The sequence below is a fragment of the Gopherus evgoodei genome, chromosome 12, assembly GCF_007399415.2.
Source record: "Gopherus evgoodei ecotype Sinaloan lineage chromosome 12, rGopEvg1_v1.p, whole genome shotgun sequence".
Taxonomy (NCBI): domain Eukaryota; kingdom Metazoa; phylum Chordata; order Testudines; family Testudinidae; genus Gopherus; species Gopherus evgoodei.
This window is the reverse complement of record NC_044333.1, coordinates 4,134,687-4,276,087: the sequence shown is the minus strand read 5'-3', so window position 1 is coordinate 4,276,087 and position 141,401 is coordinate 4,134,687. Positions and strand designations below refer to the sequence as shown.

Below are 141,401 nucleotides of genomic sequence, written 5' to 3'. Positions count from 1 at the left end.
CCTGATGAGAGGAATGGGGGTTGCTGCCTAGCATGGACCTTGGGCCCCATCCTGCAGGGCCTCTGTGTGCACTGACCTCCCTTTTGGGCCTATGGGAGTCGTGTGCATGGAAGAGACTTCCACTGGGGAAGCAGGTGGTGCTTTTCCATAGCTTTCCTGATCCTCAATTCTTGAACAGGGCTTTTCCCTCCCTTAGCGCTCCACAGCAGGGTCAGCTGAGACACCTGGGAGGTGACTTGCTGGAGCTCACACAGCCCATCAGCTGCAGCTGGGACTAGGTGGTAGCCCAGGCTGTCCTCCATCTATTTAGCAGAATTGTGTACTGGGCCCGGTTCTTGAGCTCATGTGTGTATATTTGGGTGCACTACTTCTTGGGGTTGCTTCAATGACCGAAGAGTTCTTACGCCAGCCACGTTGACTCCTGAGCCCCGCCGGCAAGTCTAGCTAGTCTGTCTGGTGCATCTCTCTGCAGAGCTCACATTACTGGGGATGTGACAGGGCAGGGAGAAGTTGAGTGGGGCTGGGTTGTGCGTGCCTCGGCTGTTCTGAGCTCACAGTGCCGGCAGTTAGGGAAAAGCGTCTTTCCTTGCGAGCGTGGCACATTTGCCATCAAGTTGCCAAGTGTGTCAAAATCTGGCTACTCATTGGTTTGTATCATCCTGAGCACAAGCGCACCCGGATTGGTCGCCTTTGGGGGCTGCTGTAAGTCAGATAATTAAAGAAATGCAAATATCTCTTCCTTTCCTGCACTGCTGTTCAGCGCCGAGACAGACATTGTGCAGATAGATAGGTGTCCAATGCCTAACTGCTAATAAAACCACTGCATTGGGTGCATGCTTCCCAGAGAGGCATCTAACATTGGCCTACAGAGAGAATGTGCAGCCGTGAAGAAGGTGAGAAGTAGTTCTTGTGAGTCCCCTGTTTTAGGAGAAGATGCCCATAAGACAAGTGTCTCCACGCTTTGACTGTTCACCCATGGAAGGAGGAGTGTTTCTGCTCCTGTTGCAAAAGCAGTTCCTAGCAATGGGCAGCAAAGCCAGTAGGAACGTCCCTTGCTGTGTGTGCTTCAGAGAGAGCGCAGATAAAACCAGTGAGGAAATAGATCTAACATTGATTAGTATCCTGTGTGCTCAGCTCAACAAGGCTACTCTCCTCCCCAGCCCTGTTTCCTCGGGTCAGGGTCCATCCGCTCCCACCCTCCCTTCAGAGTCATTCCCTTGGCTCCAAAATAACATTTTAAATTAAAGACTTAGGATAGCTGGTCCTTTCCCACTGCTTCTGGGTGAATCCAGAAGTTCCAGCATCAGCCCCGGAAGGCTGCAGAGAGATCTCTACAGATGGTGTGTGCTCCTGATTAGTCAGTGGACTACACTACTCTGGATCTCCTCCAGCCTGGAGTGTGGCTGTCAGGCAGGTTGGAAGCTCCTGGGAGCCTGTGTGTGTATGGGAAATCCTAGCGCTTGTGGCTTGACTGGGAAGTGAGGGCAGAACAGAGCCGTAGAGCCCCCTGGCAGCCTGCGCATCAGTCACTGTTCCCTGCTCAGTGTCCCTGCCTTGGGCCGATTCGGCGTTCCCTTCCCCGGTGGTGCAGATGGCGAACCTGGCTGATGTCGATTCGGTCCCTAACATCATGCAGGAGGCGCGGAGAGTGAAGGAAGCAGGCAGGCAGAGGATTGTGACTGGGGAAGCTATTCACACACACATCTGTAATCGGGCCCTGTTCGGGGTGAGGGTGGGGGAGCCTGTGGGAAGGACGACGTGATGGAGCGGAGCTGCTAAGCTTGCATGCATTTAGTCTGGTGCATGTGGCAGGGGGGCAGGGGCCCTATCCTGCGTTTGTGGAGCATCCTCCCATCCTATTTGCTGCAGGGGGCATTGTCCAGGATTGACCCCCTACCAAAGGCCATGTGTGCTAGCTGAAGAACACCACGATACCCCGTCGTGCTACATTCCACTTGGTAGGTGCCCCATGACCACAGAGCTTGCTAGGGTATTTCTCTACCCCTTGTGACCTCCGGAGTGGCCGTGTGGCTTTCTGGTTTTATGGAAGTTGGTGGCCCTTGAATCCTGTTTCTTGATCCCTTCCCAGACTGTAGCTGTCTGGACCTCAGGAAGCTGGAGATCCAGTGTGGTACTGTTGTGGGAGTGTCACATTGGACTTTAACACTTCCAGTTGAGTTACACAACAGCTGTGCTATTTTGAGGGTGGCTCTGTGTGAGGCCTGGGATCACGGCTTAATTTTTATCACAGATCCTTGGACTCTTGCTTTGTGTGGGAAGCACCCAGCTCCTGGAGGGAAATCTTTATTTCTGCCCTGGCTTTAGCAGCTCTTCTAAAATGCTCGCTTGCCGGCGGCTAGTATAAAATGCTGTGGGTGTAGCACTCCTACCAGGGCCCCATCCCTCACACACTGCAGTTTCTTGGCCGTTACGGAGCGCTCTGCTTTTGTACCGCTTTCTCAGCATCCTGGCCGCTGCTATGGTGAGGATCTGTCTTCTCACCTGCCATCCCCCAGCCTCCCTCTTGGGTCCCGTGTCACAGCGAATAGTGAGCCTGCCAGCAGTGCTGAGAAAATAGACTTGATGCTCGTCCGTGTCGCTGCCATCCACAGGTTCTGAGTAACAGAGACGGAGATGAATGAGGCTTGGCTCAGTTTTCACAGAGCTGCTTCTAGAAGGTCTGATTTCTCTGTGACTAGCTCAGGGGTGGGCAAACTACAGCTGTTGTAAGCAGGCCCTTGAGCTCCCACTGGTGAGCAGGGTCTGGGGCTTGCCCTGCTCTGGTGCTCCAGCCGGGGAGCAGGGTTGGGGACCATTCCACGTGGCTCCCAGAAGCAGTGGCACGGCCCTGCACTGGCTCCTATGCGTAGGGACAGCCAGGGGGCTCTGCCCTGCACTCTGAGCCTGCCCTAAGTGCCACCCCTACAGCTCCCATTGGCTGGGAACTGCAGCTGCTGTGCCTGTGGACAGGGCAGCATGCAGAGCTGCCTGGCTGCAGATCCGCATAGGAGCCGGAGAGGGACATGTTGCTGCTTCTAGGAGCTGCTTGAAGTAAGCACTTCCCAGAGCCTGCATCTCAGAGCCTCTCCTGTGCCCCAACCCCCTGCCCCAGCCCTGATCCCCCTCCTGCCCTCCAAACCCTTGATCCTAGCCCGGAGCTCCTTCCTGCACTCTGAACTCATAATTTCTGGCCCCATCCTGGAGCCCACAACTCAACCAGAGCCCTCACCCCCTCCCACTCTCCAACCCCAATTTTGTGAGCATTCATGGCCTGCCATACAATTTCTATTCCCAGATGTGGTCCTCGGGCCAAAAAGTTTGCCTACCCTTGGGCTAGCTCCTAGAGGAAACACTCTGAGCATGAGCTGTCGGCAAACTCTGCCGTCTCTGCTCTGGTTACTTGGGTCTGAGATGGCAGACTTTCTCAGCAACATTCTCACTAGGGCTAAGTTGATGACACATGCTCAGAGAAGAAGGTGATTTCTCTAGCGATTCTCCTTATGGGAGAGAGAAGGATCTGGGAGCCGCCTACCACAGCGAGGTGAGACTTTATTAATATTGACTTGTCCTGTGGTAGCACTTGGGGACTCCAGCCATGGACCAGGACCCCACTGTGCTCGGTGCTTAAGAAACCGCTCCAAAGAGCATCCCGTGGAAGTTAGAGCACGGCATCCCAGCTCTGCAGCAGCCTACAGTTTTCTGAATGGCAGCAGAGATCCGGGCAGCAGCTGGTTCACTTCACTGTGCTGCTGGTCTAGTTTTTTCCAGCAGTAGTCCCCACACTGGATCTTCCTCAGCAGGACCTGAAGAAACCAGCCTTGGACTAGTGCCAAGAGGGGCGTAGTCGGCAAAGGGCTGGTAGTGCTCAAGAGTGAACATTTCTGATTCAACTGATCCCTTGGGCCCCAAGGGCTGGGCATGTCCACTTGGAACGCTGGTGACATAAATTACGACGCTTTCGTTTGCCTCCTTCCAGCAGTCTCTCACATCAGGCTTATTAATCTGTGATCCTGGCTTTGAGAAGTCTGGTTCAATCCCCTTCCAGGAGGTCCAAGTCAGCTGGGTCCTTCTTGGAGAGAGCCCTGTCCAGCAGCTCCTCTGCCATCTTTAGCTGGGTGCCTGAGCAAAGGTGCCTCTCCAAGTATCCCTGCACCAGTGCCCAATCAGGCCCAGCAGGAGGGTGCCCAGACTTGCCCAGCCAATGGTGGCAGGAGCAGCTTGGCAGGAGCCTGACAGCTGCACATAACTTACAAGGCAAGTTGGAGAAGTGCCAGCAAAGGCTGCAGGTACCAGCATGCAACATTTAATCACAGTTGCTGTAGCCTTGCCGCACTGTGTGTGGGGTCTGTTGCTGACATTGGTTGCCCCCCTGAGCTGCAAGTGGTCCACGGGCCGCCCCTGCACCGCCCCCTATTGTGCTAGGAAACAGGTATTAGAGCAGTGTTTTATAGTGGGGGTGCTGAGAGGCATTGAACCAAACTTTAAACCCTATAGAATGGAAACCACCCTGTGGCTCCGGAGCCTCATGCGGCTCTTCATAGGTTAATATGCGGCTCCTGGCATAGGCACTGACTCTGGGGCTGCAGCTACAGGCGCCAACTTTCCAATGTGCCGGGGGGTGCTCACTGCTCAACCCCTGCTCTGCTCCAGGCCCTGCCCCCACTCCACCCCTTCCCCTGAGCCTGCCATGCCCTCGCTCCCCCCCTCCCCTCACCAGAGCCTCCTGTGCACCATGTAACAGCTGATCATGGTGGGCGGGAGGCACTGATTGGTGAGGCTGCCGGGGACAGGAGATGCTGCAGGTTGGAGTGGGGGGAGCTGATGGGGGGGGGGGCTGCTGACATATTACTGTGGCTCTTTGGCAATGTACATTGGTAAATTCTGGCTCCTTCTCAGGCTCAGGTTGGCTGCCCCTGGGGTGGAGCAATGGTAGCAGCCAAACACAGCTTGTGGCCTGCTGCAGAGCCCAGCTGTGCCTCTCCGGCCTGCAAGGCCTCCTAGGGCTTCTGGTGTCTGAGGCATCTCAAGCCTCCACTGGAACAGTGGTGGAGAGGAAGAGACGGGAACCGTTGTTAACCCATTTCCCTGCTCTTTGCATTCCCATGGAGACGCTTGTCCGTAATTTCAGAACCACCGGCCCCTGTGTTTTCTCAGCTGGTGCCAAGGAGCCCTCCTCCCTCTCCCTCCCCTCTCCAGGGCATGTGAGAACATGGGTTAGCGCCCTCCATGCGCAAGGTGCTCCCTGGTAGGCCAGCAGAGCGCGGTGGGGGTGCCCTGATGCAGTGCCGGACAGCGACCCAGGGCCAGGAGGACAACTTCCTGCTCCTGAGGGGGAGAGAAGCGGCTGCCATGCCCAGAGCCCCATGATCAGTCCCCCCTCCAGGGGGTCCAAGCCAGCTGGGCCCTTCCATAGAGAGATCTCTGTCCACTAGGCTAAACCCTGGATCTAGGGGCAGCATTAGGGGGGAGAAGGGAGGTCTGGAGCTCTCTTCCCTTTCCTTTCCCTCCTCCTGCACCAAAACGCCCCTAGACTAAATTAAAATTGTCTTGGCTCTGGCAGCCTCCTTGGGGAAGGATCAGCATTTCAGCTGCTCCAGGAAGCTTGCCAGATGCCGAGGCCTTTTTTCCCTGATCTCGTGAAGGCAGGGATTGTATTACTCGTGTCCCTGCAGACTGCAGCTCCTTCCCAGCTCGGTCCTTGCTTGAGCACTGATCCACCCTGCTCTGCAGCCGGGTGAAGAGACCTTGATGGTGCCCAGGCAGAGCTCATCAAAACAAACTGGTGTAGGCCTGGGGCAGCAGCCTGTGGAGCTCTCCAGAGACACACGGCTTGTTCACTCTGGCTTGCTATCTCCAGAAGCACCCTCTTCTTGCCACATTAAGGGGCTGATCCCACTTGCCCCTCATCCCTGGAGAGGCACTGTGGTTGAGTCGATAAAGGCATTGGACTGGGAGTCAGGAGATCAGGGTTCTATTCCCAGCGTGGCCAGGGACCTGTCTCCCTGTGCCTTAGTTTCCTTTCTCATGCTTTGACTTGTCTAGTGAGACCATAGGTTCTCTGGGCTGTCGTCACTGTCACAGGAACCTATCCTGCAACAAAGCCTGTTGCCAACTCTGTCCACATATCTATTCAAGGGATACCATCGTAGGACCTAACCACATCAGTCACACCATCAGGGGCTCGTTCACCTGCACATCTACCAGTGTGATATGTGCCAGCAATGTCCCTCTGCCATGTACATTGGCCAAACCAGACAGTCTCTATGCAAAAGAATAAATGGACACAAATCAGATGTCAAGAATTATAACATTCAAAAACCAGTCGGAGAACACTTCAATCTCCCTGGTCACTCAATTACAGACCTAAAAGTCGCAATTCTTCAACAAAAAAACCTTCAAAAACAGACTCCAATGAGAAACTGCAGAACTGGAATTTATCTGCAAGCTGGACACCATTAAATTAGGCTTGACTAAAGACTGGGAGTGGATGGGTCATTACACAAAGTAAAAACTATTTCCCCATGCTAATTTTTCCCCTACTGTTACTCACAGCTTCCTGTCAACTGTTTGAAATGGGCCATCCTGATTATCACTACAAAAGTTTTTCTCCTGCTAATAGCAGCCCACCTTAATTGATTAGTCTCGTTAGAGTTGGTATGGCTACAACCATTTTTTTTTCATGTTCTCTGTATCTTCCACCCCATGCATCTGATGAAGTGGGTTTTAGCCCACAAAAGCTTATGCCCAAATGCATTTATTAGTCTCTCAGGTGCCACAAGGACTCCTCATTCTTTTTGTGATGCCATTAGTAACTCACTGTAGAGTAGCTCTCAGGTGAGCTGGGTTTGGCCCATATTGCTGTTAGCCTAGGCGATGACAGCTATTCTGTTGGGTTCTTGGAGGCTTCTGCAACTGAGTCTTAAACCTCCCCCTGCTTGGCTGCAAGTTCTGTCACATGCAGACATGTGAGGAGAAAGTCTACGCTGCTGTGCAACCTGCAGGCAATCAGAGGGATTGCAAGGGGCACATTACATATAAATCCTTGCTCCCAGGAAGGACCAGCACCAACCCACAATTGGGAGTGAACAGATGAAGCCAAGCGGACCAGGCCATCTTCTTCTAACCAAGTGCAATGGGCCACCCTGGGGGGGGTAGGTTTAGAATCCAGAACCTTCAATAGCACAGAACAAGCAGCTCCTTCTTGAGCTACAGGAGTAGCTAGGCTAGCTGGTGGCAGTAGTAGGCTGCTAACTTTTAGTGAACCAGCCAATAGAGGCCACTGGAGTGCCCTCTGCAGCCCATGCTTTGTCAGTCTGCTACATGACCTCTGTAGCTGTGTACTGGGCTCAGCTGGTTCGGATGGGTTTGGAAGGTAGAGGATATAGAAGAACATGAGAACGGCCATACTGGGTCAGATTAATGGTCCATCTAGCCCAGTATCCTGTCTGCCAACAGTGCCCAGTGCCAGGTGCTTCAGAGGGAATGAACAGAAGAAGGCAGTTTTGAGTGATGTAGCATTGCAGCCTGAACATCTGAGAACCACTGTAACAGAGGTTGACTTAAGTTCAGTATTTAAAATCAAATCTCACTAGTTAAACGCATAAATCCCTCTTAACTCAACCTTATGGAACATTTTGTTCCATCTTAACTATGAATCTTTGTGGATAACCACACAGCCTGCAGTTATGTGAACACCCTCTACTTCTCAAATACCCTGTCCCCTTTTTAGTATTTTGGGTGGTAAGCATGAGACGGGGCTTTATCTTTAAGTCTGATCACAACAAAGTACTAGTGAAGACTTCTTTCACCCACATGCTATATTTTAACACATTCTGGTAAGAACAATAGCAAAGCAAATTATAGCCTGGCAAACATAAGGGCTCACTGTTAAGTAATGACATGAACTGTTGTGAAAACTGGAGCACAATCAGTTGGTTCGTTAACTCTTCCTACTCCAGACAATGGAACTAGGTACTCGGCACTTTGGAAGCAACCTAACCTCCTGTCAGTTTAGGAGGAGTCTGTTCTAGATATGGTGATGTTGGGGAATGGGGAAGGGAATTGCTTGGCTGAATTGCGGCACAGAAATTTGAGTAACTCAACACAGTGGTGTTTTGTTTGTTTGTTTTTTTTGCACCATAGTCCCTCCCCCACCCCCGTTCAAAGGGACGACTTCCAATCCTCGTGCGAAGGTGCTGTATTTAATACTCTTATGAAGACTCATTGGGAACTGAAAGTAGCATGTTACTAGCCATTACGGTGAGATTCGTCCACGTGACCTGCTCTGAGTTTCTTAATGCTGTTTTGGAGCAGGGTTCTAAAAAAGGGGCCATTTAACTAAATGCTGCATCTGTCTTGGGTTCTCATGGTTGCCATGATGGAGGTAGCTGAGTGCCTCTCAGTCATTAATGGAGGGCTTTGCAGACACTGAATCTCCACGTCCAAGTTGTGCTTCAAACAGGAGATGCACTGGGTTATCTCTGAACTCTGCTGCTGCTCTCAGGCAGTCTAGCCTGCACAGCCTGTTCAGACCTCCCACCTGACTGCCACTTCCCCCCTGCACTCTGTTTCTCTGAAGCGTGAAACACCTGGGGGAGGCAATATTTGCTGCTCTGCACCATAAGCGTTTCAGGCAGGCATGTCCCTCGTCTTGGCACCAATGGGCTCCTCTCCCAGGGTCATCTGTGGAAGTGCGCGATGCTGGGGTGCACTGGGATGCATTTGATGCACTGGGAGCTCTTGTGAGCCCACCCCTCTGCTCTTCCCTACTGATGATGTGCAGGCAGTATCCACTTTGCCCCCTGAACAATCCCTGGTTTCCTGAAACTGGGGGGAGTTTGGCTACTGACTCCAACTAGGACAGACCCTGGTCCTTCAGTGGCCAGGGACCTGTCCTTTGCCACCTGGGGCTCTGATGAGATGGCCCCGAAGATCCACAGGGCAGCGTGTCTGGAGGCAGGGCACTGCATTGTCATGGGGGCGGGCACTCCAAGGACTTGGGATCTCTGACTCCTGGGATCAAGGCCAGGTGTTGGGCTCTGGTCCTGCAGTCTAGCCAGCAGGGAGTCGGCCCCCATGGTCCTTGGATCTGCTGCTCAGCTGCCTTCCTAGCTCAGCCAGCACCAATACTCCAGAGAGCAGCCAATTGCAGTGTTGCCAACTCATGTGATTTTTATCATGAGTCTCAGGGTAACGATTGTTTTCTGTAAAGACCCAGCTCCTGGAGTCAAGTGGAGCTGTGACGAGTTCAGCCTTCATTCTGAATGAAAAAGTAAGTTTCTAGCCCTCGTGGCTGTGGAGAAAGGGGTCCCATTTTGAAGTTAATGGCTCAAAGGTAAATAAAAATAACCCCAAATCAATTTGTACAGAATCTTGGGATTTTTAAAGCCAGTCTCATGATTTTTTGAACATTTGGGGTTGGCGATACTGCAGTCGCTCTGCTTCGGCTCTGCTTTCCATCATGCACTGCAATGAATTGTCGGCAAAAAGAGCTGCTGGCCTGCATGTGGTGTGATGTTTGGCTCTCCCAAAACAGCCCCTGGTTCGAGCAGGCAGTTCCTTCCCTTTCAGACTTTCCTCTCAGAAGCCAGACATCCGTGCAAGCCACCAGTCCCTCCCTTTTACGAACTCTCTAATCCTGGGCCTGCTGTCTGGGCTCACTTGTATTAATCAAGATGAAATAAAGGGTCCAAAGAGGCAAGTGACCGATGTCAAACAGCTTTAAACAAGAACAACAAGGAGTCTGGTAGCACCTTAAAGACTTAACAGATTTAATTGGGGCATAAGCTTTTGTGGGTAAAAACCCCACTTCTTCAGATGCATGAAGTGAAAGTTACAGCTGCAGGCATTGTATAATGACACATGAAGAGAAGGGAGTTACCTCACAAGCGGAGAGCCAGTGTTGACAGGGCCAATTCCCTCAGAGTGGATGTGGTCCACTCCCTATAATAGGTGAGGAGGTGTTTAATTCCAGGAGAGGCAAAGCTGCTTGTGTAACGAGCCAGCCACTCCCAGTCCCTATTCAAGCCCAAATTAATGGTGTTAAATTTGCAAATTAATTTTAGTTCTGCTAGTTCTACAGACTTTAGAGAGACAGCAGAACTGGAAGTGCGCGCTTTCCCCTTCTGTCGTCTGGCAGCCAGCCAGCGTCATGGTAGGCACCTTCCCACCAAAACAGTCTTTTAAAGAACCCCAAAAGGGAGAGGTGGAGGGAATAGCGCATCCCCTCATTATTTTGCCACCAATTAGGCCTAATTTCTGACACACCAGTTTTAGGCCATTGATTTCCGGTCCCACGTTCCTCTTGTTTACCAGCATGACCGTAACATGGTCCTTGAAGTCTTTGTTTGGACTAATTCCCTCTGTCTCCATTTCATACCCTTCCCCATCACTGTTTGTTAGGTTATTCTGCACGAGTTCCCACTCGCTTTTCCCAGCTGAGCCTGCACTAGGGGAAATCCGTAGGGACAGATCTTGCGGCAGTTTTCTGGCAGAGGCCTGTATGGTAAGGAATGGGGAAGCAGCATGAAGTGATGGCTGCTCACGGTGCCTCCTGCTGGCTGATCTTGGCAGCACCGGTATCACATCTCGTCAGGTTAGAGGACTGGAGCAGTGGCCCTAACTGCCTGGAGGTGGGAGGGCTGCAAACCTGGTTTGGGCACAGTGGAGTAGCCCTGCACTGCTCACTCTTCGTCCCTGGAGGAAGAGATGTGGCCAGCGAGCAGTGTTGACTGCCCCAGTGGGCCAATGCAGTTACGTTGGCAGCTAACTCAACGTCGCATGCCCCCAAAATACTAGCAAATCACTGTCGCCTGGGAACTTCATGTTGACAGCAGGGCTGGAGCAGGAAGCCTCTTTATCCAAAGGTCCAGACCCTCCCTCTGGAGCACAGCAATACAAGGCCCATGACACTGCTCGGGATGTCTCCCGGTCTTCAAGCATTTGCTAATTGTTACAGCCAGCCCGTGAGGTGGGGCAGTATCTGTGCCCTGACTGCATGGGGTGTGTGTGTGTCTTTCTATGGCCAGCCAACAAGCAGGCAGCAGAGCTTGGTCATTCCTGGCTCCCAGGCCTGTATTCCAGCCACTGGCCCACAGCGTCTCCTACAGAGCACCAAGATGTGCTGATGCCACCTGTCTTACCACTCCCAATGGTGGTGGCCTATTCCTGCAACAAGGCCTCAGCTGGGGCAGGCAGGTGAACCACCATCTGGCATGCGGAGGGTGGTCAGGGGGCCAGGTTTGAGCCAGGCAGATGCGATGTTCCCTGTTCTGCCAGGACCTGTGAGAGCTGCTGCGCTCGGCACTCCCCTGCCAGGTTCTGGTCAGCCAGTCCTCTGACGGATGCTTGTGGGAAGATGGCGGACCAGCCCCATCAGGCTGCTCCTCCCCTTCCCCATTGACACCAGCTGAGCTCGTACTTACACCCCAAATCTGCCCTTTGGATGCAGGGCGACCCCACTTGCCGCTGTCATTCCTGGGCCCTGTCACAGCCCTGCTGAGCCCAAGGCTGCAGCACAGCGGTATTGCCGGGAACTCGCAGCTCACTCCTCTGACCTGGGAGACCAAGCCATGGCTGGAGTGTTGGACCAACGACCTTAGAATGGGGATCCCAGGAGAGCTGATCTCCCACATGGAGAGCTGGGACCTGAGGTTGCTTGTCAGCTGGGGGCAAGGGTGGTAACTGCTGCCCGCCGGGCAGGCGGCAGAGCGTGGGGCACCCTCGTCGCTGATCCAGAACCTGCAGGGACTGAAGAAGCTGTGACTCTCCCAGTGATCTGCTGGCTGGAGGAGTGTCCAGATGTTGTTGCGCCCAGCTCAGTTCCTCTCTTTAAGAGGTGCTTTTTATTTACGGTGACTTGAAGAGAAGTACGTTGCCCTTGCCCTTCTGGGACTCAGTGTGGATCTGTGCCAGATCTTCCACTGTCGGACTCTTGCCCCCAGTGCCTGTACCTGTCTGGCCTTTCCCTAGCTCTGGGTTAGCATCCCAGGGAGGGGACATTGCAGGTTAACCATCTATAGCAAATTTCTGTTAGGTACACTAGGCGGAGCTGAGACCCCCAGTGAGCTGCGGTCCTGGGTTTGATGCTCAGGGAGGAGCTGCTGGCAAAGTCTGTCTAGCAGCGTGGGTGGATGTTGGGAGGACTTGGCTGGCACTCTCCAGCCAGGCTGTTTGCTACATCCAGCTACTGCTGAGTGCCCTGGGATAGTGTGTGGCAGCGGCTCTGACCTTGCCATGTGGCAGTGTTCCTTGGGGGCCATCCTCTGGCCAGGGATGGCTGGAGCGTATCGTGCTGTTCTCAGTGGTAGCAGATGACAGAAAAAGGAGTAATGGTCTCAAGTTGCAGTGGAGGAGGTCTAGGTTGGATATTAGGGGGGGAAAAAATCACTGGGAGGGTGATGAAGCACTGGAATGGGTTACCTAGGAGATGCCACCACCTCCCTTCCTTAGGGGTTTTTAAGGCCCAATTTGACAAAGCCCTGGCTGGGATTATTTAGCTGGAGATTAGTCCTGCTTTGAGCATGGGGTGGGACTAGATGACCTCCTGAGGTCTCTTCCAACCCTGATATTCTATGCTCTGTGTTGTGCTGGAGAGAGCTTGCACCTTGCCCATTGCAGAGTCTGCAGCACCAAGTTACAGTGAGCAGAGACTCATTGGGTCTCTGCCTCCTCAGAGCATGTATCCTCACAACCTGTCTGGGAAGAGGAGTGTGCTATTATCCCTCTTGCACAGATGGGGAAACTGAGGCGCAGACTAAGTGACTTGCCTAAGGAAGTCTTGTGGCAGAGCAGAGGATTGAAGCTGGGTCTCAGGCTAGCTCTTGTTCTTTCCTTTGGGAGGGTGACTGGATGAGATTCTACCCCTTCTCTGGTCTAGGAGTGATGGTTAGACGAGGAGATGCTGCAAGATGCATAACCCTGCTCCCAGTGGCTGTGCTGTCCTTGTCCTCTTTGCCAACAGAGGATGCCTGTGGCTGCAGGACATCGAGAACTGTTGGGGGTGGGGGCGAGTTTCTCTAGCCCACGACATGAGGCTTTGTGCTTGCGTGTGGGTGGTGGGATTCTCTCTGGGAGGAAGGGGCTGGAGCTCCCCGCCCTGCATGACTGGACCTAGCCCAGCGTGATGTACAAATGAATGGTGCCATGAGGGGCACCACGAGGGAGTTTGGGAGCCCTGGCCTAGCTGGTCGGTTGCCACCATGTGAACTCCAATGGCAGGAATTGGCCATCCCTTGTTCCCCAGCAGAGAGAGTTGCATGCGTGCACTGCCATCAGCTGCCCTCCCCCCACTTGGGTAGTGCCTATTGGTATCTGGGCTTAGAGTCAGACCAGGGCCGAGCTGCCTACAGCTACTGGGTGAATCCAGGGGTTCCCCTCTGTTGCGCTTCCTGCAGTCCAGAAGCTGCCCTCTGAAATCCAGCCAGTTCTCCATCACTGGGGACATGGAGGGAGCTATTTTAGTCACCGGAGGCAACAGCTGTGACCTCTGAAAACGACTAGGTAAAGCCAGCGCAGCATCTGTCTCCTCTGGCTGGGGTCTTGCTTTCCTTTCTGTCTGGCTTGGAGCATGACCCACTGAGAGGGGGCAGGCGCTGCTCACCCAGCCTCTTGTTGTTTATATGGGGGGTTGGGGAGATTGCACTCAAGGCTGCTTGAGAAATCCTCAGCAGGTGTGTGTGTGTGTGTCTCTGTCCTTGTTCTCGTGACCAGGTTCCTTATGACTCACTGATGACAGACCTGTTCTTTCTCCTGTTTGTACGGATGCCCTTTTAGATTTTTTCACCACAGAGCCGAATCCCAGCGGCTGTAGGTATTCGCCGTGACAGGGAGGGAGTGTGTGTCTGCCCCAGTGTGACCTATAACTGTTTTTTTCCTAGCCTGGGAGCTGTCTGAGCCATTGCTGGTGTCACATGATGGGATTTTACCATAACTCTGTATCTCTTCCCCCCTACTCCCTTACACATTGCTATGTTCAAAGCTGCTGCCCCCAACCTGGCTCTGTAGCTGCTCACACAGATCATGCAGGGTCTTGTGATGAATAATGAATGGGGAGCTTACCAGGCCCTAATTAGGCAGCCCCTAGTCCTGCCAAGCGCAGCCGGCACCAAAGGAGAAAAGGGAACTGATCGTCATGCAGAGAATGAAGTCTGACACAACATTCACTTCCTGTCTCAGGATGTCTTCACTGCAGAGTTATAGCCTGAGTCCTGTCCACACACAGCCCCTCCATTTGAGTGCGGAGGCTGCCTTGGAAAGGGTGGTAGGCCAAGTGAGCACAACTCATCAGCTGCTGAAGTGACCACTCTGCAGTGTGGATGCCGGCGAGTGCCCTAGTCTTCCAGAGCCTTCCCAGAATTCCCCCCTCCCTGTGCCCAGAAAGGACAGAACAAATTGCTTTTTTTTGCAGCAGCATCCCATTGCTGACTCATGTTGAGGTTATGATCCACCACAACTCCCAGATCTTCCTCAGCAGTGCTGCTGCCAGACCAGTTATCCCCCATTCTGTATTTGTACATTTTGTTTTTTCTTCCCTAACTGTAGCACCTTACATTTGTCTTTGTTGAATTTCATTTTGTTGTCGATAGCCCTGTTCCCCAATATATCAACATCCCTCCGAATTAAGCTCCATCCTCCAAAGTGTTGGCAGCACCTTCCCCCAGCTTTGTGTCATCTGCACATTTGATCGGTATGCTCTCTATTCCTACAGCCAGGTCATTAATACAGATGTTAAACACCGGATCCAGAACAGAGCCCTGTCGAACCCCACTTGAGACCTCCCGCAATCCAACATCCTTCCATTAATTGTTACTTTGTGGTTGTTTTAACCAATTCTGTATCCACTTAATGGTAGTTCCGCTGAGCTCACATTTCTCCAGCTAACTTACCAGAATGCCATGTGGGACTGTGTCAAAAGCCTTGCTGAAGTCCAGGTATATTATGTCCACTGCATTCCTCCTGTCCACCAAACCAGTTACCCTGTCAAAGAAGGAAATCCAGCTGGTCTGGCAGGATTTGTTCTTAGTAAATCCATGCTGGCTGCTAATGATCACCTCCTTCATCTTCCAGGTATTTGCAAATTGAATATTTTATACATTGCTCTAGTAGCTTCCCAGGAATCAAGGTCAGGCTGTCTGGTCTATAGTTCCCCAGCTCCTCCTCTCCTCCCCACCCCTGCCCCTTTTAAAGATGGGCACCAAGTTAGCCCTTCTCCAATCTTCTGGGACCTCTCCTGTCATCCATGAGTCTGTAAATATTCTTGCCAGTGACTCCGAGATTTCTTCAGCTAATTCCTTAAGCACTCTGGGGTGAATAGCATCTGGCCACATGAATTTATTCAAATTGGTCAGAAGATCTGTGTTCTTTACTTATCCCGATCTGCATCCCTTCTCCTTTGTGGTCTGTGGTAACTTTGCTAGTTGTCCAGTCATGTGGTGGTTTTTTGTGAGAAGACTGAAGCAAACTTCTGGCTGTGCACTAACAGCTTGCTTTGTAAAAAAACTCATCCTTTCCTGGATGCCTCGTGCTAGGCCCTCATGGAGGAACTTCCCCCTGTCCTACCTCAACAGTCATCGTCCCAAGAGTAAGTCAGAAGCGTTCCTCTAATACAGCCTCCAGCAGGCAGTCACACAATGCTTAGTCAGCTGTCCTCTCTCCACATGCCCTGTCTGGAGACATCCCAGGCAGCCCCTCGCCTTAAAGGGTCTGTCTCACCATAACAGATGTCCCAGCCATGCCTGCACTTACTGGCTTGTGCTCTTGCACGGTGATTCTAAAATTAGGGTCCACAGACCCTTAATAGTCAATGGAATGTCAGCTTATGTCCTGCTGGAGTGGGAGCAGAAGGATTTGCTCTCCACTGTGGTCTGCAGAACAAGAATGGGATGAGCAGAGTGGTAATGCATCAACAAGCCCGTGATAGCCGCTTGCCTTCTTGCCACCACCTCTTCCATCCCAGGAAGCTCTTTTCTAGCCCCCAGCTGGCTGTTAAAAGTGTGAGTGTGTGAATGAGAGAATCTCTCTGCACGGGACTTGTTCTTCCAACAAATTGATTCTCGTGAAAAGTCACAGTGACTTAGAACTATCCCCTGGCAATCGGCGTTGCCCTTTCTTGCACCGAATGCTCTTGCTTCCTGAAAGATGGGTCAGAACAACCTTACCTAGGAACTGAACACTGGCCTTCTCAAAGCTGTTGTAAAGTGAAGGCAGCTGTCTAGCAAAGGCCACCTGTGCCTCGCTGCAAAGATCTTCTCAGTTCGGTATTCCAGGAAAAACAGGAGGCTGTCTTCTGTGGCCTGGTTCTGTCATGACTAGAACTGCTCTACTCTTTTGGTCCAACCCCCCCGCCCCCCAACACACACACCTTTTTTTCCCCCACCAGAAAATGTGGCTTTATGAAAAGTGACATTTTTCTGCTTGAAGTGGAAATGTCTTCACTAAATTGTTTTTTCAGACAAGAAAATTTTGGTTTAGACACAAGGTCGTTTTATTCTGGGAATCTGGAAACCTGAAAATGTGGGTCTTTCTTTCGGGGGCCTTTGCACTTGAGAAGGGCATTTCCCCCCATAGATTCCAAGACCAGAAGGGTCCATTGTTATAATCTGGTCTGACATCCTGTGTAATGCAGGTCCAGTGATGTTCCCCAAAATAATTCCTACAGCAGATCTTTTGGAAAAATCCAGTCTGATTTTAAACATTGTCAGTGATAGAGAATTCACCACAACTCTTGGTAAATTGTTCCAATGATTAATTACACTCACTGTTCAAAATTTACACCTTATGTCCAGTGTGAATTTGTCTAGATTCAAATTCCAGCCATTGGCTCATGTGAGATCTTTTCTCTCTACTAGATCGAAGAGCCCATTATTAAATCGTTGTAGCTACATGGGGAATTTATAGATTATAATCAAGTCATCACCTTAACCATCTCTTTGTTAAGCTAAATAGACTGACCTCTTGAGTCGATCACCATAAGGTCATATTTTCTAATGCTTTAATCATTCTTGTGTTCTTCTCTGAACCCTCTCCAATTTATCAACATTCTTCCTGAACTGTGAGCACAAGGAACTGGAAACAACAGTATTCTAGCAGTTGTCACACGAGAGCCAAATACAGAGATGAACTAACTTCTCTGTTCCAACTTGAGAATCCCCTGTTTATGCATCCCAGGTTTGCATTAGCTCTTTTGGTTCCAATGTCACGTTCAGCTGATTATCCACCATGACCCCCAAATCTTTTTTTTTTTTTTTTTTTTTTTTTAAGAATCACTGTTTCTCAGGATAGACTTACATGACCATTCTGTAAGTATGGTCTACACTCTCTTTGTTCCTAATGTGTATGTTTACATTTAGTTGCATTAAAATGCGTATTGCTTGCTTGCGCCCACTTTACCAAGTGATCCAGTGATCTATTGTCTTCGTTTTTTTCACTCCCTCCATTTGTGTCATTTGCAGACTTTATCAGTGGTGGTTGTGTTTTCTTCCAAATCATTGTTAAAAATATTTAGTAGCATAGGGTCCAGAACCAATCCCCCACATGGTTTCTCTGCAAACACACCTGGTCTACAGAAAAAGACCTGGGGATTATAGTGGACGAGAAGCTGGATATGAGTCAGCAGTGTGCCCTTGTTGCCAAGAAGGCTAATGGCATATTGGGCTGCATTAGTAGGAGCATTGTCAGCAGATCCAGGGAAGTGATTATTCCCCTCTATTTGGCACTGGTGAGGCCACATCTGGAGTATTTTGTCTAGTTTTAGGCCCCCCACTATAGAAGGGATGTGGACAAACTGGAGAAAGTCCAGAGGAGGATAACAAAAATGATCCGAGGCCTGGGGCACACGACTTAAGAAGAGAGGCTGAGGGAACTGGGCTTGTTCAGTCTGCAGAAGAGAAAAGTAAGTGGGGATTGGATAGCAGCCTTCAACTACCTGAAGGATGGATGGAGCTCAGCTGTTCTCCATGGTAGAAGATGACAGAACAAGGAGTAATGGTCTCAAGTTGCAGTGGGGGAGGTCTAGGTTGGATATTAGGAAACATTTATTTCACTAAGAGGGTGGTGAAGCACTGGAATGGGTTATCTAGGGTGGTGGTGGAATCTCCTTCCTTAGAGGTTTTTAAGGCCTAGCTTGACCCAGCCCTGGCTGGGATGATTGTTGAGGATTGGTCCTGCTTTGAACAGGAGGTCGGACTAGAGGACCTTCTGAGGTCTCTTCCAACCCGAATCATCTATGATTCTGTGATGATGATGATTCCTTATTTACAGTTGCCTTCTGTGACCTATCAGTTAGCCAGTTTTTTAATCTATGTAATGTGTGCCATGTTAACTTTTTATCATATTAGTTTTTTTAATTAAAATGTCATGCGGTACCATATCAAAGTATATTATGTCAATGCTGTTACTTATATCAACCAAACTTTTAATCTCATTAAAAAATATCCAAATTATCCATCAGCCCATGTAATCTGAATTAATTACAGAACCTTCCTTTAATTCTTTATTAATAGTCCTGTATCAGCTGCTCCATTATCTTGCCCAGCATCAGCATCAGGCTGACAGGCCTATAATTACCCAGGTCATCCCATTTACCTTTTTGAAATACTCTCAGAACGGTAACTTTCTTCCAGTCTACCTCAGTGCTCCATGACCTATTAAAAATCAGCATTAATGGTTCACTGGGCTCCTTAGCCAGCTCTTCTAAAACTCTTGGGTGCAAGTGATCTGGACCTCCCGATTCAAAAATGTCTAACTTTAGCAGCTTTTGTTTAACATCCTCCAGAGATACTGGTAGATGGAAAGAGTGTTAGGACCATATGTTTCCTGAAATACAGAACAGAAACATTTATTGAATGCTTCTGCCTTTTCTGCATTATTATTAATTGTACCACTTCTGTCTAATAGTCCAATAATGTATTCAGTATTCTTTTGGTTCTTAATATATTTTAAAAACTCCTTATTGTCCTTAACTCTGTTGGCCATAGAGTTCACCTTTGTCCTTTTGCTTTTCTTATCAATTTTCTACAATTCCTGACTTCTGATTTATATTAATTATCAGCTTCCCCTTTCTTCCATTTGTTTATCTATTTTTTTCAGCTGCCTTCCATTCCCCCCCTCAGACAGGTCAGTATGGACATCTTCCTCAATTGTGGCTTTTGGGGCATCTTCTTTTTGTTCTAACTGGAACAAGTGTCTTTTTTTCTTTTCTTGGACTACGTCTAAACTTTTAAAAAAAATGGTGAATCTAAAACCACAAAAAGTTGGTTTTGTTTCTGTTTTTGGGGAAATCAAAACACCACAACATTTCCTTCCTCCACCCCCACTCCTTTCAGGAAACTTCTAAACATGCCAACACCACTTCTGTCAAAAGATTTTGAACAGGCATTTTGGGGGGCACCAGTTGTGATGTGTTTAAAAATTGTGAATGCTACTCTGAATTTCAAGGTTTTCCAGGTCCTGCTTGCCAGTAAGGGGCCTCTGTAGGGAAGAGTTCATCCTGGGCCTAGCAGTAGTCAGTCTGAGGAGAGCCAGCCTAGAGTAAGGTGGGCTGAGTCGTGCCTCCTTGTTTAAGGGAGCAGCCTGTTTTGTTTCCCTGTAGTTCCTTGTGTGGTGGTCTGAATTCTCAGAAATAAAGTAGTGTTACATTGCAGTGGCTCCATAGTAAGCGGGCAGACTGCGTGGGACAAGGGAGCATGCCGAGTGAGCATGACTGAACTTCTCAGAGTCCTGGTTTCTGGGTCATCGACTGCATGGCACTGTTCAAGTGGAGCTAACCATAAACCTGAAGCTCGGTGGGCAATATCTGGGTTAGCATGGGGGGAGAGGACAGGAAGGAGCATGTATAGTTTTGGGAAGGGCAGGTGTGTCCAAATACCCCCAAAGAGCCATCTGCTTCTGGGCTCCTGGAACCCATCTGGGAGGGGAGCTACAAACAAGGAGGGTAGAAATCTGCAAGACTTGATGGAGCTCCTTGATGCTGCTCACAATATCCAGTCGTGGAACACGAGTTACAAGAAGCATCCCTGTGAAATAGTAGCTACTTAAAGTGAGTTGCTGCCAAAGGCATCCTGCAGGGAGTAGGTCAAACTCTCCTTAAATCTGATCCAACAAATGCTGCTTGTCTTAATTACCACATGGATGGACTGTCCAGCTGCCTAGTGCCTTGTGTGTGTATATAAGATTCCTAGATGCTTGGCTTTGTCTGAGAATCTCTGTTCGAGGGATGAGGTTTTTTGTTAGCAATCTGTGTCTGGACACAGTGCTGTTTCATAGGGAGGGACAGACCTGTAAGTCACTCTTGTTCCTCTTCCTCGCCAGGGTGGAGTAATTCCCTAGGCACAAAATCTGCTAGCATGTCCACTAACCTCCAAATAAAAAAGTGAGGACATAAAGGTGCAAAATGTCTCTGCATCCAGTGCACATTTTCCACACCTAATATGTACCTCTTTGCGCATGTACTTGCCCACTTAAGAGGCTGATTTTCAGAATCTTAATGGCAGCATCAGTTTGCTGCTGCATCACTTGACATTCGGGACTTTCCCAATCTGGCCTTCCTCCTAGCTGGAAAGGAAGTTGGAGGCACTTCCACTCCCCGTCCTCTTTCTGGTCTTTAGTGGCTTTGCATGGACTCATGCATTCCTTGCTCTGTCCTCTGTGGCAGACCCAGACCAGTGGGGTACAGGAGTCTGGTAGAGGGCAAATATACTGGTCACTAGGTGAGTAGTTTTCTGTTCCCTGAGTTACCAGAGCAGGGGCTGCAGTAGAGTAATCAGGAACCTGCTAGAACCAATTAAAGCAGACAGCCTGATTAGATCACCTGTAGCTAATCAAGGCAGGCTAATCAGGGCACCTGGCTTTAAAAAGGAGCTCACTCCAGTCAGGCAGGGAGGAGCCAGAGGAGAGGAAGTGCATGTGGGGAGCTGGGAACAAGAGGCACAAGGAGCTGAGACTGAGAGGCTGTGCTGCTGGAGGACTAAGGAGTACAAACGTTATCAGACACTAGGAGGAAGGTCCTGTGGTGAGGATAAAGAAGGTGTTTGGAGGAGGCCATGGGGAAGTAGCCCAGGGAGTTGTAGCTGTCATGCAGCTGTTATAAAAGGCACTATAAACAGCTGCAATCCACAGGGCCCTGGGCTGGAACCCGGAGTAGAGGGTGGGCCTGGGTTTTTCCCCCCCCCCCAAACCTCCCAACTCCTGATCAGACACAGGAGGAGTTGATCCAGACTGTGGGGAAGGTCACTGAGGTGAGCAAATCTGCCAATAAGCGCAGGACCCACCAAGATAGTGGAGGAACTTTGTCACACCTCATGCTGCTGCACATAAAGAACCATGGAATGAAACCAGCGCCATAGGATTAAACTGGTTTCATTTTTGGAAAGCTCGGTTTAGAATTCCAAAGCCACTTGTCTTCCGGTGTAACTGACTGGAGCCGGAGACCTGGGAGATTAGGTTGTCGTCTCACTTGAAATGTACATGAAACGATGAATATTCAGCAGGCCCGTCGGCGCTACAGTAATGCCAAAGGAAGTGCATGGAAATGTTTAGGTGGTGCCCACGTAAAAGCAGTGCTTCCAGCTGTATGTAGTGGAGGATGCATGGCATAATGCTGCTACTGGGGTTGACCTTCAGGGCAAGCAAATCCAGACCCCTGGAAGTTCCTGTGTCCCACTGCAAGGTGGATGGGTTACACAAGCACAGGAAACAAAGGAATCCAAATATGTGCAGGCCCCTCTCTCCCCATCCCGTGACTGCAATAATGAGAAAGCTGGAAGGAGGGATTGACAAAGCAAAATGTAATAGAAAGCAGTTTGCACTGCGAATTCGGGTGAGGATCATAGCAACGTGGGTGGGATGGTGTAGACGTCTATCTGGAGGAATTATTTGGGGTGGGCTGGGGAGGGGGAACAATGGCACCAGGGGTAACGAGCTGATGAAGAAGGGGAACGCGTAGGATGAACATCAGGAGTAGCTCCCTGCTGGGTTAGCCTGGCGAGTAGTCTCCCATGGAGCAGGCTGACTGGTGCATGGGACGCTTTGAAACTAGATTGCTTCTTACAGAGCACGTCATGTGTGGCTAATCCTGCCCTGGCATGGCCAGTCCTGCCACTGGATTATCCAGCCTGTCGTCCATCTCTAACTGTGTGGTTTCTGCCACAGATGCACGTCTGTTGGCTTTCTGATGCAGTCAGCAGGAAAGTTATGGTCATAACTGGGTGGAAAGTCACAGCCAGCGGAGATGAAGGCAGCCCCTATCCCCTTGCTTCTGAGGCTGCAGCCTGCGGCTTGGAGACTTCACTCCCTCACTTTCCTTGCTGAAGCTCTTCGTGGGCTGACCCTGAATGCTATCAGACCTGCTGGGCAATGGTGGATTAGCCAATGGACCAACGGAAAAATGGGCGCCCCCCTGCCTGGACCCTGCTCCTTGCCAGGAGCACCGGGCGGGCGGAGGAAACCCAGACCCTGGCTGCGGCCTAGGACAGGAGGAGCTCCAGTTCCCTGCCTTAGCCTCAGGGCTGGGGGAACTCACTCCTCACTGTGGCCCTTGGGCAGGTGGTGGTGGTGGGAACAGAGCTTCTCTGGTCTTGGGGCTGCAGTCAGGGGTGGGGTGGGGTGGGGGCAGAAAGGAGCAAACAGATTGCGGGCCGCAATGGGGGGATGGAATGGGGTGGCCTGTGGGTGGAACAGGGGTGGGGCTGCAGGGGGAAGGGGCAGAAAGGGTGGGGAGAGGGAGGCCTCCCCACTTACTCTGGCCTAGGGTCCCACGAAACCTTAATCCACCTCTGCTGCTGGGAAGCCTCTGAACCCGTGGCCCCAGTGGCAGCTCTGGGTAACCTAGAGACAAAAGAACCTGCCTCTGAGGCTGCTTCCCGCCCAGGCTGGTGGACGGCAAGTCTGGCTCTTCAATGAGCGGCTCTGGTTTGGGCTTTTGATGGGTTGCCCGGAATTAAAAGATTACAGCCAGAAGCAGGGCAGGGGAGAGAAGCAGCCCCGTGTCTGGGATGCACGTACCGTTTGGTGGGTAAACCTCCTACCCATTTAAACTCTCACACCGGTAAACCCATTGTTGCTCATGCTCATTAGCAGAAATTGGTTTAAGCCCACAGGGTCTTAATTCACACCAGCTGCTGAGTGGGAGGAGGAATTAGCCCGCAGGTTCCAGGCCTGAGTGGAAGCCTGGAGTGGGACCGTGGGCTCCTGGATGGGGAGGGGTGCAGGAGCTCTGAGGCCAATCCCTCCCCAGCCGGACTCCTGGTGGTTGGGGTCAAAGTGGGCACAGCAGTCTGGGCAGGTGGCTGTGGTGTTTGCTCCTCACTCCAGGAGAATCTGGCCCCTGGGAGCCTGCAGAAGTGGGTTGGCTGCTGAGCTCGAGGTGGGTGGCTAGTCTGGTGGAGCAGCAGGGTCTCACACTGCTGTGGTCTAGGTCTTTAGCTCTGCACCTAGGCAAGCGTCTGCCCATTCTTCGGGCAGCACCGCTGTGGGTAGAGCAACCTCTGGGTGCTGCACCATTGTCCCAGCCTGGGTGAGTGGGTGCCTTGGGCTTCAAGGGCCTCTTCCCCAGATTCGGGGTCTGCCTGGGCCCTTCTGATCTGGGTGCTGCTAGTTGCTGCATTCAGAGTGGCTTTACCGTTGGTTCCCATGAGACCTCTCCTTCCCTCATTACCCTGGCCAGTCTGCTGTAAATTGAGACAGACTTGGCCAATCCAAATCCTTTTGCAAAATCCTCTTTGCCTTGGGATTCAAAATCCTCTCTGCCTCCCACAAACCACAGCCACATGATCCTGTGGCAGATGCACAGACCTGGTGAGACTGGCTACTGCCTGGATGTTTCTCAGGCGCCCAGGGAAACCTTTCATGTGCTCTGCCAGATTCTTGCTTTCGAATAACTAGCTGCAGTTCTTTGGCGCCTGAGTGGATGTGCAGTGGCAGGGATCACACAGGTAGGGTAGGGATGGTGCTAGGGGAGGCTGTAGCATTTGCTGGAGTTCATTGGAGGCATAACTGCCACTCTTCAGATATCCCTCCTCTGATCTCCAACTGCCGATGGAGACGGGCAGAGCTGGAAAGAGGTAGGTTTCACATGCAGCAGCTCTCTTAGGAGCCACGGGCTCAGATGTAGATTCTCTCTGGGGCTCTCACTTTCCTCATCCGCGTACCCCTGCATATGGGGTCACTGTCCCCTTCAATGGAAGCACCCACTGCAGCCTGCAGCAGGGCTGGGATGCTTGCTGGAGGACAGCCATGAAGTATGGGGCTCCAGAAGCTGAACAGGTTTCCAGGAAACCTTTTAATGTAGCCCTTTAAAACTTCTTCCCCTACTGATGACACATGGTTTGTTTTTTGGTGGGGGTGAGGGGCAGATGGGGTTTAAGCACCACACATTGAATTTTCACTAGGGTGTGTGTGTGTGTGTTTCTTGTCGCTTTCATCACTTCTTTAAAGATGCATGCATGCAAGTCCACTAACTTAGGAAGCTTTGGGGCAAAACTTCTGTTTACCGAGGAGGGGCTGGTGCAGCAGAAAGCCCTGTGGGTGCTCAGCATGGAGAACAGGGGTGGTGTGGTGTGGTGAGCTAGGACTAAGGTGGGGAGGAAGGGGCTTATGGCATTACTACCCCTCTAGAACCAAGAGGTCTCCTGGCAGGGAGACAGGACAGCTAGGGCGACTTCAGCACTGCAGGGGCACTCGGCTCTGTATCCTCAGCTCTGGCAGATTGTGACATGGACCCTCCATGGCCTGGTGTACTATCAGTAGAAGCTGGCACTTGTGCTCATGCCCTTGGGTTAGCCCAAAGAGCGCTGGAGAATCTGGCATGATGCCCTTGCATTCTTCTGGCCTTTCATTCTGTTGCTTCCACTTTTTCCTTTCCCGTTTACTTCCAATGGCAAACTGCCAATCCCACAAGCTTAAAATGGGGCTACCTTATCACGGTTTCCATTGCCTAGAGCTGTGGAGACCTCTGTAAATACATGGCTAAATGAAACACAGGTGTAGATTAAAACACTAGTTGCAACAATGCCACATGCTGCCCCTGCTTGGCAGAACTCTCTGCTGCACAATGCCCCTCACAAACTCCAGTGTTAACTGTGTACATGCCATACACTGAGATAACTAGCCTGCCGGCTCGCAGAACAAAATGTCTCCTGCAGAGCACATGGCCAACAGGCTACAGGTCTTTCCTGTCAAGATGGAGTGTTGCATGATGAGAATCTGTAGTTTCTGTGGGCTGCAGCATCCTATCAGGAGCAGCTACAGTTTGCTCTAGTCTGTTCCATGCAGATTAGAAGCAGCCTCCATGCTCCTGGCAAGCTGCCAACGTAGGTCTGGGTTGGGCAAGGGTCTCCCACTGCCCCGCTGGCCAATGACTTCAATCCCCAGTTCTCAGGGCTCGTTCTGAGTTGGGCTATGGAAGGCATGAGACAAGCGCAGGCCTGCTCCAAACCACTGCAAGTGGGGCCAAGGAACAATTTTTTACATCCGAAACAGCTTGTCCTACTTAGTCCTCTTTGTGCTCTGCTAATCTTCTCTTCCTGGATCCCTACCCTGTAATGCTAACACTGGACTGCCAGTAAACATTTCCATTTCCTGGGAACAGATCCTCTGCTGTAGCTTGAGAGTTCTCTGCCACTCCTACTTATGCTATAATGACTGAGGTTCGTCTCTGTATAGAAATCAACAGCATTGTGGGATTTCAAGAGAGAGGGGGTTTTTTTCTTCCAAAGTGGCCTAGTGATTGATTGACCCCTTTTATTAGAGGCCTGATTTTGTTTTTAAAGGGGGTTGATGCGCAGCACTTACTAAAACCTGGGGTTCCTTTTGGGTGTCCTGAAAAATCTCAGCCCATATTTCTCACCATGAATCTCATGCGTTTTGTAACTGCTAGTGCAGCAAACTCAGCTTGGGAGTTGAGTCATGCTGGGGGGATGCTCTGTCTGGCTTGTTCTTAATAGCCAGTAAAGATCCTGCTGTTGGCCTATCAGAAATTTTACTTGTAGGGGATTTATGGGGAGGCAAATCTTCTTCTTTTTTTTATTTCCACCCCCTCGCCGCAAGGCTCTTTCCCCAGCTTATTTTGGGTGAATTCTGTGTGTTGATATTCAAGGAATCTATTAATTTTAATCATTCATTGCTAGTAACTTAAGTCATTATTAGATACTCTGTCTATATATTAACTATGTATTTGAACTTGGATCGATATTAGTGTAACTTAAAACAAACAGCCTCCTCCCACTATCAGCTCTCACCCCAGAGACTTTGTTCATTCTTGTAAAGCCACAGTAACATCACACCCCCTTTCTATTTCTTTTAGCACAAAGTGTGTGTGTAATCAGAATGATCTTAACAGCTTTTTATAAGTCTTTTTAAAAAGCGACTTTGATTCATGGGCCGTCTAACTTCTGTATTTGCCACATTACTGAAGTTGCTCTTGTTACTTACAGCACTGCTGCCATTTTCATTTTCTTGGCGCGCTTGGTGCTGTGCTGTATCGTTTCTTCTGAGTCTACTCTTGCAGGTAACAATTGCCAATGTCTGTTTCCTCTATACACTTGATTGTTATTATTCATGACATCAGAAGATTGAGGTGTTACTTTTTTGTTACAATGGCTTTGAGCCTGCTTTCTTCTATTATAGATATCTATTCTGTCATTCGGGTTCAAATAAGGAAGTTTGTGATCCTCTATTATAATTCTTCTGATACAAACCTCAACTGATATTTATATTTACTCCTTTTCTTACATCCTTCTTGAAATATCATAAGTAATTTGTTTCTAAGCTCTTTGTCATGGCGGTTGTCTATAATTTAATAATGCCAAATATAAATAGTTTTTTCAGCTTTTGTTTAATAACCTTTTTACTGTTTAAACACCATTGTCAAGTAGTCCATTAGGTTGTGGGTAATCTGGACTTGATGTAATATGTTTGAAATCTTGACTGTGAAATTGAGATCCATTATCAGTTGTTACTGTATTGGGAATGCCATGCCTGGCAAAAACTGATTGACTTGTTTGGCACATGTGTCTTATAGTGCAGATGTTTCAGGAAAATGTGAAAAATAATCAAGAACTGTAACATATGCATGTCCTTTACAGTCAAATAGCTCTAAACCAAGGTCTTAAGTTTTCTTGGATAAATGTCATTGGTTGTTTAGACTGAGCATTTCTATGTTTTTTGACATATGTCACATTCTTTTATATAATCCTGTTTTGCTTCATTTAGACCAATATAGAACCTCTCTTGCTCTGTGCTTACATTTTTCTGTGCCTATATTCCCCTCCTGTATATGTTTCAACATCTTTCCTGTTAACCGTAAAGGAATTACTGCTCTTTTTCCTTTAAACAGAATTCCTTCAGTTACTGATAAGTTCTTGAATAAATTGATTATTTGGCTTCAGTAACCTTTTTCAATAGCTGTAATACTCCTTTGTAAATTCTCAGCCTGTCTAGTTGCTTATACCATTTCTTCCCATGCTCTCTCTGATGTAGAAAACAATTTACATACATGTACATGTGCCACATCATGTTCTTAATTACATTGGTCACATCATAAGCTTTAAAAAGAGAATAGCAACAGTTAATGATTTGCCTGGCTGATATTCTAATTTTATGTCCTGTAAATACAATTGGAGAAACAATCTTTGTAACAGGCAGTGTGTCTGTCATGTTCCCTTTTGAAATATTAACTAATAGTTCATGCTCGGTTTCCGCCAGTACAGATCTAACATATATAAATATGTGCATTTTTTTTGCATGCTGAAGCCTCTCTTTCTAGTTGAGTTTATGAACTTTCCATGTCTGACACAGCTCTAGACATATAAACAACTGGCTTCCCTAGATCAGCACACTCCTGTAAAAGAACTGTGCCTAGGGATGGTTTGGATGCATCTGAAAACAATTCTGTAAATCTGTTACTATCAAATAGTTTTAATACTGGAGCTGTCTTCATTAGTTGCTTAAGCAGCTTAAATTTCTGGTTTGTTTTTGGTTTTGTTTTTTTTTAACAAGGTAAAGCCCTCAAAATTTTGTATATTTTTTTCGGCTAAGTTACACATGTATTTTCCCACAGAATTAACCATAGCCAAACATTTCTATAATGATTCCTTTTGATCTTTTGGGTAAGCAGTCTTATCACCGTCTTGTCTCCTGTGGATCAACCTACAATCCCCGACTGCTCAGCTTTTCTTCTAGAAATTTTAATTCTTGCACTCTAAATTGTCATTTATTTTTGTTACGTTTCAGTCCTACGTCTTTTGCTCTAGATAATGCTTTAGTTAACCTTATATTATGCATACATAGCAATTAATCCAATCAAAACATCTAAAGAAGAAAAGTATCTTGCTCCTGACATTTGTCTAAATATTTCTTCCCTGGTAGGTATTTTAATATGTTCCCTCTTAACATTCTTATTTAAGTCTTTTGGAGCTAAACGTAAGGTTTGATCTTTCTTTTCTACTATTACTAATGAATTCACTCACTCAGCTCTTTCACTCTCTTTTAATTGCATTTAAATTAACTAGCTAATCTTTCAAATTCCTTTTGTACTCTGTTTCTTAAAGTTAAGGGTATTTTTCTAGTTGCACGTATAACTGGTTTCTTTTGTTTCATTTAACTCCGTTTTATACATTGAATCCAGTTCACCACCTATGAATAACTCTGTAAATGAATGTTCTGTTTCCAACTTTTCAGAATCCTGAAGAGTCTGAATTCAAACAATTTAGATTTAGCCCTAAACATGTTTCTAAACCTAAAACAGAAATACCTTGTCCCTTTTAGAAAAGATAAGATTTGTAGTAGCAGTGGAGCTGGAACTCGGGGTGCTGGGGGTGCAGCACCCCCTGGCTCGAAGTAGTTTCTGTCATAAACAGAGTTTACAGTTTTTTGTTCAATGATTCTCAGCATCTCCACTATACAAATTGTTCCAGCTCCCCTGTGGAGTAGTCATCATTAGCTAAGACCTGTAATTTACAAATACCCAGAACAGGAATATTTTCACCACTAAGATTGTAAATTAATACATACTGTTTTTGTTCTCTTACTACACCTTTTACTTTTAGCCATATAATTTCTTTTGAAATTGCATTAGCTTGTGCACGTGTATCTATTGTGTATGAAATAAATGTTCCATTAGTAGATAGTGTAATTGTCCAATACTCCTTGTAGTTCGGAGTGACTCTCTTGTTTCTGGGAATTTTGAAACAATTTTCTTCATCTGTAATGGCAACTCTGTATTCCTTATTCTCTGAGACTTTTGAATTCTGAACTAAGTCTATTTCCAAGATTTCCCAGACTTCTGTTTACAGACTTTTGCTAAATGATTCAGTTTCTTTTAGATACGACAAGTTTGACCATATGCTGGAGATTGCCTAGCTTGGTGCCTCCTTCCACATCTAGAACATGCTGGGTGCATGCTGCTTGGGTCATGCCGTGCAGGGCCTGTGCCATGCTGAGGGTCCCATTTCATGGGCTGTTGCTGGCTTTCTGTACTGACCGTGTGCCCTGTGCCCTACAAGATGCAGAAGTGGTCCTTGCCCTGAGGCTGTTAGTTGCTCCTTCAGACTGCGATGCACACAGGCCCTGCTGGTAGTGCCAGCCTAGAGGGGTGTCCATGGTATGGAAGAGGAGTGAGTCTCCAAGAGGGTTGGCACATGACTGGGCGTGTGGTCTCATCTCGGGGAGGTGTGAGGAAGTGACTCTAGATGGTTCTTCCCATCGTTGTGTGAAAGGTCCTTTGAAACAGTGACTGACATGCACTCCTCTCTGGGGTGATGCTGGGACCTCTGTGCTTGTGCAGAGCATCTCTTGGCAAGGCATCCAATGCAAACATTAGGGGGATTCAGACTTGTAGCGAGAAATGCAGCATTGGGGGTGGGAGGGCTGGCAGACGTCTCCTGCACGAAGGAAAGAAGGGAACAGCATGAGAGTTGAACGCAGCACTGAGGATCAGTAAATGGCCAGTAACGGGTGGGCGGATGCAGAGCCTACCTTCACGCGGAGCAGTGGAGTAGGTCAGGGCCTGGAAGAAGAGGGCAGCAGGAGGCTCAAATAGCTCTTTGAGTCCATCCTATGGAGGCGTCCATGTGGGTGCAGCAGGATGGTCCTGCTCTCAGGAGAGACCTTCGGGGTGGACCTTCCAAAAGTGCTCAACCTTGGCCTGCCCCTGAAGTCGGATTTCAGCGGGAGTAGAGCTAGGCCCACGCTGAGCACTTCTGAACCCCGCACCCTACAGCGGGCTGACGTTCAGGGCCATCTCGGCTCCAGGTGTTTGGAATAATTTGGTTTTGCCCATGTGACTGGGACCAGTTTGTCTTATAACCATGTTGTGGGAATAGGCTACAGCCCCCATCTCTAACAGGATCCTCCCACATGCTTGTTATGTACAAGATCTGCCTGTCAATGCTATTTCCTTCCCCATCTGACCAAGCGGTGAGCTCAGGCCATGGTCTCTTGTGGAGCCATGCGAGGGAGGCTGAGGCCCTGAGGTGGCTCTGTGCCGCTCAGGTTGTATGGAGTGCTTGCTCCCTACTGGAGCGCCACACGCCTAGCCCACTGGTCGCTCTCCAGACCACGCAATGAAAAGAACTGGCAGAGGATAAATCTCAGAAGGAGGAGGGGCACTGCTGGATTGCAGCCTGTTCCTGCTGCATGGGCACAAAATCCCCCTGGTAAGGGATGGGTCACCTACTGAATTGCTGCTGCACGGCCTTCTGGCCAAGGTCTTTGTGACACTGGTAGCCCAGCTCTTGCCAAGGCTGTTGGCGTCTGCTGAGCACTGATAAATCCGTAGCTAGAAACCAGACCAGCTCACTGGTATGTTAGTATTGTTCCAGGGAGGCAGTAGACTTGTAAGAATGGGTTTAGACTCTATAAAAGGCTTGTAAATTGCTGCATTACTCTTGCTTGTAATGTCTGTCCCCCGGGCTATGCGGTTATAGGGATGTTTTGCTTTCGAACTGTAAAAGTGCCTGCTCTGAACCTGTGAACCCAGGCTGGAGCAGGGTCAAGAAGGACTGTCAAAACGAAATGGGCCATTGTGGGACATGGTGATTCGAAGCCTGGGTTAATGGCCCTCTCGCACCCATGAAGGATGTTATGTGAAAGCCAGTGCATCTCATGAGCCTGAGTTCTAGAAGAAGGAAATCTAGATAGCTGACATAAGAAATGTTCATCTCTCTTGTGCTGTTTGGAATCCTCCAGGCCTGGAGCTAGGAAACAAAAGCTGGGATCCCCAGGGTCAACCTCCGTTAGCCCTAAAAGACAGTCGGTGCTGACTGATCACAACAGTTCTGTCACCTTTTTGGAACCATCGACTGTAACTCATTTGTGTATATACGTTGCCTGCTTTAACCCGTAAATAACTCTCTCATTTCTTTTTTCCTAGTTACTACATTCTGAGTTTACTGTAGGATAGGCTGCAAGCCTTGTCTTCGATGTCAGATCTGAGGTACAGATTGACAGGGGCAAGTGACTGGTCTCTGGGGAATAGAAGCAACCTGAGTCTTTTGTGATCTTTGGTGTGTGGCAACCAACTGCCACTCAGGCAAGCTGGACTCAGTGATAAGACAGACTGGAATGCACAAGGGGCCTGTCTGTTACTCCATGCTAAGACTGTTGTACTGAGCCAGGCGATCACATTTGTTACTGGCTTGGTGAAACCTACTTCTAGACAGTACAGTCAGTTTGGGGCATTTGTCCTGCTGTTTGACAGTCTGCACTGAGGTTGGTGCTCAGTCAGGAGCTAGTCTAGACAGCGTGACCATCTTGGTCTTCTGTGGGTTGGTACCAGCCTGTGCACGAACTAGACCGTTTGCTGGGTAGAGGCCCGTAGCACCCATGTGGCTGGCAGGAGGCAGGATTCCCTGCCCCAGAGCTTCTGACTATTGTCCAGTATGACCCCACTGATGAGGGATATGGGACAAAGGTCTCGCACCATGACAGGGTGGGAAGTTGTGTTGGGGTGTATATGGGGCTGGGGGGACCTGTCTCATCCAACCAGGTGCCAGCTGATGACTCATCTGGCTCTCGTTGAGACCGAGGAGAGAGCGCGTCTATCTGCAGGAGAGTTTGTTCCCCTCCTTGTGACCCGCCCCCGGCTCTGGGCGTATGCCTGACACCCAGTGAGAGGAGTGCAGTGTGTGGCCATGGTACAGAGTTAACCAGGTGGGACGGGCGCTTTGGGGACCTCCCTCTGGAATGATCCTCGTCTGGAGTCTGAGCTTTCTTGTGCTGTGCTGTTGCGCCATGCCTCTAGTGGGGGAGGGGTCTGTAGTCCAGATTGCTTCCAGGGGGAAGGGGAATGGGGAGGGGGAGAAAAGGGTCACCAGCTTGTTGTCATCTAATGAGCATAGCCTGTGTCATCTGCCTGGGGCTGGGAGAGGAGGAAACGGGCCCCTCTGCCCGACTGAACCTCCTGGCTCTGGGAGGAACCTCTGAACCGAAGGGGTCACAGGCAGCATTTCCCTTCTGGGCAGGAGGCCCGGGATCTGTCTGTCTGATTTACGCCTTTCCCTTGGCCGCCGTCCAGCCGTGCACAGGGAATGACCATCTTCCACTCTGTTTTCTTCTCTGCTCCCGGCCTGCAGCGCAGGGATGGGGTCCAGCGTGTGCACTGAGTGTCCCTGCCTCATCTCTCAGGGCTCTGAGCCCAAGTGCATTCTGCATGGTCCTGGGGCCCAGTGCTGTGATCCCCATGCAGACCAGTCCAGCCATCACTAGCCGGCTGGCTCAGCCATGTGTATCCTCCCCAGCGGGGCTATGGGTGGAGGCTGTTCTGTGGCTGCATGTTGCTGATAGCAAAGGCTGCTCTCTGGGCTCCAGCAGTGTGGTGTCTGCCCAGGGGTTGAGCCACGTGTGTCTGGGCACAGCTCCTGCTGTGTTTGCTGGACACGGGAGGGGCTCTTGCCTGATGCAGCCAGCCGTGAGTGTGACGAGGCCGCACGCCAACCTAGAATGGTGTTGTGTCTGCAGAAATCAGCAGCAGAAGGGGGAGAGCACTCAGCAGGGTGAGAATGGCACACCAGGGCACTGTGCAGAAGGGGTGGGCGGGACGGCGGCTTGACTTGGGCACTGTGTGGCTGTCCCTGAATGCACTTGTCTGGTCTGTGTGTGGCAGGATCTAAGGGTGCCCCCCTCCCCCAACTGTGCCCAGGTCCTGGCCAGCACATGGGATGTGTCAAAGGACCGGCAGGGCCCATCTCAGCACCAGATCTGCAGCGGGTTCGTTTGGGGCATGTGGAGGGCGAATGGAGTAACTGGATCCCCCGGCAGCGCGGTGAACTCTTCAGTGAAGGCAAGTCCCCAGGCTACTTTGCACGCACAGCTGGGTTAAGCATGCGCAGGCTGACCCATGCATGAGCACTCGCTCCTCTGCCCGCTGCAGCTGATTTGGCTCCGGGCATCTGGAGCAGCTGCTCCCCCCAGCCCAGCCACGTGTCATCCTTGTCAGCCTGTCTCTTGGCAAATGCCAAGGCAAGGAAATCATAGAATCTTAGAACATCAAGGTTGGAAGGGACCTCAGGAGGTCATCTAGTCCCACCCCCTGTTCAAAGTAGGACCAATCCCCAACTAAATCATCCCAGCCAGGGCTTTGTCAAGCCTGACCTTAGAGGTTTTTAAGGAAGAAGATTCCACCCCTCCCTAGGGAACTCATTCCAGTGCTTCACCTAGTGAAAAAGTTTTCCTAATATCCAACCTAAACCTCCCCCACTGCAACTTGAGACCATTACTCCTTGTTCTGTCATCTGCTACAACCTGAGAACAGTCTAAATCCATCCTCTTTGGAACCCCCTTTCAGGTAGTTGAAAGCAGCTAGCAAATCCCCCCTCACTCTTCTCTTCTGCAGACTAAATAATCCCAGTTCCCTCAGCCTCTCCTCATAAGTCATGTGCCCCAACCCCCTAATCCTTTCTGTTGCCCTCCGTTGGACTCTTTCCAATTTTTCCACATTCTTTTTGTAGTGTGGGCAGGGTTGTCCGGGGGGGGCAGGTGGGGCAATTTGCACTGGGCCCTGCAGGGCCCCCAGGAGAGTTTTTCAGAGCCCCTGGAGTGGGGTCCTTCACTCGCTCTGGGGGCCCTGGAAAACACTCGTGGGGCCCGGGCTCCCGGAGCTTCTTCCGCTCCTGGTCTTCGGCAGCAATTCGGGGGGGGGGGGGGGGCGGGGGGCTGAATCCTCTGGGCGGCCCTGAGTGTGGGGCCCAAAACTGGACACGTTACTCCAGATGAGGCCTCACCAATGCCGAAAAGAGAGGAATGATCACATCCCTCGATCTGCTGGCAGTGCCTGTACTTACACAGCCCAAACTGCCATTGGCTTTCTTGGCAGCAAGGGCACACTGCTAACTCATATCCAGCTTCTCGTCCACTGTAACCCCTAGGTCCTTTTCTGCAGAACTGCTGCCTAGCCACTTGGTCCCTAGTCTGTAGCAGTGCATGGGATTCTTCCGTCCTAAGTGCAGGACTCTGCACTTGTCCTTGTTGAACCTTATCAGAGGTGGGTGGGAGGGAGGTGCCTGGCTTCCTTGTGGCTCTGCCCGTGCTGCTGTGAGCAGTGACTTTTCGCTGGCTAATTCAAGCCCTGGAAGGGGCTATAGAAATGGAGAAGGCCTGGCTGGTAATGCATGATGGCTCTCTGGGTTAAATGACTCTCTCAGCTCCTGCCTGTATTTGCAACACAGGTACCTTTTGGGGCTCCCAGGGGAAGGTGGCTTGTTCCTATGCGCAGAGCCTGTAGCGATGGTGTTGCTGTGAGACGTCTTGGACAGCCTCAGCATCGGGAAGTTGAGGGAATCGCCTTTCTGAGCCTTACCATGCACAGCTTGGCGCAGACCCAGCAGTGTGGTGTGTGCAGTGGAGTGGGAGGAGGCCATTTGATGGGCTGAGGTTGTTTTGGAGCATGGTAGGGGGAAGGGTTACCTCTGGCTCCCAAACGCTTTCCCCGTTAGGAAGTTGGCTTGCTGGCAGAACTCCCTTCTAGCCGTGTTCTGTCTAAACCATGCTCAAGGCCTAGTCCTTTCTCCTTCGCTCCTTATGCAGGGCCCATCACTGTGACGTCTGAGTGTCTAGCATCTGTGGCCTCTAGAGCAAGTGGGAGCTGGTTGAAATGGAGGACTGGAGAGATGAGTCTATTCCCAGCTCGTCTAGGGCAAGTCACCTCCCCTCTTGCTCCATTTTGATGGTTAGTTCTTTGGGACAGGGATGTTTCTCTTCCTAGTGTGGCTAGTCCAGTGGGGTCCTGATCTCAGCTACGTCTTCGGGGCGCTGGTTTGAATGTTGATATTAAAGCCTGCATGGACAGCAAAGTTCATAGTGCCCCACGGGAGATCATTGAGAGCAGCAGCCCCTGGGAAACCCTCACTGCAGAAGGGACTGAAGATGGCAGCCTCTAGGAGGTACTTCTGACCTGAATGGCTGTACAGGCAGATAATCGCTTCCCTGATCAAGGTATAGAGGCTTCAAGGCACAAGCGACTCTGCTGGCTGTAGACTGACTCTCCCCATAGGGGCTGACAGATGTCGCCTCTGTTTTTAGTTCAGTCTTTGCTCTTGAGCACTTTTTGACCTCTGTCTCTGTGAGTTCCTGACAATCTTCAAAGCTGGCAAGGAGCCACTCTTCCCTCCATGTTCCCCTAATAAGCTGGTCCGATTTTTCCATTGTGAGAGAGGAGGTCTCCATTTCAGGGACCAAAAGTAGAAGGAATGTTAATACCAGATGCTGCTTCCCCCGCAGCCCCACGTGCTTTGAAATCTGGCAGATTCTTTAAAGCTCTTCCACAAGGGATACGGATCCTCCCGAGTGGCTTACAGCTCCGCCAGGCAGAGGCTACAGTGAGTCTTGAAGACAGCAACTAAAACTCTGGGTCTGAGGGCATGTGCAAGCAGTCTGAGATGTAGTCTCAGAGCTAGTTGTCCTGAGGGCATTAGCTTCCGTCGAAGCTGCTCGCTGAACACTGGGGCTGCAGAGCTTGTGCTGCCGAGGCTGAAACTAGTGTCTGAGTGGTAAAGATTCCAGAATACCTTGTGTGTGTCTCCTGGAACGGGCAGTGACGCCTCCACACGCAAACTAGCAGCAGCAGGTTTCAGCTGCCAATGGGCAGAGCATGGTGGGATGTAGTAAGGCACCTAGCTAGCTGCCTGGGGTCAGAACTCTTGCCTCAAATGACCTTTGTTGTTGTTGCAGTGCCTGATGTCCTGCATTCTCTGGGTCTGAACTATACTTGGTGATGACAGAAGCACCGGCTGCTCATTGCTGTAACTCCCTTTGTTCCCAGCAGCATTTGTGGACAAGAACGTGGTGGCGGCCGTAACGGAACTGGACTAATGAAGGAAGACTGTCCTGTTAATTTAAGGTTTCAGAGTGGCAGCCGTGTTAGTCTGTATCAGCAAAAATAACAGGGACTCCCCGTTCTATTAATTTAAAAATGCCACACCAAAGAAGGATGATAGTGTCTGCCACCAAACCATCCCCCTCCTTGCCAGCATAGGGCTCTTGGTCCTATGCAACATGAATATCTACTTTGATTGTATCTGTGAATAGCACCAAATAACTCTTTAAAAATGGAATCCTGACATGCCTCCTCTGTGTTTGTAATATTACAGCCCCATGTTGTCGCTCCCGAGGGGAGTGTTTACAACAGCAAGTTGGGCTGAGTTGAATCTGCCTTCTCTGGCATCTGAAATATTGTCATGTTCTCTCTGAGCTATACTGAGATCCTTGTGCTGGTTTTACATGTCTCATAGAGTGCTCTGTTTTGTCCGCAGCCTATAAATAATAAATAGCAGTGTAGACTTACTGTAAAAATCAGAGGAGCAAAGCCTTTAAATGCCACTGATGGCACTCTGGATGCAGTGAACATGCAGCAATCTGTCCTAATCTAGTATTAAACTTGGTTAGCCTGGCAGTCTCATTTAAAGATTTTGTGTCTGTGTGTATTGCTGTAGGAAGATCAATCTCCTTATTCTGGCTGGACTTTGTGTAAGAGTGGAGTATGTTGGGTTTTTCCAAGGGAGATGCTACATAGCAAGAACGTGTCTGAAATGATTTCCTCCTCAGAGGTGCCCCTGGGAACCCAGGGGTGGGGAATGGAGCGGTGAGGATGGGCACCTCAGTGAAAGATCAGATGGGCTATTGCTATTGCCAGCGCTCTTGTTGCAAATCTCTCTGCCTTGCTGCAGGTTTTCAGGCCCCCAGGGGCAGAGCCAGCGAAGGAGGATTTTGCACTTGCAGACCTGACTTATCCGTTTAGATCTAAATGAGCAGGGTTGAAATTGGAGTCCCCCGTTTTCAGGCTGGCTTGATCAGCCTGTTAGAGAGGCTCTGCCTGTGAACTCTGGGACTGCCTCTCACTGTGGGGCGCCTGTTAGGAAAAGCTGTAGGAACCTTCCTCTTGATAATGGGTTTTCCTCCACAATCAGGAGCAACATTCACAGCATCAGGTGTCCCCTGCATCTATTCTCCCCCCAGACCCTTCAAAAAGGACCCTAAACCAAGCAGAATTCCTGAAACAGTGCTTCTTCGAGTGCTTGCTCATATCCATTCCAATTAGGTGTGTGAGCACCACGTGCACGTCCGTTGGAAGATTTTTACCCTAGCAACAGTCAGTGGGTCGGCTGGGCGCCCCCTGGTGTGGCGCTGCTATGGCACCGAATATATACTCCTGCCGACCCGTCCGCTCCTCATTTCCTTCTTACCGCCCGTGTCGGTCGTTGGAACAGTGGAGCATGGCTTAGCTGATCTCCACCTCCCTAGCTATTCACTTGTTCTAATACTTACTATGTATATAGTTTATTCTCTCTAGTTCTAGTTAATACTTTTAATACCTTTTCGTAAACGTAGTTAGTGTATATAGTTCAGAGGGTTGGGGGATTAGCCCTTTCCCTCATCCGGTGCCCAGGCTCATGCCTGGATCACCAGGTTTCAAACCGTGCTCGGCTTGCCGTGGCTGATGCCCACGGGAGACCCTCACGACTCCTACCTCAAGGGCCAGCTGCTTTATGCCTTTCCACCCTTCCCACTAGTGCACAGGGTTCTCTTAAAGCTCCGCAGAGACAGAGTTCGCCTGATCCTGATCGCCCCTGTGTGACTCCGACAACACTGGTACACCACGTTGCTGGACCACTCAATAGCCAACCCGATCCCCCTGCCTCCTCATCAGGATCTTATAACTCAGGACCATGGCAGGCTTCACCACCCAGACCTGCAATCCCTCCATCTCATAGCGTGGCTCCTGCATGGTTAACCCAATCAGAGTTACGCTGCTCTGCCCCAGTGCAAGAAGTACTCCTGGGCAGCAGAAAACCTTCCACTCGGTCTACATACTTGGCCAAGTGGAAGCGATTTTCCTGCTGGTGTCAAACACTGAATGCCATACCCACGGAGGTTCCCATCCCCACTATGTTGGACTAGCTCTGGTATCTTAAAGAGCAAGGCCACGCTATCTCATCATTGCGAGTGCACTTGGCGACTATTTCTACTTTCCACTCAGGAGAAGGTAGTCACTCTGTCTTCTCCCACCCTATGGTCTCGAGGTTCCTCAAGGGTTTGGAGCATCTATACCCCCTGGTACGACGCCCCCCCCCCTTCCTGGGACCTCAACTTGGTCCTGACGAGACTTCTCCATTTGAGCCATTGGCAACCTGCTCGCTCCTATATTTGTCATGGAAAACAGCCTTCCTTGTAGCCATCACGTCGGCGAGGAGAGTCTCTGAGCTTCGGGCTGTGATGGTGGACCCATCATACACGGTGTTCCACAAAGACAAGGTGCAGTTACATCCAGCATTCCTCCCCAAAGTAGTCTCGGCCTTCCATCTCAACCAGGACATATTCCTCCAGGTCTTCTTTCCCAAACCACATACATCTCATCAGGAGCAGCAGTTACATTCCCTCGACATCCGTAGGGCACTCGCCTTCTATATTGACCGAACGAAGCCCTTCCGCAAAACGCCCCAACTCTTCATTGCAGTGGCAGACCGGATGAAAGGCCTACCCATCTCTTCTCAGAGGATTTCATCCTGGGTAATGGTGTGCATCTGTACTTGCTATGATCTAGCTCATGTCTCTCCGGGACACATTACCGCACATTCTACCAGGGCTCAGGCTTCGTCGGCCGCCTTCTTAGCTTGAGTACCTATCCAGGAGATATGTCGAGCAGCTACTTGGTCTTCAGTGCACACCTTTACTTCCCATTATGCCCTGGTACAACAATCCAGAGACGATGCAGCCTTCGGCTCAGTGGTTTTGCATTCTGCAGTATCTCACTCCGACCCCACCGCCGAGGTAAGGCTTGGGATTCACCTAACTGGAATGGATATGAGCAAGCACTCGAAGAAGAAAAGACAGTTACTCACCTTTGTAACTGTTGTTCTTCGAGATGTGTTGCTCATATCCATTCCAAAACCCGCCCTCCTTCCCCACTGTCGGAGTAGCCGGCAAGAAGGAACTGAGGAGCAGGCGGGTCGGCAGGGGTATATATTCGGTTCCACAGCGGCACCACGCCAGGGGGCGCCCAGCCGACCCACTGAGTGTTGCTAGGGTAAAAATCTTCTGACGGACGTGCATGCGGCGTGCGCACACCTAACTGGAATGGATATGAGCAACACATCTCGAAGAACAACAGTTACAAAGGTGAGTAACCGTCTGTCTGGCTCTTCCCCAAGTCCACCAGCGATGGCTTCTCTGGGGAAGGGGCTCAAACTCTGCACTGATGAGAAGCAGGACGAGGCCCTATGCTAGAGGACTCCAATCTCCAGCGCTGTCAGTCTGGCACCTTTTTGCCATTAAATATTCACACCCAAATTTAAATCTTAAATATTGTCCTACACTTCTGGGCAGAGCACACACTGCGCAGCAGCTCCCCCTCCCCACCTCCCACGTGCATCTGTTTGCAGCCTGCTCAGGCATGAGACGTCTGAAGAGGAAGCAAGTGGGTTCTTGCTTTGGGGAGTTTTGCTGCTTTTTTGGAGAGCCGAGAGCCCAAGGTTGCTTGCTGTGGAGCTCTGAGTGCTGCCTCCCTAGCTGGGATAACTCTGTCTCTGCCATCTTCACATCTGGGGCCTAACTTCAGGCTTTGATTCCTGCTTCTCTTGTGAAAACTCCATGTCAAACTATTGTCCTAGCGGGGTTGTCTTTGGAGATTGAACCTGGGACACACACACACCCACCCCCCCCAGATCAGAGAGCATGAGTCTCATCAGCCTGAGTTGAAGGACCAGGACTCTTAGCCAAGACCAGTGGTTCTCGACCTTTTTTTATCTGCAGACCCCTTTGGCAATGTGTATATACAAATGAATTCTGTTCAGTCCGTTTTTGGTCTGTCTTTTGCAGACCCCTTGGGCGTGGTTCATGGATCCCACCACAGGTTGAGAACCACTGAGCTAAGGGGCAGTAACAGACTCATCAACCTCTTTCCATGGATTGCCACTAGAGGGAGACAGCAAGCCACATGGCTGGGCTGGGTCATGTGACTTAAATACGAAATATCTTTCAGTTTTACAATTTGTTTTTAAAAAGGCACCTACCTCTTACCAAGGGTCTGGCCGTACAGTTTGCAGACATTGGAGTCATCTGCATTTCAGATCTTCAACTACTGTGAATTGGCACAAGGCTATTTTAAGTCAAGAGCATCTGTCCCTCTAACTCAGTGGTTCCCAAACTTTAACAACCTGTGAACCCCTTTCACTAAAATGTCATCTCACGAACTTCCTCCTAAAAATGAATATTTCCAGGGATCTTCTCCTTTACCTGAGTATAAATTATAAAAGCAGTGATCTTGGAAATATAAAATTTTGTTTTTATGACATGCTTATTACACACTATTTATTATTATTTATTACAGTATTTTTATTACATTATGAAAATGGCAACACTCTTCCAAGATCTCCTTTTTGTAGCTTGTATCGCTCTGAATAAGCCTGTTATAAGACAAGGCTTCTGTTCTCAGACGCTACCGGTGTGGTGCTCTGCTCTGTTCAATGTTGATATCAATCCGTTGCATGCGTGTGTTCCCTCTGTGTGCTGCCCTAGCTCTGCACAGATCGCTGACACAGCAGACCCAAAGAGAACCCCCAATGACCACAGACTCTAGTAAGGTACGAAGGCACCCAGGCCAGGATTATTGTCGAAGAGAAACAGTCTCCAACTTTCCCTGGCATAGAAGTCCAAGGTGCTGCTAAGGTGCTGCTAGTTAGTACATAAGTGTTCCCTGACAATGGACTCAGCTCAGTCAGTGGCGGGACTTTCCACTGCCCCCTAGGCTGGACAAAGACATCCACTCAGGAGTGCATTCTTGTACACAGGTATAAACAAGTTACACATCACTCCTGATGTAGCAAGATGCCGCCTCTCACCTTGTACATGTTGGTTCGAACAAAACAACTCTATCCATCATATTACCCTTTTGACCCTGTCTTTAGGATGGGTCAGTTTTGTTCCTTGTTATCTGTGTGGAATGTTCCAGTATCAGTGTCCTGGCACCATATTTATGCTTCTAATATCTAACATGCTGTCGGTATATGTTTATGCAGCATCAGCCCTTTCCTTGCCAGCTTCTGTGAGCAGGGCCTGCCTCTGGCTCACGGCTTAACTTTGCTTTATGTTAGCAAAGTCCTGACCGTTACTTTAGTTCAGGCTGTAGGCCTCATACCAGGCCTCTGACACCAAGGTTTACATCTCAGGACCTCCTCTTACTACAGCTCCTGTGTTTCACCAAGGAATATCAGATGTGAAACAGCAGGAAGGGATTTCAGAGGCCAGCTCAGAGTTCTTCCTACACAAGCATTCAGGTCTTGAGCAGTCCAGACAAACAACTAGGGTGACCAAATGTCCCAGTTTCATGGGGACAGTCCTGATTTTTGGGTCTTTTACTTGTATAGGCTCCTGCTTAACCCCCCCCCCCAACACACACACGCCCATCCTGATTTTTCACACTTGCTGTCTGGTCACCCTATAAACAACGCATGTTACAACAAAGCTTAAACTTGTTCTTCTTCATAATTTAAAAAAACAAGACTAGTTGCCTATTTAATTTAAAAAACAGCAGAAAATATCCACCTCCCCTTTACATTTTTTATAAGGAGTCCTTGAAGTTTAAATCTCCTCAGTGTGATAGATACACTTGCTTTGATCTGCTTAGCTCTTGGAAGTCCAGGGGCTCCGGGCTGCTGGCCCTATGCTGCCTGGGATCCCCATAGACAGCTCTGCCCACCATTAGGGAATTTTTTCCCAAGAACCCCCATAACATTTCATGAACCCCAGTTTGGGAACCACTGCTCTAACTCTTTTCCTTCTCAGAACGCCCTGCTCCACAGCTATTAAACAGCTTGAATACAAATTTCAAATAGAAGAGAAGCTAAGAAATAGTAAACTAACCAAGTCCTGTACCACATTGTAACCTCCAGTATTGGTATTCACACTGGGAAACACACAGGCAGAATTCCCCACTGTGCTTCACTTGCAAACTCTCTTTAATCTGTTCAAAATATAGAACTCAAATTAAATCTAGTCTGTTGAAATGGAGTCTCGGCAGGGGCAGCTCTAGACATTTTGCTGCCCCAAGCACAGCGTCATGCCGCGAGGGGTGCTTCGCCGGTCCCGCGGCTCCGGTGGACCTCCCCCAGGCGTGCCTGCAGAGGGTCTGCTGGTCCCGTGGCTCCACGGAAGCCGCGGGACCAGCGGACTCTCCGCAGGCACGCCTGCGGGAGGTCCACTGGAGCCGTGGGACCGGCGACCAGCGGAGTGCCCCCTGCGGCATGCCACTCCAACCACGCGCTTGGTGTGCTGGGGCCTGGAGCCGCCCATGAGTCTCGGGATCCAGTAGGAGGAGAATGTTCTGCTGTGTAACTTAAAGGATGCCACACGGTTTGTAAGTTGTGGGGTTTTTTTGTTTGCTTTTTTAACACAGTAGTTTTTCCAACCCTTGTCTCTTCTACCGCACGCCCTACTTGGTATCTCCAGTCATGGCCCTGATCCAGCAGAGCACTTGTGTAACTTTACATTAATAGCCTTTTATTGACAGTCTCATGCTTCAAGTTGATGCTCATGTTTTAGTGCTTCTCTGTACTGGGGCCGGGGGTTGGTATAGTATCCGCCTGCTGTGTCCTTGGCATAGTACATTTACTTGCTAGAAACAATGAGTTTCACAGTTTGTTACAGCTTCATTGTTTTGCTTTTAAATTCTCCACACAGGAAGCAGTCTTGCTATTTCGTCTTCGAGTGATACTTTTGGCCATGCTTACAGCTTTTGAAAGCCGCTTTCCCTATCTAGGCAATATCAAGTTTGTATCTCTGTTTACTTCCCCACTGCAGCCTCTCAGCACTGGCCGTGTGGCAGTCGTTTCATGAACCACAGCCTTGTGGGGTTAGAATAAAATCAATAGAATCACCTTTTCTTTCCTTTTGCAATAGGTTTGCAGTGTTTGTTTGCTCCTAAGGTATGAGAGAGACATGGTAATATTTTTTTATTGGACCAACTTCTGTGTCGTTGGAAAGCTTGTCTCTTTTGCCAACAGAAGATAGTCCAATAAAAGATATTACCTCCACCATCTTGTCTCTCCTTTTTTTTTTTTTCCTGGCACAATCCCATCAAGTTAAAGGCAGCTAAAATCTCATTTTGCTCTCTCTCTTCCACTGGGAGGAGAGTCTTTCACCACTTCTTTGTAGTTTATTTTCACTTTAGGCAAACTGCTTATCTTTAACCTCCTTTCCATTGAGAGTCCAGGAGTGAAATGGTCAGTTAGTCCATAACTTCCTTGTCTTATATTTCTAGTTCTGCTATTTCTTCCTGCTGCGTAAGAGAAGATTCGACTCCATCCTGTAATTGATTTAATTCTCCAGCCTCGAAGAGGCTACTGTAACATTTGATGCTGCTTTCTACAAGACTCTCCCAATTAGTTAAACTCGATGAAATAAAACATTGAATAGAGGAAATGGCTCCTCCCCGTACAGTAACTCCAGTTACCCTCATAATGAATTTACTCTGTCCCAGATCCTCAGCTGGTGTGTAATGGCATAACACAATTGAAGCTAGTGGAGTTGTGTCAGTTTACACCCACTGAGGATTTGGCCCAATGGTATTAAATCAAGAGACTTGTTTAAGCATATGTTCCTTCTGCAGTGCCCATGGAAGAGCACAAGAAGGTCTTAAATTGGACAGGCTTTCCTTCTGAATCCTGCTTTCCATTAGTCCAATGGAAATACCCAATAATACTGCATAAAGTTTGGGGTCCTGATGAGGCCTCACCCTGAGGATACTGGTACAGTCTCTTCTGAACAGGGGCCCAAGAATCTCAGAGCAGGCTATAGCATTTCCGACCAGTCCCTGGGATGTCTTCGTTGGGAGCCTGTAGAAGAACTAAGATGTTAAGCCACAAGCTCGTACTCTTAGCACATCGCCTACCTCACAAACTTATCCCAGACCCTGGTATCCTCTTGGAAAAATTCCAAGAAGGAAGAGAAGTTGGCTTATCCAGGGTGTCTGTTGTATCCATGTGATCTGAATATTGAAGGAGCTCATGAGAACTTTGAGCATCTCTCCAGTTTCCCTATCAGACTAGGTGTAACGTGTTCATGGCTTTTTTGTGAGCATATTATAACCTAAGACCCGATTATAGCTGGCTTCTGGAGACGGGCAGTATGAACTCCCAACAGCTCGGAGTCTCCCAGTTATTCTCCTTCCTGATTTCCCATGCTCTGTTCTTCCATAGAGCAAGGCCTTGCTAGATGGAAGGACTTGCCTCTCAGGGTATGTCTACACTACCTGCCGGATCAGCGGGCAGCGATCGATCCAGCGGGAATCGATTTTATCGCATATAGTCTAGACGCAATAAATTGACCCCCAAGCACTCTCCCGTCGACTTCTTCTGTACTCCAGCTCGGCGCAGGCAGAGTCGACAGGGGAGCAGCAACAGTCGAGTCGCTGCAGTGAAGACACTGCGGTGAGTAGATCTAAGTACGTCGACAGTTATTCATGTCGCTGAAGTTGCGCAACTTAGATCGATTTCCACCTCCCCCCCCCCCTATGTAGACCAGGGCTCAGTTACCCTGGTGCTGCTACCCCTCCAGCATTACACAACGCAGCGTGGGCAAGTCTATGCTGCTGGAAGAACATGGCTTCTCTAGCACCTATGACCCTGTTGCCCAGATCTACCCTCCAATATGCACCTTGCTTCCCAATGACCACACTGGGGATTGTGGGTATGGATTGAGGGGCAGAAGTCAAAGATTTATTTGCATTGCAGTAGCCCTGTTGTTCTAGGTGTTCTGAGGGGGGCGGGAAGTGTGCCCAGACCCTGCCTCGAAGAGTTTATGACTGAAGTAGAAGGAGCCAACAGGCAGATGGGGAACACAAGGTGCTGGTGAGATGGCTGTGACACGTAACAAGCCGTGGTCGCATCGCACACCGTAGCTACGTGCTTTGCCGGCATGGTGGTGGAGGCGAGTTTGACGGAGAGATGTGGATGACTGCCTTGCTGACTCTGGCAGACTCCTCCTCCCAGAATGTTAACTAGCAAGTGCCATAATGCTTCTGGTGGGAGTGTTTTTATCCTCATCTGAAGGGTGGGGAAACTGAGTCACAAAGGTGCAGTGACTCCCCTGAGGCCACCAGGGAGTTGGTAGCAGAGCTGGCATGGTAACGTGAAAACTCCTGGTTCTCTGTCTTGTGCTTGGTCCATGGAGAAATTTCCTTTGGGCTTACCGTGACATGGAAGAGCCCATCCCTTTCCGATGTACGCATGCTGTGTCTCCCTTCCTCCCCTGCACAGATCCCTGCACAGGCCCTGAGCTACTGGACTCAACAGGAGAGTAGAGGGTAGGGGTAATATCTAGGCCAGCCCCAGACAGCTGGTGGCTTGGCATTCCCTCCCTGCCCAATCTGAATTCTCTCCCAGCTCAGACCAAAGTATTCCTTATGCTCACCAAGGAAGACGCTTTCCACATGCCGCACGCTGGGCTGAGTGCTGCTGAGTGCAGGAGGGTCGCCCAGCTCCCCTAGGCCCATCACAATTGCATCAAAGGCCCTGGAGGCTGAGGTCTAATGGCTTTGCACTGCCTGGCGTTCCTGGAGGCTGCTGCCTCCATCGCCTGCTAGTTCTGCACCGCTGCGAGCTGGCTGCCTTGTGTGTCCCTGGATGGCCTCTCCCTGCATAGCATTTTAGAGTGCTCTGCGGCCAAGTTGCTATGGACACGTTGGGTGATCTCTCTTCTGCTGCCCCTGCCCAAGGCACTGAGGAATAGGTGAAAACACGGGAGTTGGCCCTGTTGATTTCCCTCTCATGCTTCAGTAGAGAGCCCTTCCCGACACCTGTGACACAGATACTGTTTGGCTAGAGCCTGGGGATGACCCAGGAGAGGATGTGAGGGGCTGGGGCTGAGATTCAAGGTTCATCTCTTCCAGCATAAAAGAGCAGGCCCCTTCAGATCTGGGAAAAGGGCTGGGAGCCAAACCCGAGAACCTGCAGGGTGCCGTCCTTGCTGCCTCCTTGGGAGTGAGTGACTGGTCTTGAGGGGAGGAGGAGGGCAGACTCAGCCAGACAGACCCAGCAGGCATCAGTTTCCAGCCAGATTGAGACTGATCCCAGGGTGGATTCGTCTGTCCCTGGGAGGGACCCATGTTCAGTCAAGCCCGATGGTCTGGCCAGGTGGTCCCTCTGGATACTGCTCAGGAGCCAGCTGTATGTTCTGCCACTGCTGGTCAGTCCCTGCTGATGGATTTCATACCCCACAAATCCTTGGTGAGAGGGCTGTAGCAGAGGTATAGAAAACATCTCCTGAAACTTATGCAGGGCCTGGTACACCAGTTCCCACTCCTTCCCTAGTGAGAGAGGGCTCCTGGAGGGGGATTTAGCTTACTAGCTCTGATTTACCAGTACGTGTCCTCCTCTGAGATCAGAGAGCAGCAGGATGTCCTCCTCCATGAATTATTCCAACCTCCCAGCCTCGTTTTAGTGAAAATATTTCAGATTCAATCCAATGAAATCCAAAATAATAAGGGGTGTGTAGCCCTGGCTTATATGAATGGAAACGGATCAGTCACAGGCCTGACTGGAACATGGATAGACGGATTAGGCTACGTTTATATTATGAGCTAGCGATGGGATTCCCTGAACACAAGAATGGTCTGACCAAGCGTGGCCAATGGCCCCTCTAGCCCAGTGTCTTGTTTTCTGATAGTGTCCGGTGCGAGATGCTTCAGAGGAAATCAACAGAACAGGGTGATTGAGTGCTCCATCCCCAGATCCAGTCCCAGCATCGGGCAGTCAGATTTAGGGATACCCAGAACACAGAGTTGTGTCCCTGACCGTCTTGGCTAATACATCAATCATTGGCTATCTTCCATGAACCCAGTTATACTTTTGGCCTTCACAACATCCCATGGCAATGAGTTCCACAGGTTGACTGTGCGTTATGTGAATTACTTCTTTTTATTTGTTTTAAACCTGTTGCATATTTCATTGGGTGACCCCTGGTTCTTGTGTTATGGGTAAATAAAGGGTAAATGACACTTTTTCTCTGCATCGTTCGTGATTTGATAGAGCTCTATCATATCCCTCCCTAGTCTCTTTTTAATCTCTCTTCATATGGAAGCCGTTCCATATCCCTAATCACTTTTGTTGCCCTTCTCTGTAATTTTCGAATCCTAATATAATTTTTCCAATTCTAATATATTGCCAATATTAGGACTGGAAAAAGCTCACATTCACATGTTCGCGCCAGCTCAGTGAGAGCTATAGTAAGTATAAACAGTAGCACAAGCAATGCCAAAGCCATGCCAGATCCATACCCACCAGTTTCAGGTGGATCTGTATCTGGCAGGCTAAGCTGTGCCACCACTGCCACCACCCGTACTATGGTGGCTACACTGCTATTATACTCCCTGTAGGGAGGCGCCCTGGCTCCCCGCCGCACCTGAGAGGGATGAGCCAGAGCAGGTGCCTCGGTGGGCGGAGTCACTGCCGCCTGTCCCCGCCCTCTGGAAGTCAGGGGGCGGGATAGGAAGTATAAAAGCCCGGCCTCAGCACTCGGCTGGCTGCAGGCTGTCGGAGAGGACAGATGCTGGTGCCCGAGCTCCCGCCGGACCCAGCCTGCCCCGCGCTCACTACCCGGAGAAGCGCTGGCCTGACCTGCCTCAGGCCCGGTATCCGGAGGAGCTGCTGGAGCTTCCCGCCTCCCAGTATCCAGAGGAGCCCATGGTCTGGGACCCGCCGGACAACGCCAGCGGAGGACAGGTACCTAGAGGGGGGAGACTGGAAGTGGCCCGGGGGTAGCAGACCCCAGTCTGGCTCCAGGGGACCCAGAACCAATGTCAGTGTGTTGCGGCCAGGATTCCCCACTGACTGCGGCGAGCCCTTGCTGCTGCTAGGGCCCCGGGCTGGGACGCAGTGGAGTGAGAGGGCCTGCGACTTCCTGCCACCCTTCCAAGGGTGGCAGACTTCCCCCTCTCCCTGGCCAAAGGAGGCCTGCTGTATAGACTTACAGTTTAAACTGCTGCTCAGCCCCTGCCTAAGAGTCTGAGCCTGAACTGCTTACTGCCCCGCCCTGCCCCAGGGCTGGGCTCATAGACTTTGTGTTTGCTCAGCCCTGCTGACAGGCCTGAGCCTGAACTGCTTACTGCCCCGCCCTGCCCCAGGGCTGGGCTCATAGACTTTGTGTTTGCTCAGCCCTGCTGACAGGCCTGAGCCTGAACTGCTTACTGCCCCGCCCTGCCCCAGGGCTGGGCTCATAGACTTTGTGTTTGCTCAGCCTGCTGAAGGGCCGGGATTCTGCCTTGTTTACTGACCCTCTATTCCCTCAGCCCCTGCTGAGAGGTTCGGCCTACACGGACTGCTGCCTGTAGGAAGCCGCCCTGGCTCCCCGCCGCGCCTGAGAGGGACGAGCCCCGGCACTGGACCCTTACACTCCCATTATCTCTCACTGAGCTAGTGCGTACACGAGCACGGGCATTGCACTCCGAGCTTGTAGTGTAGACGTAGCCTTAGACTGAGCGGTGGTGTAGTCTCTCCTGAGAAATCAAATTCAACAGGTACAGAAGCTTTCTAATGTAGGACTTCAAGGGAGTGGAGGTGGAATTTAAGGACTGGTGGACTATTATGAAAATCTGGGGTACAAGAGCTTTTTTTAGATGCAGAGATTACCCAGTAGAAATGGGTAAAGAGAAACGGTCTAAAAACATTCAGTCGGGGAGAATTTCTGCTCCTCAGAAGAACAGTTTGGATGTTGGCCTATACCTTGTTGTGCACGTGAAGTCAAGTCTCTCAGTCCCATAGGGCTAACCATTATAATCCTGGGGAAAAGAGACCTCATTAATTATAAAGCCCATGGAGCTCTGTGCCAAGACAATCTCTCAACGGAGGCCTGAGATGGAATGACCACATGGGTCTCATCAAGGATGTGTAAAGACTCTCTTCTCAAGATGGTCTCCTGAGATAAGCACATCTCAGTATTTGGAAGGTAGGAGTTATATATCCCAGTTTGATTTAATTTTCCTCCAGGAAACTTAGCTAGCCAAGAAAGGGACTTTATCTCTCAGACTTTGAATCCATTAACACTGGGTAACTCCTGTTGCCAAGCCTTTCATTTTATTGTTCCAGATAAAGTTGTTCTAAGAAGCCTGAATGTTTACTTGTCTTCCTCTTGGGGTATCCTTTTATAATGAGTCCCTCTGGGCAGAGCTGGACTCGGTTATGGAAAACTACCCATTAGCTAATGTTGTTCTTCTGAGAGACTTTAATGCTCGACTGGGAATGGAGAAATTCTTAATCTTCCCCCAAAAAACAGAGAGTCCTTGTTGCACCTTAGAGACTAACACATTTATTTGGGCATAAGCATTTGTGGGCTGGAACCCACTTCGTCGGATGCATGAAGTAAAAAATACGGAAGCAGGTATAAATACATGAAAGGATGGGGGTTGGTTTACCAACTGTTAGGTCAGTCTAATGAGAGAAATCAATTAACAGCAGGATACCAAGGGAGGAAAAATAACAGAAGTACTTGTGGCACCTTAGACTAACAAATTTATTTGAGCGTGAGCTTTCGTGGGCACTTCATTGGATGCATAGAATGGAACATATAGTGAGGAGAGAGAGATATACACACATGGAAAGATGGGAGTTTTTTACACACACACACACACACACACACACACACACACACACACACACACACACACACACACACACACACACACACACACACACACACAAAAAAAACATGGAAAGATGGGAGTTGCCCAACCAACTCTAAGAGGCTAATTAAGATGAACTGTTGTCAGCCGGAGGGGGGGAAAAAACCACTTTTGTAGTGATGATTAAGAGAGCCCATTTAAGACAGTTTGACAAGATACTTAACATGGGGGAAATAGCTTCAATGTGTGTAATGGGAGGAAAAATAACTTTTTTGAAGTGGTAAGAGAGTGGCCCATTACAGACAGTTGACAAGAAGGTGTGAGCAACAGTAGGGAGAAATTAGTATTGAAGAAATAAAGTTTAGGTTTTGTAATGACCCAACCACTCCCAGTCTTTATTCAGGCCTAATCTGATGGTATCTAATTTGCAAATTAATTCCAGTTCTGCAGCTTGGGTTGCAAATTTTCAGTAATCCTAAATAGCTTTTGCTTGGAGGTGTTGAACAGCAGAGGATGCAGTGCTGCTCAGGGCCATTTTGCGTTTATCTTAGTTAGAGGCAGCAGTTCAGTAGGTTATTGTAGTTCTGATTTTTCAGCTGGTCCTGTTTCTCTAATTGCGCAGTGGCTTCTAAACTGGGTAGTGATTCCCAGCTCCTTGGGTTGATCTGTCGTTCAGTTGTCCCCTTTCTACGTGGGTTGGGGGGACAAAGCGTGTTCCATTCTTGACTTAGGTGCACATTTTCTAGTTTCTAATATCCTATTACTCTTGAAGAGCCAGTTACTGGAACTTAAAGATGCATGATACACCCATCTACCATTTACTGATTGGTGGGGCGTTTTTTGTTTAAGATATGATTTGGCTACTAAGCAAAGAGATTCTCTTCCCATCCAAGATAAAATAATCTGGTGTGATCTGTATTGCGCTGGTTAGAAGAAACCCTGAGATTATTGCAATGTCTATTAGAGAAAGGGGCTTACCAGATTCCATTAGGAAATTGGTTATTTTTAGAAAGAATGATAAAGAAATGGTTTAAATAGAAAAAAGTTTGATCATCAAAGGGCCTGTTGGAAGGGATTTGAACTTGCTCTGCTGAGAAATTATCTTTTTAGTATTGTGGATGTTGAAGGTGTGGGGAAGATTAATGTAAATATTGAAGTTCTTATCCCTAAACGTTGTTGGGAACGAGGAGTTTTTTTTTTTCTGCTCTGTTCTTTATGATGCCAATTCCATCACATGGTCTGTCGATGGACTTTCCCCATCATGCTCTTCTGGAATAGCTGCACGTCTCCATATCGATAAAGTCTATAAGGATACTGATGGGCTAGCAAAATTATTTGTTATAAATAACAGATTTCCCCTGCATGCCTCTTTTGTGGGTAATGTCCCTCTACGAAAGAAGGTGATAGAAATTCCCCGGATAATTAAAAGACTAATAGGATGATAGAAGTGGTCTTTAAAATCTATTCCAGATCCCCCCTCCGGGAGATCCGAGCACTGGGTTGAAAGTGGAAACCTTTTTTGCTGCGGAACAAGCCAGCTTTAAGAATCGCCACTCAGCTATAGATAATCGTTTCCTGCTCTCACATTTGGCCTATAAACATTGGTCCCCCAAGGGGGATAAACTTCATTGATCTTTGAAATCAGCTTTTGATGCTGTTGACACAGGTCATCTCTGGGGGAAACTCACAAGGGATGGAGTAGACCGTTTGGAGACCCTTTCATGGCCAAACCATGGCCCAGGTTAGGCTAGGAGGGAAGGGTCAGGTAAGTGACCCTGTTCTTGTTACAAAAGACACACATCAGGGGTGTTTACTGGTCCTCTCTCCCTCCTTTTTTTAATTTTCTATCAATGAGGTCGTTGCGCTATTAGAGGAGGAACAAGATTTTTGTCCCTAAAATTGATTCCGGCAGTGTCAGTCCTCTAGTCTGCACATGACTGCGGTGCCTCACACTTGGGTCCGAAGCATCTATTAAATGACTTTAGCACTTTCTGTCAGCAGGAGCATGTGACTAAAATACCATTGTAATACTAAAATAATTACCTTCCGCTGTAGAGCAAAGTTTGTTAAACAGTTGATGATAATTGTATTGAATGGGTCACATCCTTTTCCTTATCTGGGTATTTTGCTTTTACATATATGGGTGAATGGGTTAGACATATACAGGAGACTAAGGGGTGAGCCTTCCATGCAGGCAGGTTTCGGTTTTGTTATGTGCATGGCAGTAATTTGATGGAGAGCAACACAAATACAGAGGGTTCAGGGTTCATGTTTGTGCCCCATGGTGTGGAAATTTGGGGCTGAAATGATCTTGGGTCATTAGAGGCCGTGCAAAACTTGCGACTGCTGTAACCCGAACCATGCCCTGGCTGCTGTGTGTAGAGCAGGGGCGGATGAACATTCTGTTTCAACCAGAGCATTGTGCCTCTCGATTCTTGGCTATGAATTTATATCCGCTATCAAGGCTATGGGTGGAGGAACAGCCTAAGTCTAACCCTTAAGGTCCCCTGGCCCCCTTTGAGCTCTGCGTTCTTGGAGTATTTTGGGATTAGACTTTGGTCAAGACTTTTAAGAAAGTGGAAAGTCTAATTCGGCTTAGAGCTGAAAATATTTCTAAGCCACTGGAAATGGCAGATGTTAAGGCAACAAATGTCTCCCTTGCTTAAAGACCTTCCCTAGATTTGAGAAATACTTGAATTCTGAAGAATAAGCCAGGGCAGAACCTTCATTGCTCTCTGTCCTCAAACAATGAAGTGGGTTTATTTTGAAAGACGCAGTGCTGGCTTTGAGAGCCACGTGGGTTTGACCAGGTTGACAATTTGCCACGTTACTTATTAGGCCATCTCTTTTCCTGTCCCTCCATATCTCACGGCTATCGCCCATCTTGGCCCAGAAACCTTTTGCCTCATCTGCTCAAAACAGAGCTCATTGATTATGGAGCTGTAACATTTAGGATTATACAAGCATTTTTTTCCTCTTGGCAGTCGCCCAGGTAAAAATAAGAAAAGAATTTGTGTGAAGTTAATTTTCTGTAGAGATCAAATCTTCTACAGAATTTTTCTTTGTGGCTTCACTTTTTTTTTAATGGGGTGCATGTGGGTGGGTGGGTGGTGGTTAGTGTAATCTGAATTCAGGAGAAGGGTTGAATCTGTTTTTTGTATTGCAGCAATTTCCTTAAATTCGTCCTGATTCCATTGGAACATTATGGCTAATTCCTAAGATGCTAGACCAATAATTCCCTCGAGCGGGGAGTTCAGATCCTGCCCTCCATATCACCACTTGTCCCTTTCCTTGAATCCAAACTCCTTCCACGTGCAGCCTCCAGCCCGTGCTTCTCTCTGACGATGTCCTCCAGTGTCCCTTGCAAGTTGGCCCCCGTTTGGGGATGTCGGTCCCCTCTGCAGTGGGATGAGGACAGTCTTCATCTCCTCTTTAACCCATCCTGGCAGGGAAGTGGGGACTGCATGCTGAGGAGGAGCTGCAGAGCTCCAGCTGTCCTGGCCGCAGTCAATGGCCATAGGACTAACAGGAAGTTCTATCTCCATCCAGTCTGTTCCCTTTGAACCCCTGGGCCAGTGCCGTGGGCTCTGCCTGGCAGAGGGTGGGAATGTTTTGAGCATGAAGCGGTGGCTGAGCCCCACCCTGGCTTGGCCGCCTACATGGCTTCTGTGGCTTTCTCTGGTATTCATAAATCATTTTTAATGTGAGTAAAATAAATGCTGATTAGGGCTGCATGAGCATATTCCAGGAACTTACAGGCCTGCCGGGGAGGGAGCGAGGGAGGCAGATTTCAGCTGTTCTGCAGAAATAAAAGCTGATCGGATCAGCGGTATTAGCATAAGCCTTTGTGCCAGGAGCAGAGGAGATCATTAGAGCTGAAGATGAGTGCTGGCGGGGGGGGGGGGCAGGCGGAGGGGATTATGGATAATGGGACATTGCCTCGTTTGATCTCATGTGGGGCATCTAAAGAATGTCCAAGGAATCTAATTTGGGCAGCCTGGATCCAAGCCAGCCTTCTGACCGGATAGTCACTGCTTCAGGGAGTGGATGTGTGAGAAGAGTTAGGACTATGATCCCCACCCAACAGGTTCAGTGTACGGCTGGATCTCTGGCACAGAGACTACAGATGCCCAAGAGCTGTTGTTGGAACCTGATCGGAGGTGAGCGCAGGTGGTCTCCTTCCTGTTTTTAAGGCAATGGGCCCCTTTCCCCTTGTCTAATGCTTCGGAGATGCTAAGTATCCACCAGGTTCTGAGTGTGGTAAAGAAGCCGACTGCCAGTGCCCATGTGTGATTCCTGGCAAGTAGCTTGCGTTGATGTCCATAGGCACCCTATGTCCTGCCCCAGAACTGGATGGACTCTGAGAAACTAAGACTCTGCTCCTTTTTGGGGGCCAGGTGCTGGATACCAGACCACAGCCAGGAGGCTGCTGGCTTTGTAGCACATGTTCTTGAAGGCATCTCGTGGAAGAGATCTCTGATGTTCTTGTACTTCTAGCTGTGGGACAACAGGCCAGGAAGCATGTGGGGAAGGGGCAGCTGACTCGGCCCTGCCTCTGTTTTGAACAGGACTGCTGCTGAGCTTGGCCTGTGGGGGAGGTCAAGGCTTCAGTGCTAGGCTTGTAGTTGGAAAATGGGGGCTGCAGCATTTCTGTCCCTTCGTCACTATCCCCTGCACCAAATGATTCGCTCAACAAGAGATGCGGTGTCACGGAGTCAGGACTTTGGGGAGCCTCCTTTCCCTTGGAGCAGACTTGTTCAGGGCAGGAAGCTCACACGTCTTCACCTCCTGGGTCTCTCCTTGGAGCATTCAGCATCCTCTGCCCCTCCGTGTGCTTCCCACAGCGAGTCCACCCCAGCGGGGTCCTGGGGAAGCCACCGGGTTCTGCACCCCCACTTTGCAGTCAGACGTGACTCTCAGCCAGCCAGTAAAACAGAGGTTTATTCGATGACAGGAACAGGGTCTAAAACAGAGCTTGTAGATACAGCGAACCGGACCCCTCGGCTGGGTCCATTCTGGGGGGCAGTGAGCCAGACCCCCAGGTCTACCCTCCACCCTTGACCCCAGCCAGCTCCAGACTAACAACCCCTCCCAGCCCCTTCTCTCTCCTCAGCCCCTTTCCTGGGCCAGGAGATCACCTGATCCCTTTGTCTCCAACACCTTCAGCTGGCACCTTTGCAGGGCAGGGGCCCAGCCATCAGTTGCTAGGAGACAGAGTGTCAGGCATTTAGGTGCACTGGCCCTTTGCTCTGCCAGATACTTAAAAACTGCCATGGGGACACTGAGGCACCAATACAGTATTCAGAGAAAACATTAAGAACTTTCCCAGTTCGTCACATGGGGCCATATGGCTTTAGCTCCTTTGCACCGGAGAAGGGTCTCAAGAAGGTGCCCATTGCAGCTGCCCCTCCACGCCTGTGACTGAGAGGGGGCTTCAGCCAAACAATGGGGTCAGGTGCATGCAATCACCCTGCGACTCTCTTGTGGGTGGCCAGCGCTCTGCGGGGTGGTTCTCCTTGGCGAGCAGATTTCACCAGAGGGTACTGATGGCTTGTTCTGCCTAGCAAGTTCCTAGCCCTCTAGCAAAGGGATTAAACAGAGTCCGATGTCTAGTGTCAGAGCACTGGTAAGATCCATCAGCGAGATTAAATGAATTTGGGAGGAATAACTGGTTCCTAATCTCTGTTTTTAATAAACCTGGTTGAGAAATCCAGCTCCAGAGCACTTTATAAACCACAGAGATGCAGCAGTTCCTTCTCCAGGACTGAAATGCAACCACCTCTGGAGTGGAGCACTAGAGCTGGTGCACGGTGACACGATACCAGTGTTTAGGCCTGGAAGTGACCTACTGTGACTGCTGGGGAAATGCATTCACCCTGACAATCCCCATACTCAGAGGGCACATGGCAGGGGATTCTACTCAGCCACAGAGTGGGTCAGGACCTTGCATCAGGTCACATTTATTTTTGTGTAAATGTCTTAATTTCTCAAGTGCTCTAACAAAACTCTAGCTGTGATTCCATAGGTCCTATGGGACACAGCCCCAGCCTGCAGGCTGGAGCTTTGCTGGGGAAGTGTGAAAGGCAACCGGAGTCTGATGCCCCCTGCAGCTCTGTTACTCTCTGGGCTATTGTGGGCTGGAGGAGAGAAGAGACCCTTGCAGACTGAACAAGCCCTGGCTTTAGCTGGAGGCAGCCTGGCAAGCAGTCACGCTTGCCCAGCACTGGGAGGGTGTTGCAACAGCTTGTTGACAATCCAATCGGGAAATGACCTTGTCTCTTGTTTAAATTTCCGAAGATCAGCGGCACAAAGAGACTCTACCCAGCGTCCTGGCCTGCAACCAGGCCTCTGATCTGAATAGCACAAGCTGTCAAAGCCGCTCTCCCTTCCCTGGTCTCCTATATGTACGGACGCTGCATGGACACTATCAGCTTGGCATAGGTTATCGCAAACTGTCCGCTGCCGTGTTTTGGTGAGAGCAACTCTCTGCCACCTTGCAAAGGGCCCCTATGAATCTTGCAAGAAAGATGGCCTGATAGGAGCGGAGGGGCTGAGCTGCTCCCAGGAGATTATCACAGGCTGTGATTTATAAAGGCTTTCCAGAGATAATGGCCTCACAATGCAATTGCGCCTGTTTGGAACAGCTGTGTGCCTCAGGAAATGCTTCAAGGATTGGGCTTTAAATGATCAGATTCTTAGCAGGGCCATGTCCCTTTTTAAGACACTGATTCCTTGGCTATTTGTGCTGCCTTCTCTCTCTGCCTCTTCTTCAGCTTGGGTGATGGGGGGGGTGGGGGAGAATGAATTAGTCCTCTCGCCCCCCCTTCCAGATCTCATGCACTAGCACAGTGCTGTGATATTTGGCTCACTCGCTGCCACGGGATGTTTTTCCTTTGGAATCGCTCTTTAAATCATCTCATTTGAGGATTTCTGTCCATCTGGAGCTTTTTATTGGTGTGTTTCTTACAAAATCTCAATTGGGGCCAAGGTGGCCTTGCAAAGCCGCACAAAGCGCTCTGCCCTCTCGTTCTGGGCCAGCCCTCCTGCTCTGGGGCTCCGCATGCCAGAGAAGGGTCAGCATTCGTCTGGGCTGAAAGTGCCGTTGAGGCAAAGCACCTTCCCTCGCGCCAGTGCCATCCCGTGGCTGAGGAGAGGTGGTGGGAAGCATCTGGCCGATGTGCCCACATCCTGGTCACCTCACACTTGGGGGCTGCGATGGGAAGAGGAAATGGGGAAATATTATTTCTGGCTTTCTAAGGAGCTCTGCTCTAGTATTTGCTTGTAACTCAGCCGGGGTGCTGGCACATCCTCCCTTTTCATTTGTATTTACCTTGTTACAAGCGGCATGTCCCCAGAGCAGGAGCTAGGTCACGGGGCAGGGGCTGTGGAAGAAACATCCTGGCCATGGCAAGAGTTGGTGCCAATACCTGCAGCATGGACGGTGCTGGCTGGTTTCCGAGGTGACTCCCTCCTCTTGCCTTGTACAGGAGAGCTAGAGGGGAGTTCTTGGAAACTTGCCAGGGACCCCCGTAAAGAGAGCAGCCCACATCTGATGGGGAATCACAGATAATACCTTCTCTTCGGGAAGTCCTGCTCCTGGTGCGGTGCTCACCCGTTCCAAGCTCCGTGTGCTGCTCCAGCCCTGCCCAGAGGTGGGTGGGCAGGGTGGCTGGGAGGAGCAGAGCTCCTCTGTGCCAGCTCTGGGTAGACTGATGCACAGAGGGGTGGTGTAGACAGGACTCCAGGGTCTGTGTTTCTGGCGCCCCCTGGGTCTGGAGCCCTGTTTGGAGGGGCCACAGCTGCTATTCCAGCCCCTAAGATGAGGCTGGGAGTTGGCTGGTGAAGTGATGTGCAGACCACAGAGAGAGAGCAAGGGCCCTGCCCTCAAAGGGGTGGGACCGGACTATGTTCTGCGCGCACAGTCACTCACTTGGTCGCTACGCAGAGAAGGATGAACTCTGCCGTGGGGACGGTGGCCATCCCATGGAGAAGCCAGACCAGAGATCTGCCGCAAGAGCAGCCGGGGGTGAGGTCTGGGCCCTGACAGACGCACGTTCCATAGCCAGGCATTGCCTCTCCTCCTGCTCCCAGGAGCTCGGCCCTGGGGACGGGCAGACAAAGCCTCGTCACTGATGGCAGAACTGAGGGGGGGACAATCTGCCTCTGAAATGACTCTGGGCCCAGTTAGCTCAGTGGCTCTCAGCTATGGTGTGAGCACAGCGTGGCCTGTGAAATGAAGCAGAGAGCCGGGGAGGGCTGTGTGTGGGACGGGGGCACTGTTCTGGTGGGAGAGGACATGGTCTCTGCCCTGCACGGTGGCAGAGTTGGAGAGGCATTGGGTTAGGCCTTGAGAGAACTGTGGACCGCACCAGCTGGCAGCCAGCGCTGATGCTGTTTTTCTGTCGCAGGGAGTGGAAGGGTTGGGGCCTTGCACGAAGAGCTGCGGGAGTGAGCAGGTGGTCAAATGAATGGATAGAGGAGCCACCTGAGGAGGTGAGTGAGATGGCTGGGGCTGTTGGGAGGGATTCAGTCTGAACTGGCTCCCCCTTCTCCCTAGTTTGATTTGTTTTGGCTCCAGTTCACATACTCCGTGTTTAAACACAGGCCCCGATGCAGGTTCCCTCCTGCCCAGGGAAGCTGTGATTCGTTGCTGTGATCTGAGGCGGGACTTTTTTAGAGTTATGAGGTGTTAATCCCTGAGAGAAATGATGGATCCCAGCAAATGTTGCCTATGTGAAGGCTGCATCCCATGTGCCGGACAACCACTGCCCGGCGCTGCACATGCCAGCTGTGTGCTGACCTGTTGCAGAATATGCTGTGGCCTGCCTGGGTCATACACTGCTCATCTGCCTCTAGGTCAGAGCAACTACATCTGCAGCATGGCTTCTCTCTTCCTTTCCCTCTGCAAGCTGCCTATGCCTCTCGCTCCATGTCCGTCTGGCGTTGCTGGAGTGGAGCTCCTCTTGGCTTGCGTAGCCCAGTCAAAAGCAGGTCCTTGGGCAGCCCAGCGGAAGCAATTGGATGTGAGAGACAGCTCCTCAATACGTAGCTTTCAGTGCTGGGAATGTCAGAGTCCAAGGCTAGCCTGGTGAACCCTCCTGTACTGCTAGCCCCACTGGCTTAGGTGGGGGGCTCCTTGTATGAGCTGGGCTCATAGCTGCAAATACCCTTTCCGTTATGGTACCATGGTGACTTTCTGGACTATCAACAAGGGTGTGTGAGTCTTTAATGGCTGAGAAATCAAATGGGAGGAAGAATTTAATCAGAAAAATGTGACTGACCATTGAGAATCATTTGGGGCTATTAGGCGTTGAGTGTGTTCTCAAACAAGGAAGAAGGCTGTGCAGGTTTAAAAAAACCACGACCTGGTTTAAATGGGAAATGAAGGCAGCTGGATATATAATGGCAGCAAAAGGGAATTAATAGTAATGAAGTATAAATCAGATGTTAGGAATTGTAGAAAACTGCCAATGACCAAGCAAGATAGTGGAGTGGCTGCTACAGGACTCAATTTAATAAAGAATCAAAGGGGAGTAATGTAACGAATGCAATCAGCCAGGGTTCATGGAAGATTGTTTTACAGGATCTAACTTGATAGCTTTTTTTGGATGAGATTACAAGTTTGATTGATAAAGGTAGTCGTGCTGACCTGCTATACTCAGACTTCTATAAGGTATTCGACTTGATACTGCACATTTTTAATTAAAAAAAAAAAAGGATGATATAAAATCATGACACATTATGTGGATTAAAAACTGGCTAACTGATAAGTCTCAAAATGTAACTGTAAATGGGGAATCTTTGAATGGGTATGTTTCCAGGGGGCTAGTTAGTATTTTTATTAATGCACTGGTGGAGAACATAAGATCATCACTGATAAAGTTTGCAGATGACGCATTGGTGGTAGATAAAGAAAAGGACAGGTCACTGATTCACAGAGATTTGGCTGGCTTGGTAAACTGGGTGCAAGCAAACCCCATGCATGTTGATATGGCTAAATATAAATGTGTACATGTAGGAACAAAGAACGTAGCTCATGCTTACACATGAGCAATTCTATCCTGGGAAGCAGGGACTCTGAAAAAGATTTGGGGGTTGTGGTGGATAATCAGCTGAACATGAGCTCTGAGTGTGACAGTGTGGCCACATGTGATCCTGGAATGTGTAAACAGGGGACTCCCAAGTAAGAGTACAGAAATGATTTTACGTCTGTATTTGGTACTGGTGCAACTTCTGTTGGAATCCTGTGTCTGGTTCTGCTGCCCGCAATTCAAGTAGGATGTTGATTAAATTGGAAGAGGGGTCAGAGAAGAGGCATGAACAATTAAAGGATTAGAAAACCTGCCTTATGCTAGATTGAGCTCCCTGAGTCTGCTTAGCTTAAGAGATGGTTAAGGGATGACTTGATTATAATCTACAAGTATGTACACGGGGAGCAAATATTTAATAACGGCCTCTTCAGTCTAGTAGAGGAAAGTCTAACACAATCCAAAGGCTGGAAGTTGAAACTAGACCAGGGGTCGACAACCTATTGCACGTGCGCCAAAGGCGGCACGCGAGCTGATTTTCAGTGGCGCACTCACTGCCCAGGTCCTGGCCCCTGGTCTGGGGGGCTCTGCGTTTTAATTTAATTTTAAATGAAGCTCCTTAAACATTTTAAAAAACCTTATTTACTTTACATACAACAGTTTCGTTATATATTATACACTTATAGAAAGAGACCTTCTAAAAACGTTAAAATGTATTACTGGCACGCGAAACCTTAAATCAGAGTGAATAAATGAAGACTCAGCACAGCACTTGAAAGGTTGCCAATCCCTGAGCTAGACAAATTCAGGCTGGAAATAAGGTGTAATTTTTTTTTTTAACAGTGAGAGCAATTAACCATTGGAACAATTTGCCAAGGGGCGTGGGAGATTCTCCATCACTGACAATATCTATATCAAGCTCGGATGTTTCTCTAAAGGATCTGCTCTAGGAATGACTGTGGGGCAGGTCTCTGGCCTGTGTTATGCTGGAGGTCAGGCTAGGTGAGCACAGTGAATAAGCCACTTGCACTGGTATTTTCAGAGGCTCGTTACTGTCGCATTGCCTCTTCTGAGGGGATGGGTAATGGGGATACAGTGCCTCCGACCTCTCAGTGGCCAGTCTGAAGTCAGCCTAGCTTGACCTGGAGGAAAGCTGTGGCTGTCTGGCTTCTAGGTAGCTTATGATTTCACAGAAGATGGGGTCTTGATGCTGGGACTTGCAGCAAATGCCACCCTTGGTACCTCCTTGCTGTTGGGCTCAGCTCAGAGGGCACGAGATTGCTGTGGAAACTGGTGGATCCCTCTAGGGAGGGCTGTGACCCATTGCTGGGGGTAGGAGGTGCTTTGTGGAGGAAACTGAAGTTGATTGGCACATTGTGTCTGGAACCCGTGCTGGATGTGGTCCATGGAATTCCAACCCCATCTCTGCCGGGCTGCGCATTAGGGGACAGGCTGTGGTGGTACTCTCAGCAGAGCTTTTATTCTATGGTGACTTACCTTAGGATCACATTTCAAGTGGGACATTCAGCCTGTCCCAGACAGGCAGCCAAACACACAGCAGCAGGGGTTAGCTAAGCCCTGAGTGCCGGAACAGGAAATAGATCAGAACTTCCTCAATAAACACTCAGCACGGGAACATGCAGGAGTGAAGATGATGAACTGGAAAAGGAGCTTAAACTCCCTTCCTCGTATGCCCATCGACAGCTGTGATCGCGGGTGCCAATCGAGAGTACCAGCAGGTCCCACAAGTGCTGGGTTTTTCTCATTCCCATTCTGCATGGGACATTCCTGCTTTCATCCCATTATCCCATCTGCTCTGGGCTTGGAAGCCAGGATCCAGCTGGGATTTCCAGACCTTGTCTCTGGCAGCAAGTCGCACGGCTCCCGATGATTAGATGGGCTGTCCACAGGCCCACTCCTGCCTTGCCAGTGAGTGGGCTGACAGGGAGGCAGGCCTTAATAGCTGAGATCTTACCAGCTGTGGCTCACTACCTGAGGTTGCCCAATGTGGTATCCAGGCCTGGCAGAGCGGGGGATGCGTCTCCTGGCTCACTGCAATGAATGAATGTAGGTCTCCAATAACCCATGCACTGAATTTGCCTTTAAATTCCCTGTGCTGCCAGTCGATCGGCCTGTAAGGCCGCATTAGGGTAGAAATCGAGAGAGGCACTGCTCACCTTGGCACTGCTGCCAGGCAGGCAGGCAGTGCAGTGGAAAAGACTGTCCATCTTCTGCTTGGCTGGGTTTGTGAGCAATTGACTGCAAGCCTTGGCAGGCTCTGCGTACCTCTGCCTCCGACAGCACTCTGGGCCTTGGCTCTCGCAGAAGGCTCCTCCCATGTCCTTGCACAGTCCAGCATCAAGGAAAGTAAGAGGCAGCAGGACTCAGTGCTGTGGGAGGCTTTTCTGAAAGGTCATGTTGCCCACTGCTTACAGACCGGAACTGCAGTTCACTAGGTGAGAAGCGTCCGCTTCCACAAGAGACTAGGCAGGTATAAATACACCCCCTACTGGCCGCCTGTAGGCAAACACATGAAATGAAATTCTATCCCGGGGTGGGCAAACTTTTTGGCCTGAGGGCCACATCTGGGAATAGAAATTGTATGGGGGGCCCTGAATGCTCACAGAATTGGGGCTGGGGTGTGGGAGGGAGTGAGGGCTCTGGTTACGGGTGTGGGATCTGGGGTGGGGCCAGAAATGAGGAGTTCAGAGTGCAGGAGAGGGCTCTGGGCCTGGGCGGGAGGGCAGTGAGGGCTCTGGGGTGGGGCTGGGGATAAGGAATTGGGGTATAGGAGGGGGCTCTGGGCTGGGACTGAGAGGTTTGGAGGATTTGAAGGGGATCAAGGCTGGGGCAGGGATTTGGGGTGTGGGGGGAAGCTCAGGTGTGCAGGCTCTGGGCAGCACTTACCACAAGTGGCTCCCAGAAGCAGCAGCATGTCCCTTCTCTGGCTCCTATGCGGAGGCATGGCCCAGCGGCTCTGCATGCTGCCCTGTCCACAGGCACCACCCCTGCAGCTCAGAGTTCCTGACCAATGGGAGCTACGCGTTCAGCACTTGGGGTGGGGACAGCATGCAGAGCAGAGCCTCTTGGCTGCCCCTACACATAGGAGCCAGAGGAGAGCCATGCCGCTGCTCCCCAGCAAGCGCCAGACCCCGCTCCCCTGTGGGAGCTTGAGGGCGGGATTAAAACGGCTGGCGGGCCAGATCTGGCCTGTAGTTTACCCACCTCTGCTTTATACAAACCCCTGTGTATCAGAAATGCATCTGTTTCCTATGGATACGTGCTGGCTGAGCTCCCCAGGGAGGGGCGTCACACCAGCCCAACAGAAGATCTGCACTCCTTCAGCACGGTCCATTGGTGAATCTTCTTGGGGGCAAAGGGCATCCTTGTACAGCACCCGGCACCGTTGGGTGCCGGTCCGTGACTGGGGCATCTGGGTGCTCTGGTAAGATGCTAATGAATTGTACCAGTGATTTACTTCACAGATAGAAATTATCTCACATGTCCCCCTCCCCAGTGCGGGTTGGTGGGAATTACTCATCCCTAGTGCTTTGGGGGCGGCCTGTGCAGGGAGTCCACTGGCAGAGCTGGGAATAGAACTCTGGTCTCCTGATGCCCCAATCCCTCCCACACATCTGCACCTTCACCACTTGCCCAGCCTTCCTCTGGTACCTACCTTGCTTCTGTCATCGTGGTACCTGAGCATCCCCTGTGGTTCATGTGCCTATCTTCACACGGCTCCTCCCCCTGTGGAGGTCAGGCCTGTTGTCCCCATTGCACAGACGGGGACCTGAAGCATAGACCAAGCCGCTTGCCCACAGGAAGCTGGTGGTGGTAGAGATTGAGGATCAATTCTGTAGCATCTCAGATTGGCTCCTGACCCCATTCTCTTCTCATTGCTGCACATGGCCTCCTGCATCTCTGAGGAGAACGCTCCCTTCTCAAATGCAGGAGGAACTGGACTGAGATCACCCAAAGGGCTCTGTGGTGCAGCAGCCACTGACGGAGCCAGGCTTGAACTGGCCACCTAGAAGTGAAAGGGCCTAGACGCCATTGCTAATCCTGAGCCACGCGGCCACCTTAACCCTTGCTCATCCCTCCCTCAGCCAGTCCTGAGCTGTTCTGTGCATGGGCAGCACCTTCCCTGGAACGATCTGTAATCAGAGCCCTTGGGGACGCAATGCCTGCTCGTGGCAGTGGTTGCTCTGGCTTGACCTGGGGCAGAGGTGGTTTGTCCTGGCAGGCCTGGGTTAGGCCCTGCTTCTGAGTGTGTATAGTCCCTCAGGTGTTGCAGTAGGGGCCTGAAGAGCAGCCTCCAGGTGGAGCAAAGAGAGGCGTGTGAGGAGCGGGTTCACATTGTGTCCCAGCAAAATCCACGGAGGGTAGGTATCAAAGAGCCTCTAAAGAAGTGTGACCCACCCCACAGACTGCCGGTGGGGGCTGCCCTTTCCACCCTGACTGTGGGGCCCTGCGCAGCATCTCCCAGGGGCTGTTGTGACTGCACTGACCTTCTAGAGGTGGTCGTGAGCTAGCCCAGAGAAGCAGCGTTATATCTGTGCAGGTTGATGGCATGGCTCTAACCTGAGCTCTGGTGGCTCCAAGAGGACCTGTGGGGTCTGGGCATTGGGAAGGGTCTCCAGGGAGTGAGTGGCTCATCTTGACTGTGGAAGCCCTGGGCCTCTCCAAGCAACTGCACCTAACCATACAATCTCTCTCGTGATGGGGGGTCAGAGGGGGATTGACTCACGCAGTGACTTCCAACCTCACCGTGCTTGTGACCGGTGCCAAACTGAACAAGAGACCAGGCAAAGTGGTCTCGAAGCAGGGGTGCCCCTTCCTCTTCTCCCACCAGAGAGGACCTGGCGTACCACGGCCGTTCAGATGGAGCATGAGGCGGACTGGGAGAAGGGGACATGTTTCAGGACTCTCCCTGACCACTCAGAGATCTTCATCTAGCTTCTCTACTTCACCAGCCCCAGGTGGGCTGCTGGGCTCTAGCTGCCCCCTAGCTGAGTTTAGGCTCCTGGTGGCAGTGGCTGGCTCTGTGGGGTTTAGCAGTTGAGCTTTTTTTAATATGCTATTTATGGTTTTTTTTATGTTTTTTTTTAAATCTTTTCTCCCCTATCCCTGTCCCCTTGCAGTTCCAGGGCTTTGTCACAGCAGAAGCTCCTCCAGCCGAGCGGCAGGGGAAGATTGCCAGGGGATTATTGAAAGGCCTACGCAGCAGGGAAGGCCGGCTTCCGGAGAGCATGAGGGAGGCTGCAGCTGAACGCCAGCTGGGGGTTCCTGAGAGCACGTGGAAGGGCTGAGCAGGAGCTGCGCACACAGCCCGGGGGTGGGGCGGGGAGCTGCCGAGAGACCCCCACCGAGCTGCAGCTGTTCCCCGGCCCTGCTACAGATGTGGAGCTCCTCAAGAGCTCAGCTGTCTCCCAGGCAACTAGAGCCAGGGAGGCCCCCTCAGTTGCGAGGAGCCGCTGATGGAAAGCAGCAGCCAACCAGATGCGGGCGAGGCGCAGTGGGAACCTGGCTCTCTAGCCCCTTACGCAGAGTCCCCCTGAGATGCGCTTTTCTTCCCCGTCCTGGACAGTGTCTTGCAGCAGGTGACCGGCCGACAAGGGGCTAGATCCTGGGTCTGCGCGCACCAAGACTTGCTCCTTTCGTTCCCCGGGCCAGCGGAGCTTGCAGGAGATGAGGAGCACGGCTCCCCTTTGGGGCCCAAGGCAGAAGGGAGCTGTTTGCCCACGAGAGACTCAGGCTCCTGTTGCTTGTTAATCCAGGGCTTGGGGACTGACAGCCGGACTTCCAGCAGCTCCCTCGCTCCCTGCCTTGGCTTGTAACGGAGCATCTGGGGCCCAGCTGGGCTCTGGGCATCGAGAGATGTGACTGCACCTGCGGTTATTAAAGAGCCCCCAGGGAGCTGGACGTGTCACTGTGCCAATCTCCAGTGTACTTCCCCCCTGTCTTGTGCATCCCCCCAGCCTGCCCTATGCCCTGCTGCCGTGGAGAGGGTGGGCAGCGTACTGTCGGCACAGGCTGGCTGGCACATCAGCAGCGGACCCGGTGACCCCACCCCTGCCCCCGGCCCTGGCAGGGTGGTCCTTTCCTCTCCCCCCTCCACCATGAAGTGCTCCCTGCGGTTCTGGTTTCTCTCGACTGCCTTCCTGCTGGCTTTCGTCATGTCACTTCTCTTCACGTACTCGCACCCCAGCATGGCCTACCTGGACTCCGGCAGCCCAGGAGGCTTCCACCGGGTCAAACTGGTGCCCGGCTACGCCGGCATGCAGCGCCTCAGCCAGGGCGGGCGCCTCGGGGAGGGGTGCGCCTGCCACAGGTGCACGGAGGACGCAGGGGCCTTGGCGTGGTTCACCAGCCACTACGACAGCAACATCTCCCCGGTGTGGACCAAGGAGAACATGGACCTCCCGCTGGATGTCCAGAGGTGGTGGATGGTGAGTGAGCCCCTGCCAGGGGGCCGTGGGTCGGTGGATCTCAAGCACTTGTGCTGGGAGGGAGGGAGTCTCCTGCATCCCTGCAGTTTGTCTCACCCACCCAGAGGCTGCACTGCTGCTGGATAAGCCGCGTTCCTTGGCCTCCCGGGAGGTCTGCTCGAATGACTGACCCGCTCCCCTCTAGGGGCCAGAGTTTGCTGGCGGCCTAGTTGTAACCTGCCTGCTAGGGCGCATCCTCCATTGGCTCTCAGGGCCTCCCAATCAGACAGGCCTTGGCTGTCTGTCAACGCTGGTCCTGAGCCCAGCTGGGCTCCTCCTAGCTCATGCTCCTGCAATGATGCAATCTCCCAGGCTGAGCACTGCCTCAGTGACCTCTGTGCAGCCCCACTGCCTTCCCTGGGGCTGAGTGCAGTGAACAGAGGGTGGAGTTTGGGGAAGTAGGGGCAGTCCCGTGTCTAGCCTGCAGGGAGCAGTGCGGTCTAGTGGTTAGTGCACACAGCACAGCTGGGAGTTGGACCTGACTCTCCATTGCCCACTTCTCATCAAGTCACTTTCACCAGGGAGCACAGCTCTGCCATTCGGTCCTGCCAGCACTGGTGTAAAATCACACCCCTGGGCTCCCATCCCAGCTCTGCCACTGACTTGCTCCCTAGCCTCAGGTGAGTCACTCTTCTGGCCTCTGTTTCCCCAGCTTAAAATGGGGTGAAGCTCACCTCACAGGGAGATGAATCTATCCATGGAGGGGAGGGGACACCCCGAGAACATCAGCTCGCGTGGGCTGAAGACTCCTCTTTCCCCCCCTCCTCGGCCCCCAGTTCCAGTGTGTGCTGTCGAGGATAGATCCCCTCTGCTCTCTAACTGTGTATCAAGTAAAGATCCCGTCTCCCTGTTACCCTGGACAGAGAATCCTGGCACGTTCCTGGCGCAGACGGTCATGGTGCTCATGCAGATGATGGGGCTGTGGGAGCACCTGCTTAGGTGTGAGGCAGATGTCCTGAAACCCAAATAAGATGCCAGGGATTGAGGGGATCTCTGCTGCTGGCGTTGCTGCCTGTGCACAGAGAGATTCTTTTCCATGGGAAGGGCGATGCCAATGTGAAAACGAGGCTTTTTAGATCTTGTCCTGCTGCCTGCAGCCGCCCTGCTATTGGGTGCTGTGTGCCACAGGCAATTTGGGGACCCTGACATGCAGATGCCTTGGTTCTGGGTTTCAAGCCAGCTGTCCAGCTTGCCACCTGTCCAGGTGCCCACATGCAGCTGCCAAGATGGGGGGAGGGAAGCTGCCAGTTGCCAGGTTGTACTTTTCATTCTTCCAGAAGTTCCGAGTGCGTGTAGCCATTGCTGAGCTGAGGGGGCTCGGTGCATCTGGGACCCCATGGACCAAAAGTAGTTGTTCCCAGAGCAGCCTGGCCAGCCTAGCTTGCAGTGGGGCCTGGCAGCTACACCCCATTCCCAACAGAAGGCTGCATCAGCCTCCTGCATCTCGCCCTGGCTGCTGTCTGGGAACTGGCTGGCTTGTTTTGGGAGGGTGACCGGATCTCTCTCCGCAGCAACAGCAGCCTCTCCTGCTAGGCCTGTCCCCTGGCGCCTGAGCTGTGCAGGACCCGGGGGTGGGGGCGGTGTTCCTGCTCTTCACACTCTTCTCTTTGCTCCATGTGCAACACTGGCCTGTACTGGGAGGGGGCTGCCCCATCCCTCGTGGCAGGGCCATTAGTTGATGTTCCAGGTTTAGTAACCAAGAGGTGGCGTGGAGACAGAAGCCTCTTGTTTGCCAAATAGCTCTGGGTAATGAGCCCTGTCTGTCCATGGGATCGCAGCCTTTCCTGCCTGTTGCTGCACGGCTCTGTGCGCAGCTTGCTGGGGCTATGTGCTGGAGAGGCCGCTATTGCTTTGGCACAGCCTTGGCTGGTCCAGCTGCTAATGGAGGGGCTCAGGCCGAGCGAGCAGAAGGAGATCTTAGCTCTCGTCCTTGGGATCTCCCACGTCCTTTCCGGGAGTCCACGAGAGCTCCTGTGCTCCCCGCCTGTCCCCATCAGTTGTGATGGTGCATGGGCTCTTGATCTGCCACGAGGGGCTCATTCTGTTACCCCCACCCAATGCTGGCTCCGGGCACCAAGAGCCCTGCTCCAGTGGCTAAAAAAAAAAAAAAGTGGATAAACTCACCTCAGCCCCTGAATGAGAAGTGGGAAAGCTCTGCCTCCCCCACTCTCCCTACACTAGCCCTGGATTTGCGGCTGGTGAACGGGTAGGGCTGGGTGACGTTTTTCAGCTGGATGGTTTGTTGGCTGAAAAAGGCAGTTTGGGGCTGACCCAAGTATTGGTGAATTCCTGCCGAGTTCCCTGAATCGCTTCCACCAGACGGGAGAAGCCGGAACGTTTCCTTTGACCCCTGCATTTAGTTTCAAGTGTGAGCTTTAGCCCTGTGAGTAGGGTACTCACCGGGGAGTGGGGGTCTGGGTTCATGTACCGCCCCCCACTGCTGACGTGGAGAAGGGCTGTGAGGTTGGCTCTTCTCCACTGCAGCAGGGAGCCCTGGCCACAGGGCTATGGGCTATTCTGGAATGGTTCAGGCTATTCCACTCTGTCTAAATTACTCACTTTGGTGTCCCACATCCAAGGCAAGTGCCCTAATCCCCTGGGCAATAGAGTCCTTCCCACTCTTTCCCTGGCTTGGCTGGATGGTTCCTTCGAAATTGTGGTTAGCACTGACCCCCTTCACTCCAGCCTGTGTCTCCTGTGAGCAGAGAGTGCCTCGGGATTGTTATCAACCAGCCCAGCAGCTTTACTGGCATGTTCCCAACTCCCAGCAATCCAGGGGAGTGCTGCTAAGTGGGCATCAGAGTGGCATGCACTGTCTCCCCTGCAGAACCTGCCTTAGTGCCTGCCTGGCTGGGCACCCCTCTTGACTGGGGGCTGTCACTGGGGCACAGGCTGGAGGTGATGGCTGCCGACCACGCAGCAGCTGCTGGAGTGGAATGGCCTAATTTCCCTCAGACAGCAGACTCTAGCTATGGGAGCAGGCGCATCGGGCTGTTTAAATATTGATGATTGCCTTTACGCAGTGTTACTCCTGAGACAGTTCCCACACTGGGCGGGGGGGGGGCTGGGAATCGGGAGCTGCTCCACTGCAGTCACTGGCTCCCGTATGACCTAGCTGGCCCTGCAAACTGTTACCATCCGGGGGGGCTTTGGTGGCTGTTAGAAAAGCCGATGATGCTCTTGGGCCAGACCGATGGGTGGGCGGTCGGGAGAGCGTCCCTCTGCAGGGATGGGAGACGTTGGGCTTGGAGCCATCAGCTGGCACAATAGCATGTTTCTCTGGTGCCCTGGGGGGTGTCTCGGCTCTCCGCACCAAGCTGCCCTTCTGCCTCCCTTTCTGTAGCCTGCTGCGTTTGGCTGCTGGGCAGAACAAGGCAGGTGCTTCATACGAGATGCTCTCACGGCAACGCGGACCAAAATCACTGGCTGGGACCTGTAAGAATTTGCATCCCTGCAGTACCTGAGCCCCACAAACCCTGAGTTCCTCCTTAACACCCCAGTAAAGCACTATCCTCATTTTATAGATGGAAACCAGTGGCACAGGGAGAAATAAGAGACTTGGCTAGGGTCAGCCCGGGAGTCTGTGGCAGAGCCAGGGAGCTGACCCCAGATCTGCAGAGTCCATTAGACCCTCCTGCCTTCCAGCGCGATTGTGTTTTTTAAGCACCGTGGGCCCACGTCCACTCGTGTGTGGGTGTAACTCAAGAATAAGGAAGTGAGCAGCGTGAGTGAGAATTGGGTCCCTCATCGTCTCACTTGTCTCCAACGCGCCAGGCCAGCCGCCAGCACTATGTGAACCATCCTTCTTGACGCTCTTCCGTCTGGCTGGCGATGGGTTTCATTACAGCTTCCCCTGCAGTGCTGGCAAACCAGCCTGCTGCCACTCTAGTGTGAAAGAGTCTGGCAGGGCAGTGCACTGGAAGGGAGGGTGACTTTGCTAGGTCAGTTCTGCTGTCCAAGCGGGGACAAAATTGCAAGACGATGGGCTCAGAGACCAGGAGGTGTCCTCATGTGGAGGCAGATTATCCCCTGGCTGCCTACCCTGGGGTCCTTGCAGTTGCTGGAGATGGAATGTGGATTAGATGGGGTTTGGGTGTGGTCCACTCTGGCAATTCTGTGTTCCTGTTTAATGGTGCCGAATAAGGAGCTTTCAGACATAAGGACCCAGTCTGGAAGGGTCACAGACACCCCCATAACACCGCCCTGGTTGTAAGCTCCATCTCCTGAAGAAAAACCAGACAAAACCACACCCCGCCTGACTACACCCACGTTACTAGGCCAGAATAGTGTAAATGACAGAGGGAAGGAAACTGCATAGTTAGAAATGCAAAGAATTTGAAACCTGATGCTGCTGGTTCTCCGAGGTGCTTTTGTCTCCAAAGGATTCCGCTTAAATGCAAAGTCTTACAGTCCATTCAAAGCATGTAAGAGACCCAAGCTGCCCATTGGGCAGCCAAGCTGGCTTCCCCAACCACTCAATTGCAAGAGAGACTTGGAGTGGGAGTAGCAGTAGCTGATGTGTGGTAGCCGGTGTGCCAACTGCTTCAGCTTGTTATCCAGCTGGGGGTTGAACCCAGGCAGCGTGAGTAATCCCCTATGGGCTATTTTTGGTCTGTGCCCTCTGGGTGCTGCAGCAAAGCCTACCTACTGCTGAAGCTGTATGGGATCAAAGCCATCCCAAGGTCTGGCACTTTTAACCTTGTCTTTAAAGGCACAAGGGTTGCGGGACGGGGCAGAAGTCTTGGGCCCAGACTCAAAATATGTTGCTGTTCCTTTAACACAGGGGTGGGGAAATTACGGCCCGCGGGACAGATGTGGCCCGCCAGCCATTTAAATCTGGCCCTCAGGCTCCCGTTGGGGAGCAGGGTCAGGGGCCGCTCCATGCACCAGCTCCAGCACTCCAGCCAGGGAGCAGGGGTGGGGGCCGCTCCACTTGGCTCCCGGAAGCAGCGGCATGTCCCCCATCCGGCTCCTACAGTTAGGGGTAGCCAGAGGGCTCTGCTCTGCACACTGCCCCCACCCCAAGCGCCGCCTTCGCAGCTCCCATTGGCCAGGAACCACAGCCAATGGGAGCTGCAGGGCTGGCCCCTGTGGACAGGGCAGCATAGCCACGCCTCTGTGTAGGAGCCAGAGAAGGCACATGCTGCTGCTTTCAGGAGTCACTTGAGGTGAGCACTGCCCGGGGCCTGCTCCCCCCATGGCCCAATCTCCTGCCTCCACCCTCTGAACCTCTCGATTCCAGCCTGGAGCCCCCTCCTGCAGCCCAAACCTCTCAGCCTCAGCACCAGTCCAGAGCCCCCTCCTGCACCCTGAACTCCTTATTTCTGGCCCTGCCCTGGACCCCGCACCCCCAGCCAGAGCCCACGCCCCAACCCCAATTTCGTGAGTGTTCATGGCCTGTGATACAATTTCTATTCCCAGATATGGCCCTCAGCCCCAAAAGTTTGCCCACCCCTGCTTTAACATCTTGCCCCTTCCTTTCTCCTCCGATTTCCCCCACCACCACTGTGGGTCTCTGGTCCTGTCCCAGGAGCGCTGGTCATGCTTCTCCTGTGCCCGCAGGAGCTCGCTGCTAAGGCCGGTACCATCTCCTCCTTTGCACGGTGCCCCAGGAGCAGAGGCCGATGGGCGCAGTCTGAGCAGTGCCTGGCAGCAGGACTGTCTAGCCCAGGTGGGCGGCTGGAGATGGGTGCTATAGAAACCTCTCCCGGCCTGGCATCTCACTGGCCCTTGTGTGTCTCTGCAGATGCTGCAGCCCCAGTTCAAATCCCACAACACTAATGAAGTCCTGGGCAAGCTCTTCCAGATCGTGCCGGGTGAGAACCCCTACGGCTCCCGCGACCCCAGGAAGTGCCGGCGCTGCGCTGTGGTGGGCAACTCGGGCAACCTGCGCGGCTCTGGCTACGGGCGAGAGATCGACAGGCACGACTTCGTCATGAGGTGGGTGGTCGGTTTGGCTGGCTCCCGTGGAGCGGTGAGCTGCGGACGGAGGCACAGTCTCAGCGCTGGGCCGGCTTTCGCGTCGGATCATGTCTGAGCAAACTAGGTGGAAGTGCTTTGCTCTTGCCTTCATTTCAGAGCAGCTTCCCCCCCCCCCCCAGTCCTCAGAGGGCACCTGCTCACTCGGGCCTGGCTCTGTACTGGCTGAGTCCTCCGCCTCCACCGCCCTCCCTAGGCTGGGGCTTCTCCTTGTTTCATTAACTCCAGTCTTGGGAAGAGCTGTGTCTATCGGGGGCTGTCGTGTCACTGGGGAGTGGCTGTCTCTGATGAACAGCAGAACGCAGGACAGCCAGGCTGGGACCTGCCCTGGAAAGCAGGGAGTGGGGTGTGCAGAGAGGCAGCTGCTGTGTGAGGCTGCTGCAGTGTTTAGCACATGCCATGTCAGGTCGCAGCCTCTCTGGGTGTGTCTCCACTGCACACTGAGCCCAGGCTGTGACTCAGGTTTGAGCCCATACCCCCTTCCATCCACACATGGATCAGTCGGATTTGGGGCAGCCAGCGCTCGGGACCCAGGCCATAGGAGCGGGCTAGGAAGTGAGTCAGAGCCCAGGTCCTGCTGTGTTTCGGGTCCAAGCCCTGGTCTGTAGCGTGGCCGGAGGTCTTAGCACGACTGCAAGACCCGTGTCCAGCAGCTGTCAGCCCAGGTTCACGATGCCGTGTGAACACTCCAGCATGGGCTTTCCCAGCTCCAGGTCCACAAGCCCACGGTGGGGCCAGGGATGCAATGGGGATGAGTCTCCAGCCCAGCAGCTACAAGGAAAGGCAGCTGCTCCCCGCTCCTGAGTTCCCAGGTCCCCACACTCACTCTCAGCCCGACTTGGAGGCTGTAGTAAATGGCAGTGGTGGGGAGGAACAATCGTTCTCCATTCTTCTAAAGACCTTTCTAGTTCTGATCATTTAAACAGTGGAACGATAAAATCTCTGTACCCAGCTTCCCCGTGGCCTCCCCCAATGGGTGGGGTAGGAAGGCAGGTTTCCCAGCATGCTTTGGAGGCACAGTGCAGGCGCAGGGTGGAAAGAGTCGGCTACTTGCAATGCTCAGGATGACCAGTAGAGATGCGTCCAGGGTTAGAGACCCCGCGACGTGGCCTGGGTCAAACACAAGCTAAGCTGAGGTCAGAAATCGCTGGTGGGGATCCCCTGGCCAGGGCAGTGCAGGAGGCTGCTGGCTGATCTGGCACTGGTTCATCTGCCTTCATGGTAGGGTCTCCCACCTCCTTCCTTCTTGGTTCCCCGCCGCAATGCCCATCTCTGCACTAGAGGGGCCAGGGATCCCTCACTTGCTGTGCGTGGCAGCAGTGGTGGGGGCTGCGGGGTATACAGTGGTTGGGTGTTTTGGCCTCCAAGGTGTTTAGCCCTGCTGGGAGGACCTTCCTTCCATCTGGCCTTCACTTCCCAGTCCAGCTGCGTCCTGAGACAACTCTGCTCTCTGATCCATGCTCTGTGCCCCCAAAATAAGAACGGCCAGGTGCGATTGCCCACGCAGGCCCAAGAGCCCTTTGAATCTCTGGGGGACGGGGTTCAGATCTCCTGAATCACCTGGGGAGCACAAGTCCTGGTGCCGCTGGTGTTCCTAAGACCTTTTGAAGACCTTACTGCTGTGCACCCTGCTCCGCATGCTGGTTTCCCCTCTCGGGAAGCCCGAAGGCCTCTTACCAAGAACCTTGGCGGAATGGTCCGGGTGGATCAGCTGCTCGCTGTCCGTTTTTATCATTCTCCTTGTGCTGGTCACTGGATGACCCTGAGCAGCAGCTAGAACATCTGGCTGTTCCTCTGTCCTTGTCAGACACCTTGACACCTTCCTCCCTTCCCCGTGGCCTTCCCTGGCCAGGCCTGGCTCCGCACCACGGCGTAGCTAGGGCTGAATCACTGGCCTGGTCATAGACTCTTCTCCACCCCCTTCCTTCCCTTCGCAGCTAGCAGGAGGAACTCCCCCTTGTTGTAAGCTGGCCAGTGGCTCAGCTGGATGCAGCCCGGTTGCCTTTGCTATCTTACCGCTGTGCTCACTCCTGCTGGCTTTGTCCTCTGCCCACTGGAGCTCACTCTCTGACACGGGCCCCGTGACTGCTGGCACGCGGAGGGTTGTGTTTGTTCAGAGGCTGGATTCTGGGGACCCTGGGACTGCACAGGATCAGGGAGGATATATTTGGGCCGGGGTCTCCTATATGCAGGAGGGAGGCCCCTGGGGACCAGCTTCCCACATGGAGTTGCTGCTCTGCCAGGGAAGTGGGGGACAGGAGACGTTGTCGCCCTGGCTCTGAGTGGGGCTTGGAACGTTCAGCTGCAGGGAGAGACCCGTCTTAGTGAATGCTGACCCAGGGTTCTCTCAAACACTGGAGCTCCACAGCCATGGGAAATTATGGCTCCAAAAGTATCCAAACCCAGGTGAGGGCTTTGAGACCAATCCAGGCTCCTTGGCTGACATGGGAGGCCACCCCTGTGCCTCCAGGCTCCTCTGCAGCAAGCATCAGGTGCTAGGCGCTGAGATTGTGCAGTGGGAGAATCCCGGGGGAAAACTCCTAACTTGTGAAGTAAGTCTGTGATCAAGAATGGGCCTCTCCCCAAAACACCAGCCCTGTCTTGCAGCTGAGAGTCTGCCTGGATAACTGGTCCCATCTGTCTTTGTCAGTGCAGAGGCTTGCCCAGCCCTCACTGACCAGAATCAGCCCTCGCTATGTGCATTGCTCTGCCCAGCTGTTAGGCAGGATGCCAGCCCAGCATTCTCTGTCTTGTGGCAGCTGCCTCTCAGTGGTGCTGCCCCACGCATGGAAAGGTTCATGAAGCCCCCAGGAGCCTTCAGGATGGAAGGCGCTGTAGAAATGCCTGGCTGTTGTTTACTCTCCCTCTGACTTTCAGAGGCTGTTCGCTCACCTAAGCCAGAACAAAACTTGCTCTACCTGCCAGCTCAGCTTGGTGTCTGAAAATCAGGCTGTTCTTCCTGCCCCGTACGTAGGGTGCTGCCAAATTCATAGCCATGAAAAATGCATCGCAGACCATGAAATCTGCTCTCCCTCTGGGAAATCTGGTCTTCTGTGTGCTTTTATCCTATGCTATACAGATTTCACGGGGAAGACCAACGATTCTCAAACTGGGGGTCCTGAGTCAAAAGGGAATTGCAGGAGGTCACAAGGTTATTTGGGGGAGCGGGGGTATTGCCACCCTTACTTCTGTGCTGCCGTCAGAACTGGGCGGCCGCAGAGCGGCGGCTGTTGGGTGCTGCTGTCAGAGCTGGCGCCAGGCTAACAGTTGCTGCTCTGTGGCCGCCCAGCTCTGAAGGCAGCACCCAGCAGCAGCAGCGCAGAAGTAAGGATAGCAGTACCACCCAACAATAACCTTGTGATTTCCCACCCCCCCACCCCCCAGCTCCTTCTTGGGTCAGGACTCCTACAGTTACAACCCCGTGACATTTTAGATTATAAATTGCTGAAATCGTGAAATCTGATTATATATAATATAATATAATATAATATATTTTTAATCCTGCACTTGTGAAATTGACCAAAATGGACCGTGAATTGGGTAGGGCCCTACCCGTACATAGCTCGCCGAGAACAGTGCTGGAGCCGGAATGCAGCAGCTGCTGCAGGAGGCAGGAATTGTTCCAGCTTCACCTTTGCTGCAGTCTCGCTGCCCCAGTGGAATTGTATCGATCCTTCCGTTAGGACGTTGCTCCAGAAACCAGCTCCTGACGCTGACAAACTCCTCTATTGCTGCCCTGTCTCTAATCGCCCATCCTCAGGGAAGCTCACGGAGAATGTTCTCCAGGCCGGCCTGTGCATCCCCTGTGATGGCTCGATCAGGGATCCATGCTCCTTCATGTCACCGTGCCAGCAGTCTCTGGTGCTGTTTGTTTGGGGGGCAGTGGTTACTGACCTGTGGATCGCAGTCAAAACTGTCCCTAGCTGTTCATTATCTGAGCACTGCCCTATCCTGCGCACAAAATGAGCCAGCTGCACGGAAAGTGGTCATGTCATTAAAGCCTGTATCGCCAGGCAGCAGCACCGGGGGCTAACGGGAGGCTGCACAGGTGCCTGTAATTAGGGTGTTTCCTGTCTTTGTGTGTGTGTGTGTAATAGAACATATATGGGGTTAGTCACATTCCATCTGTCTGTGTCTTGGGGACAGTTTCAACCTGGAAAGGATGCTCGCTACTGAGGCCGCAAGCCAGGCCTGAAACGCGTGCAGCCTGGGCTTCTCCTGAAACCGGCTCCTTGCCCAATTCCTGCTTCACTGCTGCCACGTAGTGGTGAAATGCAGCTTGGACTATGGGTGATGTGGCAGAGTGCAGCAAGGAGCTCTGGGTGGTGGAAAAGAGCAAAATCACAAGAGAAACGTGACTCCGCAGCAGGGAAGAGCCAGTGAGTTCCTATATTAATAATGTTCATGGCCAGAAGGGACCATTAGATCAGCCTGATCGCTGGTGTATCACAGGCCATTACATTGCACCCAGATAGCCCTGTATGAAACCCAGCAACTTGACTTCGATGAGATCTTCCTGAAAGGCATCCAGCCTTGAGCTGAAGGCATCAAGAGATGGAGAACCCTCTGCTACCAGCTAGTCACCCTGACTGGGAGCAATTTGTGCCTAATTTCTGTCTGGCTTCAGCTTCCAGCCAGTGGTTCTCGTTCAGTCTTTCTCCTCTCGATTCAAGACCTTATTAGTACCAGGGATGTTCTCCCGGTGAAGGTACCTACACGCTAATCTGATCACCTTGCAATTGGCCTTCTGATGAGCTGAACAGACAGAGGTCTAACTCTCGCTCTACGGTGTCTTCTCCAGCTCTTTCTGCCCCTCTTCCATTTTTCAACATCCTTCTTAAAATGTGGACCCCAGAACTGAACGCACGATTCCAGTATCGGTCCTATCAGTGCCATGTTCAAAGGTAAGATCATCGCCTTCCTCCAACTCACTAATCCCTGCTTGTACATCCAAGGATCATGCCACAGCATCACACAAGAGCTCATTTTTCAGTCACTGCTTTCTAGGGCACAGTCTCCCATCTGGCTTCCTTGCAGTCCTGGCCCTTGGATGTATTTACCACATTTTGTTTAACTGGGGCCATCTTCCCAAGGAGTTCAGATCGCTCTGCAGGGCTGCCGAGAGCTGGTTCGGGCCCCGGTGAAAAAAATTTTTGGACCCCCCTCAGCAAGGGTGGACCGACTTACCAGGGCCAGGGAAGCAGGGCCCTGGGCCCCCTTCCGGAGCACCGGGCCCCGGTAATTTGTACCGGCTTCCCCCCTGTCGTCAGCCCTGTCGGTCTGTATGACTGCCCTGCCCTGGTTATTTAGAACTCAGCCAGTCTTTGGGGAGGATTTTTAAATTCCCAAGGACGCTTCCCCTGGCCCATGGAGCTAGTCTGCACTGAGGAACACGGGGAGCTGGGAAATGCGTTCCCTGGGGCTGGGTGTCTTGCTCAGTCTGCTGAAGCATCTAGCACGGGCTCATCTCACCTGGGATGGATCCCTGGCCTGGTCCAGTCTGGCAGTGCCCGTTCCTATAAGTTGGGGCCCCACTGGGCCAGGTGCATTACAAACCCCACCCGTGAGATAGGCCCTGCCCCAAAGTGGAAATCCATGGCTTTAGAAGCAGCGTTGGGTGCATTGTTTGCTGGACTGCAGTTCTGCTTCTGTCTGTCACACTAACGCTGCTCACCTTGACATGGGGTTACAGCTACAGCTAAGGGCTGGCGGCTCAGCTCCCGAAACGCTACGCGATGTTCAGAGGCGGCTGTAGGTGTTCAGCATGGGCCTGGCAGTGGGCCTGAGCAGCCCAGGGGAGGTGGGCTGGCTTGGGACAGTGCAGTTCTGAACCCTGCAGGACCATCGCTGGGATTTCTTTAAAAAAAAAAAAAAAAGTCTAAGAGAAGAGGAGACAGACCTCCTCGAAGGCAGCCCCGAGGCTGAGCAGCGGGGAAGGGAATGGAAAAGGTTCCTTGGATTGATTACTAAGCACATACCCAGTGTACCCAGCTGGAGCAGGATTGCAGTTTTTAATTGCTGCCCTGTGCGTCTAACCAATCCAGCTGCTCTGTGCAAATGACCTGGAGGTCACGAGACGGTTGTTCTCTCTGCAGAATGAACCAGGCTCCCACCGTGGGGTTTGAAGCCGACGTCGGGGGCAGGACCACCCATCACTTCATGTACCCAGAGAGTGCCAAGAACCTGCCTGCCAACGTCAGCTTCGTGCTGGTGCCCTTCAAAGCCCTGGACCTGCTGTGGATCACGAGTGCCCTGTCGACCGGGCAGATCAGATTGTGAGTAGCCAGCGAGGCTGCGGGAAGAAACACCCCTTCTGCCTGGCCTTTGGCCGGTAAGCTCCAAGACGCTGTGTGCCAGGCCCTCTGGTGCCACCCGGGGAACACCGAGCCTGTCCCCATGGGCTGCTGGCTCCCAGGGCAGCACTGGGAATGAACAGAAGCCGCCATCTTCTGATGGTTTCTGCTCAGAGTCCAATCCTGCACCACCGAAAGCCAGTAGTGAATGGTACCATTGGTTCCTTGGGCAATGGATCAGGCCCTAAATAAGCCTTTCATTCAGCTCCCTGTGGTATTCAGGAATGCCCAGGGCACTCCCCAAGCGGAGGAGGTAGGGGAGAGGACTTGCTAGTGGGATGTAGTGCTGGGGAAGTTAGCCGGGCTCTGCTCCATGCTCGGATCCGCAGGGCAAGTCACATTCGCCAGAGCTAAACTCTCCTGGAAGGCAGGAGGGCAGAGTGGGTGAGAGCTGGTGGTTTGACTGTGAGCCAGACTGGCGTGGAGAGAATTACAGCATCTCCCTGCTTAATTTGGGGCAGCAGGCCACTGGGCAGTGGAAATGTGTGGTCCCTAAGTCAGACTCTTTAACACCTACAGTGCGAAGGGAGCCCAGGGGAGACTCTGAGCAGCTCTTCTTCCACCCATGGGCTTGTCGCTTCCCATCAAGCTTGTTTAATGCTGAGCCGAGCAGTAATCTCGGCCTGCCACCCCCTGCAGATGACCACACGGGCTGGTAACTCGCCCTCACTGCTCTACCTGCACAGTGAATTGGAGCCATTCCTAATGCAGGGAGGGAAGGAAGGGATCGCTTGCAGAGCCCCCCACTGCTGCCTTCCACGGGAAAGGTGTGGTACTGCCTGAGGTACCTAAGTATTCGGAAGGGCATCTCCTTCTAACACGATCCCATAATACTAGAATGAGAAGTCATTGCCAAGGTGACTGGAAGGTAAATGCAGGGAAAGTAAAAGGAAATGGGGCGTAATCTCTCTGGGCCTCTGTTTCCCCATCTGTAAAGGGGGGGAATCTGTCTGTCTACCCCCAGCAGGACCCAGCTACTGGACAGGGAGGGAGGAGTGCATTGGCAGTTCCCCCTCACCACCCTTGGCAGGCCTGGCTCCGTGTTTCAAAGGCCCTGATTCAGGAGGGTACTTAGGCATGTACGTAACCTTAAGCACCTGAGCATTGCTCCTGATGTCAGTGGGACCAGGCTGCAGTACCCTCCTGAATTGGGCCGCAAGTGACTGACCTCTCCTGTTAGTTGTGCCCTGCCTTGTGTACCCTCTCATGGTAATGCCTTGTGGAGTGCTGTGCGCCTTGGAGATAACCTGCCTCTCTGCTATTCCAGCACATATGCGCCTGTGAAGCCCTTCCTTCGTGTGGACAAGGAGAAGGTAAGGCTGGCTCCAGGCTCCCTTTCCTAGGCCTTTCCTGACTGTACGGGGGCTACAGAACACCCTGCTCAGCATCCGCTGGCTAGAGAAACCCCCACTCTTGGTCCCCTCTGGAGCATTTCCCTTAATTCTGCCTTGGCTTTTTGGCACTGAGAACATAGACAACCGTTCCAGCCCTGGCTGGAAAATGAACGTCTTTGTCCAACAGCTTCATCCCTAGCACAGACAAGGCTGCAGGGGCTCTGACGTAGCTAGAAGCCAGTGAATGTTGCTGTATCTTCACGACGAGGGGTACCATGAACTTCTCAGACTCTTCACTTCTCGTGGTTCGGGGGTTGCCTTCTTCCAAAGGTTGCACCATGTTCTGCTGATCCCACAGCTGATCTTGCATTTGGTTGTGTCCCCATGAGAGGGGTGGCCTGGAGCTGGTCAGCCCTAGGAGAATGCACCAGATTCCTGCAGAACCAAGCAATGTGGGACTGACTTTGCAATGCCCAAATTAGAAGAATGTTTCTGACCATTAGAGGAGGGAGGTTCTAGACCAGACTATGCTCCTGAGCTACTTGTGCACGTGCTTCTCCCCTCCCTGTGTTTTAGTTTTGGGGAGCATTTACACAGCCTGACCTCTGGACCTCGGCTTTCTTCCAGGTGCAGATCTACAACCCAGCCTTCTTCAAATACATTCACGACAGGTGGACCGAGCACCACGGGCGATACCCCTCCACGGGGATGCTAGTGCTGTTCTTCGCGCTTCATGTTTGTGATGAGGTGGGTTCAGGAATGGTTAGTAAGGCCGCCAGGGCAGAGCCAGAGATCTGGGGTTCCATGTGATGTGCCCTCCCCTGCACTCGCCTCCTCACCATGCTGGCAAGAGACAAACCGTCCAGCAGAGCACTGGCCAGTAACACTCAGTCCTAGCCAGCTTCACACAGCCAGTACTAAGCCTAGCGTTCCTGCACGGGAGCCCAGCATTGCTGAAGTCTGCCCACGGTTGCCAATGGTGACTGTCTCCTAGACAGCGGTTTCTGCTATTGTCTAGCCATCTCGTGCTGAAATGGCCTGAAAAAGCCAATCCAAGTTCTGCATCAGACTTGCAGGCTTCCTTCTTCTGGGAAAAGCATCAGCTCCCTCTGGGAGAGATGGTGATTTGCCAGGAGTGGTGGCAGGGCACCTTAGGCTGGGCTAAGGGTTCTGCTTTGTGCTTTGGACTTGGATAGCTTCTTCGCGGGGTTTATCTGAAGCCCACTGTGCTGCCTGGTACCCTTCCCCAGCCAGCACTTAAAGCTCTTCGTTCAGGTGAAATACAGCCCCAAACGGTCGTCTTTCCGAGATCCCAAATTGGATGGGGCCATTGTGATGATCTAGTCCGACCTCCTGCATGATCCAGGCCAGAGACCTTCCCCCAACAGTGTTACGTAACAAACTGGTGCCCATAAACTGTGATCCAATCTTAAAAGAGAGCGAGAGAGACCTTAATTCCAGCCCATGCCGCTGACTCTCCTCCCCAAACTATAGCATGAGGCCATGCTCCTGGCCTGCCTAGCACATCCAGGGTTGTGGGCTCAACTTCTGTCTGTCCGGTGGACTGCACAGATCTCAGTATGACAAATTCTAATGCCTGGGCTCCAGACTGGTGTGCAGAAAGGGTTCCCTGAGCAGATTGCTGTAATGTACCATGTTACACTGGAATGCGGGATTTCCCAGGCTGGATCAGGCACCGGCCCAGCATCCTGGGCCCAGCCTTGCCTAATGCCTGATGTGTCAGAGGCATGCAGAAAAACCCACAATGCACGTTCTTGCCCCAAAGCAGCATCTCTGCCTGCCAAGCTCCGATGCTCTTGCTGTAATTGCTGTTCCCCCTCTCTGGCTGCAGGTGAATGTCTTTGGATTCGGGGCAGACAGCTGGGGCAACTGGCACCATTACTGGGAGAACAATCGCTATGCTGGGGAGTTCCGGAAGACCGGGGTGCACGATGCGGACTTTGAGGCGCACATAATTGACATGCTGGCGAAAATCAGCAAGATCGAAGTTTACCGCGGCAACTGATGCTCTGGGCTCTGTCCTCTAGCTTTCCTTTCAGAATCAGGTTTCAAGAGACGGGATAGCTGTCGCTGGCTTTGCTGTGACAGATCCCCAACCAATCACAATGAGCTACAGGGTTCGGTCTGTGACCTCACCTGACCAGTGGCCAAGCGGGGTACTTGTTTCTGCTGGTCAATCATCTTTAGAGAGAAAAGGAAACTTCTTTTGGTTTAAAGGTTTTGGATGAAAAGGATTTACAAAGAAAAACGGCCCCTGGTTATGTTGGAGGCTTCCAGCCCGGTTCTCCTCATGGTCAAACCAAATGCTGCTCCTTTTTTTTCTTTTTTCTTTTTTTTTTTTTTAAATCAATCATAATTTCAGAACAAAGCCCAACCAATCGTGGCCACAGGCCGAAGGCAAAGCTGCATGTTTCAACCAATCTCCCAGTGCAATGACACTAGTCTGTGACCCTATGGAATGGGGTGGTTTTTACATGAGCCGCCCCATTCTGAGCCCCAGCCGGAACTGTTTGGAACAAGCCTGGAAACACCCGGGTGAACGTCTCCTTTTTTAATGTTCTTTGAGACCGGCAATCGCTCGCCCAGAGGAGGCTGCAGTGTCTCTTTGTTTTGTACAATCTGCTTCAAAATACTGAACAGACAATCAGTTCCTTTTGGGTGTGGGCACAATCAGTTTGACTAGGAAAGTTCCAACTTGGCAAAGAGAGGGGATGGGGGAGTAGAGGAAGGGGTGTGAGGTGGTTCGTGGCTTTTTGACAGCCAGCCGGGTCCAAACGGTTAGGGATGGAGCCTGCTGAGAAGAGTTCTTGCTGAGCAGCGGATTTTAAAGCCATTGGAAACCTCAAAAGGGAGAAGCAGCATCTGGGTGCTTCTGATGTAGGGTCTTGGCAGACTGGAAGCTTCTGAGACTGACCAGTGGTTAAAGCTGGTTGGGAGCTAGTCTCAATAAGTGGGAGGAACAGAGAGGAGGGGAACTTCCATTTAACGCCTGGTGTCTGCCTTTTTACTCCTGTGAGAAGGGGCAGTGTCTTGCTCTGGGACTGACTGATAGGGCCGAATGAAGAGAAGCCATGCCAAAGGCAGCTAAGAAATCTGAAGAACCTCTGGCTTAGACCCTTTCTCCATCTCCATCCCAATCCCACCTGGGTTTAGAGAGGGAAGGGGGAATTCTCTACTCTAGAACCACACCCTACCTCCCCACACCCGTCCCTCCCCCACAGATGTTGCCTCCATGATCTCTTCCACCAGAGCATGTTCTTGCAACAAGCTGCCCTTGTAAGAGCCTTGGCAAGTTCTGATGACAGGAAAGCGGGGCCCGCGGCAGGGTACAGTCCTGCTTTTCCAGGTTCACTATAAATTTCCCCGCTCATCCTGACATCGGAATGGAGCCGCGGTAGCAACTAGCCATTTAGCTGGAAGTTGCCAGGGTGTGGTGAAGGGATTGTCCTAGCAGTTAAACAGCGGATCTCATTGCTGATGTTGTGAGCAGAGACTCTCCTCTCTCTAGATGGCTGCTGCTTAGCATTGCTGATGCTAATTTGCTCCTGCAAAGAGACAGCTGGGGCAGCTAGTGAGAGTTGGCCAGTGGGCATCAAAGGAAGACTTGAAAGGAGAGAGGTGTGGGAGTAGGGAGGATGGATTTGTAGAGAACTTGCCAGAGGCGCACCCGCTGAAAGCTCTGTGAATCAAAGCAAGGGGCCGTCCTTGATGGAGATCCCAACATGAGTGCTTGGGCTGGGGGTGCTTCTGCACACTAGATAGAGGGGAGGGGAAATGGATTTCCTTTCTGTTACTAGACGAAAGAGCAAATTGTAGAACACTTAGAAGGTGGGTGAATGAAGTGTGTTTAAAAATGAAAAACCAAATCTAGATGGCCCAAACCCTGAAGTGCTTGCCCCATTTTTAATTATGAAGGACCTCTCGGGTTTGACTCATTCATGGATTAATTGCCTTTGGGCAGGAGTCTGAGTTAAGGTAACTGGAAAGGCTTCTGTGAAATCTTATAACCACTGGAAGGAGCATCTCATGTCTGCTGACTTTCACAGGCTCCCTTTTGCAAGCCGAGATCTTTCTGCATACCTTTCACTCTTCTCACCCAGTAGGGATGTCCTGCCCTTCCTGTGCACTCATTTTAGCTTGGCCTGGACCATGCCACGGGACTGGAGCCCAACCTAAGCTAGTCCCAGCATTGCACTGGGACCTCTCGTCTCCTCTGCCTTTGTGAGGTTTAAGGCTACAGACATGGTCAAGTGAGAGCTCCTGGCCTAGCAGTAGGATGCAAAGAGAGTGAAATAACCTCATCCAACTACAGAGGAGGCTTCCCTGTTTGTTTGGGGGGATTGGTCCAAACTGGGGTGTGTTCCATTAGGGAGCAAAGCCTGCAGCTATGAAATGTTCTCACAGGTATTAGCCAAATCAAAGAACGGTTTCTTGGTTGGTTGGGTTTTTCAGGTCGGTATGTGATGGACTAAATAAAGTGCAATCATGCCAAACAGTATTGAATGGAATAACTTATTCCGGTTTATATCATAGTTGGATTGTGTGGTATTGGGAGACACAGGCCCAGAGCGGCCAGATCTCCTTTTTGCAATAGTTATTTAAAGAAGTTAGGATGGGGAAAAGGGGTTCTTTTCATATCTGTGATGTTTCTGGATGGCAATCTCTGCCATTGAGGGTTCTTCTGCGGTTGTGACATGTACGTCCTTGGGCCAGCCAAAGGGCTAGCTCTTGTTTTCAGTCTACAGGGCTCTGAAGACGTGAGGTGGGTGAAGGTCTGAGGCTGTTTTTTAAAACGAAAGGTTCTGCTTGTGATGTCATGCGATCACATGACTTGCCTGCCGAGCAGTCATTTTGGATAATCCAGGACAAAAGAAGTAACTCCACAGTAGTGACCCTCTGAGGCTTGTACTAGTGTATTGGAAACCAAGATCTAGCAAGTCATTGCATGCTGGGGAGTTTGAGAGGGCAGTGAAACTTGTGTTCTTTCTGCACCGCTCTCTTCTTGGGAGCCAGGGCAGGGAGAAGTGGTTCAGTGCAAGCCCACCCTCAGCTATCTTTATAAATAAAAAACAAACCATGAGCACCAAAGAGTGCCTTGAATCACATACTGTCTGTCACACTGGCCTCCACCCACTGACCCTGCTGTGTCTGGGGCTCGTGAACCAGGCCAGGATGTCCATGTCGTCTGCTTTTAGTGGCAGTCTTGGCTGTTTCCTTCGTTGTTTCCATGCCGCCATGGTAAAAACCAATCCGAGTGAGGTGCTGGGGTTAGCTGAAAAATGCCCCGGTGGGGAGAGCTGGTCTCACTCGTGGCTGATGGGAAGAGGTGGGACTGGCTTGACAATCAGGGAGTGACAGGAGCCGCCCTACCAACAACTGGGATGTTCCCATGTGGTCTCTAATCCAAGAGCCAGTCTGGTGGCTTGGTGTCCTGCAAAGCACACTCCCCACAGTTCGGTGGGCATTGCCCAGCTGGAGGAGGAGGGGTGATTCCATTTTTCAGTTAGTTCACCCTGCTGCAAAGACTTGCTAACACTTCTTTCCTTAGCAGACTGGCCAACAAACACCTGCATGAGCATGCTGCAACTCACCCCCACGGAAATGGGAATGTGGGGTGTGTTGTCTACAAATACCACTGTACTGTACATAGAGGAAACCACAGAGGCTATGGGCAAGGTGTACTGGTGCCTTCCAGCATGGAGCAGAGATGGAGAGGAGACGAGTGGAACCAGCTTGGACTCACACTGGGGCCGTCTCAGCTATCTCCATCACCATCAAAACAGCTCAGAAATAGCTCTGCACTCAGTCATGGCTGCCCAAGGATTGGGGCAGCCCTGACGTGCAGGGAGCTGCAGAGAGCAAGTTTGTCAATTCATGGCTGGTCCAGGATGGTTCAGTCTTGAGGAACTTTGAAAGACAACCCAAGGTTCCAATTCTGCATAGATTCCTTCTGCACATGCTCAGGTTCATGCAGCTGAGTAGCTCCATTCATGTCAGTGGGGCTATTCACATGCATCTCTGGTGGACTGGAGCCCAAAATGCTCCCACCAGTGGGAGAAATGGAGGGTTCCTCTGTGGTGCACCCATAGGTCCTGTGGTATCCTACTGAATTTACAGTCATCTTCTGGATGTCTTGCACTGCTGGGCTCTCTGTAAAGGTGACTCATGGTCCAGCCCTGTCTTCGCCCACCCTTCTGATAAACCAGTCCGAAGAGCAGCTTGGCAGCCTTCCCCATAGCCTCTGTGTACTTTGCTGCTTCTACACACAACTGTCTTAAAACTATTTTTTTGTTAATAAAAGGATTAATCAGAAGCGTTCTGTTCCTCTCCTTCTGTTGTAAGCAGCCTGCACAGCTGTGCCTGCTCTCCCCTGCCCTTTGGTTTCAGTATTTATGCGCACTTTTACTGTATTGGAGGGTTTGTTTTCTTTCATGTGCCACAGTTGGAAAAATGGGGTTTATTTTATGTTGTACAAAATAAAATCTGTATCTGTTCCTTCTCCTGGTGTGTGTGTACCTTAGGCCTCTGGTGTTCTATGGTATTTGAGCTGGAGATGAGCAGTGACTGGAAGTCACTACATTCTAATGAGGAAAGATGGTCAGATGGGCCAAAGCTCTGATTTCACACTAGCCTCCTCTGGTCCACTTGCTGGGTAGGGCCTGAGAACAGGGCTGGCTTTAGGAACTGCAGTGCCCAAGTCGAATACTTGGTGGCGGTCCAGGTCTTCTTTGGCGGCGGGGGGTCCTTCACTCGCTCCAGTCTTCCGTGGCATTGAAGGGCCCACTGCCAAAGTGCCGTCAAAGACCCAGAGCGAGTGAGGGACCCCGTGCTGCCGAAGACCTGGACCGCTGCCAGGTGAGTTTAAAAATTAAAAAGGCGCCGGGCCTGATTCAGGGGAATCGGCCTGAAGCTGGCCCTGCCTGCCCATGCTCCAGGCAAAGCATTACATATGTTAATTGCTACCCAGTATACAGTCTGACAAGTTCTTGTTGCACTCACCTAAACCATCCTGTCATAACACTGGCTAGGTCAGCCATTCCAATTCTTGTAACACACACACACACACACAGGCTACTTCAGCAATACAGCGTATGAGGAAATACTTCTAAGGGTGCTGTTCCAATTTATTTTGGGATTAGATTCCTTTTGAAAGGATTACTGCACATTTACATTGTTCATTTAATAAATATCATATCAGGGTTGGAAGGAACCTCAGGAGGTATCTAGTCCAATCCCTGACACATTTTTACCCCAGTTCCCTAAATAGCCCCCTCAAGGATTGAACTCTCAACCCTGGGTTTAGGAGGCCAATGCTCAACCCCCTGAGCTATCTCTCCCCAGAGCTGATGATCTGGTTTCTTTTTATAAGGCAAAGTCTGCTGCTAACATTGTCCATAACACATGCTATACAGACTGGAAATAACTTTCCGTAGGACCCAGGGAATTGTTCCTGGCCAAATTCTAATTTCTCTCTCGCAAAATCCCTTCTGCATTTTCAAGTTTTGTCTGTTCTAGGAAATGTTAGCAAAAACTTCCCCCCAGTTGCTATCCTAGATCTAGCTGTACAGAATTTTGATTTATCTGCACGGGCTGGGGATTGAGCCCTGGCTTCAGGGTGGGAGATTCTAATTCTCATAACAATTGGAGAAACACAGGGACCATCTGACTCTGCAGTTACTCCCATGGCTGAGATCCTTTTGATCTCCTTATGAGTTTGCTCCTCCATTTTCCCAGTTGTCCAGGGGGCTCTGCTGCATGCAGGTTGTGATCCCGCAGTATCCAGCTATGAACCATTTCAGGAGTCAGACCCTGGCCTGCTGGAAAATACCTGCCCGTGCCTTCACAGCACAGCCAGAATGTCTGCTTGTCAGTGAGGGTTAACTCTCCGCATCCATCAGTGCTCCATGGTGAGGTGTCCTCGTGGCGTTCAGCTCCCATGGCAAGGGGCTGTGAGAATCCTACCCTCAAGGCCGGCACTTCACTAGGCGACCCTAGCTGGTTGCCTAGGGCAGCAGGATTTGGGGGGGGTGGCATTTTGCCGTCGGCAGAAATTTGGCGGCAGGGGGGTCCTTACGCTCTGGGTCTTCAGCGGAAATTTGGCAGTGGGTCCTTCGCTCGCTCCGGGACCCACTGCTGAAGTGCCCCAAAGATCCAGAGCAGAAGGACCCCCACTGCCGAATGCTCAGAGGAGAAGCGCTGCTGCCTAGGGCGGCCAAAAACCCTGGTGCCACTCCTGCCTACCCTGCACAGCAGATCATGGTTACAAAGGCTTCGCAGCTGTGATACGCTTTGAACCTGTTTCTATCACAGTCTGAGGCGCAGCCCTGGTGCGGGGTCTTTGTATGCTGAAGAACATCATTAACCCTTCCTCCCACCTCCGAAGGGCCCTCCCCTGCACTCTGCATTTTGAACTATAGGGACTTGCCCCAGCTCACCCCCATCAAATTACCACTCACAAGGATTATGAGTAGACTGTGCTTTTGAAGCTGCTTGGCTTTTTGCTGCACTATCCCCACCTCAGGTTTTGAATCCTCCCTAGCCCTTTGTACATATTCAGCCACCAGCTTCCCCTCTGTCTTAGAGCCACTCTCCCAGGAGTTTCTGTGATCGAGGGGCCCTCTGATGATTCTCCTATACAGCCGATGAAATGGGGAAAAGCTTGTGGACTCTTGGGGTATCTCTGTGATGGGTTTTCCCTGGGGTGTAAGGTGGAACTGGGGTACTACTGAGCCCTCTGGTTTACCAACCTGAGCGCCCTCTCATGCTGTGAGAAGCTGCAAACCTCTTCAGGTACTGCACTCACACAGCCATCCACACCCAGCTGAGTTACATGAATGCTTCTCCTAGCCACTCATGAACTAACAATAAAGAGGCACCAGCCAATTCCTCCAGCATTGTACCCCAGAGATGTCCCATCTTGCCCTGGGGAGAAGCCTGACCAGTGAAAGCTTTTTACCTAGCCTGCCCCTCCCTCAATTTGGAGAGGACGTGCACCAGCTTTTGTACATGGAGCAGATTTCCCAAGCACCTCAACCAAAACACCCTGTTGACGGTAAAATATAAAACATATTTTAGGTTGGTTACCTAATAAATAAAAGTAAAATTGCAATCTGTGTTTTATAAACTAGACAGGATTTAAATCAAGTACTGGTTCACCCCATTAGATAATACAAGCAGGTCACAGATATTCCATACACAGGCTGGAAGTCTCTTCAGCCTGCGACCACCTCCCCAGTTCCATCTTTGTCCTCCAGATGTGTTTCCAGCTGTTGAGTTGTGGGGAAAGAGGCCAAATGATGTCACTTCCCCTCTTTTATACTTTCTTCTAGCTTGGTAGAGAGACCTTTTGTTGTGATGAGGCCCTACCACATTCACAGTCCATTTTGGCCAATTTCACAGTCCTAAGGTTTTTAAAATCATAAATGCCATGATTTCAGATATTTAAATCTGAAATTTCAGTGTTGTACCTGTAGGGGTTCTGACCCAAAAGTGAGTTGGCCTGGAGGGGAAGGGGGAGTCACAAGATTATTGTAGGGGCATCGCAGTATTTCCACCCTTCTGCTCTGCTGCTGGTAGTGGCGCTGCCTTCAGAGCTAGGCTTCCAGCCAGCAGCCACCACTTTCCAGCTGCCCAGCTCTGAAGACAGTGCCACACCCAGCAGCAGTGCAGACGTAAGGATGGCATGGGATGGTATTGCCACCCTTTCATCTGCGCTGCTGCTGGAGGGGCACTGCCTTCCAAGCTGGGTGCCTGGCCAGCAGCTGCTACTCTTCAATCAGCCAGCTCTGTAGGCAGCACGGAAGGGTGGCAGCACCACGGCCTCCCTACAATAAGCCTGTGACCCCCCCATTTGGGTCGGGACCCCCAGTTTGAGAAACACTGGTCTCCCCTGTGAAATCTGTATAGTATAAGGGAAAAGTACACAGACCAGATTTCACCGTCTGTGACACGTTTTTCACAGCCATGAATTTGGTAGGGCCTTGGCTTTGTCTGTTATACCAATTATATTAGACCAATAAAAACCAGCAGGATCTTATTAAAGGGGACAAAACATTTGTCACGTTTATTGTAAATATCATAATAAAACAAAAGATAACAGTAAACAACGTTGTTTGGCTACTTATTCCTATTACTGCTAATATTTCTTATACACATATATATACACTCATTCGCACAATCATTCATACAAGTTCTCTATAGCTGTTATAGTTACCAGCCTAAAAGTTGCTTGTGACAGAATACTGGCCAGGTATCCTGTACACAAGAGTGGAGCTGAGTCTGGGTCAGGTGCGCACCTGATGCTCTTGGAGGATTGTAGCAGAACCAGAGACTCAAAAGTCCTTATTCTTCAGAGTCCAGTTTTATAGGAATTTATCCCTATGTCAGTCCATGAGAGTTGCTTCATTCTGCTGCTGTTAAATCAATCAGCAGGTGGCTGGCTCCATGTTGTCAGATGTTTGTTTTTCCTTCCTTTGAGGTGGTGGGGTGGATTCCAGTTTGCCCTCCGGGGGGTCATCTGATTGATCCCACTTGACACCAGTAGTAATAGGCTTGATAGTATTCATTACCATACAAATTGACAGGTTTCCACACCCCTTTTAGGGCTTATGTCCTGCCTTCCCGCCCCCCCCGTTTCCGTTGGCGCGAGAGTGTGACGCTGTCGGCCATTTTGAAAAAATGTGTGTGCGTGTGTATGTGTTTGACTAGGGGAAGTGTTGTGTATGTTTGTGCTTGGTCACATGAATAAAAAAAAGTGTATTAAATATCAGGGTGGATTAAGAAAAAAGTTAAATAATATTGAAAGCTAGGTTTATAAAGGGAATTTTCTAAGGCAAAACCTGTTTGGTAAGCACAGGATAAAAAGGCATTGAAACTAGTCAATATCAATGTAGGTTATAAAAAAAACATTAAAAACTAGGTTTAAAAGGAAAATTAACTGAAGCAAAACCTGTTTAGTAAGCACATAACCAAAAACTATAAAGAAATACTAAAAAAAGCATTTAAAAACTAGGTTTAAAAAAAATTGACAAAGCCAAAGCCTGTTTGGGAGGCCCAGGGTAAAAAAGTAAATAAAAAGGCATTAAAACTATTGACTACCAGTGTAGGTTAAAAAAAAAAGCTTTTTAATATTATTAAATAATATTAAAAACAATACAAATAGGTTTAAAAGGGGAATTGACTGAAGCAAAACCTGTTTAGTAAGCACATGGCCAAAAACTATAAAGGGGTACTAAAAAAGGCATTTAAAAAAAACATTAAAAACTAGGTTTAAAAGAAAATGTACTAAGGCAGTGTAATAAAAGTAAATAAAAAAGCATTAAAACTATTTAATATCAGCGTAGATTAAGAAAAAAATAAGCTCAGGGTAAAATTCAAAAAAAAAAAAAGAAAAAATTTTTACCTTTGCAGTCTTTTTGTAAAATGAGGCAACTTTTTTGGTTTAGACCCTAGTAAATAAAACATATTAAAACTGTTTAATACCAGTGTAGGTTAAGAAATTTGCTAAAAAATACATTAAAACTATTTAATACCGGTGTAGGTTAAAAACTAGGTTTAAAAGAAAATGTACTAAGGCAGTGTAATAAAAGTGAATAAAAAAGCATTAAAACTATTTAATATCAGTGTAGGTTAAGAAAAAAGAGTAAGCACATGGCCAAAAACTATAAAGGGGTACTAAAAAAGGCATTTAAAAAACATTAAAAACTAGGTTTAAAAGCCCTAAAAAAGGGAAAGGAAAAAACCTGTTTGGTAAGCACAGGGTAAAAAAGTAAATAAAAAGTATTAAAACTATTCAATACCAGTGTAGGTTAAGAAAAAAGTTTATTATTATTATTAAATAATATTAAAAACAAAAAAAGTTGCTGAAAAAAATATAATAAAACTATTAAATTCCAGTGTAAGTTTAAAAAGCATTTTAAATAATTTCCTCTTTGCAAAGAGCAAAGATAAAAAGCTCAGGGTAAAATAAAATAAAAAAAAGAGAAAAAGAGAATGAGAGAAAGAAAATTTTTACCTTTGCAGTCTTTTTGTAAAATGAGGCAACTTTTCTGGTTTAGACTCTAGTAAATAAAACATATTAAAACTGTTTAATACCAGTGTAGGTTAAGAAATTTGCTAAAAAATACAATAAAACAATTCAATACCAGTGTATGTTAAAAACTAGGTTTAAAATAAAATGTACTAAGACAGTGTAATAAGAGTGAATAAAAAAGCATTGAAACTATTTAATATCAGTGTAAATTAAGAAAAAAGAGAAGTTAAAAGAAAGAACAGGACAAGAAAAAAGAGCAAAGATAGAGAGCACATGGCGGAATCAGAATGAAAAAGAGAAGCAGGCAGAGTCTGTTTAGTAAGCACAGGGTAAAAAAGCATTCAGAATCAGGGTGGGTTACAAGACAAGAAAAGCGAAGAGAGAGTCCTCTTTGCAAAGAGCAAAGATAGAGAGCACAGGGTAGGATTAAAGAGAAAGAGAGAGAATTGTTACCTTTGCTGTCTTTCTGTAAAATGAGTCAACTTTCCGGGTTTAGGCTTGTTATCTCCGCCTTTGGATCGGATCAATCAGAGGTGGTTTTACAACAGCGTCATAGAAATTATTTTTCTGAACCAATCCTAGAGTCCCAAGATTTTAAACAAGAGCCAGCTCCCCCCTTCTTTTTCCCACCCCCTTTTTTCTTTTTTCCCACCCCCTCCCTTTTAACTGTTTTTTTCTTATCTAAAGAAACAGACCCGCAGTATTTTCCCGCCACGTAGCCCTTTTACAAAGGGGTTTTTATAAAAGTTAAAACCATAAGCTTTTAGTAATACACCATTTTTAACACATTAAGTTTTGCAAAGGAATAAGAGACATCCCTTTTGTATGTGTTGTAATAAAAAAATATGCAGAAGCACCCCAGGTTAATAGTAACAAACAATTTATAAACCCCTTATTTTGTAAACCAGTAAATTAGAAAGACAAAGAAGCAAAGTGCCTGTTAGCAAAGCAGCCTCTGTGAGTTAGTGGATCAGAGATAAGAAGGCTGCTTCTGACCCAAACTTTTTAACAAACACATGTTAAAGTTACATTAAGTTTTGCAAAGGGATAAGACAAACCTAAGACACAACCCTTTTGTATGTGTTGTAATAAAAAATTATGCAGAAGCACCCTAGGTTTAAAACCCCAGGTTTTTAGTAACAGACTGTTTATAGTCCCCTTATTTTGTAAACCAGTGGATTAGAGAGAAGAAGAAGATTGCTTCTTTCCCCCCTTTTTAACAAAGAGAGGTGAAAGGCTTTTAAGGGAATAAACACTTGAAAAGACATGCCTAAATGAAGACACATTTCTTTATTTACCCCTCCCCCTTGACACAAGTGTTTCAGTAAAAAAAGAGCAGGCAGAAGCACCCCAGGTTTTTAGTAACAAACAGTTTATAAACCCCTTATTTTGTAAACCAGTGGATTAGAGAGAAGAAGAAGATTGCTTCTTTCCCCCCTTCTTAACAAATAGAGGTGAAAAGCTTGTAAAGGAATAAAACACTTGAAAAGACAAGCCTACCTGAAGACCCATAACCTTTATTTAGTCCCTTAGGCATAGTGTTTCAATAACATGTAAATCCGCAGAAACAACCCAGGCTTAAAAACACAGAAAGCCTGTTTATGAAAGTTTTTCCCTAGGTTTTAGGCTAGCACTGGTTATTTTTTTAGTAAGGACAGCAGGCTTTTGCCGCAAAGCAGCCGTCAGCAAAAACAGCGACTGTGAGTCAGTGGATCACAGAGGAGTTTGCTTCTTTACCTGCTTTTTAACAAACACAGGTTAAAGTTACATTAAGTTTTGCAAAGAGTTAATGACTTGAAAAGACAAACCTAAGACACATCCCTTTTGTATGTGCTGTAATAAAAAAGAACAGGCAGAAGCACCCCAGGTTTTTAGTAAGACAGTTTATAAACCCCTTATTTTGTAAACCAGTGGATTAGAGAGAAGAAGGTTGCTTCTTTTCCCACTTTTTAACAACTAGAAGTGAAAGCCTTGTAAAGGTCTAAACACTTGAAAAGACATGTTTAAATGAAGACACATTTTTTTTTAATTTAACCTCCTTGGCATAAGTGTTTCAATGAAAAAGAGCAGGCAGAGGGATTTTTGTAAAAGTTAAAACCATAAGCTTTTAGTAACAAACAGTTTTTAAAAGTTTTCCCCTAGGTTTTAAAGTAACAGAGGTTATTTTTTACTAAAAATAAGGTGAAACTGCAGCAAAGCGCCTGTTAGCAAAGCAGCCTCCGTGAGTCAGTGGATTAGAGATAAGAAGGCTGCTTCTTTCCCAAACTTTTTAACAAACAAGTTAAAATTACATTCAGTTTTGCAAAGGGATAATGACTCGAAAAGACAAACCTAAGACATAACCTTTTTGTATGTGTTGTAATAAAAAAAGAGCAGGCAGAAGCATCCTAGGTTTAAAACCCCAGGTTTTTAGTAACAGACGGTTTATATTCCCCTTATTTTGTAAACCACTGGATTAGAGAGAAGAAGATTGCTTCTTTCCCCCCTTTTTAACAAAGAGAGGTAAAAGACATGCCAAAATGAAGGCACAGTCCTTTGGTATAGGTGTTTTAATAAAAAAAGAGCATGCACAAACAGTCTAGGGTTATAAAAGTAATGTATAGTGACAAAAAGAAGTTTTTTTCCCTAGGTTTTAGACTAGCACTGCTTATTTTTTAGTAAAAACTGTGAAGCTGCAGCAGAGCCCTATTCTGCTCTTATCTAAACAACCAGGACCCTGTAACAAAAGCTGAACAACACATACTATAAACCATTTTAAAACGTGTTTTTTTAAGTAATGTCTCAAACCCCCTCTTTTTAACGTATTAAATAAACACATGAAATAACAAACCTACCTGCAGACATTTCTTTATTTGTAGGGGTGTTTCAATTAAAAAAAAGAGCATGCAGAAGCATCCCTGACCTAAACCCACAAAACCCTTACTAAGAAAAAGTCCCCCCCTCCCTCTCCCCCTCCAGGTTTTTAGTGTGAACCACTTGAAACAGCCTTTTGAAGGTAGTGGATTAGAAAAGAAGACCCCTTTGAAAAACAGGCTACCTGAAGACACTTGTTTTTTTTTTTTTTTTTTTTTTGTATTTAGCCCTCTTGGCATAAGTGTTTCATTAAAATGTAAAAGAGCAGGCAGAAGCACCCCAGATTTTTAGTAACAGACAGTTTATATTACCCCTTATTTTGTTAACCATTGGATCAGAGAGAAGATTGCTTCTTTACCTACTTTTTAACAAAGAGAGGTGAAAGGCTTGGAAAGGAATAAACAATTGAAAAGACAAGCCTACCTGAAGACCCATAACCTTCATTTAGCCCCTTAGGCATAGGTGTTCCAATCACATGCAAGTCCGCAGAAACAACCCAGGCTTAAAAACACAGAAAGTTTTTCCCTAGGTTTAGGCTAGCACTGGTCATTTTTTAGTAAGGACAGCAACCTGCCCATGAAAGACATCTGTTCCTACACCTGACAGTTAGTGGTTGGCTTATGCCCTGAAGCATGAGGGTTTCTACCCCTTATAATTTTGTTTTAAATCCTATGTGATGCAACTTTGGATGTTTACTATTCAAATAAACATCCAATCCCTTTTGTAATCCCCCTTCACTCTTGGCTTCGAGGGTGTATTGTGGCAACAAGTTCCACAGGTGAATTATGTAAATCAAATAGTATTTCTTTTAATCAGTTTTGAATTTTTATCTACCTCTAGACCTCTTCTGTTCCATTGCATCTCTGAAACACGATGGGACGAGAGGCTTTAGCTTCTGTGGGGGAGGTGCAAGGTGCTTTGTAACATTTAATTTTGTGTGTAGCTTTGGATTTCTACTGTGGGAACAAAGAGAAGCCCTGAAACCTGCTATTCTGTGAAAGAAGAGTGATTCTGTTCAGTTCTGTTTGGGAGGAGGGATAGCTCAGTGGTTTCCGCATTGGCCTTGCTAAACTCAGGGTTATGAGGTCAGTCCTTGAGGGAGCCATTTGGGGAACTGGGGTAAAAATCTGTCTGGGGATTGGTCCTGCTTTGAGCAGGGGGTTGGACTAGATGACCTCCTGAGGTCCCTTGAAACCCTGATAAACTATGATTTGGAAGGAGTCTCTGCTGACCCAGGGCCAAACTGGCCAAAAGCTCTTAGAAGAGGCTATCTGAGAGAAGCCAGTTTGGGAGCTGACCACTTCCAGCTGGACTTAGATACCCCACAAGGGCAATGAACTTTTAAGTGATCTGGCTACAGGATTAGGTAATGGAAGATCCAGACAGATACAGGCCATTGCAGGACCAATGAGGTGACTATGGAGAAAGCCCAGCAACCCCACATCTCATCACAAGAAGGTGCCAACTGGTGAGTCACTTCTGTGCATGTGGGGCTTGCTCTGGTGGAGCATCTCCATCAAGTGGCAGTAATAGGAAGGCTTGTGTATTCTTTGAGCTTCCAGGAAGCTCCTTGTGTTTCTGATTGCCCTGTGGTTGTGGGTTTTGAGCGTCCTCTGTGGCAATGTCCACTTCTGTCTCTGCTGATACTGCTTTCTCCACTTCCTCAGCCTGCTCTTCTCCACATCCTCCAACCAGATTCTTCCCCAGGTGATGGCTCCAGCACACCTGCTGTAGCCATCCCAGCACTACATCCAAACCTGAAGGCAAACACCGCAACACACACATTTGTTCTCTCTTTTTATCGCAGAGAAGTTCCCCCATTGAGTAGAATACAGCAGGCACTTGCTTAATTTGCACTAGTGACTAAGGTCTTTGGAGAGTTACTGAATTCAGAGATTAACTAATACAAACCCTATGAATAAGGTGAACCCACTGCTGAGAAAGGAACATTCTTTTGACTGCACATCCAAGACACACAGACAGTCCCGGGGGTTGTGTGTCAGTAGTCACCTTGTTAGACAGAGTTCAAGCATGAAAGACGTCAATCCAAGAGGTAGAAGTTTTGGAAACTGATCGGATTCTTATACTGTGCCCATCTCTGTAGTGCTCAAGCACCTAATTATAATGTTTGTTACCTGCGTGAAGACTATAAACATATAGCCGCCTGACAGGAATTTTTTTCTAGCTAGAACCACTTGTAAGAATTGAGGGTCCACTCCAGATTAGACCAGTGCGTCTCAACCTTTGTGGGCTCAGGATCCATTTGTAAACGTTTATGGCCTGTCGTGACCCAGTAAACAGTCTGGGGGTGGAGGCCTTGGCGTGGTTTTGGTCAGATCCTGCCTGCCGGTGGGTTGGGTCCTGGCGGCACTCACCCCACAGTGGCAGCTCCTACAGTGCCTGTGGTGTGGGGCTGGCTGGGCTTGGCTCTCCACTCTGGGTGCTGCAAACTTGGGGGTGCAGCACCACTCAGGTTGGCCTCCCCACCCCCCAATTCGACCACATGTGTGTGAGTGGAGTTGTGACAAGGCTCAGGAGGTTGCTGGGTCACTCACTAATGATGAGTGACCCCAGCCACAACGCAGCAAGCCCCATGGCCCCGCTACCCTGGCCGGAGCGCAGCAATCTGAAGTACGGCTGAAGACTCGGAGCGCAGGCCAATGAGTACAAGCCCCACAAATGGGGCCCCGCACTTGCTAAAGCTGCCCCTGGTAATACCACGCATAGGGAGGCAGTACCCCAGGACAGGGCTAACTAGCAAAGACTTGCCAGAGAAGGAACGATTGGCCTTGCCCTGGTCACAGAAAAGAAAGGACAGACAACTGTCATGCAGTAATTGTAGCCCAGCCCTGCCTTTCAACATCACCTGTGATGTCTGCCAACCAGGGCCGGCTTTAGGAAGGGCCGGGCCCAACTCAAACAGTTTTGATGGGGCCCTGGCAGGGATCACTTACAAAAAAAAACCACATGTAAAAAAGCACGTGGGGCTTGTATTCACTGCCAACAAGTTTGTAGCTCCAGGATCTGATGCCTCAGTCACCAAAGGACCCATACAAAATAAAACCCGTGGAAGAGATCATCCTCAACTCCAAGGGATCGACGAGGACGCTGATGTTATTGGCGTATTGAGGCATCGCAAAGGCTACATTTTAGTCACGGTATTTTTAGTAAAAGTCATGGACAGGTCACGGGCAGTAAACCAAAAGTGACCTGTCCATGACTTTTACTATATATGCCTCACTAAAACTTGGGAGGGCTACCCAGGGGTACCATGGGTGCTGGGGGAGGGTGGCCCAGTGCTGGGGTGGCACAGGTGGCAGCGTGCTGCCCAGGACCCTTTTGGTGCTTGGGGCGGGTGTAGGCGGCGGCAGACTCCCTACCTGGCTGCGCACCTCCCCCCGCAGTAGCAGCAGCACAGTTTGGGTGCGGGAGGGGGCTGGGGCACAGGGTGGGGTGAGACGAGCTCTGGGCAGTGCTTACCTGGGGTGCGCCCCAGAAGTGCCCCCTTGCTCAGCTCCTAGCTGGAGGCGTGGCCAGGCAGCTCCGCACACTGACAAGCACTATGATCCCTGCCGCGCGCCCCGGCTGCCGCTGCCCAAGCGGCCTGGGGAGCCCCGCGGCGGGGCCCGGCGGCCGCTGCTCGGGCCGCCGGGGGACTCCTGCCCTGCGCCCCAGCCGCGGTGCCTGGGGAGCTCCCTGATGCGCTCCAGCAGACAAGCCTCCGACCCGCCGCCCGCCGGCAGTCTCCCGGCGGCTGGAGCCGCTGCTGAGCGGCGGGTCGGAGCCCTGCCCGCTGAAGCGCAGCGGGAAGCTCCCCAGGCATCAGCAGCGGCAGCGGCAGCGGCTGCGGCACCGGGCGGCGATCCCCAGGCTGCATCAGCGGCCGCGGTTGGGGCCCAGGACAGGAACCTCTCGGCGGCGGCGGAGCCGCGGGAGAGTCTTTCCGGGAGGGGGTAGCTGAGCGTGGCGGGAGCGTTTCGTGACACGGCCGCTCTGACCTCACATCTGTCCCGGTTGTTATCAGCAGGGCGGTTATTTAGGGATTTAAATGAGTTCCGGAGGCGCGCCCACAATTTTAGCAGCAGCAGCTGCCTTAGGACGCTGACAGCAGCCCTACACGCATAAACACTCATTTTACAAATGCAATGATCTCTCCCCGCCAGCCCTGGCCTCACACCTGTCAGTAATGAACACTCAGTAACGGGAGAGGGTATTTGTGTAGCCAGAGGGGCCCATTTATCGTATTTGAACAACAACGTCTATAGTTAGAGAGAACTTCCCCCCATATCTACTTTATTTACTCCACCGGTTTTGATAACATTTGAAATGGGGTCAGTTTTTTTTCTTTTTTAGAGGCCTCTCCTATGAGCTGTAGCTTAGTTAGCTGCTAACTTAGGACTTAAACTGGCCCCGCCCCCTGTGCTCTGCGGCAGCCCCAACTCTCTTTTCTGCTCTCACATAACTCTCTGAAACACACAATCAGGCGTGATACTCAGACCTCCCTGTCAGTACTTGGGAATGGGCCACCTCCACCCTGATTGAATTGGCCTCGTTAGCACCGTATTCATGTATACTGAACAGATGGGCGTTGCCTTACCGAGGGGCGGGGTCAGTGCCAATGAGGCACTAAATAGGCACTGACCCACTTGGTTAGGGAACGCCCATCTGTTCAGTATACATGAATACAGGGCTAACGAGCCCAATTCAGCCAGGGTGGAGATGGCCCATTCTCAACAATTGACAGAAAGGTGTGAGTATCAAGAGAAAGAAAATTCCTTTTTTTTGTAATGATCGAGCCACTCCCCTTACTGAGTGTCCCGGGAAATGTAAGCGCCCGCCTGTGGCTTTTTGAATTATACCATTATTGGCTGATTGAGTCTTTTCATTATTTGTATAGAGACTGTCCAGTCAGTGAATAAGGGAACTTAAGTACATCACCCATAAGATACATTGAGAATCCAAGTCAGCATAGGTGTAAGAAATTCAATTGATTCTATTCTTCAACCAGAATAGTCTCCCCGGGGGGAGGTGCGCCGTTCCTGGAGGTGCTGCAATACCAGGTCGATGCGTGGAGTGGATGGAGCAAGATCCTATTCCATCTCCCTGTTCCAAAAATCCATTTAATATATAGTCCTCAGATAGAGAACGTATCAGATATTAAACTGATAAGAACAGATTTAAAAGTTTATTAGAGAATATTTAAATAAAGACGATACAAAGAGTTTGAAGCGTCAGTTATTGGTCATTGGGGGCAACCTACAGAGTATAGGGGGACGCTGGTATTTGGAAATTGGTTAGCACATAACATATACAGTCTGTAAGGTCCCCAATGTGGGGTGTACGGTGGGTGGGATCAGGAAGCAGTAAGGCAGCAGTGAGGGTACATTGCTCATACAGTGGGTTACACGCAGTCATGGGTATAAGTAAGCGGGCTGGGTAATGGGGACAGGATGACCCTCACATGGTGGAATCCAATTCAGTGGGTTTAGGGCTCAGGGGATATGGTTCAGTGGGGGGGGGGTTTATAGGCCTCCCCCCCCCGTGGCTGCACGAAATCACGCCGGCTCACTCCTGGTATTGGTGGTGGCCGGTGATGTGCTCTGTGTAAATGTCCCTAGACCACCGGATAGTGTCCGAGACCATCAAACGTCTCATGAGCCGTGCATAGCGACGGCCCACCCCGCAGGCCCTAAGTACTCGTTCATTACAGGGGTCCGAGGCACCCAGCGCCCCGACGATCAGGGCGTCGGTGTAAACCTCGTAGCCCTTTGCTCGCAGGGTGTCAGCCAAGGGGGCATATTTTTCAAGTTTGCGGGCTCGGGCTTCGACGAGGGCCGGGGTCCTGTTCTCAAATGGGATCGTCACATCGACGAGGATGATCTTTTTCCGTTCCTCGTCCGTGACGACGATGTCCGGGCGCAGCAGGCTGTCGGTGTCGGGGATGGTGCGGTTGACTGCGATCTCACCCAGGTGTGGGGCAATGGCCTTCACCAGCCGGTCCTGGACGGCGTTGTGGCGCAGCTGCCAGGCTCTGGTGTGGGGTTTGCAGCTGCACAGGATGTGGAGCAAGGTCTCCAGGGTGTATCCGCACTTCCTGCAGCGCTTGTCTCGGTACCCGTGGTGGACGGCTCCGTTGAGCGGGACGCAGTTCAGGCGGGTGCGGTGTATGAACCGCCAGTCGGAGAAACGGGTGAAGCTGCCAGCGGGGAGAAAGTGGTTGGTGGAGTCCCACTTGCTGGTCACCTCAAAGGCCTTGCCCTGGTCGGGTTTTTTCCTCAGGGTGTCCACGTAGAGCGCGCGGACAGCGGCCTTCAGTGACTTCTCCAGCACGCCTCTGGCTCCGGGGCTGACGATGGTGTTGCCCTCCGTCTCGATCCGTGGCACCAGGACTCCCAGCTCCTGCTGTTCCTCGCTCCATTAAAAAAATATTTCCTTTATTCATTTACTTTAGAAATCAAAATAAATTGACGGACTTTTTTCAAGTTTGGGTCTAGTCCTTAACCCCCGATTTCTTATTTTAGAAATTGAACTTATAATAGTCAAATAAACTGAAATGGAGTAATTACATTGCTGTGAATGTCATTAAGATGTACGATTAATCGGCCTGCACACACACTGCAATCCCTGGAAATGTTCTAAACGTAAAGGCCCTGTTCTACTCTCATTGAACTCAATGGCAAAACTCCCATGTCTTACCTTCTTTATTTTTAAAATGATCTGTAATCTTCTGCTATGAAAGGGACAACTTGGGCAGGTTCTTCATTGCGATTTTGAAAATTGCCATTAATTTATTTTACATTTTGTCATGTAACTAAAAATTAGAAGCACGTTGCTGATGAACAAAGATTGCAAAACATTTTTGACTGGTCTATACAAGGAGCTACCAGACTACAAGCTATTTGCATATAAATGCGACTCTGTAGATAAAGCAATAAATAACCTTGGGGGTGCAGCACCACTCAGGTTGGCCTCCCCACCCCCCAGTTCGACCACATGTGTGTGAGTGGAGTTGTGACACGGCTCAGGGGGTTGCCGGGTCACTCACTCAAGTTTGTGAGCTGAAGGGAGAGGCCACTGAGGGAAAGGGCGGAGGTGCGCCTCAAGCTGTTGGGAGGGGCCAAGCCTTTAAATTGCACCCACCCCCTCTCAGCAGGCACCAGTCTCCTCCTCCTCCTCCTCCTCCCCCCCCCACTACCCTGCCGCAAGGCAGAAGCCCTGAGCTCCCTCACCCCTCCAGTCTGGTAGGTGGAGAATGCGGGGAGGGGTGGGGAAAACGGGGCGCTCCAGCAGCCGCACAGTCACTGGAAAAGAGCCGCATGCGGTTTGGCCACCCAGAGGGCCCTTGCACCCATTTTCTTTTTTGTTTTTCTTTACACAATCTGCTTTGTGGATTCTCTGTACAAAAACATTGCAACTTAATTCACTGAGTTATTTAACACAGTCTCCCCCCATGGGCACGTTGTCCAGCATAGTTGGGATGGGCAAGGAGAAGCCCCTCCAGTCAGATCCCTTCCACCCTCAGAGGGCAGTCTGCAGAGAGGCTTAGACTGAGTGAAGAAGTGCCCAGAAGAAGAGGGAAGGATTCCTAACAGACCCCTTGCCCCAGGACTCAATGATGCAAGCTGGAAAATAGACCCTCCTTCCCTTTCACCTTTGCCATCAATATCTGGGGTTCCGCAACTTCAGTCCACCCGAGGCTGCCCCAGAATCGGCTAACAGTGCCCTCTTCAGTGAGCAGCACAACCTGCAGTGACTAATGCAATATGCCAGAGACTTCCTGGATCGAGAGAGCGCTGGTTTTGCTGCAAGAGTTAAGAGTGACGGGTACGTCAGAGGAAGTGGGTGGGTTTATGCAATTCATGACTATGCGGCAGCAGCCAGGGAAAGCAGTGTGATGAACCCAAGTAACCAGACTGAAAGAATTCTCGGCCTTTGAGTAGAATTGTGTGTTGAGTTCTTGCTTTTGAATTCGTAGATTGCAGTCGTTTAGGGGGAGTGATTGTCGCTTAGAGTTTCATAGTTATCAGAGTCTGGTTGATGGCATTTGGTCCGTGTCTGGGAGCTCGTCATGGTGATATAGAAAGCTGGGGCGGAGGTAGGGCTGTCTCATTTTTGGTGCAATTGGTATCGCTTCTCGGCCTTTTGGCTAAGATCAAGTGTAGTATCTGTTCTTATCAGTTTAATATCTGATACGTCCTCTATCTGAGGACTATATATTAAATGGATTTTTGGAACAGGGAGATGGAATAGGAGCTTGCTCCATCCACTCCACGCATCGACCTGGTATTGCAGTACCTCCAGGAACGGTGCACCTCCCCCCGGGGAGACTATTCTGGTTAAAAATAGAATCAATTGAATTTCTTACACCTATGCTGACTTGGATTCTCAATGTATCTTATGTCTGATGTACTAAAGTTCTTTTATTCGTTGATTGGATAGTCTGTATATAAATAACAAAAAGATGTTAACTAGCCAATAATTGTACCATTCAAAAAGCCACAGGCGGGCGCTTACATTTCCCTGCCCACTCAGTAACGGGAGTGGCTCGATCATTACAAAAAAAAGGAATTTTCTTTCTCTTGATACTCACACCTTTCTGTCAATTGTTGAGAATGGGCCATCTCCACCCTGATTGAATTGGGCCTCGTTAGCCCTGTATTCATGCATACTGAACAGATGGGCGTTCCTAACCAAGTGAGTCAGTGCCTCTTTAGTGCCTCATTAGCACTGACCCCGCCCCTCGGTAAGGCAACGCCCATCTGTTCAGTATACATGAATACGGTGCTAACGAGGCCAATTCAATCAGGGTGGAGGTGGCCCATTCCCAAGTACTGACGGGGAGGTGTGAGTATCACGCCTGATTGTGTGTTTCAGAGAGTTATGTGAGAGCAGAAAAGAGAGTTGGGGCTGCCGCAGAGCACAGGGGGCAGGGCCAGTTTAAGTGGTAAGTTAACAACTAACTAAGCTACAGCTCATAGGAGAGGCCTCTAAAAAAGAAAAGAAAACTGACCCCATTTCAAATGTTATCAAAATCGGTGGAGTAAATAAAGTAGATATGGGGGGAAGTTCTCTCTAACTATAGACGTTTTTGTTCAAATACGATAAGACTTGGCGTGCTCCGGCCGCCGCTGCTCAGGCCGGCGGGGGATCCTTGCCCCGCGCCCTGGCCGCCGCTGCCCGGGCGGCCCCGCAGCGTGTCTCCGCCGTCGCTGCTCGGGCCGCTGGGGGACCGCTGCCCCGCGTCTGGGCTGCCGCTGCGCGGGGAGCCCCGGGGCGTGTCTCCGCCGCCGCTGATCGGGCCGCTGGGGGACTCCTGCCCCGCGTCTGGGCTGCCGCTGCCCGGGCGGCCCCGCAGCGTGTCTCCGCCGCCGCTGCCCGGGCTGCTGGGGGACTCCTGCCCCGCCTCTGGGCTGCCGCTGCCCGGGGAGCCCCGCGGCGTGTCTCCGCCGCCGCTGATCGGGCCGCTGGGGGACTCCTGTCCCGCGCCCGAGCTGCCGCTGCCGCTGTCGGAGCGGCCGGGGGAGCTCCGCAGGGCGCCCCGGCTGCTCGGGCCACCCGAGGACGCGGGCCCGTGCCCCAGCCGCGGCCGCTCGCCGCGCCTGGGGAGCTCCTTACTGTATTGCAAGAGACAAGACCCGACACCTGCCTGCAGCTCCAGGCACCGGGAGACTGCCCCACCGCGTGCCGGCCATCCCAGAGGCAGAGAAATGCCCCTGCCAGACCCCGGCCGCAGAGGGACTCCCTCGCCGCCCCCCCCGCCAGCGGCTGCTGCCGCCTAGAGCCAGCCCTACCAGACAGGAGCTGCCCCAGACACCGAGCCCCCCTACACCTCAGCCACAGGGGGGCTCCCCCACCACCCACCAGGAACCGCAGCCACCGAGAGACCCTGCGGACAAGCCACTCCAGTCCACGAGAGCCCTGTCCGCGGATCACCAGATGCCCCAGCTGCTAAGAGATGTCTCTCCTGTCCTCCTGTGGTCGCGGAACACACCCCCTGCGCTCCAGCAGCTCCAGCCGCTACGAGATGGTTCTCCTGTTCTCCCACAGCCACTGGACACGCCCCCTGCGCCCCAGCAGCTCCAGCCGATTCGAGATGGCCCTGCGCTTCTCCCAGGGCCGTAGCAACAAAGAACGTGGCCCCCTACGAACATATGTCCAGGGCCCCTTACAATGCAGAAACTGGAATGCGGTTTTTATTTTATACAATATACAGGGTTCATATTATGTATACACAGGCCTACAGTGTACATGTATTCCGTATTTACGCAAAGCGCTTCTTTCGAGCCTTGCTCTCCGCAAATTGGTTAATCAATGCGTCATAGTCCAGAGATCTGGCAAGCTTGTTTTCGATTGAGATAACTGCAAGCGCAGAAAGCCTGTCATCTGTCATGGTTGAGCGCAGGATATTCTTGATCAGTTTCATTCCGCTGAAGCTCCTTTCAGCACCAGCGACAGTAACTGGTGTGGTCAGAAGAATTCTGATGCAAATGCAAAGATTTGGATATATCTCCTGAAGGCTGTTCTTGTATATGTACGTTAAAAAATTGTTTGCCATGACAAGTCCTCTCTCTTTCTCGATGACATAAATAAAACGATTCAATTCCATTATGAGTTCGTCGGCATCAAAGTCTCCCATTTTTCTTTCAAAATTTTTGCTGTGATTCTCCAGTTCATTTTCTCTGTGACACTGCTTCAGGCTGTTAGCGTTGTACAGAAATCCAAACAACTTATACCACTCCACGAGTTGGTCAAATCGCGACGAAACAGAAGATACGGCCTGATCAGTGAGAACAAGAAAGAACTTCAATTTGAATTTTTCTTCGGCAGAAAGACGACTCGAATCATCAGCACATTCGTAATCAAACATTCTCTTCTTACGTCACACCCTGGTTTCTGGAAACACCTGCTCAATACCCATATGCTCTGCTATTTCACGTGCATTTGTGACCACAGAGTTATATCCTGTATTTCGATAGTCTTCCAAAAACTTCATTGTAGCACCGACTTCTGCCTGCAATACGTCAATTGACACATCTGGTGCCTGAATTAATTTGCTGGTTTATTGATGTGAAATAGTATATTGTACCACATGTACACAGTCAGAACAAAAGGCCACGTAGTAACATGGTCTAAAAGTGCACCGGCTTCTGCTGCTGTATTGCCATCTTTCTTTTCGAGCGCATATTCTCGCAAAGATGACAAAGCATTGCACAATTCTTCAAGGTCATAACGCAATGGCTTCACAGCATCAATTCTCGACTCCCAACGAGTGTCCGATAACCCTTTAACAGATATTGGCATATGTTCTTGAAGTATATCCCAACGTGAAGGTGAAGAAGAAAAGATAACGTATATTCTGTTAATCAGACCGAAAAAGTCAACAGCATATTTCGATGACTTTGCCGCGTCTGATATCACAAGATTCCAAGCGTGAGCTCCACATGGTACATACAAGGCACGGTCATTTATTTCTAGCATGCGGGCTTGAACTCCTTTATTCTTTTCTCTCATATTTGCGCCGTTATCATAAGCTTGGCCTCTCATGTCAGCAATGTCTATTCCTATGGCCACGTCCAGACTAGGTATTAAAATCAATTTTAGATACGCAACTTCAGCTACGGGAATAACGTAGCTGAAGTCGAATTTCTAAAATCGAGGTACTCACCAGTCTGGACGGCGCAGCATCGATGTCCGCGGCTCTCCGTGTCGATTCCGGAACTCCGTTCGGGTTGATGGAGTTCCGGAATCGATGTAAGCGCGCTCGGGGATCGATACACCGCGTCCAGACTAGACGCGATATATCGATCCCCGAGCAATCGATTTTAACCCGCCGATGCCGCGGGTTAGTCTGGACGTGGGCTAAGTTGTTTGCCTTTTCAAGAAAGGCTTCCAATAAGCCCTCGCCAGTTGTATCATGAACATTAAGAAAACCAACAAACGCTTCACGAATATTGACACCATCTTCACTGTTGCATTCAACAAAGCGTAACACCACAGACATCTGTTCTTCATGTGACACGTCGGGAGTACAGTCCAAAATAACTGAATAATATTTTGCTTTTTTAAGCTGCGCTATGTCGCCCTCTTGAATGTTACTGGCAACAAGTTGATTCAGCTCGTTTTGGATCTGTGGACTGAGGTACTGAACATGTGTCTCTGCCTTCTTAATCCTCTGTAAAAGTTCGCTGAGGACAGTATCATACTTTGCAAGCAATTCAAACAGTCCCAAAAAGTTGCCATTCGAAGGATCGCCGAACTTTTCATTACTTCCTCGAAATGCCAAGTTTCTTTCGGACAAGAAAATAATGACATCAACCATGCATTTGACAACGTTTTTCCAGAAATCTCTTTCTTTCAGAAAAGCCTGCAATTCGAGTTGGTCAATAGATGTACGGTTTACTATGCCTGACCGAAGGTCAAACCATTTCACCATACAGTCTTGATGACCTTTGCCTGTTTCATGCTGCTGAAGTCTTTTTGACAGTGCTTTCCAAGCTGATGTTCCACGACGTAGCGGTATGTCGCCAGTGCCAAATAATTTACAACAAAAACAAAAAATGGCATCTTTCTGAACTGAGTACATTAACCACGAACGTCTTATTTTCTCGCCATTTGCCATGGTTCGATAGAAATGAGTACTTGTGAACCTCCGTCTTTCCTCGTTAAATGGAAATTCGTAACTTTCATTCTGTTGCGGTGGGCCACGTGCAACAATGTCACACACTTGCCTGTCTGATATTATAGACGGCCAATCTCCTGGATCATCAGTCAGTGGTTCAGATTCAGATACTTCTTTCCCGGCAGCAGCTGGAATATCTGTCACAGTTTGTTTGGTAGAACAACTGGCTTCACCTTCGACCTCACTTGAAGCACTTCTGGATACTTCTGGACACGATTCGTCGCTGCTAGCGCTGTCCGTTTCATGTGCCTGTACCTGTACGTTGGACACGATTCGTCGCTGCTAGCGCTGTCCGTTTCATGTGCCTGTACCTGTACGTTGGATTGCAGCGCAAAATACGTTGACACCTTTGAATTTTCTCAAGTTCCTTCTCGGCATCTTTTGCTGCCTTTCGTTTACTAGCTCCGCTCTTATACATTCTCTTAGACATCACAAAGCACGCTTCTGCGTTGGAAACGATAAAAAAAACAACTAAATTAATAACATTTATCCGCCGACCGCCATTATGAATGCAAATATACATTCTTTGAATGGGTCCAACTACAATTCGAAACTGACCAACAGACAACTGATGTAGCCAATAGCATTATGATGTATCATAATGACTTCACGGTTTTGTCAGTAAAACCGACATGGATTGTGCAATAGCGTCAATAAATGTCACGTACCTAGTTATACCTTACATTTTTTTGCCACTTTTAGGGGGCCCCTTCCTTGCGGGGCCCCCTCCGGTCGGAGGGTACAGAGGGCGCTCGCTACACCTCTGGTACTGCCTCCCCATGCGTGGTATTACCACGGCCGGCTTTAGCAAGTGCGGGGCCCAATTTGTGGGGCTTGTACTCATCGGGCTGCGCTCCGAGTCTTCAGCCGTACTTCAGATTGCCGCACTACGGCCAGGGTAGCAGGGCCACGGGGCTTGCTGCGCTCTGGCTGGGGTAGCAAGGCTGCCGGACTTGCTGCGCTTCGGCCAAGGGAGTGGGCCTGCGGGGCTTACCGTGCTCCGGTGGGAGGAGTGAGGCCACGGGACTTGCCGCGCTCTGGCCGGGGTAGCGGGGCCACGGGAGGACATAGATACCTTCCTGACGGCCTTTGAGAATGCCTGCGAGCTGCACAGGGTTGGCCCTGCAGACAGGATCTCATTTCTCACCCCCCTTACTGGACTCCACTAGGCCGTGGAGGTGTACAGCCGACTGAAAGGGGCAGAGGCAGGGGACTACGAACTATTCAAACAGGCCCTGTTCCGCGAGTTTGGGCTGACTCTGGAGATGTACCGGAAAAGGTTCTGGAGTCAGCGTAAAACCCGTGAGGTCACATACCTACAACTGGTCAACCGGGCGCAGGGGTATGCCCGCAAGTGGACAGCTGGCGCCCAAACTAAAGAGGACCTGCTTGACCTATTCATACTAGAGCACCTGTACGAGCAGTGCCCATCTGACCTGAGGCTGTGGTTGGTGGACCAGAAGCCGGAGAACCCGCAGCACGCAGGCCAGCTGGCCGACCAATTTGTGGACAGTTGAGCAGGGGATAATAGGGAGGAGTCTCGAAGGAGCAGGCCTGCCTCAACGCAGAGAGAGAGTCACCATGGGACCTCCCAGCGGGGGCCTATGGAGAACCCCCACCAAAGGGGAACATCCAGCGCCAGGTCCATCCGACCCACTCGAGGGGACCCACGAGACATGGGCTGCTATCACTGTGGCCAGCGAGGCCACATACGGGCCCAGTGCCCCAAGCTCAGGGACAGACCGAGCAGACCCAACCCGCAGACGGTTGACTGGATAAAGACCCAGTTGGAGGAGGGGCAACATTCCCAGGAAAAGGGTCCTGGCAGCGTACCACCTGTGAAGGAGGGAGGAGGTCCCCAGGTCAGCTCCTCTGGGGGGCTGGATGCTCCAGGCTCTGCGTTTTGGTTTACAGGGTGGGCGCAGGGCTGCCCCTCCGGAAAGAGTGCCTTGTTTCCCTGGAGGTAGATGGGAGGAAGGTCACTGGGTACTGGGACACAGGCGCAGAGGTGACGCTCGCCCGGCCCGAGGTGGTGGCCTCAGATCGGATGGTACCCAACACCTACCTGACCCTGATGGGCGTGGGCGGGACCCCATTCAAGGTGCCCGTGGCGAAGGTACACCTGAAGTGGGGGGCCAAGGAGGGCCCAAAGGACGTGGAGGTACACCCACATTTGCCCACGGACGTGTTAATGGGAGGGGACCTCGAGGCCTGGCCAAGTAAAACCCAGAGTGCCCTGGTCGTGACTCTTAGTCAGAGTCAGCGAAGGGCACTGCGCCCCGACAATGGGGAAGGGACACTGCCCGAGGTGCAGGACCCTAACCTGGTGGAGGGGGAACGCCCAGGGGCATAGCTCAGAGAGGCTGCAGCCTCAGACCCAGCCAGCGAATGAGAGCAGGTCCCCATCCCTGTCCCAGCTGCTGAGTTCCAGGCCGAGTTGCAGAAAGATCCCTCCTTGCGGAAGCCCAGGGACCGGGCTAACCTCAGTGCGGTACAGACCATGAGGAGAGGTTGCAAGGAGAGGTTCCTGTGGGAGAAGGGGTTTCTGTACAGAGAATGGGCTCCCCCAGGGGAAGTAGAGTCATAGGGGATCAGGAGGCAGCTGGTGGTTCCCCAGAAGTTTCGCCACAAGCTACTGTACCTGGACCATGACATCCCTCTCGCAGGGCACCAGGGAATCCGGCGCACCAAGCAGAGGCTGCTACAGAACTTTTACTGGCCTGGGGTCTTTACCCATGTCCGACAGTACTGTCAATCCTGTGACCCCTGCCAGAGGGTGGGAAAGGCCCGGGACAAGGGGAAAGCGGCTTTGAGGCCTTTACCCATCAGAGAAGAACCTTTCCAGAAGGTGGCCGTGGACATAGTGGGACCTCTCAGCAAGACGACCCGGTCGGGGAAGAAATACATCCTGGTGGTGGTGGATTTCACCACTCGCTACCCCGAGGCGGTGGCCTTGTCCTCTATCGAAGCAGACACCGTGGCAGATGCGCTGCTGACCATTTTCATCCGGGTGGGGTTCCCCAAGGAAGTCTTAACGGACCAGGGGTCCAACTTCATGTCGGCCCTGCTCCGGTGCTTGTGGGGAAAAATGTGGGGTCCGGCCTAACTGGGCCTCAGCGTATTACCCCCAGTCCAATGGGCTGGTGGAAAGGTTCAACGGGACGCTGAAGATGATGCCAAAAACATTTATGAACCAGCACCCACAGGACTGGGACAAGTACTTACCTCACCTGCTGTTCGCATACAGGGAGGTACCCCAGGACTCTCCCGGGTTTCCGCCTTTCGAACTGTTATATGGAAGGCGGGTAAGGGGGCCCCTGGACCTGATGAGAGACGAATGGGAGGGGAAGACCACTCCCGAGGGAGAGTCGGTGGTGGAGTATGTCCTGACCTTCCGGGAAAGGCTGGCCGAGCTCATGGGCCTGGCCAGGGAGAATCTGGCCCGAGCCCAGAGGAAGCAGAAGGTCTGGTATGACCGCACGGCACGGGCCCGTGCCTTCGCCACCGGGGATCAGGTGATGGTTCTCATCCCCGTGAGGAAAAACAAACTCCAGGCTGCCTGGGAAGGGCCCTTCAAGGTTATCAAGCAACTAAATGAGGTAAACTATGTGGTGGAGCTGTCGAACCGGGCACATCACCATCGGGTGTACCACGTGAACATGATGAAGCCATACTATGACAGGGGGAATGTGGTGTTCGCCGTGGGTGGACATTGGGAGGAGCAGGGAGATGACCCCTTAGTGGATCTATTACCTGGGACAAAAGCTGGTTCCCCTCTGGAGGCGATTCCCCTCTCTGATCAGCTGACCCTGGCCCAGCACGCTGAGATCAGAGGGATGCTGCATCTATACCGACAGCTGTTTTCCAACCAGCCTGGACGCACTAATTTGACTGTCCACCGGGTGGAGACCGGGTCACATCCTCCTATAAGATGCTCCCCTTTTCGGGTCACTGGGAAAACTGCCCAGGACCTAGAAAGAGAGGTCAGGGACATGCTGGCTTTAGGGGTGATCCAGCCATCTTCCAGCCCTTGGGCCTCGCCAGTGGTGCTGGTCCCCAAAAAGGATGGGTCAATCCGGTTCTGTGTGGACTATCGAAAGCTCAGTGCCATCACCGTATCTGATGCCTACCCCATGCCCAGGCCTGACGAGCTCCTAGACAAGCTGGGAGGTGCTCGGTACCTCACCACTATGGATCTTACCAAGGGCTACTGGCAAGTGCCGCTGGACGCAGATGCCATCTGGACGCAGATGCCAAGTGCCGCTGGACGCAGATGCCGCTGGACGCAGATGCCAGGCTGAAATCGGCCTTTATCACCCCTCTGGGGCTCTGAGTTTCTGACCCTGCCCTTTGGCCTCAAGGGAGCGCCAGCCACCTTCAATGTCCCAGGTTAAACGAGTGCTGGACCGACTCCGGGAGGCTGGGTTAACCGTAAAGGCTGAGAAGTGCAAGGTGGGGATGGCTGAAGTATCTTACCTGGGCCATCGGGTGGGGAGCGGCTGCCTGAAGCCGGAACCAGCCAAGGTGGAGGTGATCAGAGACTGGCCACCTCCCCAAACCAAAAAGCAGGTCCAGGCCTTTATTGGGATGGCGGGGTACTATCAAAGGTTCGTGCCCCACTTTAGCGCCATAGCCCCCCCATCACTGAGCTGTGCAAGAAGGGGAAGCCAGACGAGGTGGTCTGGACCAAGCAGTGCCAGCAGGCTCTCCGGGCGCTGAAGGAGGCTCTGGTTAGTGGCCCAGTTCTGGCAAACCCAGATTTTGACAAACCCTTTAGGGTGTTCACTGATGCCTCAGACACGGGACTGGGGGTGGTGTTAATGCAGGAGGATGAAAAGGGGGAGAGACACCCCATCGTGTACCTGAGCAAGAAGTTGCTGCCCCGGGAGCAGAACTACGTGGCCATCGAGAAGGAATGCCTGGCCATGGTGTGGGCCCTTAAGAAACTGGAGCCATATCTCTTTGGGCGACACTTCACCGTGTACACCGACCACTCTCCCCTGACCTGGCTGCACCAGATGAAAGGAGCCAACGCCAAGCTCCTGAGGTGGAGCCTGCTCCTGCAGGACTATGACATGGATGTGGTCCATGTGAAGGGAAGTGCCAAGCTGATAGCGGATGCGTTGTTCCGGAGAGGGGGCCCTGAACTTCCCCAGGTCACTGGGCAGAGTGACCCCGCTCAGTTCAGTCTCGAAGGGGGGAGAGATGTGATGGAGTAGGGACTGTCTGTGTGGGGGATGGCAGAGCCGGGGAGGACTTTAGGTGAGGGACAGGAGCTGAGCCTGTAACCTGAGCTAGGCAGGGGGGAGGCGGGTCAGCACCTTTGGCCCGGGAAGCTGGACAAAGGAAGGGGCCGGCTGTAGGGAAGGGAGTTCAGTTTTGTTTTGGGGCTGGGGTGGGGGGGAATTCAGGGTATCCTAAGCTGGGATCCAAGCACCCTGAACCCCCAGAAGGACTCGATTGAGGGGTCCTGACTGTGCCTGCAAGCTCTGCTGTCACCTGCATTCCTGTTGTCCAATAAACCTTCTGTTTTACTGGCTGGCTGAGAGTCACTGTGGGTCCCAGGAAGAGGGGTGCCGGACCAGACTCCCCCACACTCCGTGACAGTGGGGAAGATGGGGCACTCCAGCAGCTGCACTGTAACTGGAAAAGAGCTGCATGTGGTTTGGCCACCCCGGAACGCCCTTGCCCACATTTTCTTTTGCTTGTTTTGCTGCAAGAGTTAACAGTGACGGGTACGTCACAGGAAGTGGGTGGGTTTATGCAATTCATGAGTATGTGGCAGCAGCCAGGGAAAACAGTGAGATGAACCCAAGTAACCAGACTGAAAGAATTCTCAGTCTTTGAGAATGTGTGTTGAGTTCTTGCTTTTGAATTAGTACATTGCAGTCGTTTAGGGGGAGTGATTGTCGCTTAGAGTTTCATAGTTATCAAAGTCTGGTTGATGGCATTTGGTCCCTGTCTGGGAGCTCGTCATGGTGATATAGAAAGCTGCGGTGGAGGTAGGGCTGTCTTGTTTTGCAGCATATTGCTTGACAGTTTCTTGGGTTAAATCAAGTGTTACAAGTGAGTGGGCATGACTTTATTCACCCACAAGAAGAAAGCAGCCAGTAGAGCTTTTAGGTTAGACTTTATCTCCTGAACCAGTTAAGCTGTACCATGTGAGAGTCCTATCCCCATTACCTGGTCTGCTTATTTATACCCAAGGCTGTCTGTAACTTTTTGTATGAGTAATGTATCTTCACTGCTGTCTGACTGTATCTTGATCTCACCCACCATGTACCCTGCATTGGAGACAGTGGGGACTGTATTTGTTATGTGCTATCCCATACCAAAATACTGGTGTTTCTCTATACTCTGTATGTTACCCCCAATGACCAATAACTGATGTTTCAAACTCTCTGTATCATCTATTTTTAAACATTCTCTAATAAACTTCTAAATCTCGATTTAATCTCATTTACTACACTGACACACTATATTTGCTACTCTTAAAAGACCAATGGTGCTCTGAGATGCATCCTGCTGCCCTTAAAACGCAACCCAAGGCACCGACCACTACCCAGGCAGGTCTTGGGGACACGGCAGGTCAGCAAATCCAGGGGGCAGTGCGAGAACAGGAAGGATCCCCCCCCCCAGATGCTGGGACGTCACCATGAGGGAAAACATACACCCCGCTCTCCAGCTGCCGGAGGAGGGGGGGGGCTGCCCTGCCATGCTCCAGACTCCAGAATAACCTCCAGCTGAATGCCAGCAGCTGCAGCCAATGGGAGTCTGCCCCACCGGGCTCCCGGCACCGGAGAAACCTCTCCCTGACGGCCAGCAACTGCAGGGAGCCAACCCCACCGCGCTCCTACCGCCTGCCAACCACCAGCAGCTGCAGAAAGACTTCCCCCCCCCACGCCGCCGGAGAGACCTACAGCCGCCCACCTGCTGATACCGTCTGGAGTTTGTCCCCTCGTGCCCCAGCTACCGGAGAAAACCCCCGCTGCCCAGCTGCTGCCCCTGGCGACCCCGCTGTACCCCACCACCTACCCCCATGAGGGCACCCTCCCCTGGCCCCGCCACCACCTGTGCCACCCTGGGTCCCTGTCCCGCGCCGCTGCCGCATGTCCTACCTGGGGAACCCCGCCTCATGCTCCTGCCGCTGCTGCCTGAGCCGCAGGGGGGATCTTTGCTCCGTGTCCTGGGCGCCGCTGTCGCTTGTGCAGCCTGGGGAGCCCCGCCATGTGTTCCGGCCACTGCTGCCCGAGCCGCCGGGGGATCCCTGCCCCGCGCCCCGGGTGCCCGCTGTCCAAGCGGCCGGGGGAGCCCTGCGGCGTGCCTCAGCCACCAGGGGACTCCTGTCCCGCGCCTCGGCTACCGCTGCTCGGGGAGCCCCACAGCGAGCCCCGGCCGCTGCTGCTCAGGCCGCCGGGAGACTCTTGTCCTGCGCCCCAGCCACCGCCGCTCGCAGCGCCTGGGGAGCCCCCTGATGGGCAGCTCCAGCTACCGGGAGACTGCCCCGCCACGTGCCAGCCGTTCCAGAGGCAGAGAAATGCCCCCACTGCACCGAAGCTGCAGAGGGACTCCCCCGCCGCTCACCAGCGGCTGCAGCCGCCAAGGGTCAGCTCTGCCACATATGAGCTGCCCCAGACACCGAGCCCCACGTATCCCAGCCACAGGGGGGTTCTCCCACCACCTATCAGCAACCCCAGCCACCGAGAGACTGCCCCCACATGGACAAGCTGCTCCAGAACCCGAGAGACCTGCCCGCCGATCACCAGACGCTCCAGCTGCCAAGAGATGTCCCCCCATTCTCCTACGGTCACCGGATACACCCCCTGTGCTCCAGCAACCCCTGCCGCCAAGGGGCAAACCCCCTGACAGGACACCCCCACCCCCCAGGAACCCCAGTCACCGGGAGGCATCCCCAGTGCTCCTGAGGTGCAGCTACCGCTGAGGGATGCCCCCCCCCAGCTGTGTGACGGAAGGCGGCCAGGAGGGCCCCAACACTCCACAAGATGGCTGCTCAGCTCTAGACACCATTTACTTGGAATACCCCTTGCCACAGATGTGCTCATCTGCCCCATTTGCTTGCCGCCCCGATGCTTCCATCTCCTCGGAGGGGTCACCAGACATCTGAGGAGGTGCCACAACAAGTCCACTGCCTTCAGCTGCGCCCTCTGCAGCCTGCCCTTCGAGTCCCAGAAGAGATGCAAGGCACACCAGGCCAGCTGCAAGAAAGTCCACACAGCAGCAGCTCCGGTTCCGGTCCCCTGCCATCCTGTGCCCCGGCCTGCTACTCCTGTGCTGCAAGGAAACAGAGTGACCCCGCCAGCCGCCGTCCAGAAACCCACTCCAGTCCCTGAGCTAGTGGACCAGGTCCCCGCCCCTGAGATGACATCTACCACAGTGGAAAACGTCAACTGAGCCCCTGCCAGCAGGGGTCCTGTCACATCCTCCCAGGTCACCCGGAAGCTCTCCGAGCTGAGGCATCTCAGTGCCTCCTCGAGGCCCAACCAGCATGACCGCACCCCAAGAAGGGTCAGTGCTCCGCCATGTGTGGCCGCCCGAGACCCTGCCTCCGGAGGCACCAAAGCCGGCCCTCGGTCCACCCTGCGAACACCAGCCACAAGGGGAACCAACGCAACTCCTCAGCCCGCACCGCAAACCCCACCCGCCGGGGAATGGAGAACCACTCCCCGGACCGCCCCGCACGCTACTACCGTCGGAGGACCCACCGCCACAACCAGGTCACAGCACCAGATCCCCATCGCCAGACGGACTGACACGGGCCCAAGAGACACCAGGCCGATCCCTGCCATCAGAAGTTCATGCGCTCCCGCAGCAACCCCCCAGATGACAGCCTCACACGAACGACTGGGCATCACCCCCACACCCACCGGCCCGAACCAAGTCCCACCAACAACCTGTAATGACCCTACCCCACTGGTGACTATGCCTCAGGAACCAACCAAAAGGCCCCCTGAGCCACAAGCGAGACAACCCGCCGACCACGCGGCAAACTCACTGCCCATGCCGACCGAAGAACCCGAGGACCAGCAGCCGACGGTTAGACCAGTCACGCCTTGGGAGGCCGCCTGGATCGAGGAACTCCAATCAGCAGCCTCCTTCAAGGAATTTGAGCCGCTCATCGACAGGCTCACCCGTGAGTTATCTGCAGAGATTGCCTCCAAGAGGACATCAAACCAGGAGACCACCCAGCCTGCCCTCAGACAGCCCGTCCCGAAACGACACCACCACCAGAGGAACTGGAAGAAGAAACACCAGCGGCCGCTACAACCCGACAGCAGCCTCAAGGATCCAGAAGCTGTTCAGAGCGAACCGCCTCAAGGCCGTAAGAGAGGTCTTCGATGGTCCCCCGTCCTACTGCACGATCCGCCTGAGCGCCTCTATAACTACTTCCTCAGAGAGTTCAGCAGAGTGCCCAGGAACAACGCGCAGCGCCCGGAGTGCATCCGTCCCCTGCCCCTGTCACGGAGTCACCGGGCGATGCTCTGGAACTGCTCCCCACCAAGCCAGTCAGGACTTTGGGGAGCCTCCTCTCCCTTGGAGCAGACTTGTTCAGGGCAAGAAGCTCACACAGCTTCACCTCCTGGGTCTCTCCTTGGAGCATTCAGCATCCTCTGCCCCTCCGTGCGCTTCCCACAGCGAGTCTACCCCAGCGGGGTCCTGGGGAAGCCACCGGATTCTGCACCCCCACTTTGCAGTCAGATGTGACTCTCAGCCAGCCAGTAAAACAGAGGTTTATTCGATGACAGGAACAGGGTCTAAAACAGAGCTTGTAGGTACAGCGAACCGGACCCCTCGGCTGGGTCCATTCTGGGGGGGCAGTGAGCCAGACCCCCACGTCTGCCCTCCACCTTTGACCCCAGCCAGCTCCAGACTAACAACCCCTCCCAGCCCCTCCTCTCTCCTCAGCCCCTTTCCCGGGCCAGGAGGTCACCTGATCCCTTTGTCTCCAACACCTTCAGCTGGCACCTTTGCAGAGGAGGGGCCCAGGCCATCAGTTGCTAGGAGACAGAATGCCAAGCATTTAGGTGCACTGGCCCTTTGCTCTGCCAGATACTTAAGAACTGCCATGGGGACACTGAGGCACCAACACAGTACTCAGAGAAAACATTAAGAACTTTCCCAGTTCGTCACAGCCCCACATTACCAATGCAGGCAACCTAGAGGCCGACTTCACGCCGAAAGAGATGATGGCCAGGCTCTCCAGAACAAAGAACACCGCACCCGGAAAGGACGGCATCCCCTACAGCCTCCTCAAGAAGCGAGACCTCGGCTGCCTCGTGCTCTCCGGCATCTTTAACTTGTGCCGGCACTTTGGCCGGTCTCCCACCTCCTGGAAGAAGGCCATGACCGTCCTGACCTACAAGAAGGGCGAGAGAGACGACCCCAGCAACTGGAGACCCATCTCCCCGTGCTCCACGATGTACGAACTGTACGCCAGCTGCCTGGAAGCTAGGATCCCGGAGTGGGCAACGACCGGGGGAGCCATCAGCCTGGCCCAGAAGGTCTTCATGCTGTCGGAGGGGCACTACGATCCCCCACGACTCTACTTCCCCTAGGGGAGCCCATTCTCGGTACACTAACCCTTTCTCCCACAGGAACCTCTCCTTGCAACCTCTCCTCATGGACTGTACTGCACTGAGGTTAGCCAGGTCCCTTGGCCTCCGCAAGGAGGGATCTTTCTGCAACTCGGCCTGGAACTCAGCAGTTGGGACCTGCTCTCTCTCGTCGGCTGGGTCTGAGGCCGCAGCCTCTCTCAGCCGTGTCCCTGGGTGCTCCTTCCCCACCAGGTTAGGGTCCTGCGCCTCGGGCAGAGTACCTTCCCCATTGTCAGGGCGCAGTGCCCTGCGCTGACTCTGACTACGGGTCATGAACAGGGCACCCCGGGTGTTGCTTGGTCAGACCTCCAGGTCCTCCACCATTAACACCTCTGTGGGCACATGTGGGTGTACCCCCACGTCCTTGGGGCCCTCGGCCCCTCACTTCAGGTGTACCCTCACCACAGGCACCTTGAATGGGGTCCCGCCCACGCCCATCAGGGTCAGGTAGGTGTCAGGCACCATCCGATCAGGGGCCACCATCTCGGGCCGGGCCGGGCCAGCGTCACTTCTGCACCCATGTCCCAGTACCCAGTGACCTTCCTCCCATCTATCTCCAAGGAAACAAGGCACTCTCTCCAGAGGGGCAGCCCCGCACCCACCCTGTAAACCAAAACCCCAGAGCCTGGAGCATCCAGCCCCCCAGAGGAGCTGACCTGGGGCCCTCCTCCCTCCTTCGCAGGTGGTACGCGGCCAGCCCCCCTTTCCTGCGAATGCTGCTCCTCATCTGGCTGGGTCTCTACCGAGTTAACCTGGTGTGGGGTCGGTCTGCTCAGTCTGTCCTTGAGTCTGGGGCACTGGGACTGTGTGTGGCCCCTCTGGCCACACTGATAGCAGCTCATGTCCCGTTGGTCCCCTCGAACTCGTCGGTTGTCCCTGACTCTGGGCGTTCCCCTTGGGAGGGGGTCTCCCTATTCCCCCTTTGGGAGGTCCCAGGATGACTCTCTCTCTGCATCACGGCGGGCCTGTTCCTTTGAGACTTCTCCCTGCTACCCCCCGACCGGCTCTTCACAAACTCATCAGCCAGCCGCCCTGCATGTCGCGGGTTCTCTGGCTTTTGGTCCCTCAACCACAGCCTCAGGTCGGATGGGCACCGCTCATACAGTTGCTCCAGTACCAGCAGTTTAACCAAGTCCCCCTTCATCTGGGCCCCATCTGCCTACTTGCTGGCGTATCCCTCCATGCGGACGGCTAGCTGCAGATATGAGACCTCAGGGGTTTTATCCTGACTCCGGAACCTCTTCCGGTACATCTCAGGAGTCAGCCCAAACTCATGCAGCAGGGCCTGCTTGAATAGTTCATAGTTCCCTTTCTCCGCCTCTCCCAGCTGGTGGTACAATGCCACGGCCTTGGGATCCAGTAAGGGGGTGAGAACCCGGAGCCTGTCTGCCGGAGCTACCTGGTGCAGCTCGCAGGCCGTCTCAAAGGCATCCAGGAAGTCATCCATGTCCTCCCCCTCCTTACGCTGGGCCAGGATGCACTTACCAAAGCTCCGCGCAGTCCTGGGCCCCCCCTCACTCATCGCAGCCAGGGGCCCGCTGCCCCTCAGCCTCGCCAGTTCCAGCTCATGCTGACGCTGTCGCTCTTTCTCCTCCCGTTCCCGCTGTCTTTTTCTCTCCTCATGTTCACATGCTCTCTGTCTCTCACGATCCTCCAGCTCTCTCAGTTTAGCTCTCTCTCCCATTCCATCCGCTTCCGCTCCACGGATGCTGAGCGTCGCCAGGATGATCCCAGACTGGCGGGTGAGCTTCGCCGGGAGGATCCCCTGCTGGCCAGGGGGGTCACGGTGCGCTCGGTAGCCGCTGGGCTCCTCCCCACCCTTCCCCTACGCCTAGGAAGGGGGGGTCTCGGGAAGCCCTCAGCCGCCGGCTGACCACTCCCAGCGGGGACAGACACAGGTTCCTGCGCTGCATCTGCCCGGCTGCTTCCCTCAGAGACAGGGCTCCGTTCATTCATGTGGTCTCCCTGCTCCAGCTGGGCGATCAGCTGGTCCTTGGTGAGCCTCCCACTGCGCAGCCCCCTCTGCTTGCACAGCTCCACCAGGTCGCACTTAAGCCACTTGGCATACATCTTCCTGCTGGCCACTCACAGGTCGGGGTGCTTGTCGCTCCCCATGGTTTCCAGGGAGACCCCTAGTGCACCAGCCCTTCTTGAGGTCACCACCTCTCTGCCAGGGTCGAGCTGCAGACTCCTCCGCCTCTGGGATCGCTCGCTGCAACCCCCCAGGGGGCCCTGTTACTGCAAAGTCCTTCTCACTGGGCACACACTCCCAGGGGTTAATCACCCCTTCGTTTTACTGCTCCCCAGTCACTTACTGCAGGAAGCGCCGTCCATGGGGTGCAGTATCTCCCGCCGCTACCACCAGTTGTCACAGAGTGTGGGGGAGTCCGGCCCTGCACCCCTCTTCCTGGGACTCACAGTGACTCTCAGCCAGCCAGTAAAACAGAAGGTTTATTGGACAACAGGAATGCAGGTTACAGCAGAGCTTAGAGGCACAACCAGGACCCCTCAATCGAGTCCTTCTGGGGGTTCAGGGTGCTTAGATCCCAGCATAGGATTCCCTGAATTCCAACCACTCAGCCCAAAACCGAAACTGGACTGCTCTTCCTCCAGCCGACCGATTCCTTTGTCCAGCTTCCCGGGCAAAGGTGCTGACACCCTCCCCCACTACCTGGCTCAGGTTACAGGCTTAAAAATCCTGTCCCTCACCTAAAGTCCTCCCCAGCTCTCCCATCCCCCACACGGACAGACCCTACTGCATCACAGCCACCTCCACCCTGATTGAATTGGCCTCGTTAGCACTGTATTCAGGTATACATGAAAAGATGGGAGTTGCCTTACCAAGTGGGTCAGTGCCTCCTTAGCACTGACCCCCCTGCACTTGGTAAGGCAACTCCTATGTTTTCATGTATACATGAATACGGTGCTAACGAGGCCAATTCAATCAGGGTGGAGGTGGCCCATTCCCAAGCATAGGCGGCAGGTTTTACACATTTGCAGTGCTCGGGCTCCAGTAATATTCATGGCCGGGGGCCCTGCTCCAGCAATATTTGGAGCTGGGTCTCTCCTTTGGCTCTGCCTGGATCAGGCCCCGGCCCCCGCAGGCCTCCCCCGCCCCGCGTCCCTGCCTGGACCAGGTCCCAGCCCCCGCCTGCCACCCCCGCCCCGCCGTGTCCCTGCCTAACAGAAAGCAGCCTGCGCCTCTGCCCCGCCTGCTTGCGAGTAGAGCAGCTCCCTGCAGAACTGCTGTCTGCTGCCCCAGGGTCCTAACGCCTACCATCAGATAATGGCATGGCAGGCTGCCCTTACCTTGCCCTTATGCCCTAGCCCTGAGCCTCTCCAATGCCCCAAACCCCTCATTCTCAGCCCCAACCCTCATCCCTCTGCACCTTGATCCTCTGTCCCAGCTCTGAGCCCCCCCGCAGCATGAACCCCCATCCTCAGGCCCACAGCCCTCACCCCACATCCCAACCCTCTGCCCTAGCCCAGAGCCACCCCGCATCATGAACCCCTCATCCTCAGCCCTCACCCCTGCACTCCCTCCTGTCCCCAAAGCCCCTCCCAGAGCGCGCACCCCCTCCCAGAGCATGTACCACCTCCCCCTTCCTACACCCCCGCCCAGAGCCTGCACCCAAACTCCATCCCGAAGCCTGCACTCCTCCTGCACCCTAGTCCCCAGCCCAGGACCTGCACCCCAGACCTCCCCCAAAAACCCTGCCCAGCGCCTTAGGCAGGCGGGGGCAGAGTTTGGGGGGGTGGAGTTGTGGGGCCGGTTCTGGGCACCACCAAAATTTCTACAAACTTGCCACCCATGTTCCCAAGTACTGACGGGGAGGTGTGAGTATCACGCCTGATTGTGTGTTTCAGAGAGTTATGTGAGAGCAGAAAAGAGAGTTGGGGCTGCCGCAGAGCACAGGGGGCAGGGCCAGTTTAAGTCCTAAGTTAGCAGCTAACTAAGCTACAGCTCATAGGAGAGGCCTCTAAAAAAGAAAAAAAACTGACCCCATTTCAAATGTTATCAAAATCGGTGGAGTAAATAAAGTAGATATGGGGCGAAGTTCTCTCTAACTATAGACGTTTTTGTTCAAATACGATAAATAGGCCCCTCTGGCTACACAAATACCCTCTCCCGTTACTGAGTGTTCATTACTGACAGGTGTGAGGCCAGGGCTGGCGGGGAGAGACCATTGCATTTGTAAAATGAGTGTTTATGCGTGTAGGGCTGCTGTCAGCGTCCTAAGGCAGCGTTTGTTGGCCACCTGCTACAGCTAAAATTCAGGCCGCGCCTTCGGAACTCATTTAAATCCCTAAATAACCGCCCTGCTGATAACAACCGGGACAGATGTGAGGTCAGAGCGGCCGTGTCACGAAGCGCTCCCGCCACGCTCAGCTACCCCCCCGAAAGACTCTCCCGCGGCTCCGCCGCCGCCGAGAGGTTCCTGTCCTGGGCCCCAACCGCGGCCGCTGATGCAGCCTGGGGATCGCCGCCCGGTGCCCCAGCCGCTGCCGCTGCTGATGCCTGGGGAGCTTCCCGCTGCGCTTCAGCGGGCAGGGCTCCGACCCGCCGGGAGACTGCCGCGCCACGTGCGAGCAGCTCCAGCTGCGGAGATGCCCCCGCTGCACCCACGGCGTTAGTGGCGGCGGCTGGGGCGCGGGGCAGGAATCAACCCTCACACACACACACACTTATGCAGCCTGGGGATCCCCGCCACGTGCACCAGCAGCTGCTGCTCCAGCCGCTGAGGGATTCCTGCCCCGCACCCCAGCCGCTGCTGCTCTGGCCGCCGGGGGTTTCCCGCCCCGCGCTCCAGCCGCTGCCGCTCGTGATGCCTTGGGAGCGCTGCCCGCTGAAGCGCAGCTGGAAGCTCCCCAGGCATCACAAGCCGCGGCGGCTGGAGCGCGGGGCGGGAAACCCCGGGCGGCTTGGGGAACTGCGGCTGGGGCGCGGGGCAGGAATCCCCGCCCCCACTTATGCAGCCTGGGGATCCCCGCCACGCGCAACAGTCGCCGAGGGATTCCTGCCCAGCGCCCCAGCCGTTGCTGCTTAAGCCGCCGAGGGATTCCTACCCTGTGCCCCAGCCCCCGCCGCTTATGCAGCCTGGGGATCCCCGCCAAGTGCAACAGCCGCTGGTGATACTTGGGGAGCTTTTCACTGCGCTTCAGCCTGCAGGGCTCTGACCCGCCGCTCACCAGCGGCTCCAGCCCCCGGGAGACTGCCCCGCCGCGTGCGAGCAGCTCCAGCTGCGGAGATGCCCCCGCTGCACCCACGGCGTGAGTGGCGGCGGCTGGGGCGCGGGGCAGGAATCTCTCAGTGGCTGCAGCAGCAGCGGCTGTTACACGTGGCGGGGATCCCCAGGCTGCATAAGTTGGGGGGGGGGGATTCCTGCCCCAGCCGCTGACGCCGCTGAGGGATTCCTGCCCCGCGCCCCAGCCGCTTCTGCTCAAGCTGCCGGGGGATTCCTGCCTTGTGCCCCAGCTGCCGCGGCTTATGCAGCCTGGGGATCCCCGGCACGTGCACCAGCCGCTGAGGGATTCCTGCCCCGCGCCCCAGCCGCAGTTCCCCAAGCCGCCGGGGGTTTCCCGCCCCGCGCTCCAGCCGCTGCTGCTTGTGGTGCCTGGGGAGCTTCCAGCTGCGAGCAGGGCTCCCCAGGCATCACGAGCGGTGGCGGCTGGGGCGCGGGGCAGGAATCCGGCGGAGGCTGGGTCAAAGCAATACCAAGGGACCGCGATATAAACAAGATTGCTGACTGTTTCATCCAAAAAGCTACAGTGACACAGAATGACTGAAAAGCTGCCTTCGCTAACATCCCAGTTTAAAGTAACTGCAACTATTTTAATATACTATAATTCATAAGCATGTAATTAAGAATTAGATGGTCTTGAACTACATAAAATAATCAAGATAACAATGATAGACACATTCAGTAACTAGAATATGAAAGATGAGTGCAGTGTAAATTCTGACAATTGTCTCCCCCAAAACTGGCAGAGTGCCCCCTTCACCCTCCTCCCCAAATACACACACCGCTTCAAAAGCACTCATCTGCAAAACCAGAAGTCAGCACTTATGCTACAGCCAACAAACTCACCCCAGGGTCACATAGTCGCTCCTGTTCCCTAGCATCTCTCCTCCCTTAGGAGTGGTCTTTTTAAAGCCTGGTTCTCCCTGAGTTGCCCCACCCCTTCCTTAGGGGTCGGGGTTGATGGGTGGTAAATGGCTTGGGGATGAAAGTCTCATTATGCAGCTCTCCACTTGCATAGCAGGCTGCTAGCCTCAGCACAAGGTCCCTCAAACAAACAGACCACACTATATACTTCTGTAAGGTTAGCACCCTGGTGGCCAAAATGGAGTCTGCTCTGCAGGCAACTCTGACCAAAGAGAAGGCCTGTGCAGGAATGCAGCAGGAGAAATCCCTTCCACCCCAGGGGCACCTTGTTCCAACCCCCCAGAGTGAATATACACCCCCACAGGAAAAGTAAAATGGATATAACAAAGAGAGAGATTTATTTACAGGGGGATGAGAGGAGAAAAACAACAAGGGGAAATATAGGGGGAGCAGTAAAACAGGGCTGCATCCAAACCAAGGCCCAGGGGCCCAGTGGGAGCACAGTCTGGAAGGGCAGACACTGAGCATTGCATCTGCACACAGAGTTCAGGAGGCCTGAGCAAAGTTCTAATCCAGTGGTGAGTCTTGGGTGCTCCTGGTCGTCTTCGGCGCCAGTGAACTCTCCCCAGCAAACCCCTCCGGTGCCCTCTTCTGCCGCTCTCTGCAATGCCCCACAGAGCGATCACCTCCCCCACTTAACTAGTGAGCAGCCTCCCTCTTTGTTCCCAGTGCAGAGTCACAAGCCCCAGTACTCCCAGCCCCACGCAGCCCTGGGCAGTCGTGATACTGGGTCTAGCTCCGGCCTGTCCTCCTCAGGCGATTCCTCCCTGGCACAGTGCTGCTCCGGGCTCCTGTCCTGGGCTGTCCCCAATCGGCCGCCCTGTCCTTCTCAGGCTTCTGGCAGGTTCTCTCCTGCTTCCTTTGCCATGGCCTCTGGGCTGCTCCAGACCCACCCCCTGGAGTTTCCCTCCTTTTTACTCACTCTCTCCCTTTGTGACGTTATTGATATAAACTGGGACCATAGCAAAACTGGTTGATATAAACTGGGACCAGCGAACCCTCCGCAAGGACGCCTGCGGGAGGTCCACCAGAGCAGCCTGCCACCCTCCCCGCAACTGGCAGAGCGCCCCCTGGCGGCACGCCGCCCCAAGCACGTGCTTGGTGAGCTGGGGCCTGGAGCCGGCCCTGCATAGAACCAGGTCAATTAAGCTTTGGCTCAGAACCCCACGCTATCCAAATCTGAAATTTGGGATTGAGAGTTTGGTTGGTTAAAAATCAGTGACTGTGAGACAAAAAGCATCAGCAAAAGCAATGAAACTGCAAGCCCTGATGGACAGCCTGCAGTTTGAACATGAGCAAAAACTGGCAGAAATTCAAATGAGAGAAGCAAGCCCTGGCCCAGCTGGAGGAAGAGGCCGCTGAACGAGAGAAAGAAGCTGCTGAGAGAGAGAAAGAAGCTGCTGAAAGAAAGGAGGAGGCTGATGAGAGAGAAGAAAAAGCTCGTAAGGGGCGTCTGGAACTGCTGGCTGCTGAGGAGAAAGCTCGACAAAGGCAACAGGAGACTCACAAGATGCAACAAGAAACTGCCAGACTTCAGCTCCAAGTCAAAGAAGCAAGGGAAGAACAACAGAAATTGTATCCTCTTGAAAATCCAGTTTATAACTATGTTGACATGTGGTATTACTCTGGGCAGTTTTCTGTGTGTAACCAGTTTTGCTATGGCCAGGGAGAGGGGGAGTCTAACCCGGTGGGTAATAGCAGTTTGTCTGTTCAAGAAAGCAGTGTCTGTGAATGGAGTTTCTGAATGTCAAGATCTCATTGGGGAGGAAAATGTTTCTCAGGAGCAGATTCAAGTAAATGGTCAGGTGGAAGCCCTAACTGAGGAAGGAAAGGGTAGATTTGTAATGAGTAATGGATTGGTGGCTAGTACAGCTTGTAAAAGTAAACCTGAAATGGGTAACTGTGATTTGCTGCAAGTAGCTCAGTGTAGTGAAAAAAGCAGCAGCTTGCTTATCTGTGGGGAGTGGCAATGTGCCTGGCAGGGAAAGTTTGGAGGAGCCTAGGCAGCCTTGTGAGCTGATGGCTTTGTCTAGTCAGCAGTGTGGGAAGACAAGGATAGTGGAAGATGAGTGTCCCTATCCCTTACCTGTTTCCTGTGTGGAGAAATGTGACAGTGAAGGAAATGTGCCTGTGTCTGACAGGGGTATTGACTTGCCTATGGAGGAAGCTACCTCAGTCTCCAAACAGTTGTCTGTGAACAGCCCTGTGTGCTGGGGCAAGGGAAATGAGATCCCAAGCTGTGTGTCTGGGAAAGAAGAAGGTGTTTATGGCTTTTCTTTGCCTGTGGAGCAGACAGAAGGTGCCTTTCAGCCTGGAATGGTTGAGAATAGTGCAGTTGTCTCAGAGTTAATTGTAAATACAGCTAAAGCCCAGAGACCAGACAATTCTAGTGCTTGTGAATGGAATTTCCTTTTGAAAGATCCAGTGTGGGAAGCTTTAAAAAGGTCTCAGATGTAGTGGCACCAAATCTTATGTAAAGGGGGTCATATAAGGTGTCTAAGACAAGGTTATGGGTTACTGGTTATGATTATGCTGTCTGTATGTCTGTACCATTTTGTAGTTGAAGTTGTAAGTATTGGTTGTATACTGTCTGTATTTCAAATTGGTGCTGTAGTTCTGGGTGACACCCCAGACAAGTTGGTGTTAGCTCTGCTTAGCCTGCTTGATGGCCCATTAAGGACCATCAGCTACACAACTGACCCATTGAGAGGAGGCAGATACGCCTTCATGCTCTCCTTGTGCTCTGGCTAGGGTATCACCCTGATCAGACAGAGTTGCCACATCCCTTTTCAACCACACATTAGCAACTGGCAAACTACAAGCACTAGAATTGTCTGGTCTCTAGGATTTTGCTAAGATACTAACTGGATGCAACCTAGTCACAGTGTCATTCTCCCCAGCAGACACAAACTTAAGACCATTCCCTTCCTGGGCTTTAGCTGTATTTACAATCCTGCCCTCAGCGGCGTCAGCGGCTGGGGCAGGAATCCCCCCCCCAACTTATGCAGCCTGGGGATCCCCGCCACGTGTAACAGCCGCTGCTGCTGCAGCCACTGAGAGATTCCTGCCCCGCGCCCCAGCCGCCGCCACTCACGCCGTGGGTGCAGCGGGGGCATCTCCGCAGCTGGAGCTGCTCGCACGCGGCGGGGCAGTCTCCCGGGGGCTGGAGCCGCTGGTGAGCGGCGGGTCAGAGCCCTGCAGGCTGAAGCGCAGTGAAAAGCTCCCCAAGTATCACCAGCGGCTGTTGCACTTGGCGGGGATCCCCAGGCTGCATAAGCGGCGGGGGCTGGGGCACAGGGTAGGAATCCCTCGGCGGCTTAAGCAGCAACGGCTGGGGCGCCGGGCAGGAATCCCTCGGCGACTGTTGCGCGTGGCGGGGATCCCCAGGCTGCATAAGTGGGGGCGGGGATTCCTGCCCCGCGCCCCAGCCGCAGTTCCCCAAGCCGCCCGGGGTTTCCCGCCCCGCGCTCCAGCCGCCGCGGCTTGTGATGCCTGGGGAGCTTCCAGCTGCGCTTCAGCGGGCAGCGCTCCCAAGGCATCACGAGCGGCAGCGGCTGGAGCGCGGGGCGGGAAACCCCCGGCGGCCAGAGCAGCAGCGGCTGGGGTGCGGGGCAGGAATCCCTCAGCGGCTGGAGCAGCAGCTGCTGGTGCACGTGGCGGGGATCCCCAGGCTGCATAAGTGTGTGTGTGTGTGAGGGTTGATTCCTGCCCCGCGCCCCAGCCGCCGCCACTAACGCCGTGGGTGCAGCGGGGGCATCTCCGCAGCTGGAGCTGCTCGCACGTGGCGCGGCAGTCTCCCGGCGGGTCTGAGCCCTGCCCGCTGAAGCGCAGCGGGAAGCTCCCCAGGCATCAGCAGCGGCAGCGGCTGGGGCACCGGGCGGCGATCCCCAGGCTGCATCAGCGGCCGCGGTTGGGGCCCAGGACAGGAACCTCTCGGCGGCGGCGGAGCCGCGGGAGAGTCTTTCGGGGGGGTAGCTGAGCGTGGCGGGAGCGCTTCGTGACACGGCCGCTCTGACCTCACATCTGTCCCGGTTGTTATCAGCAGGGCGGTTATTTAGGGATTTAAATGAGTTCCGGAGGCGCGGCCTGAATTTTAGCTGTAGCAGGTGGCCAACAAACGCTGCCTTAGGACGCTGACAGCAGCCCTACACGCATAAACACTCATTTTACAAATGCAATGATCTCTCCCCGCCAGCCCTGGCCTCACACCTGTCAGTAATGAACACTCAGTAACGGGAGAGGGTATTTGTGTAGCCAGAGGTGCCTATTTATCCTATTTGAACAAAAACGTCTATAGTTAGAGAGAACTTCCCCCCATATCTACTTTATTTACTCCACCGGTTTTGATAACATTTGAAATGGGGTCAGTTTTTTTTCTTTTTTAGAGGCCTCTCCTATGAGCTGTAGCTTAGTTAGCTGCTAACTTAGGACTTAAACTGGCCCTGCCCCCTGTGCTCTGCGGCAGCCCCAACGCTCTTTTCTGCTCTCACATAACTCTCTGAAACACACAATCAGGCGTGATACTCACACCTCCCCGTCAGTACTTGGGAACATGGGTGGCAAGTTTGTAGAAATTTTGGTGATGCCCAGAACCGGCCCCACAACTCCACCCCCCCAAACTCTGCCCCCGCCTGCCTAAGGCGCTGGGCAGGGTTTTTGGGGGAGGTCTGGGGTGCAGGTCCTGGGCTGGGGACTAGGGTGCAGGAGGAGTGCAGGCTTCGGGATGGAGTTTGGGTGCAGGCTCTGGGCGGGGGTGTAGGAAGGGAGAGGTGGTACATGCTCTGGGAGGGGGTGCGCGCTCTGGGAGGGGCTTTGGGGACAGGAGGGAGTGCAGGGGTGAGGGCTGAGGATGAGGGGTTCATGATGCGGGGTGGCTCTGGGCTAGGGCAGAGGGTTGGGATGTGGGGTGAGGGCTGTGGGGCTGAGGATGGGGGTTCATGCTGCGGGGGGGCTCAGAGCTGGGACAGAGGATCAGGGTGCAGGGGGATGAGGGCTGTGGCTGGGGATGAGGGGTTTGGGGCATTGGAGAGGCTCAGGGCTAGGGCAGAAGGGCAAGGTAAGGGCAGCCTGCCATGCCATTATCTGATGGTAGGCGTTAGGACCCTGGGGCAGCAGACAGCACTTCTGCAGGGAGCTGCTCTACTCGCAAGCAGGCGGGGCAGAGGCGCAGGCTGCTTTCTGTTAGGCAGGGACACGGCGGGGCGGGGGACACGCGGGGGGCGGGGGTGGCAGGCGGGGGCTGGGACCTGGTCCAGGCAGGGACGCGGGGCGGGGGAGGCGTGCGGGGGCCGGGGCCTGATCCAGGCAGAGCCAAGGGAGAGACCCAGCTCCAAATATTGCTGGAGCAGGGCCCCCGGCCATGAATATTACTGGAGCCCGAGCACTGCAAATGTGTAAAACCTGCCGCCTATGCTTGGGAATGGGCCACCTCCACCCTGATTGAATTGGCCTCGTTAGCACCGTATTCAGGTATACATGAAAACATAGGAGTTGCCTTACCAAGTGCAGGGGAGGTCAGTGCTAAGGAGGCACTGACCCACTTGGTAAGGCAACTCCCATCTTTTCATGTATACCTGAATACAGTGCTAACGAGGCCAATTCAATCAGGGTGGAGGTGGCTGTGATGCAGTAGGGTCTGTCCGTGTGGGGGATGGGAGAGCTGGGGAGGACTTTAGGTGAGGGACAGGATTTTTAAGCCTGTAACCTGAGCCAGGTAGTGGGGGAGGGTGTCAGCACCTTTGCCCGGGAAGCTGGACAAAGGAATCGGTCGCCTGGAGGAAGAGCAGTCCAGTTTCGGTTTTGGGCTGAGTGGTTGGAATTCAGGGAATCCTATGCTGGGATCCAAGCACCCTGAACCCCCAGAAGGACTCGATTGAGGGGTCCTGGTTGTGCCTCTAAGCTCTGCTGTAATCTGCATTCCTGTTGTCCAATAAACCTTCTGTTTTACTGGCTGGCTGAGAGTCACTGTGAGTCCCAGGAAGAGGGGTGCAGGGCCGGACTCCCCCACACTCTGTGACAACTGGTGGTAGCGGCGGGAGATACTGCACCCCATGGACGGCGCTTCCTGCAGTAAGTGACTGGGGAGCAGTAAAACGAAGGGGTGATTAACCCCTGGGAGTGTGTGCCCAGTGAGAAGGACTTTGCAGTAACAGGGTCCCCTCGGGGTTTGCAGCGAGCGATCCCAGAGGCGGAGGAGTCTGCAGCTCGACCCTGGCAGAGAGGTGGTGACCTCAAGAAGGGCTGGTGCACTAGGGGTCTCCCTGGAAACCATGGGGAGCGACAAGCACCCCGACCTGTGAGTGGCCAGCAGGAAGATGTATGCCAAGTGGCTTAAGTGCGACCTGGTGGAGCTGTGCAAGCAGAGGGGGCTGCGCAGTGGGAGGCTCACCAAGGACCAGCTGATCGCCCAGCTGGAGCAGGGAGACCGCATGAATGAACGGAGCCCTGTCTCTGAGGGAAGCAGCCGGGCAGATGCAGCGCAGGAACCAGTGTCTGTCCCCGCTGGGAGTGGTCAGCCGGCGGCTGAGGGCTTCCCGAGACCCCCCCTTCCTAGGCGTAGGGGAAGGGTGGGGAGGAGCCCAGCGGCTACCGAGCGCACCGTGACCCCCCTGGCCAGCAGGGGATCCTCCCGGCGAAGCTCACCCGCCAGCAGGGGATCATCCTGGCGACGCTCAGCATCCGTGGAGCGGAAGCGGATGGAATGGGAGAGAGAGCTAAACTGAGAGAGCTAGAGGATCCTGAGAGACAGAGAGCATGTGAACATGAGGAGAGACAAAGACAGCGGGAATGGGAGGAGAAAGAGCGACAGCGTCAGCATGAGCTGGAACTGGCGAGGCTGAGGGGCAGCGGGCCCCTGGCTGCGATGAGTGAGGGGGGGCCCAGGACTGCGCGGAGCTTTGGTAAGTGCATCCTGGCCCAGCGTAAGGAGGGGGAGGACATGGATGACTTCCTGGATGCCTTTGAGACGGCCTGCGAGCTGCACCAGGTAGCTCCGGCAGACAGGCTCCGGGTTCTCACCCCCTTACTGGACCCCAAGGCCGTGGCATTGTACCACCAGCTGGGAGAGGCGGAGAAAGGGAACTATGAACTATTCAAGCAGGCCCTGCTGCATGAGTTTGGGCTGACTCCTGAGATGTACCGGAAGAGGTTCCGGAGTCAGGATAAAACCCCTGAGGTCTCATATCTGCAGCTAGCCGTCCGCATGGAGGGATACGCCAGCAAGTAGGCAGATGGGGCCCAGATGAAGGGGGACTTGGTTAAACTGCTGGTACTGGAGCAACTGTATGAGCGGTGCCCATCCGACCTGAGGCTGTGGTTGAGGGACCAAAAGCCAGAGAACCCGCGACATGCAGGGCGGCTGGCTGATGAGTTTGTGAAGAGCCGGTCGGGGGGTAGCAGGGAGAAGTCTCAAAGGAACAGGCCCGCCGTGATGCAGAGAGAGAGTCATCCTGGGACCTCCCAAAGGGGGAATAGGGAGACCCCCTCCCAAGGGGAACGCCCAGAGTCAGGGACAACCGACGAGTTCGAGGGGACCAACGGGACATGAGCTGCTATCAGTGTGGCCAGAGGGGCCACACACAGTCCCAGTGCCCCAGACTCAAGGACAGACTGAGCAGACCGACCCCACACCAGGTTAACTCGGTAGAGACCCAGCCAGATGAGGAGCAGCGTTCGCAGGAAAGGGGGGCTGGCCGCGTACCACCTGCGAAGGAGGGAGGAGGGCCCCAGGTCAGCTCCTCTGGGGGGCTGGATGCTCCAGGCTCTGGGGTTTTGGTTTACAGGGTGGGTGCGGGGCTGCCCCTCTGGAGAGAGTGCCTTGTTTCCTTGGAGATAGATGGGAGGAAGGTCACTGGGTACTGGGACATGGGTGCAGAAGTGACGCTGGCCCGGCCCGGCCCGAGATGGTGGCCCCTGATCGGATGGTGCCTGACACCTACCTGACCCTGATGGGCGTGGGCGGGACCCCATTCAAGGTGCCTGTGGTGAGGGTACACCTGAAGTGAGGGGCCGAGGGCCCCAAGGACGTGGGGGTACACCCACATGTGCCCACAGAGGTGTTAATGGTGGAGGACCTGGAGGTCTGACCAAGCAACACCCGGGGTGCCCTGTTCATGACCCGTAGTCAGAGTCAGCGCAGGGCACTGCGCCCTGACAATGGGGAAGGTACTCTGCCCGAGGCGCAGGACCCTAACCTGGTGGGGAAGGAGCACCCAGGGACACGGCTGAGAGAGGCTGCGGCCTCAGACCCAGCCGACGAGAGAGAGCAGGTCCCAACTGCTGAGTTCCAGGCCGAGTTGCAGAAAGATCCCTCCTTGCGGAGGCCAAGGGACCTGGCTAACCTCAGTGCAGTACAGTCCATGAGGAGAGGTTGCAAGGAGAGGTTCCTGTGGGAGAAAGGGTTAGTGTACCGAGAATGGGCTCCCCTAGGGGAAGTAGAGTCGTGGGGGATCGTAGTGCCCCTCCGACAGCATGAAGACCTTCTGGGCCAGGCTGATGGCTCCCCCGGTCGTTGCCCACTCCGGGATCCTAGCTGCCAGGCAGCTGGCGTACAGTTCGTACATCATGGAGCACGGGGAGATGGGTCTCCAGTTGCTGGGGTCGTCTCTCTCGCCCTTCTTGTAGGTCAGGACGGTCATGGCCTTCTTCCAGGAGGTGGGAGACCGGCCAAAGTGCCGGCACAAGTTAAAGATGCCGGAGAGCACGAGGCAGCCGAGGTCTCGCTTCTTGAGGAGGCTGTAAGGGATGCCGTCCTTTCCGGGTGCGGTGTTCTTTGTTCTGGAGAGCCTGGCCATCATCTCTTTCGGCGTGAAGTCGGCCTCTAGGTTGCCTGCATTGGTAACGTGGGGCTGTGACGAACTGGGAAAGTTCTTAATGTTTTCTCTGAGTACTGTGTTGGTGCCTCAGTGTCCCCATGGCAGTTCTTAAGTATCTGGCAGAGCAAAGGGCCAGTGCACCTAAATGCTTGGCATTCTGTCTCCTAGCAACTGATGGCCTGGGCCCCTCCTCTGCAAAGGTGCCAGCTGAAGGTGTTGGAGACAAAGGGATCAGGTGACCTCCTGGCCCGGGAAAGGGGCTGAGGAGAGAGGAGGGGCTGGGAGGGGTTGTTAGTCTGGAGCTGGCTGGGGTCAAAGGTGGAGGGCAGACGTGGGGGTCTGGCTCACTGCCCCCCCAGAATGGACCCAGCCGAGGGGTCCGGTTCGCTGTACCTACAAGCTCTGTTTTAGACCCTGTTCCTGTCATCGAATAAACCTCTGTTTTACTGGCTGGCTGAGAGTCACATCTGACTGCAAAGTGGGGGTGCAGAACCCGGTGGCTTCCCCAGGACCCCGCTGGGGTGGACTCGCTGTGGGAAGCGCACGGAGGGGCAGAGGATGCTGAATGCTCCAAGGAGAGACCCAGGAGGTGAAGCTGTGTGAGCTTCTTGCCCTGAACAAGTCTGCTCCAAGGGAGAGGAGGCTCCCCAAAGTCCTGACTGGCTTGGTGGGGAGCAGTTCCAGAGCATCGCCCGGTGACTCCGTGACAGGGGCAGGGGACGGATGCACTCCGGGCGCTGCGCGTTGTTCCTGGGCACTCTGCTGAACTCTCCGAGGAAGTAGTTATAGAGGCGCTCAGGCGGATCGTGCAGTAGGACGGGGGACCATCGAAGACCTCTCTTACGGCCTTGAGGCGGTTCGCTCTGAACAGCTTCTGGATCCTTGAGGCTGCTGTCGGGTTGTAGCGGCCGCTGGTGTTTCTTCTTCCAGTTCCTCTGGTGGTGGTGTCGTTTCGGGACGGGCTGTCTGAGGGCAGGCTGGGTGGTCTCCTGGTTTGATGTCCTCTTGGAGGCAATCTCTGCAGATAACTCACGGGTGAGCCTGTCGATGAGCGGCTCAAATTCCTTGAAGGAGGCTGCTGATTGGAGTTCCTCGATCCAGGCGGCCTCCCAAGGCGTGACTGGTCTAACCGTCGGCTGCTGGTCCTCGGGTTCTTCGGTCGGCATGGGCAGTGAGTTTGCCGCGTGGTCGGCGGGTTGTCTCGCTTGTGGCTCAGGGGGCCTTTTGGTTGGTTCCCGAGGCATAGTCACCAGTGGGGTAGGGTCATTACAGGTTGTTGGTGGGACTTGGTTCGGGCCGGTGGGTGTGGGGGTGATGCCCAGTCGTTCGTGTGAGGCTGTCATCTGGGGGGTTGCTGTGGGAGCGCATGACCTTCTGATGGCAGGGATCGGCCTGGTGTCTCTTGGGCCCGTGTCGGTCCGTCTGGCAATGGGGATCTGGTGCTGTGACCTGGTTGTGGCGGTGGGTCCTCCGACGGTAGTAGCGTGCGGGGCGGTCCGGGGAGTGGTTCTCCATTCCCCGGCGGGTGGGGTTTGCGGTGCGGGCTGAGGAGTTGCGTTGGTTCCCCTCGTGGCTGGTGTTCGCAGGGTGGACCGAGGGCCGGCTTTGGTGCCTCCGGAGGCAGGGTCTCGGGCGGCCACACATGGCGGAGCACTGACCCTTCTTGGGGTGCGGTCATGCTGGTTGGGCCTCGAGGAGGCACTGAGATGCCTCAGCTCGGAGAGCTTCCGGGTGACCTGGGAGGATGTGACAGGACCCCTGCTGGCAGGGGCTCAGTTGACGTTTTCCACTGTGGTAGATGTCATCTCAGGGGCGGGGACCTGGTCCACTAGCTCAGGGACTGGAGTGGGTTTCTGGACGGCGGCTGGCGGGGTCGCTCTGTTTCCTTGCAGCACAGGAGTAGCAGGCCGGGGCACAGGATGGCAGGGGACCGGAACCGGAGCTGCTGCTGTGTGGACTTTCTTGCAGCTGGCCTGGTGTGCCTTGCATCTCTTCTGGGACTCGAAGGGCAGGCTGCAGAGGGCACAGCTGAAGGCAGTGGACTTGTTGTGGCACCTCCTCAGATGTCTGGTGACCCCTCCGAGGAGATGGAAGCATCGGGGCGGCAAGCAAACGGGGCAGATGAGCACATCTGTGGCAAGGGGTATTCCAAGTAAATGGTGTCTAGAGCTGAGCAGCCATCTTGTGGAGTGTTGGGGCCCTCCTGGCCGCCTTCCGTCACACAGCTGGGGGGGGCATCCCTCAGCGGTAGCTGCACCTCAGGAGCACTGGGGATGCCTCCCGGTGACTGGGGTTCCTGGGAGGTGGGGGTGTCCTGTCAGGGGGTTTGCCCCTTGGCGGCAGGGGTTGCTGGAGCACAGGGGGTGTATCCGGTGACCGTAGGAGAATGGGGGGACATCTCTTGGCAGCTGGAGCGTCTGGTGATCGGCGGGCAGGTCTCTCGGGTTCTGGAGCAGCTTGTCCATGTGGGGGCAGTCTCTCGGTGGCTGGGGTTGCTGATAGGTGGTGGGAGAACCCCCCTGTGGCTGGGATACGTGGGGCTCGGTGTCTGGGGCAGCTCATATGTGGCAGAGCTGACCCTTGGCGGCTGCAGCCGCTGGTGAGCGGCGGGGGAGTCCCTCTGCAGCTTCGGTGCAGTGGGGGCATTTCTCTGCCTCTGGAACGGCTGGCACGTGGCGGGGCAGTCTCCAGGTAGCTGGAGCTGCCCATCAGGGGGCTCCCCAGGCGCTGCGAGCGGCGGTGGCTGGGGCGCAGGACAAGAGTCTCCCGGCGGCCTGAGCAGCAGCGGCCGGGGCTCGCTGTGGGGCTCCCCGAGCAGCGGTAGCCGAGGCGCGGGACAGGAGTCCCCTGGTGGCTGAGGCATGCCGCAGGGCTCCCCCGGCCGCTTGGACAGCGGGCACCCGGGGCGCGGGGCAGGGATCCCCCGGCGGCTCGGGCAGCAGTGGCCGGAACACATGGCGGGGCTCCCCAGGCTGCGCAAGCGACAGCGGCGCCCAGGACACGGAGCAAAGATCCCCCCTGCGGCTCAGGCAGCAGCGGCAGGAGCATGCGGCGGGGCTCCCCAGGTAGGACATGCGGCAGCGGCGCGGGACAGGGACCCCGGGTGGCACAGGTGGTGGCGGGGCCAGGGGAGGGTGCCCTCATGGGGGTAGGTGGTGGGGTACAGCGGGGTCGCCAGGGGCAGCAGCTGGGCAGCGGGGGTTTTCTCCGGTAGCTGGGGCACGAGGGGACAAACTCCAGACGGTATCAGCAGGTGGGCGGCTGTAGGTCTCTCCGGCGGCGTGGGGGGGGGGGAAGTCTTTCTGCAGCTGCTGGTGGTTGGCAGGCGATTCTTCCTGCGGTAGGAGCGCGGTGGGGTTGGCTCCCTGCAGTTGCTGGCCGTCAGGGAGAGGTTTCTCCGGTGCCGGGAGCCCGGTGGGGCAGACTCCCATTGGCTGCAGCTGCTGGCATTCAGCTGGAGGTTATTCCGGAGTCTGGAGCATGGCAGGGCAGCCCCCCCCCTCCTCCGGCAGCTGGAGAGCGGGGTGTATGTTTTCCCTCATGGTGACGTCCCAGCATCTGGGGGGGGGATCCTTCCTGTTCTCGCACTGCCCCCTGGATTTGCTGACCTGCCGTGTCCCCAAGACCTGCCTGGGTAGTGGTCGGTGCCTTGGGTTGCGTTTTAAGGGCAGCAGGATGCATCTCAGAGCACCATTGGTCTTTTAAGAGTAGCAAATATAGTGTGTCAGTGTAGTAAATGAGATTAAATCGAGATTTAGAAGTTTATTAGAGAATGTTTAAAAATAGATGATACAGAGAGTTTGAAACATCAGTTATTGGTCATTGGGGGTAACATACAGAGTATAGAGAAACACCAGTATTTTGGTATGGGATAGCACATAACAAATACAGTCCCCAATGTCTCCAATGCAGGGTACATGGTGGGTGAGATCAAGATACAGTCAGACAGCAGTGAAGATACATTACTCATACAAAAAGTTACAGACAGCCTTGGGTATAAATAAGCAGACCAGGTAATGGGGATAGGACTCTCACATGGTACAGCTTAACTGGTTCAGGAGATAAAGTCTAACCTAAAAGCTCTACTGGCTGCTTTCTTCTTGTGGGTGAATAAAGTCATGCCCACTCACTTGTAATATTGACAGTGACCAACAACACTTGATTTAACCCAAGAAACTGTCAAGCAATATGCTGCAAAACAAGACAGCCCTACCTCCACCGCAGCTTTCTATATCACCATGACGAGCTCCCAGACAGGGACCAAATGCCATCAACCAGACTTTGATAACTATGAAACTCTAAGCGACAATCACTCCCCCTAAACGACTGCAATGTACTAATTCAAAAGCAATACTCAACACACATTCTCAAAGACTGAGAATTCTTTCAGTCTGGTTACTTGGGTTCATCTCACTGTTTTCCCTGGCTGCTGCCACATACTCATGAATTGCATAAACCCACCCACTTCCTGTGACGTACCCGTCACTGTTAACTCTTGCAGCAAAACAAGCAAAAGAAAATGTGTGCAAGGGCGTTCCGGGGTGGCCAAACCACATGCGGCTCTTTTCCAGTTACAGTGCTGCTGCTGGAGTGCCCCGTTTTCCCCACTGTCACGGAGTGTGGGGGAGTCTGGTCCGGCACCCCTCTTCCTGGGACTCACAGTGACTCTCAGCCAGCCAGTAAAACAGAAGGTTTATTGGACAACAGGAATGCAGGTGACAGCAGAGCTTGCAGGCACAGTCAGGACCCCTCAATCGAGTCCTTCTGGGGGTTCAGGGTGCTTGGATCCCAGCTTAGGATACCCTGAATTCCCCCCCACCCCAGCCCCAAAACAAAACTGAACTCCCTTCCCTACAGCCGGCCCCTTCCTTTGTCCAGCTTCCCGGGCCAAAGGTGCTGACCCGCCTCCCCCCTGCCTAGCTCAGGTTACAGGCTCAGTTCCTGTCCCTCACCTAAAGTCCTCCCCGGCTCTGCCATCCCCCACACAGACAGTCCCTACTCCATCACATCTCTCCCCCCTTCGAGACTGAACTGAGCGGGGTCACTCTGCCCAGTGACCTGGGGAAGTTCAGGGCCCCCTCTCCGGAACAACGCATCCGCTATCAGCTTGGCACTTCCCTTCACATGGACCACGTCCATGTCATAGTCCTGCAGGAGCAGGCTCCACCTCAGGAGCTTGGCGTTGGCTCCTTTCATCTGGTGCAGCCAGGTCAGGGGAGAGTGGTCGGTGTACACGGTGAAGTGTCGCCCAAAGAGATATGGCTCCAGTTTCTTAAGGGCCCACACCATGGCCAGGCATTCCTTCTCGATGGCCACGTAGTTCTGCTCCCGGGGCAGCAACTTCTTGCTCAGGTACACGATGGGGTGTCTCTCCCCCTTTTCATCCTCCTGCATTAACACCACCCCCAGTCCCGTGTCTGAGGCATCAGTGAACACCCTAAAGGGTTTGTCAAAATCTGGGTTTGCCAGAACTGGGCCACTAACCAGAGCCTCCTTCAGCGCCCGGAGAGCCTGCTGGCACTGCTTGGTCCAGACCACCTCGTCTGGCTTCCCCTTCTTGCACAGCTCAGTGATGGGGGGGCTATGGCGCTAAAGTGGGGCACGAACCTTTGATAGTACCCCGCCATCCCAATAAAGGCCTGGACCTGCTTTTTGGTTTGGGGAGGTGGCCAGTCTCTGATCACCTCCACCTTGGCTGGTTCCGGCTTCAGGCAGCCGCTCCCCACCCGATGGCCCAGGTAAGATACTTCAGCCATCCCCACCTTGCACTTCTCAGCCTTTACGGTTAACCCAGCCTCCCGGAGTCGGTCCAGCACTCGTTTAACCTGGGACATGGAAGGTGGCTGGCGCTCCCTTGAGGCCAAAGGGCAGGGTCAGAAACTCAGAGCCCCAGAGGGGTGATAAAGGCCGATTTCAGCCTGGCATCTGCGTCCAGCGGCACTTGCCAGTAGCCCTTGGTAAGATCCATAGTGGTGAGGTACCGAGCACCTCCCAGCTTGTCTAGGAGCTCGTCAGGCCTGGGCATGGGGTAGGCATCAGATACGGTGATGGCACTGAGCTTTCGATAGTCCACACAGAACCGGATTGACCCGTCCTTTTTGGGGACCAGCACCACTGGCGAGGCCCAAGGGCTGGAAGATGGCTGGATCACCCCTAAAGCCAGCATGTCCCTGACCTCTCTTTCTAGGTCCTGGGCAGTTTTCCCAGTGACCCGAAAAGGGGAGCATCTTATAGGAGGATGTGACCCGGTCTCCACCCGGTGGACAGTCAAATTAGTGCGTCCAGGCTGGTTGGAAAACAGCTGTCGGTATAGATGCAGCATCCCTCTGATCTCAGCGTGCTGGGCCAGGGTCAGCTGATCAGAGAGGGGAATCGCCTCCAGAGGGGAACCAGCTTTTGTCCCAGGTAATAGATCCACTAAGGGGTCATCTCCCTGCTCCTCCCAATGTCCACCCACGGCGAACACCACATTCCCCCTGTCATAGTATGGCTTCATCATGTTCACGTGGTACACCCGATGGTGATGTGCCCGGTTCGACAGCTCCACCACATAGTTTACCTCATTTAGTTGCTTGATAACCTTGAAGGGCCCTTCCCAGGCAGCCTGGAGTTTGTTTTTCCTCACGGGGATGAGAACCATCACCTGATCCCCGGTGGCGAAGGCACGGGCCCGTGCCGTGCGGTCATACCAGACATTCTGCTTCCTCTGGGCTCGGGCCAGATTCTCCCTGGCCAGGCCCATGAGCTCGGCCAGCCTTTCCCGGAAGGTCAGGACATACTCCACCACCGACTCTCCCTCGGGAGTGGTCTTCCCCTCCCATTCGTCTCTCATCAGGTCCAGGGGCCCCCTTACCCGCCTTCCATATAACAGTTCGAAAGGCGGAAACCCGGGAGAGTCCTGGGGTACCTCCCTGTATGCGAACAGCAGGTGAGGTAAGTACTTGTCCCAGTCCTGTGGGTGCTGGTTCATAAATGTTTTTGGCATCATCTTCAGCGTCCCGTTGAACCTTTCCACCAGCCCATTGGACTGGGGGTAATACGCTGAGGCCCAGTTAGGCCGGACCCCACATTTTTCCCCACAAGCACCGGAGCAGGGCCGACATGAAGTTGGACCCCTGGTCCGTTAAGACTTCCTTGGGGAACCCCACCCGGATGAAAATGGTCAGCAGCGCATCTGCCACGGTGTCTGCTTCGATAGAGGACAAGGCCACCGCCTCGGGGTAGCGAGTGGTGAAATCCACCACCACCAGGATGTATTTCTTCCCCGACCGGGTCGTCTTGCTGAGAGGTCCCACTATGTCCACGGCCACCTTCTGGAAAGGTTCTTCTCTGATGGGTAAAGGCCTCAAAGCCGCTTTCCCCCTTGTCCCGGGCCTTTCCCACCCTCTAGCAGGGGTCACAGGATTGACAGTACTGTCGGACATGGGTAAAGACCCCAGGCCAGTAAAAGTTCTGTAGCAGCCTCTGCTTGGTGCGCCGGATTCCCTGGTGCCCTGCGAGAGGGATGTCATGGTCCAGGTACAGTAGCTTGTGGCGAAACTTCTGGGGAACCACCAGCTGCCTCCTGATCCCCTATGACTCTACTTCCCCTGGGGGAGCCCATTCTCTGTACAGAAACCCCTTCTCCCACAGGAACCTCTCCTTGCAACCTCTCCTCATGGTCTGTACCGCACTGAGGTTAGCCCGGTCCCTGGGCTTCCGCAAGGAGGGATCTTTCTGCAACTCGGCCTGGAACTCAGCAGCTGGGACAGGGATGGGGACCTGCTCTCATTCGCTGGCTGGGTCTGAGGCTGCAGCCTCTCTGAGCTATGCCCCTGGGCGTTCCCCCTCCACCAGGTTAGGGTCCTGCACCTCGGGCAGTGTCCCTTCCCCATTGTCGGGGCGCAGTGCCCTTCGCTGACTCTGACTAAGAGTCACGACCAGGGCACTCTGGGTTTTACTTGGCCAGGC

General features: G+C 52.5%; 1 protein-coding gene and 2 non-coding genes across 7 annotated transcripts; 2 read left to right on the top strand and 1 right to left on the bottom strand.

Moving 5' to 3' along the window:
- Positions 1-26,415: 26,415 nt before the first annotated feature.
- On the top strand, positions 26,416-86,794 carry ST3GAL2 (ST3 beta-galactoside alpha-2,3-sialyltransferase 2). 5 transcript variants are annotated; one of them, XM_030582216.1, is made up of 9 exons: positions 32,531-32,984; positions 58,501-58,585; positions 64,973-65,099; positions 65,262-66,569; positions 72,355-72,548; positions 78,683-78,862; positions 80,208-80,253; positions 80,902-81,021; positions 82,127-84,790. In XM_030582216.1, exons 4-9 carry the CDS (start codon positions 66,240-66,242, stop codon positions 82,298-82,300), a joined length of 1,044 nt encoding a protein of 347 aa, XP_030438076.1. In that variant the 5' UTR covers positions 32,531-32,984; positions 58,501-58,585; positions 64,973-65,099; positions 65,262-66,239; the 3' UTR covers positions 82,301-84,790. The 5 variants fall into 5 exon arrangements, with proteins under 5 accessions (XP_030438075.1, XP_030438077.1, XP_030438076.1 ...); XM_030582215.1 differs by lacking the exons at positions 32,531-32,984; positions 64,973-65,099 and adding an exon at positions 26,416-26,500; XM_030582213.1 differs by lacking the exon at positions 64,973-65,099.
- Positions 86,795-100,202: 13,408 nt separating this feature from the next.
- On the bottom strand, positions 100,203-100,393 carry LOC115660674. The gene has a single exon (XR_004002885.1). It is a non-coding gene; the product is annotated as a U2 spliceosomal RNA (small nuclear RNA).
- A 2,912-nt stretch (positions 100,394-103,305) lies between these two features.
- On the top strand, positions 103,306-103,496 carry LOC115660692. The gene has a single exon (XR_004002899.1). It is a non-coding gene; the product is annotated as a U2 spliceosomal RNA (small nuclear RNA).
- Positions 103,497-141,401: the final 37,905 nt, after the last annotated feature.

Bases quoted from the DNA above. Each gene is read 5' to 3' on its own strand.
- ST3GAL2 (XM_030582215.1), top strand. From the start codon at position 66,240: ATGAAGTGCTCCCTGCGGTTCTGGTTTCTCTCGACTGCCTTCCTGCTG. The intron at 78,863-80,207 runs GTGAGTAGCCAG...CTGCTATTCCAG, and splicing joins TCGACCGGGCAGATCAGATT to CACATATGCGCCTGTGAAGC. The intron at 80,254-80,901 runs GTAAGGCTGGCT...GCTTTCTTCCAG, and splicing joins TTCGTGTGGACAAGGAGAAG to GTGCAGATCTACAACCCAGC.